This window comes from Hemiscyllium ocellatum, chromosome 15 (assembly GCF_020745735.1).
Source record: "Hemiscyllium ocellatum isolate sHemOce1 chromosome 15, sHemOce1.pat.X.cur, whole genome shotgun sequence".
NCBI classification, from domain to species: Eukaryota; Metazoa; Chordata; class Chondrichthyes; order Orectolobiformes; family Hemiscylliidae; genus Hemiscyllium; species Hemiscyllium ocellatum.
The window spans coordinates 55256339-55362598 of NC_083415.1; the positions used below are offsets into that span (position 1 = coordinate 55256339).

The 106260-nt window shown below is 43.0% G+C and overlaps 1 protein-coding gene across 1 annotated transcript; it reads left to right on the forward strand.

Annotated features, from left to right (window-relative positions):
- The first annotated feature begins 21979 nt into the window (after positions 1-21979).
- LOC132822842 (Na(+)/dicarboxylate cotransporter 3-like) lies at positions 21980-72886 on the forward strand. The gene is made up of 13 exons (XM_060836216.1): positions 21980-22090; positions 27604-27869; positions 33555-33694; positions 37808-37865; positions 40676-40864; positions 43896-44021; positions 49522-49614; positions 51269-51373; positions 53835-53932; positions 55806-55918; positions 62559-62720; positions 64926-65063; positions 72719-72886. Exons 1-13 carry the CDS (start codon positions 21980-21982, stop codon positions 72884-72886), a joined length of 1767 nt encoding a protein of 588 aa, XP_060692199.1.
- The last annotated feature ends 33374 nt before the right edge of the window (positions 72887-106260 follow it).

Genomic DNA, 106260 nt, shown 5'->3' on the forward strand with positions numbered 1-106260 from the left:
CGTTCTCCCTGTGTCTGCGTGGGTTTCCTCCAGGTGCTCTGGTTTCCTCCCACAGTCCAAAGATGTGCGGGTCAGGTGAATTGGCCATGCTAAATTGCCCGTAGTGTTAGGTAAGGGGTAATGTAGGGGTATGGGTGGGTTTCGCTTCGGCGGGTCGGTGTGGACTTGTTGGGCCGAAGGGCCTGTTTCCACACTGTAAGTCTAATCTAATCCTTCCTATAATGTGGTGACCAGAGCAGCATGCAATACTCCAGGTGCGGCCTTACCAGTGTCTTGTATAGCTGAAGCATGACCTCATGGCTCCGAAACTCAATCCCTGTACCAATAAATGCCAACACACCATATGCCTTCTTCACAACCCTATCAACCTGGGTGGGAATTTTCAGGGATTTCAGGAATGATTTGAAAGTTTCAAGCATAAGCTCTTCATAAGGAATGACTCCTGATGAAGAACTTCTAAGAGAATGATCAGGGAGAAGGTAGGGCCAATCAGAGGTAGCGGAGGGAACTTTTGCCTGGAGTCTGAGCAGATAGGAGAAGCCCTAAATGAGTTTTTAACTTTGGTTTTCACCAAGGAAAGGGAACTCGTTGTAAATGAAAACTTAGAGGAGCTGGGATACAATCTTGACCAAATCAAGATTAATGAAGTTTATGTGCTAGAAATTTTGGAAAACATTAAGATTGATAAGTCCCCAGGGCCAGACTAGATTTATCCTAGGCTGCTCCGGGAAGTGAGAAAAGAGGCTGCAAAGCCGCTGGCGAGGATATTTGCCTCCTCACTCTCCACAGGAGTCATACCAGAGGATTGGAAGGAGGCAAATGTTGTTCCTCTTTTCAAGAAGGGTAATAGGGAAATCCCTGACAATTACAGACCGGTCAGTCTTACGTCTGTGTCCAGCAAAGCTTTGGAAAGAATTCTGAGGGATAGGATTTTTGACTATTTGGCAAAGCATAGTGTGATTAAAGGCAGTCAGCATGGCTTTGTGAGGGGCAGATCATGCCTCACAAATCTTATTGAGTTCTTTGAGGTGGTGTCAAGACAGGGTGATGACGGTTGAGCAATGGATGTGGTGTATATGGACTTCAGCAAGGCTTTTGATAGGGTTCCCCATGGTTGGCTCATTCATAAAGTCAGGAGGTATATGATACAGGGAGATTTGGCTGTTTGGATTCAGAATTGGCTGACTGACAGAAGGCAGAGAGTGGTTGTAGATGGAAAGTATTCTGCCTGGAGGACAGTGTTGATTGGGGTCCAACAGGGCTCTATTCTTGGGCCTCTAAACTCTTTGTAGTTTTTATAAACAACTTGGATGAGGAGGTTGAGGGGTGAGTTAGTAAATTTGCAGATGACGCAAAGGTTGGAGGTGTCGTCGATAGTATGGAGGGCTTCTGCAGGCTGCAGTGCGACATAGACAGAATGCAGAGTTGGGCTGAGAAATGGCAGATGGAGTTCAACCTGGATAAATGCAGTGATGCATTTTGGAAGGTCAAACTCAAATACTGAATATAGCAGTGTGGAGGAACAGAGGGATCTGGGTGTACAAGTACAGAGATCCCTCAAAGTTGTGACCCAAGTGGATACAGTTGTTAAGAAAGCATATGGTGTTTTGGCTTTCATTAACAGGGGGATCGAGTTTGAGAGCCACGAGGTTTTGCTACAGCTCTACACGTACCTGGTGAGACTACATTTGGAATATTGTGTCCAGTTCTGGTCGCCCTACTATAGGAAAGATACAGAGGCTTTGGAGAGGGTGCAAAGAAGGTTTACCAGGATGCTGCCTGGACTGGAGGGTTTGCCTTATGAAGGATGGTTGAATAAGCTCGGACTTTTCTCTTTGGAGAGAAGGAGGAAGAGAGGAGACCTGATCGAGGTGTACAAAATAATGAGAGGAATAGATAGAGTCAATAGGTAGAGACTTTTCCCCAGGGCAGGATTGACTGGTATGAGACATCATAGTTTGAAGATATTAGGAGGAAGGTATGAAGGAGACGTCAGAGGTAGGTTCTTTACGCAGAGAGTTGTGAATGCATGGAATGCGTTGCCAGCTGCGGTGGTGGAAGCAGAGTCATTGGGGACATTTAAGTGACTGCTGGACATGCACATGGATAGCAGTGAGTTTAGGGGTGCGTAGGTTAAGTTACTATATTTTACATTAGAAGTAAATCACGGCACAACATTGTGGGCCAAAGGGCCTGTTCTGTGCTGTACCTTTCCAAGTTCTATGTTCTAACTTATGCTGGGAATGTGGACTCTCCTGCTCCTGGGATGCTGTCTGACCAACTGTGCTTTTCCAGCACCACACTTGTTGACTCTGACTCCAGCATCTGCAGTCTTCACTTTGCAACCTGGCTGATATTCGACCACCCTGCACGCGATTAGGAATGAGCAAGAAATATTGACCTAGCCAGAGACACTGTGAATGAATAACAAAATATAAGTCGGTCAGAAGCTTCTGCTGCGCGCAGATGATTTAGAATACATCCGAAATGAGCAGCAATTTAAAACCAAATTACAGAAAATGCTGAAGTACTCAGCAGGGTGGTTGACAAAGATGTGAAGATAATTTTTCAGATTTTGCCTGCTACGAATTTCAACTGCTGGATAACTGTCCAAAAAACCTGCGCATGAAATAATTTCGAGACTTTTGCACACTATTCGAAAATGTTGCAATTTAAATTAGTCACATTTTGGAAGCGGGAGATTCTATTAGTGAAATAACAGGGAAAGTTTAAATGAAATGACATTGCAAAATCAGTAAAAATTGCCATGTAGATTTGGAGTGGCTCGTCACTCTCGGACACACCATTAGAATTACTCAAAGGGCAGTATTAGCTAGAAGTTTAATATTAGGGTAATTGCTAACGTTCTGGGTTAATAGACTTTAAATGCTCTTAGTTCGAGTCCCACACGCGGTGTTGTTTGTATACAGGCAGGTATGGAAAGTGAGAATGCTGGAGCAAGTCCGTGCTTCAGTATGTTTGAACATCCTGCTAAAAGTGATAAGTACAGCTGCTGAGTGCCCTGCTTTCTTTACGGTGAAAAAGTAGGTTTCCAAATGCCACTGACATTTTTCTTTTCTCAAAGCGCCCATTCCAGATGCTGCAGCGACTCCTCCTGGACAGACAACTTATTGAGAACACCAACTATAGCATTAATGCGGTATAAGATATACATGACTTAAATAAAAGTATATCACAGTTCATATATGTGTTATTATAGTTATGAATTACCGTTTTTAGTTTGTATTTTTGTTTTTATTTTGTATTTTGATACGAAAATATACCTAAAAAGTGTCTTATTTTCCTTTACGTTGTCTATATGTGTAATGCAATTTTTATAGGAAAATAAGATTTACTTGTTATCAGTATATATTCGTTATGTCAAAATACAAAAACAAAAACACAAACTAAAACACAATAATTCTTAACCATAGTCACATATATATAAGCTGTTGTATTTTGATTCAACGAATATATACCTAAAACAAGTGAGTTTCTTAACCATAGTCACACATATATAAGCTGTTGTATTTTGATTCAACGAATATATACCTAAAACAAGTGAGTTTCTTAACCATAGTCACACATATATAAGCTGTTGTATTTTAATTCAACGAATATATACCTAAAACAAGTGAGTCACGTTTTTCTATAAAAATTGCATTACACAATGTATAGGAAAACAAGAATCACTAATTTTTAGATATATTTCCATATCAAAATAAAAACAGAGTGTGCAGGAAACATTCAGAAGATCACGTACCAACAATGAAGGATGTTGTGACAATTCCAACTTTCACAAGTTTATAATTTCCCCAGACAGCAACTATCCACAACTGGTATACTCCAGCACTCTGTGAAGTCCTCACCCTTAAAAAAAACAGTATTCCCTAGGTTACAATTTCTGTATTGAATAACATCATATTTAAGGTTATGCAAGTATGTGCGATCCAGAGAGGAAATTAAATATTGTTGAACTTTGCTCTTGCAGTACTGAAATAAAATTTCAAGAAACCTTTTAGTATGTACAATATACTACAGGAATAAAAGATAGAGGTGGGCAGAGAGATAAAGAAGACAGGTTTTTAATGAAAAGAAAGTTGCCAGTACAAAACAAAGTAAACTACCCAAAACACTCCTGAGCATTTCTTACAATTTAATCTTTTGTGGAGATTGGGCATTGCTGGCTAATTCAGCATTTTTTGCCTACCCCTAATTGCCCTTAAGAAAATGGTGGTGAGATGTCTTCTTCACCCTTTTCCAGAACTATCTAACCGTTCATCCTCATCCTTTACTGTTCATGGTCCTTAGTCTGTGCAAAAGTAGAACATGAGTTGGCCCCTCCAGCCTGTTCCACCATTCAATCAGATCATGGCAGGGTTTATTGGAAAGACTAGAAAATGTGTGCTGTGTGGTCCAGTTTGTGTTCAGTGACACTGAGGGAGCACAGATATCATTCCATGTCAGGATTATGTGTGGCCTGGAGAGGAGCGTGTAAGTTGAGGTTTGTCCATGTCTCTATTGCTCTTGACCTTTGAGGTGGTTAGGGGTCATGAGTTTAGATGATGCTATTGAAGAGGCTTTGGTAAGTTGCTGCAAAGAATCTTATGTATGATACTCCCTGCTGTATTTTGTGATCAAAGGGATTGAACATTCAAGGTGGTGGATGGAGTGCCTAAGAGTTAAAAACATAGTAAAAGAAAGACGATGAGCAGAAGACAAGAGAATAAGAGGGGAAGGATGCACATGTTGAAGATGTCAGGGAGAATTTTTTAAAAACCTTCTTTCTGTCAACACCTTTCAAAACTACAATATAATGTGCTTCATATTAAGCCAAAGTGCTTGTGGATTGTGGCCCTACTGCCAACATGGCAGCAGTTGAAACAGTTAGGATTCTTAAGGTCAGTGACAGGGTAAATGCTGAGAGGATGTTTCCTCTCTTGGGAGTCTAGGACCAGAGGACATAGACTCAGAATTAAGGGGCCCCTATTTAAGACTGAGCTGAGGGGGAATTTTTTCTCTCAGAGGGTTGTGAGTCTTTGGAACTCCTTGCCACATAGAGCTATAAAAACAGAATCCTTGTGCATATTTAAAGTTAGTATGGATATATCCTTGATCAGGTGTGGAATCAAGGATTATGGAGAAAGAGCAGGAAAGTAGACATGAGGAATGTGGATTGGCCATGATCCTATTGAATGATTGGAGGGGTTTACTCATGTTCCTGAGTCTTATGGCCTAATTGTTTTATGGACTAATTTTGCACAGACTATGGATCATGAACAATAAATGATGAGGATGAACAGTTTGACAGTTCTGACAAAGAGTCACCAGACTTGAAACGGTAACTCTGATTTCTCGCCACAGATGCTGCCAGACCTGCTGAGATTTTCCAGCAATTTCTGTTTTTGTAACAGCTAGATGATGTTGGCTGAATTTGGCAAGACACCTGATGATGTCCGTGCCCTTCAAGTAAGATCATAGAATGTTTTACATTCACTTGAACAAGCAGTTTAACACCCACCCAGAAAGATAGCATACTTGATAATGTATCATTTCCTCACCATTGGAATATCAGAACATTAAATGCGAGAATAGGACTTCAAACCACAACCTTCCAATTCAAAGAGATGAGAATTAATTATTTTTTCATACCAAATGAATCAAAATGACAGAAGCAAGTGAGGCGATGTAGGTTTTGAAAAAGAAGTGTAAGGCTTGTTATTATGACTTATTTTCACTGTGTTTGAATGATGTGACAAATCAATTTAAACAACAAATGTTTTTCTTTTTTAAAATCAATATTGCTGTTTGAATGAAAGCAAGTGCCTGATTGAGAGAAAGTGAGGACTGCAGATGCTGGAGATCAGAGTTGAAGAGTGTGGTGCTGGAAAAGCACAGCTGGTTAGGCCACATCCAAGGAGCAGGAGAGTCAATGTTTTGAACATAAGCTCTTCATCAGCAATGAGGGAGTGGCCCTCCTTAAATGGGATGGGGGTGGGGCTGGGGGTAAGGTAGCTGGGAACGCGATAGGTAGATGAAGGTGAGGGTGAAGGCGATAGGCCAGAGAGGAGGGTGGAAGGGATAGATGGAAAGGAAGATGGCCAGGTAGGACAGTTCAAGAGGGCAGTGCTGAGTTGGATCTAGGATAAGGTGGGTGGGGGGGAAATGAGGAGACTGGTGAAATCCACATTGATCCCGTATGGTTGGAGGGTCCCTGACTGGGTTGGATTAGTAGAAAGGACTGACTATCCAAGGTTAGGGTTATCACTAATTGGCAGTCAAATGAGGGTTAAGCCAACACAAGGGGGCAGATAACCTGATTATGTTTAGGTTTAGATGTATAAGACCAATGTCCTTTGCAGTCAACAAGTTGTGTAGAATTTTCCATTCAGCGGGTATCTAGTCTTCAGTGTGTCTCCATGAAACTAAAAGTATGGATCCGGCAGCAATCAGGAATTGTAAGGGGTGGCTCTGTAGCCCCTCCTGTACCTGCTGCAATGTAATCTATTGGCATGGGCAACTGGATCAAGCCAGTTAAACTCTGATTAAACTCTGCTGACACTGGGGTACAGCTGGAGAAACATACGCAAAAAGTAGAGAGGAGGTTTAACTTTGAAAGAAAATTAACAGGAAGGTCAACTTGCTTGAAGGGCAGCCCTCCTGTTGGAATGATCAAAAGTTATTATTTTCTGCTATAGAAATTTCAAGGAAAAGTAGAGATTATTTTTGGTTTTTCAATGCATTGGGTGCATCCGTAGAATTGGTAATGTAACTAGTTTTCTTATTCTTTATTTTTCTACAGTCTGGGAATTTAGAATAGTGGGAATGGCGGTTAGGGCAGTTGAATGTTCCTCCTGCAGAATGTGGGAGGCAAGGGCCACCGCTAGTGTCCCTACTGACTTCATCTGTGGAAAGTGACCTAACTCCAGCTCCTTGAAAACCATGTGAGGGAACTGGAGCTGGAGCTGGATGAACTTCGGATCATTCGGGAGGCGGAGGGGGTTATTGAGAGGAGTTACAGGGAGGTAATCCCAGCACAGGTACAAGAAAAAGGCAGATGGGCTACAGTCAGGGGACGGAAAGGGAACCAGCAGGCAGTGCAGGGAACCCCTGTGGCCGTTCCCCTCAATAACAAGTATGCCATTTTGGATACTGTTGAGGGGGATGGAATTACCAGGGGTAAGACATGGGATACAGGTCTCTGGCACAGGGTCTGTCCCTGTTGCTCAGAAGGGCAGGGGAGAGAAGAGCAGAGCATTAGTCAGAGAGACTCACGGTTGGTGTGTTGCCTCCTAGATGCCAGCATCCATGATATCTCAGATCATGTTATCGGGATCATGGGGAGGGGTGCAGGGAGCAGTCCCAAGTTGTGGTCCACATAGGTACTAATAGGTAGATATAGGTAGAAAAAAGGATGGGGATTTAAGGCAGAAATTCAGGGAGCTCAGGTGGAAGCTTAGTACAAGAACAAACAGAGTTGTTATCTCTGATTTGTTGCCCATGCCACATGCTAACGAGGCAAGGAGTAGGGAGAGAGAAGAGTTGAACACGTGGTGAGAGGGATGGTGCAGGTAGGAGGGATTCAGATTCCTGGATAATTGGGGCTTATTCTGGAGTAGTTGGGACCTCTACAAACAGGATGGTCTACATTTCAGCCAGAGGGGGCTCAATATCCTGGGGTGGAAATTTGCTAATGCACCAACAAGCAGGAAGGTGGTGTCAAGTGTGTCTACTTCAATACCAGGAGCACCTGGAATAAGGTGGTGAACTTGCAGCATGGGCTGGTACTTAGGACTTTGATATTGTGGCCATTTCGGAGACATGGATAGAGCAGGAACAGGAATGGTTGTTGCCGGTTCCGGGATTTAGATGTTTCAGTAACAACAGAGAAGATGGTAAAAGAGGGGGAGATGTGGCATTGTTAGGAGAAAGTGAGGACTGCAGATGCTGGAAATTAGAGTTGAGTGTGTGTTGCTGGAAAAGCACAGCAGGTCAGGCAGCATCTGAGGAGCAGAAGAATTGACATTTCCTGATGAAGGGCTTATGCCCGAAATATCGATTTTTTTGTTCCTTGCGTGCTGCCTGACCTGCCATGCTTTTCCAGCAACACATCTCGACATGTGGCATTGTTAGTCAAAGACAGTATTACGGTGGCAGAAAGGACGTTTTTTTGGACACGTTTTAAGGACTGAGGTTAGAAACAGGAAAGGAGAGGTCAACCTGTTGGGAGTTTTTCTGTAGGCCTCCAAATAGTTCCAGAGATGTCGAGGAAAGGATAGCAAAGATAATTCTGGACAGGAGCAAGAGTAACAGGGTAGTTGTTAAGAGGGACTTTAACTTTCCAAATATTGACTGGAAATACTATAGTTTGAGTACTTTAAATGGGCCAGTTTTTGTCCAATGTGTGCAGGAGGGTTTCCTGACACAATATGTCGATAGGCCAACAAAGGGCAAGGTCACATTGGATTTGGTGCTCGGTAATAAACCTGGCCAAACTATTAGATTTGGAGGTAGGTGAGCACTTTGGTGATAGTGACCACAATTCGGTTATGTTTACTTTAGCGATGGAAAGGGATAGGTATATAATGCAGGGCAAGGGTTATTGCTGGGGGAAAGGCAATTATGATGTGATTAGGCAAGATTTAGGATGCATAGGATGGGGAAGGAAGGAGATGGGCACAATTGAAATTGGAGCTTATTCAAGGAATAGCTACTGTGTGTCCTTGATAAGTATGTACCTGTCAGGCAGGGAGGAAAGGTTTGAGTGAGGGAGCCGTGTTTTACTAAAGAAGTTGAATCTCTTGTCAAGAGGAAGAAGAAGCCTTATGTTAGGATGAGACGTAAAGGCTCAGTTAGGACACTTGAGCATTCTAAGTTAGCTAGGAAAGAGAACACTAAGAAGAGCCAGGAGAGGATATGAGAAGTCTTTGGCAGGTAGAATCAAAGAAAACCTGAAAGCTTTCTATAGATATATCAAGAATAAAAGAATGACTAGAGAAGGATTATGGCCAAACAAGGACAGTAGTGAGAAGTTGTGTGCAGAGTCCAAGGAGATAGGGGAAACACTAAATAAGTATTTTTTGTCAGTATTCACGCTAGAAAAAGACAATGTTGTCAAGAAGAATACAGGGATATAGGCTACTAGACTAGATGGGATTGATGTTTGCAGGGAGGAGATGTTAGCAATTCTGGATAGTGTGAAAATAGATAAGTCCCCTGGGCCAGATGCGATTTATTCTAGGATTCTCTGGGAAACCAGGGAGGAGATTGCAGAGCCTTTGGCTTTGATCTTTATGTAATCATTGATACAAGAATAGTGCCAGAAGACTGGTGGATAGCAAAGAAGGAGAGTAGAGGCAACCCTGGTAATTATAGACCAGTGAACCTTACTTCAATGGTCAGTAAAGTATTAGAAAAGGTTATAAGAGATAGGAATTATAATCACCTGGAGAGGAAAACATTGATTAAGATAGTCAACACAGTCATGTGAAGGGTAAGTCATATTTTACAAACCTTATTAAGTTCTTTGAGTTGGTGACCAAACAGATGGATGAAGGTAAAGTGATTGATGTGGTGTAAATGGATTTCAATAAGGTGTTTGATAAGGTTCCCCACAATAGGCTACTGCACAAAATATAGTGGCATGGGATTGAAGGTGAATTTACCGGTTTGAATCAGACATTGGCTAGCTGAAAGAAGATAGAGGCTGGTAGTTGATAGGAAATGTTCATCCTGGAGTTCAGTTACTAGTTCTGGATATAAGTTTGCTCACTGAGGCTGGAAAGTTCATTTCCAGACGTTTTGTCACCCTACTAGGTGACATCTTCAGTGGGCCTCCAGGCGAAACACTGCTGCTGATTCCTGCTTTCTATTTATATGTTTGGGTTTCTTTGGTTTGGTGATGTCATTTCCTGAGGTGATGTCATTTCCTGTTCTTTTTTTCAGGGGGTGGTTGATGGGAATTATCTCAATGTGTTTGTTGATAGAGTTCTGGTTGGAATGCCATGCTTCTTGGAATTCTCGTGCGTGTCTCTATTTGGCTGTCCTAGGATGGTTGTGTTGTCACAGTTGAAGTGGTGTCCTTCCTTATCTGTATGTAAGGATACTAGTGAGAGACGATTATGTCGTTTTGTGTCTAGATGATGTTCATGCATCCTGGTGGCTAGTTTTCTGCCTGTTTGTCTAATGTATTGTTTGTTACAGTTCTTGCTCAGTATTTTGTAAATGACATTAGTTTTGCTTGTTGTCTGTAGGGGTCTTCCAAGTTCATTAGCTGCTGTTTTAGTGTATTGGTGGATTTGTGGGCTACCATGATGCCAAGGGGTCTGAGTAGTCTGACAGTCAATTACTAGTGGTGTACTTCAAGGATCTGTTTTGGGGCCACTGCTGTTTGTCATTTTTATAAATGAACTAGATGAGGGTGTAGAAGGATGGGTTAGTAAATTTGCGGATAATACTAATGTCGTGGAATTGTAGATAGTGCTGAAGGATGTTGCAGGTTACTGAGGCACATAGATAAACTGCAGAGCTGGGCTGAGTGCTGGCAAATGGAGTTTTCTGCAGAAAAGTGTGAGTTGATTCACTTTGGAAGGAGCAACAGGAATAGAGAGTATGAACTAATGGTAAGACTCTTAGCAGTGTAGATGAGCAGAGAGATCTCGGTGTCCATGCACAATGATCCCTGAAAGTTGCCACTCAGGTTGATAGGGCTGTTAAGAAGGCATATGGTGTGTTAGCTTTTAATTGTAGAGGAATTGAGGTTTGGAGCCACGAGGTGATGCTGCAGCTGTACAAAACTCTGCTCTGATACAGCTGCACTTGGAGTATTGCATGCTGTTCTGGTCACCATATTATATGAAGGATGTGGAAGCTTTAGAAAGGGTCCAGAGGAGATTTACCAGGATGTTGCCTGGTATGGAGGGAAGATCTTATGAGGAAAGACTGAGGGACTTAAGCCTGTTTTCATTAGAGAGAAGAAAGTTGAGAGGTGACCTAATTGAGAGATATAAGATAATCAGAGGGTTAGATAGGGTGGACAGTAAGAGCCTTTTTCCTCAGATGGTGCTGGCTAGTACGAGGGGACATAGCTTTAAATTGAGGGGTGATAGATTTAAAGTTAGGTTCTTCACTCAGAGAGTAGTCAGGGCGAGGAACGTACTGCCTGCAACAATAGGAGACTCGCCAACTTTAAGAGCATTTAAATGGTCATTGGATAAACACCTGGATGAAAATGAAATAGTGTAGGATAGATAGGCTTCATGGATTGGCGCAACATTGAGGGCTGAAGTGCCTGTACTGCACTGTAACACTGTAATGTTCTATGTTCTATTAATTCTGATTTGGTTTGCACATTTTCTTTGGCAGGGTAACAGTAGGGCTGAATAGAAGCTGGGTGGTTGCGTGGTTCATCTGCTCCTGCCCATGTTCCTTCAGATGCTCAATTGTTGAGCATTTGGTGGGGTAGCAACTAATCAGAGAGGCAGAAAGAGAGGCTCAGGGTCCCAACTGTAGACAGGGATGTCATGCAGCTGCCAAAAGGAATTCATGATGTGGAGATATTGGTGTTGGACTGGGGTGGACAAAGTTAATCATCACATGACAACAAGTTATCGTCCAACAGGTCTATTTGAAACCACAAACTTTCAGAGCCCCCGCTCATTCCTTAGGCAGCTAGAGAGACAGAATACATCAGACATAGAATTTATAAGTAAAAGACTAAAAGGTCACACAACTTATGTGAATGTATTGTGGCACATGACTCTATTGAACAAACCTAGATCTCCGAAACCTTATATTTTAAATAAACCTATTGGACTCTAACCCAGCGTCGTGTGATTTTTGAAAAGTAACTCAGTCAGGGCTACAAGTTTAAAGACCATGGCATGCCCTCTAATGCTTTTTTATCTTAATAATGGGAGCCCAAAAGAGCTAAAAGAAATTACAAAGACATATGGCAGCCACGACTACCTTCATCAGCAGAAGCTGCTGATTTAATTGTGCCTCACGTTGCAGCCCCTTCCTTGTGTCTCCTCGTCATTGCTGTTGTAAAAACTGTCCCAAAATATTGATTGCCCGCAACACGCAATGGGAATTAAAACATTGCAAATAATTGGGTTTTTCACAAGTTCGATGTCTTGTTAATTAATCATTTCAAATTGGCGATTAGGTTGCTGATTTCACAGCTAACTATTTGAGTCACCTTTGTCCTATATCCTAAAGTAAGTTGGGTTAACAAAAATATATTAACCTTGGATTTAAAATTAACAGCTGACCTCACATTAACTCCTGCTTGTGGGAGAGAATTCCAAACTTTTACCACACTTTGTTGTAAAAGTCTTTCTGACTAACTTCTGAAATGTCTGCTTATACATTTTAGGCAACGCCTTAGTCCTATACATATTCCAGTGGAATTTTCTCTCTCTCTCTCTCTCTTTTGTTTCGGCTGCACAGGACATTGATTCAACCACTTTTGGAATATTGTGTGCAATTCTGATCTCCGTCCTATCGGAAGGATGTTGTGAAACTTAGAGTCATAGATGTACAGCATGGATACAGACCCTTCGGTCCAACTTGCCCATGCTGACTAGATATCCCAACCCAATCTAGTCCAGAATGTCCAGATTACAGAGGAGGAAGTGCTGGATGTCTTGAAACAGTTAAAAGTGGATAAATCCCAGGACCTGGTCAGGTGTACCCGAGAACTCTGTGGGAAGCTAGAGAAGTGATTGCTGGGCCTTTTGCTGAGATATTTGTATCATCGACAGTCACAGGTGAGGTGCCGGAAGACTGGAGGTTGGCAAACGTGGTGCCACTGTTTAAGAAGGGCGGTAAAGACAAGCCAGGGAACTATAGATCAGTGAGCCTGATGTCAGTGGTGGGCAAGTCGTTGGAGGGAACCATGAGGGACAGGATGTACATATATTTGGAAAGGCAAGGACTGATTAGGGATAGTCAACATGGCTTTGTGCATGGGAAATCATGTCTCACAAACTTGATTGAGTTTTTTGAGGAAGTAACAAAGAAGATTGATGAGGGCAGAGCAGTAGACGTGATTGATATGGACTTCAGCAAGACGTTCAACAAAGTTCCCAATGGGAGACTGATTAGCAAGCTTAGATCTCATGGAATACAGGGAGAACTAGCCATTTGGGTACAGAACTGGCTCAAAGGTAGAAGACAGAGGGTGGTGGTGGAAGGTTGTTTTTCAGACTGGAGGCCTGTGACTAGTGGAGTGCCACAAGGATCGGTGCTGGCTCCTCTACTTTTTGTCATTTATATAAATGGTTTGGATGCGAGCATAAGAGGTACAGTTAGTAAGTTTGCAATGACACCAAAATTGGAGCTGTAGTGGACAGCGAAGAGGGTTACCTCAAATTACAACAGGATCTTGATCAGATGGGCCAATGGGCTGAGAAGTGGCAGATGGAGTTTAATTCAGATAAATGTGAGGTGCTGCATTTTGGGAAAGCAAATCTTAGCAGGATTTATACACTTAATGGTAAGGTCCTTGGGAGTGTTGCTGAACAGAGACCTTGGAGTGCAGGTTCATAGCTCCTTGAAAGTGGAGTCGCAGGTAGATGGGATCGTGAAGAAGGCATTTGGTATGCTTTCCTTTATTGGTCAGAGTAATGAGTACAGGAGTTGGGAGGTCATGTTGCGGCTGTATGGGACATTGGTTCCCCACAAGGTTCTAAATTACCCCACAAGAGGAAATACCCTTCCAGCCCTACCTTGTCAATTGCCCTCAGAATCTCACATGTTTAAATATGATTCAATAAGAATGTCCAAAGCTTTGATTCAGGGATTCTGGTAAATGTAACATGAAATCCCGAAACATCCGATTCTCACTTTAGGGAATCACTATCTGACAATAGAGGAAATTGGTGACATCTCCTTTAGGGTTCATGTGTACCACCACGATGAGCGTTATCTATAATGGCTTGGTTCAAAAGCTCTAACACTGAAAATAACAGCCCACAGGACACCAGGTAGCTTCACTGTGACACTGATGGTAGCATCTGCCTCTTTAGCCATCTGCAAAAGTATGTCATGTGAAGACTCCCCATCATAAATTGATTAGTTTACTGCGTCACTCTCATATTTTGTTTACGGAAGGAAGCTGTTAATATATCTTTCTAAATTCCATGGAATACACCACAGGTTTGAGTAGAAAATCCAAGTTGGTGGAATACTCTCTATCTATCTGGATGTGTGCAGCTCTAGCACTTAAGAGGGTTTACATCATCCAGGATAAAGCAGCCCACTTGATTTGCATCCCATCCATCACCTACAATATTGACTCCCTTCACCATCTGTGTTCTACGTCAGCAGTAACATCTATGAGATGCACTACGACAACTGAAGAAGTCTCTTCAGATATCACCTTATGAACCCATAACCTCAATCACCGAGAAGGACAACGGCAGCAAATTCATGGATTACCTGCAAGTCCTGACTTGGGATTATATCACCATTCTTTTACTTTGACCTAGTTGAAATAATGGAGCTCCCTCCTTCTCACTGCCTCGAGTGCATGTAAATATAGTCTTGTACAGGTCATTCTGCTTTAATGCACATTTCATCAATGTGAATTTGCGGTAAAGCGATTGATGAATTGGGGAAGTTATTTCTAAAGCGCAAACGTTTAAAACATGTATTGGCTGTAACACGATTACATCACCAGCACATTAAACACTGTTTCCAAACCGTGATTTTTCTATAACACGGGGTTGCACAAGAACTCTACCATCATGGTTTTGAAGAACTGACTGTAAATGTAAGAGATGTCTTTGGTTTGTTTGGAACAAGTCAAACACCAGTGTTTGTCTGTTTCCTTGATATGTAATTGTTCAGAATTGAATTGCATTTGAAACTATGTATATGTACAAAGTTTTTTTTGTTGAATAAAAAAATACTGGAGCTCTCGATCTTACAACATTTCAGGCGTACCTACACCACAAGGATTGCAACGGTTCAAGAGGGCAGCTCACTGCCCCTTCTCAAGGGCAATTAGGGATGGGCAATAAATGCTGGCTGAGCCAGTAAAGCCCATATCCCCTGAGTAAATAAAAAGGACTCTTTTTTTAACTTAACCCTTGGGATCTAGTCATCATTCTGGTAAATCTATGTTGCATCTCTACAATCACCAGAAAGTTTTCAAAGTGTTTAGTAATGCTATCCTTGATTATAAGCTCTAACAATTTCCTGATGTAAGAATAACTGGTTTTTAATTTTACAGTGTCCCTCTCCCAGCTTTGTTAAAGAATGGAGTTATGCGCAACTTTTCCAAGATAAAAAATAGCTCTGGAGTTAAGAGAATTTTGGAAGGTTATAGTGTGGTAATTGAATGTTCTCACTTACCTCTCTTAAAGTCAATCAGTCAGTCGTAACTTTTCAACTTTTAGTTTAGCCTGTTAAATAACACGATTTAGTTTTTCCTAGCGATAAAATTAAAATCACGATTGAATGCCAGCAATATTCAATCCTAGAGCAATGTGAGAACCAGCAGTTTAAATGCACTGATCTGCCTCTCTTGTGACAGATACCTTGTCTATTAAGATTGGCTCACTGTCGATTCAGTCAGCTTCATTCCATTCTTTATGTTTCTTTTTTTTTTCAATCTGTGTTAAGTAAGTCTGGGAGTGATCAAAATGAACATATCAATGTAATAGATATATTTAAGGGGAAATCAGACAAGTATATGACAGATTATAGATTTAGTTGTGTAAAGTTTGAAGGAGGCTCAAGTGAGCATAGGCACTTACATGGTCTGGTTGGGCCAAGTGGGCTGTTGCTGTGCTATATATCCAATGGAAATGAGCTTCTTTGTGAGTTTTGGTTCAAGAGTGACAACAGTGTAATCAACCTTGCGTCATATCACAAGATGGATGATAGATTACGATGAGGACAACCCTTGACCTATTTCAGTCCTCTGATACAAAAAAAGCTTACGTTATTCAAATATTTCTCATAAATTACTCAATGACTTTTGCCTTTATTATTGTTTCAGGATGTTCCAACTATAAGTTGATCATTGATCCAATTATCTGTTGTTTCTCCAAGTTCCACTCCGGTAAACATCCACAATTGTTCTTAATACCCCGTCTGAAATGCTAGGGGAGAAAAAAAATGTAGATCACAGTAAAAGTTCTGTCTACAAGGCATCATCCCTCTTATTACCTTTTCCACCACACACCTATCTCAACTTTGTTCCATTTCTGTATCTGAATGGAAATTACCCGTGTAAATTCATCATCCCGCAATTACTCAATAAGGCTACTTGTTTTCTGCTGTCCACAATAGGCTCAAAGTGCATCTTCAAGAAACGTTTGGGAACTGGCATTTCTTTTCAGACAAACACATTTGACAATGTCCAAAACAAAATGACTTCAAACAAAGTTTTAAAGATATAGGTACTGTCATTAGGATTTACATTTATCTTTCTGAATTTATTGTGCCTGTTCTTTTCCATACGTGGAGATGAGCCTCTCCCAGAAGCTGAGATTTGCAGTCAATGTTTGCCCGAAGTTGCAACACTTGAACAGTAATTACGTCATATGGTTGGATGTATGCAACGCATCAATTGTACTGACCACGTATCTTATTTTAACTTACATAAATTTCTGATAACTTATTTGCCAAAATATTTAAAGAAAACTTTGAGAGCAAATTTTAAAAGTCTTATTCATGTAACATTTCAAGCAGATTGTTTCCTGAATGAAATAGGTTACCTGTGTTTGTATGTGATGGAGAGTGAAAATTATACTTCACTCGTCTGAAATGTTAACTCTCTCTCTCTCTCTTTACAGGTGCTACTTGATCTGCTGAGTATTTCTGGTTTCGTTTCTTTTATCAGATCCTGAATCTACAGTGTTCTGCTGTTCATGAAAAATACAGTGTTCTGTGTACACTTTTTTTCATTTTTAAACCCCCATAATATATTGGAACCAAAGTAGGTCATTCAGCCCATCAAATCTACTGTCTTTTTTTAACCACCAAGTTCACAATCTGTCAGGGTAGAGTTCAGTTTGTACCGCATTGCTGGCTTTAAGTCTTCATTGACATCTGAAGGGTGGCATCTCAGAATATTTGTCCAGACAGTATTATACTGGCTGAATCATTCCTCTTTTGAAAAAACACAAGCTGGTATTAAAGGTGTGATATGTCGATAGGTGATTTCATAAAGTTATAGAGATGTACAGCACAGAAACAGACACTTCGGTCCAATTCATCCATGCTGACTAGATATCCTAAATTAATCTAGTTCCATTTGCCACCAGTTGGCCCATATCCCTCATAACCCTGATTATTCGCGTGTCCATATTTAGATTAGATTAGTTACAGTGTGGAAACAGGCCATTCGGCCCAACAAGTCCACACCGACCCGCCGAAGCACAACCCACCCATACCCCTAACCTAACACTACGGGCAATTTAGCATGGCCAATTCACCTGACCCGCACATCTTTGGACTGTGGGAGGAAACCGGAGCACCCGGAGGAAACCCACGCAGACACGGGGAGAACGTGCAAACTCCACACAGTCAGTCGCCTGAGTCGGGAATTGATGCCTTTTAAAAGTTATAATTGCACCTGCCTCCACCACTTTCTCCAGCAGCTCATTCCATACACTCATCACCCTCTGTGCGGAAACATTACTCCTTACGTCCTTTTTGAATCCTTTCTTTTTCACCTTAAACATGTGTCCTCCAGTTTTGGTCTCCCCTACCCTGGGGGGAAAAAGCCTTGCTATTCATCTTATCCATGATTTTGTAAAACCTCGATAGGTCATTCTGCTCTAATGCAAAAGTTAGGTTCCTCTGCGACCTCACACTATGGAAAACTGCTATGGACCAACTGCTTTGGTCCAACTTCTCCATGCCGACCCAATCTAGTCCCACCTTCCAATACCCGACCCATATCCCTCTAAACCCTTCCTATTCATAAACCCATCCAGATGCCTTTTAAATGTTACAATCGTATCAGCCTCCATCACTTCCTCTGGCAGCTCATTCCGTACACGTTCCACCCTCTGCATGAAACAGTTGTCCCTTAGATCTCTTTTATAGCTTTCCCCTCTCACCCTAAACCCGTGCCCTCCAGTTCTGGACTTCCCCACCTCAGGGAAGAGACTTTGTCTATTTATCCAACCATCCCCCTTACAATTTTATAAACCTCTATAAGGTCACCCCTCAGTCTCCGACGGTCCAGGGAACAACCGCTCCCTACAGCTCAAGTCCTCCAACTCTGGCAACATCCTTGTAAATCTTTTCTGAACCCTTTCAAACTTCACAACATCCTTCCAACAGGAAGGAGACCAGAATTACATACAATATTCCAAAAGTGGCCTAACCAATGTCCTGTACAGCTGCAACATAACTTCTCAACTCCTGTACTCAATACTCTGACCAATAAAGGAAAGCATACCAAAAGCCTTCTTCACTAACATACCTACCCACGACTCTACTTTCAAGGAGCTATGAACCTGCAGGTCTTTTTGTTCAGCAACACTCCCTAGGACCTTACCATTAAGTGTATAAGACCTGCTAAGATTTGCTTTCCCAAAATGCAGCACCTCACATTTATCTGAATTAAACTCCATCTGCCACTTCTCAACCCATTGGCCCATCTGATCAAGATCGCATTGTAATCTGAGGTGACCTTCTTCGCTGTCCACTACACCCCCAATGTTTGGTGTCATCTGCAAACCTACTAACTTATACCTCTAATGCTCGCATCCAAATCACTTATATAAATGATAAAAAGTAGAGGGCCCAGCACCGATCCTTGTGGCACTCCACTGGTCACAGGCCTCCAGTCTGAAAAACAACCCTCCACCACTACCCTCTGTCTTCTACCTTTGAGCCAGTTCTGTATCCAAATGGCTAGTTCTCCCTGTATTCCATGAGATCTAACCTTGTTAACCAGTTTTCCATGTTGAACACCTTACTGAAGTCCATATAGATCACATCTACTGCTCTGCCCTCATCAATCCTCTTTATTACTTCTTCAAAAACTCAATTTAATTTGTGAGACATGATTTCCCATGCACCAAGTCTTTCCCTAATCAGTCGTTGCCTTTGCAAACACATTTTGGATTAGTGGTGCTGGAAGAGCACAGCAGTTCAGGCAGCATCCGAGGAGCAGCAAAATCGACGTTTCGGGCAAAAGCCCTTCATTTCCAAACACATGTACATTCTGTCCCTCAGGGTTCCCTCCAACAACTTGCCCATCACCAACGACAGGCTCACTGGTCTATCATTCCCTGGCTTGTCCTTACCACCTTTCTTAAACAGTGGCACCACATTAGCCAACCTCCAGTCTTCCAGCACCTCACCTGTGACTATCGATGATACAAATATCTCAACGAGGGGCCCAGCAATCATTTCCCTAGCTTCCCACAGACTTCTAAGGTTCACCTGATCATGTCCTGGGATTTATTCACTTTTATGTGTTTCAAGACATCTAGCACTCACCCTGTAAAAGATTACTATAAAAAAAACACTATCTCCGTTCAGCATAAAATTTGCGTTATCCAAACAGCGTCCAAATTCGTCAATCGAATTATAGCCCATTTGTGTTGACAAAATGCGCATTATACCTGTATAAGGTCACCCCTCAGACTCCGATACTTCAGGGAAAATAGCCCTAATCTATTCAACTTCTCCCTATACTCAAACCTCCAACTCTGGCAACATCTCTGCAAATCTTTTCTGAGCTCTTCCAAGTTTTATCACATCTTTCCTGAAGGAGGGAGAAGTGAATTGAAAGCACAATACCAAAGTGGCCATATCAATGTCCTATACAGCTGCAGCACCACCTCCCAACTCCTATACTCAATGCACTGACCAATAAAGGAGGAGTAAATAAGGATTGCAGATGCTGGAGATCAGAGTTGAGAGTTTGGTGCTGAAAAAGCACAGCAAGTCAGGCAGCATCTGAGGACCAGGAGAATCAACGTTTCAGACATAAGCCCTTCATCAGGAGTCAATTCAGCATTGATGAAAGGCTTATACCTAAAACGTCGATTCTCCTGCTCCTCGGATGCTGTCTGACCTGCTGTACTTTTCCAGGACCACACACTTGGCACTGATCAATAAAGTCAAGTGCTTTCTTCACTATCCTGTCTATCTGTGACTCCACTTCCGAAGAACCAGGCACATACACTCTGAGATCTTTTTGTTTGGCAACACTTCTCAGGACTTTTCTAATAAGTTTACGAGTCCTACTCTGGTTTGCCTTACCAAAATGTAGCATGTCACATTATCTAAATTGAACTTCATCTGCCACTCCTCAGCCCATTGGCCCATCTCATCAAGGTCCAGTTGTATTTTGAGGTAACCTTTTTCACTGTCCACTACACCTCCAATTTTGGTGTAATCTGCAAACTTACTAATCACACCTCCTGTGTTCACATCTAAATGATCCATGAATATAACACAGCACACCAGTGACTGCTGATAGCAACAAGTTATTCCACATATCTTCTTCGTGACAATAAGAAATGTTATTTCCTCAGTCTAAGTTCTTTGTCTTTAAAAGAACAAATCTAGAAATAATAAGCCCTTTAAATGAGAAATGGATAGGGTGGATAGGAGAGATCATGTGCAAGAATAACTAACAGACATAGATGGAATTGTTGTCCCATTTGTTTAATTAAACTGAAGCATGTTTGTCAATAGTTCCACGTTGCATTCTATTGGAAATAACCAATCAGAGACAACCTGCCAATAATCAGTACCCTTTTGTCACATAATATAAATTGCTGCTTCCTCTGAAATTTGGCACTCTTGCATCTATCCTGATGAATGCAAGACAAAAATTTTGACATCATGTCTTTATTTCAGGAATTAAGATGAGGGAAATAAAATGCGTGAGAGAAATGAGTGTGAGAAAGATAGGAACAAGACAAAGAAATAAAAAACAGAGATTGATAAGAGAGGGCTGATGTTCTTTAACATTCCCATCTTCCATCTGCAATGCCATTGTCAAAAAACCTACCCATTTAACGTTATGAGGCAAATTACATCAGATCACTATCTTTCAAGGTGAAAGGAAAACTCTTTCCTTATAATGCATTCTTTTGTTACCAGGGATTAATCTTGTAGCTCTCATAAGATCTTCCTCCACAGCCGGCTCTAGCAAGGACACGCTAACCCTTGGAGAGAAGAAATTCCTCCTTATCTCAACCTTAAATTGTGCTATCCCACCCTCCCTCCTCAATATTCTGAGACTATGCCCTTTGGTCCTAGACTCTCCCATGAAAAGAAACATCCCCTCAGCATTTATCCTGTCAGAATCGTATTTTTTTTCAATGGGATCGATCATCTCTCCTCATCTGCTGAACATCCAGGGCTATCATTTCTCCATAACATCCCCCACCAAAACTGGATAGACCACTGGACATGATGGGCGGATTGGCCCCACCCTATTGTCATAAGGCTTGCAGGATTCTGGAACAGATGGCTTTTGAAGTCTAAATTCCTGCACTTTCCATTCGCTTGCTCTGCATCAATTGAAAGAGGTTAAGTATTAAGGTTTTCAGCCGATAAGCCACGACAGTATTCCTGGGATAGAAATTCCCGACCTTTTTTTTATCTTACACCGGTGGCATTTTCCTTCTTTGTGGTTCACCTAGAGGGATGACCCAGTTTATTGTGCAGCCCGACTGAGTGCAACAGTTCAGTAATTCCACTCTGCAGCAAGTGTCCCGCCAGGAAAATCTACAATGGACAAAGTCCCACAAAGCGTTCATTCTTCACCGCACAGCCCTTATCTCACTTCGCACGGTCTCCTCTGGTCAAGCAGTGGTTAAAACCCGGAGGAGCCAATGCCATTCACTCACAGATCAGGAGTTAAACCCTTTGGACTGAGAGGTCAGGCGCTTTCGTTAAAGTCTCTGAAAGCTTCAGGTATTGACTGGCTGCGGTTCCAGTGGCAGAGAGGAGCAGGGAAGTGTGTCCGAAACCCAGCCACAGGAGCATGGAGAAGGTCGCCGTGATCGCCAAGAAGGTTTGGTGTCTTCGCAAAAGCATCGTGGTCTGCTTGGCCCCTCTAGTCTTCTCACCAATCCTCTTCACCACGCCTCCCAAGGTAAGGTAAAAACCTGCAGACCCTGACTGCTGTGGGTAAATTGGACGGGGTTTGTTACAATTGGAAGCATTAGTCACTTTTTGTGTCCGTGGAAAGGAAACATAATTGGAAGGAGAGAGAGTCTTCACACACAACTTGAATTTCAGCTTCTGTGCAGATCGAGGCCATTCAGCCCATCCAGTCTGGACCAACCCTCTGAAGGGCATCCCAGTATTTACCATGGCTCATCCACAATGGGCAATTCAGCATGGCTAATCCACTTGATCTGCACATCTTTGAACTGTGGGAGGAAACCAGAGCACCCGCAGGAGACCCATGCAGACACAGGGAGAATGTGAAAACTCCACACAGACAGTCACCCGAGGGTGGAATTGAACCCAGCTCCCTGGCCATACTGTGAGGTGGCAGTGCTAACTCCCCTGCATTTGACCCATATTGCTGTAAACGTTTCCCCTCACTAACTTTGCTACCATAAAATAATCCCATTAAATTGCCCTTCATTCAGGACTATTTCTACAAAACATCCCTACCCATCTCTTTTCCGGAACATGCATGTTCTTTAGGTGTCTGCCAGTGAAAATTAATGACTGCATATGCACATAGCATTTTTAAATGTATTCATTGCTGTTAGAAACAGGTAGCAAATCTACTGCATCAGTAATCTACTTTCCAGTTAACTGCGGTTCCTATAAGAAAGGGTGGCACGGTGGCTCAGTGGTTAGCACAGCGTCAGGGACATGGGTTTGATTCCAGCCTCGGGCAACTGTCTGTGTGGGTTTGCATATTCTCCCCGTGTCTGTGTGGGTTTGCTCTGGTTTCCTCCCACAGTCCAAAGATAGGTAGGTTACGTGGATTGGCCATGCTAAATTGCCCAAAGTGTCCAGGGATGTGTAGGTTAGGTGCATTAGTCAGGGGGTAAATATAGGATAATAGGGTAGAGGAATGGGTCTTGATGGGTTGCTTTTTGGAGGGTTGGTGTGGATTTGTTAGGCCAAAGGGCTTGTTTCCACACTGTAGAGGTTCCATGAAAGTTAGATCTTTGTCGGCAATTATAACTCATTCCTTTGTTTTGGAAGAGGTATACATAGAAACATAGGAGCAGGAGTAAGCCATTCAACCCTTTGAGCCTGCTACACTATTCATCACAATCATGGCTGATCATCCAACTCAGTACTCTGTTCCCACTTTCTCCACATACCCTCTGATCCCTTTAGCTCTGAGAATCCTGTCTAACTCATTCTTGAAAACATTCAATGTTTTAGCCTCAACTATTCTATGTGGCAGAGAATTCCACAGGCTCACCGTTCTCTAAGTGCCATTTCTCCTCATCTCCGTCCTAAGTGTCATACCCCGTATCCTTAGACTGTGAGCCCTGATTCTGAACTCCCTGGTCATTGGAATTATCCCCTGTGCGCTTACCCTGTTAGACCTGGTAGAATTTTATAGGTTTTTACAAGATCCCTCCTCATTCTTCCAAACTCCTGTGAATTTAGTCCTAACCAATCCAGTCCCCCTTTATACATCAGAATGACATTTGAGGGACTGGTCTGATAAATCTGTGTTACCCTCCCTCCATAGACAGAACATCCTTCCCGAGATAAGATTAGATTCCCTACAGTGTAAGAACAAGCCTTTCGGCCCAACCAGTCCACACCGACCCTCCTAAGAGTAACCCATCCAGACCAATTTCCCTCTGACTAATGCAGCTAACACTATGGGCAATTTAGCATGGCCAATTCACCTGACCTGCACATCTTTGGACTGTGGGAGGAAACCCACGCAGACACAGGGAGAATGTGCAAATTCCACACAGGCAGTCACCCGAGGCTGGAATCGAACTCAGGTCCCTGGCACTGTGCTAACCACTGAGCCACCGTGCCGCCCCAAAGATAAGGAGCGCAAAGCTATACAAAATATTTCAGGTGTGTTCTCACCAAGGCCCTGTACAGTCGCAGCAAAACATCCCTGCTCCTGTACTCAATTCCTCTTCTCCTGAAGGCCAATGCATCAGTGACCTTCACTGTATGCTACACAAAAAGGGACAATGAGATAGCCTTGGCAGGTAAGGTTCAGGATAATCCAAAGAGAATTGATTAGAACATTAAGAGCAAGAGAGCAACCAGAGAGAGTAAGGCCTCTTAAAGGTCAAAGGGGACATCCTTGTGTAGAACCTCAGGAGATGGGAGAGATAATGAATTTTTCGCATCACTTTTTACTGTGGAAAAGGAAATGGACACTAGAGAACTCAGAGAAACAAATATTGGTGTTTTGAAAGCAGTTCACATTACAGAGGAGGAAGTGCTGGCAGCCCTAGAAAATATAAAGATGGATAATATATCGCAGAACATTGTGGGAAGTGAGAGGGGAAATTGCAGGGTCCCTTGCAGAAATATTTGCATCATATACAATGATGACCGCGGTGCCAGACGATTCAAAAGTGGTTAATGTTTTGCCTTTGTTTAAGAAGGGTTGTAAGGAGAAACCTGGGAACTGTAGGCCTGTGAGTCTGACTTCGGTGGTGGGTGAGTTGTTGGAGGTAGTTCTGAAAGATAGCGTTTATATGCATTTGGAGAGGCAAGGAATAATTAGGGATGGTCTGCAGGGTTTGTGCGAGGAAAATCACATCTCACAAACTTGATTGGGTTTTTTTGGGAAAGCAACCAAGATGATTGATGAGGCCAGAGCAGTGGACATTGTTTACTTGGACTTTAACAAAGCTTTTGACAAGGTTCTGCATGGTAAACAAATTAGTAAAATTAGATCACCTGGGTGAGCTTGCCAATTGGATACAAAATTGTCTGAATGGCAGGAGACAGAGGGTGGTGGTGGGGGATTGTTTTTCAGACTGGAGGCCTGTAACCAGTGGTGGTTCCACAGGAATAAGTACTGGGTTCATTTTCGTTTGTCATTTAGATGCATGATTTAGATGAAAATACAGAAAACCTGGTTAATAAGCTTGCAGATGACGCCAACATTGGTGGTGTAGTGGACAGTGATGAAGGTTATCTGAGATTACAAAGAGGTCTTGGTCAATTGGGTCAATGGGCTGAGGAGTGGCAGATGGAGTTTAGTTTGGATAAATGCAAGAAGATATTGCATCTTGGTAAAACAAACAGGGGCAGGATTTATACTATTAAAATGAGGGCCTTGGGTAGTGTGGTAGCTCAGAGGGACCTAGGGTTTCAGGTACATAATTCTTTGACGTTTGCGACACATTTAGACAGGATACATAGAACATAGGACAGTACAGCGCAGCACAGGCCCTTCAGCCCACAATGTTGTGCCAAGCACTTAGCTTAATCTAAGATCGATGTAACCTACAAACTCCTCAATTTACTGCCATCCATGCGCTTGTCCAGCAGTTGCTTAAATGTCTGACTCTACTACCACCACTGGCAGTGTATTCCATGCACTCACTGCTCTCTGCATAAAAAACTTACCTCTGACATCTCCCCTATACCTTCCTTCAATCACCTTAAAATTATAACCCCTCGTGACAGCCATTTCTGGCCCTGGGGAAACGTCTCTGGGTATCCACTCTATCTATGCCTCTCATTACACCTCTATCAAATCACCTCTCTTCCTTCTTCTCTCTAGTGTGAAAAGCTCTAGCTCCCTCAACCTCTCTTCATAAGTCTAACCACCAATTCAGACAGCATCCTGGTAAATCTCCTCTGCACCATCTCTAAACCATCTACATCCTTCCTATAATGAGGTGACCAGAACTGAACACAGTATTCCAAGTGTGGTCTAACCAGGATTTTATAGAGCTGTAGCAAAACCTTCTAGTCTTTAACTCAATCCCCAAATAATGAAAGTGAAAACACTATATGCCTTCTTAACAACTCTATCAACTTGGGTGGCAACTTTGAGGGATTTATGTTCATGAACCCCAAGGTCCCACTGTTCCACCATACTGCCAAGAATCCTGCCTTTAACCCTGTATTCAGCATTTAAATTCAACCTTCCAAAATGAATCACTTCACATTTATCCAGGTTGAACTCCATCTGCCACTTCTCAGCCCAGCTCTGCATCCTGTTAATGTCTTGTTGTAGCCTGCAACAGCCCCCAACACCATCTACAACACTATCGACCTTTGTGTCATCGGCAAACTTACTAACCCACCCTTCCACTTCTTCATTCAAGTCATTTACAAAAATTACAAAGAGCAGAGGCCCAAGATTAGATCCCTGCATGACACCATTGGTCACGGTCCTCCAGTCGGAATAGTTTCCATCCACTACCACTCGTTGTCTTCTTTCAGCCTGCCAATTCTGTATCCAGACAGCCAAAGGATGATTGAGAAGGGGTTTAGCACTCTTGCCTTCATTGCTCAGATCTTTGAGTATAGGAGTTGGGACATTATGTTAAAGTTGTACAGGACATTAGTGAGGTCTCTTCTGGAGTACTGTGTCCAGTTCTGGTTGCCTTGTTATAGGAAGGACATTATTAAGCTGGAGGCAGTTCAGAAAACATTTACCAGGATGTTGCCGGGAATGGAGAGTTTGAGTTGTATGGGAAGTCACACAGCTTGGAAACAGGCTCTTCCGTCTAACCAGTCCATGCCGACCATAATCCCAAACTAAACTAGTCCCACCTGTCTGCGCTGGGCCCACATCCCTCCAAACATTTCGCATTCATGAACTAATGCAAATACTTTTTTAAATATTGTAACTATACCTGCATCCACCACTTCCTCTGGAGGTTCATTCCACACATGAACCAGTCTCTGTATAAAATAGTTGCCCCTCGTGTCTTTTTTAAATCTTTCTCCTCTCACCTGAAAAATACTCCCCCAGGCTTGAAATCCCACACCTCGGAAAAATACGCCTGTCATTCACCCTATCTGTGTCCCTCATGATTTTACAAACCTCTGTAAAGTCACCCCTTAACCTCTTATGCTCCAGTGAAAAAAGTCCCAGCCTTTCCAGTCTCTCCTTATAACTCGAACTTTCCATTCCAGATGACATCCTGATAGATCTTTTGCCGAACACTCCCCAGTTTAATAATATCTTTCCTATAACGGAGAGACCTGAGGAAAAAAGCATGTCTTTTAATGATCATACTAATGTAGACTTGACAGCAGACCAAATGGGCAGCGTTTAGCATTGTTTTCAGGGAAGAGATAGGGGTCCCTTCACAGGGTTTCTGCAGGGGAATGATGCCTTTTGACTTCAGTACAAAAAGTCACATTTAAGAAGAAGATGATGATATTTGCTACAAAATATTATCCCCCCCTATTAATATTCCAAGGGTATTCTATTAGGGTAATGGCACTAGATTGAAGTGTAATACTTGAAACAGAATTGGACAAATACTTTCAGGGAAATATTATAAGGTAGTGGGGAAACAGAAGTGGAGTGGGTTTATTTCAAGAGATCTACTCAACAGCCAAGCACAGAAATAATGGACTGAATGGCCTCTTTCTATGGTATATTATTCTACAATTCTAAGAAACTCAATTTTTTTCCATATTATAAAATGGTTGCATTGACAAGTCTATCTTTCCTAGGAGGGAAGATGCCTGTATGTGATTCTACTCATGGCGATGTACTGGTGCACAGAAGCTTTGCCGATCGCTGTGACATCCCTGCTTCCCATGAGCCTCTTTCCCCTACTTGGTATTTTACCATCTTCCAAAGTCTGTCCTCAGTACTTTCTCGACACCAATGCTCTCTTCTTGAGTGGCCTGATCATGGCATTGGCGATTGAGGAGTGGAACTTGCACCGTCGAATAGCATTGGCTGTCCTTTTATTTGTGGGATTGTCTCCATCCATGTAAGTAATGACAATACAAATGAATTTTCATTTACTAATGCACTTAAGGGAAAGGATGTGCTCTTCCTAACTCCAGTTGAGAATAAAATTTTTCCAGTCAGTACCATGTTACAACGATAGGTTTTTTATTATAGAAACACCATTTTCCCTTAGTGGTCCAATGATAATTCTTATCCATTACAACCCCAAAGTTATGCATTTCTGATAAGTCGTTGCAAAAATGCATATACTAAAAGTTAACAATTATCTAGTTGAAACAATCCACTTAATTAATGCAACAGTCTCCCAATATGCTGAAATTTCCTAATAGGTTCTACTTATCAGCATCAGAAAGAATCAAGTGAAAGGTTGTCATAACCTTGGACAAACTATGTGAACCACAAATATTAGCTCAGACAAAGAAGTTAATTATATCTTTAGTTATAAACAAATCTTAAATGTATGAATCTGAAAATATGTTGAACAAAGAACTAAACAGTAAACCAATCTGCCTTCATCATTTCGCAAATTCAACTAGTCATTATTTTAACACTTAGGAAGTAAGTTTCAGTATCGCCACTAGGCAGTACATAGGAACATAGACAATAGGATAGAACTAGGCCATTCAGCCCATTAAGCCTGCCTCACCACTCAACTAGACGTTCTACCCCAGTGCCATTTTGTTGCTCCAACTTCATATCCCTTGAGATCTTTAATATCTAGAAAACTGCTGATCTCTATCTTGAACATAACTGAGCCACTGCAGCCCTCATGAGTAAAGAATTCCAAAGATTCAACACGCTGCTAGGGAAAAAAAGGTCCTCCTTGTCTAGTTCTGAATGTCTTAACCCTTATTCTGAGACTGTGCTGCGTGGTAGTAGACTCCCTTAACCTGAGGAAACGTTCTTCTTATGTCAATCCTGTTGAGCTTCAAAAGAACTTTGTATGCCTCAGTTATTGTTATAAACTCTTGATAATACAGGCCCAGCCTTCTCATTCTCTCCTCACATTTCCTCACTCTTTGGAATCGTCTGGTGAACCTTCATTACGCTTCCATGATGACAACTAGATATTTCCTTATGTAAGGAGACTGAAACTGCGCATAATACCCAGGAGCAATCCCACTAATGTTTACGTTCTTAAACCTGCTCTTTATCTCATCCCAATACACATATTTATTGGCATGTACACTGTTGTACATTAAAACAATGATATATTCACAAAGTCAAGAACAGCAAACATACTTCATATAATTTTTTAAAAATCAAGTACATTCTTGTTAAATATTCATTACTGAATAGATAGTGAAGAAGGTGTATGTATGCTTTCCTTTATAGGTCAGAGTATTGAGTATAGGAGTGAAGAGGTCAAGTTGCAGCTGTAGAGGACATTGGTTAGGCCGCTTTTGGAATACTGCGTGCATTTCTGGTCTCCTTCCAATCGGAAGGGTGTTGTGAAACTTGAAAGGATTCAGAAAAGATTTACAAGGATGTTGCCAGGGTTGGAGGATTTGAGCTACAGGGAGAGGCTGAATAGGCTGGGGCTGTTTTCCCTGGAGCGTCGGAGTCTGAGGGGTGACCTTATAGAGGTTTACAAAATCATGAGGGCATAGAGTAAATAGACAAAGTCTTTTCTCTGGGTGGGGGAGTCCAGAACTAGAGGCCATAGCTTTAGGGTGAGAGGGGAAAGATATAAAAGGGACCTAAGGGGCAACTTTTTCACGCAGAGAGTGGTACGTGTATGGAATGAGCTGCCAGAGGAGGTGATGGAGGCTGGTACAATTACAACATTTAAAAGGCATCTGGATGGGTATATGAATAGGAAGGGTTTGGAGGGATATGGGCCTGGTGCTGGCAGGTGGGATGAGATTGGGTTGGAATACCTGGTCGGCATGGACGGGTTGGATTGAAGGGTCTGTTTCTGTGCTGTACGTCTCTGTGACTCTATGACTCTATAACATTTTGCTTAAGTCTTAAAATATGTAAAATATTTCTTGAGTCATCTGCCTGTTCCTGAGGATGGCCAATTTTCATTTCCATTGTAGAATAGAATAGAATAGAATCCTTAAAGTGTGGAAACAGGCCCTTCGACCCAGCAAATCTACACCAACCCTCCAAAGAGTATCCCATCTAAACTCGTTTCCCATTACTTTATCTTTACCCCTGACTAATGCACCTTACCTACACAGCCCTGAATACTACGGGCAATTTAGAATGGTCAATTGACCTATCCTGCACATCTATGGATTGTGGGAAGAAACCAGAGCACCCAGAGGAAATCCACACAGATACAGGGAGAATGTGCAAACTCCACACAGTCACCCAATTGATCCCGGGCCCCTGGCACTATGATGCAGTAAGTGCACCTGGTCACTGAAAATTAAAATTGGAGTTGTTCTGTAATCAGCGGAAAACAGCTAACATGAAAATTTCAGCCTTCATTTTACAGATTTTCAGTCAACCTTAATACGATTTTGCACGCTCTAATTTACAATACAGTTTAGAACTTTTTGTGGCCAATATTTTATGACTGAATTTAATCTGTCCATTTTAAATGAGCTAATGTTTACATTTACAATCTGATTCACGTATCTCAGCTCAGTTGATGTAACTTCTTAGAAGATGTGGGTATTATATACGTCAGTGTCAATTATGCAAAAATACAAATAAAATAGATTCCTAGAGTCTAAAGAATAATATTGACAATTAAATCAAGGAAAAATATTCCTTTTCAAATTTTTGATCATAAGACCTAAATTCTGACTCTTTAAGTAAAGTATATAAATGACTTAAATCTGTCTGGAAATAATATGTGATGATGTGCTCACTAGATATTAAAATTTGCTAAAGGTGGGTGAAATGGAAGGTGATGAGTCTTAATATTTTCATGAATAATTTATAAAGTGTTCAATGGAGCCTTTCTGTGGAATCAAATGCCATCTCTCAGCACAGTTAACAAGAGCTGGAATGTAATGGTTGTTTCCTTTTTTAGTCACCTTATAGAAATTTGTTTTTTGCATTGAAACGTTGAAATTGCTGGTTGCCATTTTGTATTGCATAACCACTTGCATTTACCATTTGAAACCTAAATAGTTTAATAACTTGTTCTGAGGAAGGGTGACTCGACCCCAAATGTTAACTCTGATTTATCTCCACAGCTGCTGCCAGACCTGCTGAACTTTTCCAGCAATTTTTGTTTTTGGTTCTGATTTACAGCATCCGCAGTTCTTTCAGTTTTTATTTAGGATAACAACTTTCCCACATGGTAGAAAGGTTGACTCTACAGAGCTAATTCTCTGATTTAGCCCACTGGGTGAGGTGAAGTATTTGCAGAGAATGCAGGTTGAAAATCAATGGTTTCATTGACTTTCAATCCATCAAAATGAATGTTTGGAGAAATGAAAATGCAGGCCTGTGAATTCTTCATCAGTAATCCTTGTGAGTAGTGTTCCAGAAATTCCGATGATTCTGCTATAAAACGCTTTAATGTGAATTGGCTGTAACACAATCGATGAATTGGGGACACTGTTGCTCAAGTGCGAACCTTAAAAATGTGTTGGTTGTAACGCGATTAATTGTTTCTAAAGTGAAATTTTTCTATATTGCACAAGAATGCAGCTATCGTGTTATAAAGAACTGTAAGTAATCTAAGTAATTCAAACATACATATATCCATGAACATATATGATGTTATATAATTGAATGCAAATATTGCCAGTGCCACCACTAGGTGGTGCAGTGACCACAAGCATACAGAAACACATCAGTGCAGTCAAACAGACTCTAGATAAGAGTGGTGCTGGAAATGCACAGCAGGTCAGGCAGCAGCCGAGGAGCAGGAAAATCAACGTTTCGGGCAAACGTCCTTCATCAGGAATGAGGAAGGGAGCCTCCAGGGTGGAGAGATAAATGGGAAGAGAGGGCTGGGGAGAAAGTAGCCAAGAGTACAATAGGTGGATGGAGGTGGGGATGAAGGTGAGAGGTTGGAGAGGAGGGTGGAGCAGATAGGTGGGAAGGGAGATTGGCAGGTAGGACAGGCCAAGAGTATGGTGCTGAGCTGACAGGTTGGAACTGTGTTAAGGTGGGGGAGGGGAAATGAGGAAACTGGTGAAGTCCACATTGATGCCCTGGGGTTGAAGTGTTCCGATGCGGAAGATGAGGCGTTCTTCCTCCAGGCGTTGGATGGTGAGGACGTGGTGGTGGAGGAGGCCCGGGACCTGCATGTCCTCGGCAGAGTGGGAGGGGGAGTTGAAATGTTCGGCCACGGGGCAGTGTGGTTGATTGGTGCGGGTGTCCCGGAGATGTTCCCTAAAGTGCTCTGCGAGAAGGTATCCAGTCTCCCCAATGTAGAGGAGACAGCATTGGGAGCAACGATATAAATGACATTGGTGGATGTGCAGGTGAAACTTTGATGGATGTAGAAGGGTTCCTTGACAGCTTGGATGGAGGTGAGGGGCTCAAGTCTCTGAAATGAATGGACATTGGCAGAACTACCTTGTCAGAGTGCAATTTATTAAATTTACAGCACTGCAGTGTGAAAACATCTGTGCAGGCGATGTCTCTGAAGTGAATTGGAGAAGCGTTGATCCAGAACCACACTCAGAAAGAGCATTCGACGCCTAACCTAACGCCTCACTGCTGATGAAGGGCTTTTGCCCGAAATGTTGACTGTCCTGCTCCTCGGATGCTGCCTGACCTGCTGTGCTTTTCCAGCACCACACTCTTGACTCCAGCATCTGCAGTCCTCACTTTCACCTACCGCCTCACCCGTTGACCCATCCTCTGAGTGAAGTAAGGGGGTTGGGTTGAGGATGTGGGGATTGGGGAGGCAGCGAGGTGTAGCAGGCAAGTCAATCCTGAAGAAGAGTCATGTAAAACCCAAAAACAAGAACTCAATTTCTCTCTCCACAGATGCTGCCAGACCTGCTGTGTCTCTCCAGCACTTTGTGTTTGTATTTAGGCAGAAGGCTCCCTTATGCCACTGTGATGTCATTGCTGCCATCTGAGCATGTGCAGGCAGCTGGCAGCCATCTTTGCTGGCCACCTTGGTGTTGGCTACAAACTTTGTGTATGGCTAGAGTTATGGCTAATAGACAACCAATGAACAATGTGTCTCCCAAGTTTGTTTTGGATTTGCCATGACATTTGAAATGTCTGATGCCAGACCATTTCTATGTCTGTGTTCAACCATAACTTGAGTGGTACCACTGGTAACATTTTGGTTCTTCTCTGGTTTTCTTCAAGCCTCCATCAGTCTGCAGCTCAATTTTGTCTGGCCATCTAACTTTTCTTTAAATTTCTTTGTTTTTAACCCTCAATGTCTCCATCAGTTGATGCTATGGGATAAGACTGTCTGTCTTAGTTCCCAATGTCCACACTTGGCTATTCTTCTTCCTCTAACTGGACTCAGCAATCCCTTCAATTCCTGAAGTTCTACTCTTGATCTAATCCACTCATTTGTCCTTCTGTCTGTCCTGTTTCTATGATAGATGAATTATTTGCCATGTCAGTTTGATGTCTAGGTGACAAATTGAAAATCTGCCCTCAACATATTTTGTCCCTCAGCTGAGGTATTATGTAAATATTTTCAGAATGTATCCATTTTCAGTACAGTCCTTTGTCTATCTTTACCCTAATTCAAAATTATTTCAGAAACTCAGAGACTTGTATCAGCAATTTAATCCTATTGTTCTGTTGTGTTTTCTAGGCTTATCCTGGGGATGATGATCACCACATGCTTTCTGTCAATGTGGCTTAGTAACACCGCCACTACTGCCATGATGATGCCAATAGCCAATGCAGTGCTCCAAAGCTTATTTGGCAGTATGGAAGTTACTCCGAGGTCTGGTAAGATTAAAGATGGCTTAGACACTAAAGGTAACCCAATATACTGGATACTTACATTGTGGTACATTGGATTGTCCAACTAGAAAGTTTGAGTTGAATTCCATATCCAGGCTGGGCGTAGAAATCAGGTTTCCCTTACTCCCATCAAACATAACAACTAGTAGTGGGAGTAGGCCATTCAGCCCCTCAAGCCTACTCCTTCGTTTGATGCAATCATGGCTGATCTCATCTGGGCCTCAGTTCAACTTTCCTGCATGCTCCCCATAACTCCTTAACACATTCCTAATTTTAAAAATTGTTTATTTCCTCCTTAAGTTCACTCAGAGTCCTGGCATCCACCATACTCTGGGGTACTGAATTCTACAGATTCACCACTCTTACAGAGAGGTAATTGCTCCTCACCTCTGTTGTAAATTTGCCTCTTCTGCCTTAGACTACAAACTCTCATTCTAGATTACCCCACAAGGGGAAACGTCTGCTCAACATGTAGTTTGTCAATCCCTTTTAGCACCAGACAGATGCTAAATTCAAGTACATCTCCTTTCATCCTTCTAAACTCTAGAGAATATTGGCCTAAACTCTCCTCATAAGACATTAATTTATTTTAATATGAAACAAGACAAAAGGGAGGTTGAACTGATTATAGAGATTTCCATTTTGGTGTAAATTTGTGTTTCATTTGAAGAAATTGTTAGCTTAATGTAGTAACCATAAAAGAAGATAATTTCACTGACTAATGATCATAGAATCCCAGCAGTGTGGAAACAGGCCATTTGTTCCATTGACTCCACACCAACCTTCCAAAGAACATTCCTCCCAGACCCACCTCACCTTGTAATTCTGCATTTCCCATGGCGAACCCACCTAGGCTGCACATCTCTGGACAGTATGGACAATTTAGCGTGGCCAATCCACCTAACCTGCACAGCTTCAGACTGTGGGAAACCCATGCAGACACGTGGAGAATGTGCAAACTCCACACAGGCAGTCGCCCGAGGTTGAATCGAATCCGGGTCCCTGGCATTGTGAGGCAGCAGTGCTAACCACTGAGCCACTAAGAAAATCCTCAGGGAAAAAAAAATTCTCCTTATTTCCATTGTAAATTCTCCTTATTTCCATTACAAGGTGAGGTGGGTCTGGGAGGAATGTTCTTTGGAAGGTTGGTGTGGAGTCAATGGAACAAATGGCCTGCTTCCACACTGCTGGGATTCTATGATCATTAGTCAGTGAAATTATCTTTTTTTATGGTTACTACATTAAGCTAACAATTTCTTCAAATGAAACACAAATTTACACCAAAATGGAAATCTCTGTAATCAGTTCAACCTCCCTTTTGTCTTGTTTCATATTAAAATAAATTAGTGTGCCCCAGTTTTAGTCTCTCTCACAAGAGGAAACATCCTTTCAGTGTCCACCCTGTCAAGTCTTCTATGTTTTCATAAGATTACCTCTCATTCTTCTAAATTCTAAAGGACAAAGGCCTAACACCTCCAACCTTCCATCATGAATCCAATGGTCTTATTCTGACATTCACTGGTTCACTATTCTCACATTACTTTAGCAGAAATCTATTTGTGTGCATAAACAGTTTCCATTAAATCTCTATTAAAACAACAGAAGCTTCAAAATAAATTCCTGTCAGTGGGCTTTAGTCAGTTTTCTGTCTAAATCAGCAAATGGTTCAAAGGTAATGGAGCTTTAATATCAGCAGAAGATCTACAAAAACAGCGCTTCCACTTAGGTCAATCCAGAGGGGGGAGGTGGCTCTTGTGGGAGATGGTTGCAATAAGGCACCAACATGTCACAAATGTTACCCCTGCAATTTGTCAGATGTTAGATGGATTGTCTAGGGTTAGATGTTGTCCAGGTTTTACTGTGGCATAGCATGGGCTGTTTCATTATTGGAGGAGTTGTAAATAGAACTGAACGCTAGGGGCAGCAAATTCCCTACTCGCATGAATGTACAGTTTGGGAACAAGGGTCAGTCTCTTGAGCCTGCTTCAGCATTGGATAAGAGAATGAACTAGTTATGACCCCATCTCCACTTCCCTTTTTAGTCCCTCTACCCTTTGAATCCTTTGTCAATCAATAATCTATCTAACTCAACCCTAGAAATATTCAATGACCCAACCTTGCCTGCTGTCTAGGGAAGAGAATTCCATTCTCTAACAACCTCTTGAGAAACAAATGTTTTCCTGATCTCCATTTTAAACAGTAAACCCCTTTGTTTTAAGCAGTGACCCCTAGTTGTAGCCTCTCCCATGGGAAAACAATCCCCCCCAGAAACTGTCAAGCCTTAGATGTTTCTTCAAAATCACCTGTCATTCTTATAAACTCCAGTAGACATAGGCTAACCCAGCCCAGCCTTTCCTGGTAAGGTAACTGCTTCTAATGCTATTACGTCCTTTCTCAAGTAAGGAGACGGTACTCCAGATGTAGCCTCACCAACTCCCTATTTAATTGTAGAACTTCTCCGCTTTAATGTTCCATTTCCCTTGCAATAAATTACAATATTTAACTTTTTTCTTCCTGACGGAAGGAAGAATGGCTGCATGGGAAGCAGCCTGAGCAGGAAGGGATTTCCACATTTTCTGTTACATCCTGCGAGTATTTCCTCAGTGGGAATGGGGAAGTCTTGTCTCCTGCGGAGCAAAAAGGCAACCTATAACAATCCGTGAAAAATAATTGGGCTATGCAGCACAGTATCCATCTGGTGGTTAATACTATACTCATGAAACTGGAATGGTGCTTCCTATGGGTGAGCCAGAGTCAGTAATGGTGCAGTGAAGGGGTGCAGAATTTGTCATAGGGTCTTCAGCATGTCCCTGTCCTTCCATTTGCATTCAATTCATGGTGGACACTTGTAGTGATTGAAAGCAGGGCCAGGTGGATCTCATTGAGTATGAGATCCTTGATTGGGGCTGTTAACGTAGGCCAACCAGGGAGCCCTGCCTGACAGACATAAACAGGAGATTAATTTTATCAGTTAATAGGGATAAAATAGTCTTACTGTATGATGTAGACATGATTAAAGGCTTTAATTATTCAATTATTTGGTCCTGGGACATGTCTTGTCATTATGTCTGCTAGCTTCACGAGTAATGTATTGTGAGTGATTGAGTGTATTTTTAAAGTTGCATACTCACTATTTAAATCTTTGCAGTGTGGAGTATTTTTGGTCAGGTTTGCTACTCCCTCACACTTGGATGATTAATTTGATTTGGACCTAATTTTCTTCCCATCTTTAGAATAAAAGTTTTCCTCATCAAATCTGTCTTTGTGGTCGTGATTGTTACATACTATTATTGGTCAGTCAGCTAAAAATGGTCAAATAATTTTAAAAAATGAAGAAAAAATAACAAACAGGAGATTCAGTCAAGGAACTAGCTTTGAGCTAACTGGTCAGAGCCCATGTAAATAAAAGTTGACTTGGTGACAGGACACTGGCATCTGTGCAGTTATTTCAACACTTAAGGGAACAGGTGGGTCTTTAAGAGGTTACATTTGGTGACCATTTCTGGGGCTAGATTTGGCAATAAACGAAAAAATCCCTTTTGACTGTTTGTTCTGCTTCTGAAATCATTTAGGTTCTTGCCAGGTTTAGCCTAAACGTGACTTGAGACCCATTGTAAAGTAATTGACTCTTTACTGCTCTTTGAAATGGCCTAGCAAGCCATTCAGTTCAAGAGCAGTTAGGGATGAATGATAAATGCTGAGTTTGCCAGCAATTCCCAGATCTTAGGAAAGAATAAATTTAAAAATTTTACAAAATGGACACTTTTCTAAAGTAGAAATGGCTGTATCAGTAGTTAACCAGTCACACAAGTCTTCAACAGTAAATCCCCAGATTAAATCTTTTGAACAGTTAGTTAGTTGGGATGATTAAATTGCCTTAGCATCTATTAAGAGCTGTACTTTTAAGATCAGCTACTTAATGAGTAACAATTAAGATCTCTGTACATCTTTTGTTCCTAGAACATTTAAAAACTACCTGCTACACAATCTAACGTTTTTAGTTTGAAATTTAATATTGTCAAATGGTATTATGTTTATATATGCTTTATAGCATTAAATAAAATAGGATTTTATATCATCTCTTTGTTTCTTCTCCAGATAATACTTCAAAAGAGTCATTACCTAATGAGACATCATGTTTTATCAGTGATGACAGGTACAATATTAAAGTTGTCTTACATAGAACTGTAATAGAGCTTGTGTAGTAGAGTCTTGTGATGAGTGTTCAGCCAAACTTATTTGATTTGTCCTCAAAGCACAAAGGTCTTTTAATGGACCTTAAATCCCTTCAGTGTAGACTAACAGTTTGCTTCAGTCTGCTTTAGCCATTTGTATGGTTGCATCAAAGTAAAGTTAAGGAGCCATTAGACTGCTTCACTAATACTTCTGGTGAGAAATTGCACTTTGTGACATTAATGGATGAACACTTCAAATGTTGTAATGAAATAATTTTGTACACTCTTTAATGTGAACTGACAGAGTTGTTTTAAGAAAAAGTAAGCATTTCTAATGTTCTAGTGAGTAAATGTCTAATTATAGCCGAAGAATTCTGCCTTCTCAACAAGCAGATGTATTTTATTGTACATGGCCCAGTCCTACATAAAGACACAGCTTGATTATTCCACTCTGAGCTTCGAATTCATGAACTCTACCACCACTTGCTCGGATGCTTTGATTGCTTTCCTGACGGTAAGCCCCCTACCTCCCAGGACATTTCCTGCACCATTCTTCCAGCCACAAAGACACATTGCTGCTTAACTACACATTAATAAGGCTTCTTAACCAATTCTGGTATCTTCACCTTCGCAACTCTGCCCAGACATCTAGTCCAAATGTTGCTCACTCTTTATCTAAACAAGACTATCCCACTATCAGCAAAGCCTGTTTACATTAGCTCATAGACTAAGTGCAAATAAAAGGCAGCAACCATTGGCCAGCTTGCCCATTGAGCCCACTCTGCTATTCAACATGATCCTGGCTGATCCTCTATTAAAAAATAAATAGATTTATAGAAGCTTAAACATGTCAAGGGGCATGGCGGGAATATGGCATTGAGACAGAGGATCAGCCAGGAACATGTTGAATGACAGAATACTCTTGCTTCATTCACCTAATGAAGGAGCAGCGCTCTGAAAGCTTGGGATTTCAAATAAACCTGTTGGACCATAACTTGGTGTCATGTGATTTCTGACCCCATGCCTGTAACCCCACATTTATCATGGCTAACCCACCGAGCCTGCACATCCCTGGACACAACAGACAATTTAGCATAGCCACTCCACCTAACCCTCACATCTTAGGACTCAGGCTAAGATGGCCTATCGTGTATCCTGAGACTGTGCCCCCTTGTTCTGTGTCCCACTGCCAGGGATCACCATCCCTGCATCCAGTCTGTCAGAATTTTTATACATTTCAATGAGAATCCTACTCATCCTTTTAAACTCTAGTGAACACAGGCTCACTCAACCCAACCTCTTCTTACATAACAAACCTGCTATCTCAGGAATCAGTCTGATGAACCTTCACTGCACTCCCTCTATGGAAAGCACATCTTTTCTGAGGTAGCTGTACACAATATTCCAGGAGTGATCTCACCAAATCCCTGCACAGCTACCTGCAACAAGACTTCCTTGTTCCTGTACTCAAGCCCTCTTGTAATGAAGGTCAACGCACCATTCACCTCAAGATTAGAGTGGTGCTGGAAAAGCACAGTAGGTCATGCAGCATCCAAGGAGCAGGAAAATCAATGTTTCGGGCAAAAACCCTTCATCAGGAATGATTTTCCTGCTCCTTGGATGCTGCCTGACCTGCTGTGCTTTTCCAGCATCACTCTAATCTTGCCTCTGATCCCCAGCATCTGCAGTCCTCACTTATGCCCACCTCATTCACCGTCCTAACTGCTTGCTGGACCTGTATGCTTGCTTTCAATATAAGGGCACCCAGATCCCTTTGTTCATCAACCTTTCTCAGTCTATCTCCATTTAAATAATACAGTGCCATTCTGTTTTTCCTACGGAAAATGGTTAATGTCACATTTATTCATGTTCTGCTGTATTTGCCATGTACTTACCAACTCACTCAAATTGTTTAACTTGTCTAAATTGCCTTGAATCCTCCTCATGTCCTCCTCACCACTCACTCCAACCTAATTTTGTGTTGTCAGTAAACTTAAAAATATTATACTTGTGAAATTAATCATTTATCTTTATTCCTGTACTGTTGCTTATTGAACTCTCATGCACAAAATAAGACCTAATGCCTCATTTTCCAGACCAGAATGGTCACGTAAGTCTAATCTTTCTTCATAACCTAAGAATAGGGACCTACACTATGACACTTTGCAACGAGTGAGTAACTTTCTTATTTCTTGGTAACCGGAATTAGACACAAAAGTTAAGTTTCACTCTGAGCAGAGACCTATATAGTGTCATCATAACAATATATGACCTGCAGTCTATACTCTACTACCAGTAATAATTCCATTTGTTGTCATTCTCTGGATAATGTTTTGATAAACTTAGCCCATTGAGGTTCCTTATTACCTCCAGTTCTGCCATTGACTTCCTAATGCAACTTTAATCCTTACTGTTAACTCGCAACAGAAAATATCCTACCTTCCGATGCAATACCGATATCCTGAACCTTTCCTATTAACTAGAGCAGGATTGAACTTCTAGCTTGAAAATACTGTTTATTTTAAAATTCCTTTTAACTTGTATAAGGTCACAATGAGAACTCTTTTTAATTTCTGCTGTTGTCTGTCGCATTGTCCAGTTGGTATTTGCGTGGTTGTAACTTTGATGGACCAAGCCGAGATTATTGATGCATTGATAGATAGGAATGATATTGCCCTGGCTAACAATTTATCTGAATCAACCGCTTGCAGTTCCAGGAATTATTATTTGACCACTTAATATGTGAACTAAAGTCTCAGTCTGATGCTGACCATTTGCATTCCTGCCCCAGCAGCAGCCATCCACAGAAGTTGGAGACTGATGTCAGCTTCACACCAGTCCAACAGAGGAAGGAGAAGGAAAGCCAGAAGAGACTGTGGAAGGGCTTCCTTGTCTGTATACCTTATGCTGCGAGTATTGGAGGCACAGCCACATTGACTGGGACAGCACCAAACCTGCTTCTACTTGGGCAGCTGAAAACGTAAAATAATCATAAGGAGCCTCTGATTTGTAAATGTCTCTTTCTCAGAGAGAAGCTACAGGGATGGTTGACAAGAGAATTGTGAGCATTGACTTGCTGAAGTAGGGCCTGCTCATCCTAGACTGGGGGACAGAAAACCCTATGCAACATCTAATTTGTATGATACTTAACTTGGGAATTCTGTTGGTGAGGAGGTCTTGGCGTGCAGTAGGAGCCCATCTGCCTGTGGGAAGAAACCACAGATTTGAGTCGCATGCCAAGCTGTGTATGATGTATTTGTGAGGTGATTTGATTATCACAGAATTCTTATGATGCAAAAGAAGGCCATTCAGCCCATCATATTAAACATTAAGGTATATTTTTAGGTGAAAGGAAACAATATATACTCACATACAGTCACCTTACCAAGAGAACTACCAGGAAGTACATTGGAAACAGGGCCCATCACATTCCCCCAGGTTGGGCAACTTTTGTTGTAATCTTCTACCTGCAAATCCTTCCAATACAACTAATAGCGGTGGTACAAATGAGAGAGTTTCCTGTTCAGCTATTCTGCAAAAGACAATAGCCAAACCTCTGCAGTACTTTTCACATAAACGTGAACCAATCCAATGGAATCTGTGGCCCAACCCTCAGAAACAAGGACCACAGAACAGAACAGACATTTATCGCTGGGTGTAGGAAATGGAGGAATAAAATGACCCACTCCCTGACACTGGAATGCGTCTTTAGCACTTCACAAACTAATGGAAATGTCATAAATCAGTTAAATAACAAACACTTCAATGGCACTGCTCAGGACAATGACCAGCTGAGCCGTACAGATCATAAAGATGCCGAATCTTAGTTTTCAACTAGGACTTTGTGAGAAATGATAGCAGGACTATAGTTGGTCAGTCTATTAGATAGGGGAAATTAGTCAGGGAACATAACTCTTTATTGGGATTGTGACTTAGAATGTTAAATATTAAAGGACTTTTTTGAAAAAGAAAGCAAATACTTAAGTGCAGTGCCTTTAATAAGAGAACCACTCCAAGACACCTTGGAATTGGGACCCAGTACCTTCCCCAATATTGGCAATGTCTGCTGCAGTACATGAACTGTGGTTCAAAGCCGATACGCTAGATGCCTCCCATGCACAGACTAGCATTAGCACAAATCGTTCATTTTGCCTAGTCTCTCCAATTACTTAAGCTTTTCCCACCCTTTCACCTACTGAGCACCCTCCCCCTTTACAATACTGTCACTAACATCTCCTTCACTATCAAATAGATAGCTCCATCAAAAACTACACTGTGGGGAAAATGACTTCCTTCTTTGCTGTGCTATTGTAAGATTCTGTGAGCCCTTCTGGATTATTCACATAAGCCCTGTATGTTCCTTTGCTCTTTACTCTGCTATCAGTCACATCACCATAGACCATTCGATCACTCTTATCTCCCTTCACCCTGTTTCCCTCAAGGATGGAGAGACCCATCTCACCCTTTAGACTGTTTCCAACCTAATCTCCCTTCATTTTCTTTCAAATACATTGAGATACTTTCAACTTTCAATTAATGATTTTTTTAACAAAATTAAGTCAAATAAGGATGAGGAAATACACTTTGTCTACTATTTCTATCAGTCTATACTTCCCGCTGCCTCAGGGAGGCAACCAACATCATCAAAGACCCCTCCTACCCTGGTTATAATTTCTTCCAACCTCTTCTGTTGGGCAGAAGATACAAAACCTTAAACACACGTACCGACAGATTCAAGAACAGCTTCATCTCCACTGTTATTAGACTTCTGAATTCACTTCTCAAATTTTACATTTAATTTGATTTCGCTCTTTGTGCACCTTCTCTGCAGCCATAACATTACATTCCTTGCTCTGTTCTATTCTCTTGTGCATTTTGTATGGAATGATCTGCCTGTACTGCACGCAAAACAAACCTTTCGCTGTACCTAAGTACATGTGACACTAATAAATCGAATCAAATCTGCGTTTTTCTAACTCTATTTTTCTCCCCCTCTCTGTCAAACACAGGCATCAGAAAATAAAATCCTGACGGGTTTGAAAGCTACGGGCCAGATCCTGGTGGTAGTACTGGATGGCATCTTGTAACCGCAACAGCATTTGTAGGGTCAGTGAGTGGGAAATGTCAGAACAGATACATCTCCAGTGTTATGAAGTCCTGTTGTGCAAGGGCAGCGTTCCTGCCACTAGGCCAGAAACCCTGAGTTTGAGTCCCACATGAGGATGTGTTGGCCATTCAAGATGTTGTAATGTAGGTTGGTTGTCAGTCTGATTGGCAGTCACCTGGTCAGCCATCTTCCAGATGGAAGGACTTGGGAGTTGAATAACTGGTTTTATCACAATTTTATTCTTTATTCCTTTAATTTATTTTAATGTTGTAGCCTCCACAATGGTGGCACTGAAGCACTGAAGGTTGAACCACAGTCAATACTTGACTCATAAGGTGTGGACCAATGCAATGGCCATCCATTAGAGTTCAATTCAATGGACTCCATATAATGAGAAGCTTGATGTTCAGGGTTAGATGGTGGTTATGCTGGGGGCAGTATGAAGACTGCAGATGTAATCACAAACTAAACAAAGAAAAGTTAAAAACAAAATAGCCAGCAAATGACTGAAGCAACAGTTAAATCATAGAGTATGGGGAATAATCAAAATTAGAAGATAGTAGTTGAAAGACTCATTTGTAATATTTCAACTTATGTTTCAATTGTGTGGGCTGTTGCTGCATAATGCACAATATAAGAGTATCCACATCAATGCATGATAGCAAAAACAATCAAAAGATTTTAACATATATATAATATATATAATATGACCCATGGAGCATTAACACCAAGATAGACCAAGATAGAACTCTCTGTTCCTGTCCAGTAGATTCTTTGTTCTCCTTACTATCTAAGTGTCACGAACATGTTTGAATTTGCAGGATGATCCTGAGAATTCACACTTGGCACCACATGATTTCCAATAGAATTAAGAATAAGATTTTCTTATCTTGCTTCGTTTTAGGTATTTCCCTGGTTGCAACATGGTGAACTTTGCATCCTGGTTTATGTTCTGCTGTCCTGTAGCGATCCTGTTCCTGTTTGCCGGCTGGCTGTGGATTGCTTTCCTATATGGAGGACTCAATCCAAGGTAGGAAAAATGGATAAGAAACTGCATACAATTCCGAGCGGAAATCTTCATTAAGCATTTTGACCTGCCAACTCTGCCCTTCTTCCTACCGTGGTAGGATTTTCCACTTTGAAGTTATGTCACGTTGGACAGTGCCCAGGACAAGATATCTCATGGGTTTCTCAGCTGATTATCTATGCAAGTGGAATGTTGGTAAATCATGATGGTGAATGAGCTGAAAGTTCTCACCATCAGTTGGGTTTTTTTTGGGATCAAACGTTTCGATGCCAGATTGAAAGGCCAGCTATAACTATAACTTCAGAGTGCAACTTTTACTCAGGCCTGACTTGCATTCCTTGGTGAACTACAGTCCTGTAAGAAGAGTTGTAGTTGAATGTTCAATGCTTCAGTGCCACCATTGTGGAGGCTTCAAAGTTAAAATAAATTAATTGAATAAAGAATAAAGTTGTGATAAAATCAGTCATTCAACTCCAAATCCTTACATGCAGGAGTGAATGCTTTAGCATTGATAAGAGAAGTCCTGGACACCACTGCAGGACAGAAACCTCTCCAAAGCCAGCGGTGACCATGCTAAGGAGTCTATCAGTGCCTGCCAGGAGGTCTTGGAATAATTCAGGGGCCATTAAGGCTAGTTAGATGGGGTGACCGAAAGAAGGGACCTCTTCATCCCAGGGCGAGAGTGAGGATTGCAGATGCTGGAGATCAGAGTCTAGATTAGAGTGGTGCTGGAAAAGCACAGCAGGTTAGGCAGCATTCAAGGAGCAGGAAAATCAACGTTTCGGGCAAAAGCCCTTCATCAGGAATGAGGCCTCATTCCTGATGAAGGGCTTTTGCCCGAAACGTCAATCCGACCTCTTCATCCCAGGTGATTGCAGCAGAAGGCCATCACATCAGTCCAGTCCAGCCAAGGCAGAGATTGTAGCACAGGTCAGTAGGGCCCCTGGCTCCCACCATAGGGTCAGCTAACAGTGCACCAAGAAACTGAGGGTAGGCGACGACATCTCTTTGCTCCCTCAGCACTCACAGGAACATTACATACTCCAGTTATACAGGGCCTTGGGGAGGCCACACCTTGAGTATTGTGTGCAGTTTGGTCTCCTAGTCTGAGGAAGGACACTCTTGCTATTGAGGGAGTCCAGAGAAGATTCACCAGACTGATTCCCGGGATGACAGGACTGACATATGAGGAAAGACTGGATCAGCTGGGCTTGTACTCTCTGGATTTAGAAGAATGAGGGGGGATCTCATGGAAACACATAAAATCTTGATGGGACTTGACAGGCTCGATGCAGAAGAATGTTTCCGATGTTGGGGAAGTCCAGAACTAGGGGTCACAGCCTAAGAATAAGGGGTAAGCCATTCAGGACTGAGATGAGGAAGAATTTCTTCACACGGAGAGTTGTGAACCTGTGGAATTCTCTCCCACAGGAAACTGTTGGGGTCAGTTCATTAGATATATTCAGGAGGGAGCTGGACATGGCCCTTGTGGCTAAAGGAGTCAAAGGGTATAGAGAGAAAGCAAAGTGGGATACTGCGATTGCATGATCAGCCATGATCATATTGAATGGTGTGCAGGTTCAAAGGGCCGAATGGCCTACTCCTGTCCTATTTCGACATTTCTATGTTTAATCCGCCATCAACATCTCACAACTGGTCATAGCCAGCAAGCATCAGTGTCACAGGAATCCTGGCTACTTGAAGGTTCACAGCTATTTTATCCATTAACCCATTAATCGATTACTTCATCAGCAAACCCATTAACCTTCCTGCCCACTGTGCTTCCAACTCACTCACTTACTCTCTATCTCGCATGGTCATGCATGCTCAGTTCCTGCGCCCATTCTCCATCCAACTTCTTTATCGCATTAGGAGGAAACGGCATGATGGCTTAAAGGATAGCACTGCTGCCTCGCAGCGCCAGGGATCTGGGTTCGATTCCAACAATTCTCTGTGTGGAATTTGCACATTCGCCCTGTGTCTGCATGGGTTTCCTCCCGCAGTCCAAGGATGTGCAGGTTAGGTGAATTGGCCATGCTGAATTGCCCATAGTGTTCAGGGATATGTAGGTTGGGTGCATTGGTCAGGGGTAAATGTCGAGTAATAGGGTAGAGGAATGGGTCTGGGTGGGTTGCTCTTTGGAGGGACAGTGTGGGCACACTGTAGGGATTCTGGGATCTCTGTGATTGAAAAACAGGCCCAGGGCCAGGTCAATTATAAAGATCATCACCTCCTCCTTTGATGAGAGTGTTGTTGAACTAGTTTCGGAAGATTGCACCGTCATTCTGATGATGGGGAGACACCAATGAACCAGCAGCTGAAAGTGTGTTGCTGGAAAAGTGCAGCAGGTCAGGCAGCATCCAAGGAGCAGCAGAATTGACGTTTCGGGCATGAACTTGAAGAAGGGCTTATGCCCGAAACGTCGATTCTCCTGCTCCTTGGATGCTGCCTGACCTGCTGCGCTTTTCCAGCAAAACATTTTCAGCTCTGATCTCCAGCATCTGCAGTCCTCACTTTCTCCCACCAATGAACCAGCAACCCAGTCAACAATGTTTTGCATTGTTCTTCTGGGACAAACCCATTGCTCTGCACAAGTTCTCTTCACTGACTAGCTCTTTCCCCTCTCTAGGTAAAGGCTCCACCCAGTGCTGCAGCCTGTGCCCCTCCACACCAACAGAACCTCTCAGGGTGAAGCCTGTGAACTGTCAGGGGATGTACTGGCAAAGTGTTCACCTGTACCCTCCACCAGCTCAGACACAGTCACCAAGCAGTTACTTGACTGGATTAGACTTGGGAGCACATCACATGTCCACAGCCGGTGGAGGAAGAAGTGTCCAAAGTCTCTGACACTCAGAGAGCTGACAGAGACCAGGTACCCACCCAGGACTCAAGTGAACTTGGCCATAAGTCACAAGGTCAACCTGCAGTGAAAGGAAAGGGCACATCAGGCAGGGGTGGTTGGCTGTCGCAAATAATGGAGGAATCTGTCGATGCTCTTATGATTGTATAGGCTCCAGAAGGTGAGGGCCTGGGCTGCCTCCATGAAGGGGAGATCCATGTCCTGCAGGATGCACAATAGCTGCAGATATGTTTCAGACCTGCTATCCATCACTCTGGCCATGGGTGCTCACCACCATAGGAAAGGCAATGGGGGAATGTGGCACCTCATTTACTGATCATTGACTACTTATGGTAGGAGGGAAGGAAAGATGTCCAAATCTGTTTTTACATAGTATTAAATAGGTGAGATCTCACCTGTTGCCTGAGAGATAGCCTGCACAATGCTCAATCCCATTGATGCCATTCGAACCAAATGTTGAATGGGATTCCAAAGAATAGATTCCCATTTGTAAAAGGAACAAGAACGAGAGGGCTTAGAGTTAAAGTGACATGCAAAGGAGGCAAGGATGACATGATGGAAAAAAAGTTGTTCATCACAAATAAGCCGGGTATGGAATGTGCTGCATGTAGTGGAGGCTGGTATAGTTGAGGTATTCAAGAGGGCGTTCATTGATTATTTGGATAGAAATAGTGTACAAGGATATGGGGAAAAGGCAGGACACCGGCACTGGGTAATGATGCTAATTTGAAGAGCTGGTACAGGCACAATGGGCCCAATGGCTCTTTCTGTACTGTAATGATTTTGTGATTCTGTGATTACAAAAAGCAACTGATGTAGTAATACCCACCTTGAACTTTGCTCAGGATTAACTTCTGCTCAAGGAGTGGAGGACACGTTACAGCCTCTAAAGCTTACCTTTGTAAATAATGCGTTTGTTCATTAATACATAGAGGGTGCAGAGTTTGTGTATGTGCTTGTTTGTGTAAATAACATAAAAATCAGATAGTACATATCTCAATGAAGTTATCAGTGTCATCAATGATATCAGTGATTCATATTATTGCTGTTCCTTATGAAGGTGGGATTTGCTAGTTTAAAATAGACGTTCTATTTAATTTTTTAAAGTTGTAAATGCTTCTGGCAAGCTTATTGTCTATCCCTCATTCTCGGGAGAAAATAGCAGTGAAGTGTCATCTTGAATCCACTGATGGCTTGCTAGGTCAGTTCCAAGGGCAGGTAGGAGTTAACTCCATTGCTGTGGATAACATATTGGCCAGACTGGATATGGATAGTAGATTTCTCTTCCTAAAGGACATTAGTGAGTCAGATAGGGTAAGCATTTGGTGTTCATAAAATATACATATATTATATCTTTCAACGGAGCTTTATTTAATCGTGAGTTTTTGAATAACAGGACAAAGGCAATATATTGTGGAGGAGGTAAACTGAAATAAAAGCAACATTTTTGGAGTTATAGAGAGTACAGCACGGAAACAGATCTTCTGGTCCAACTCATTCATGCCAACCAGATATCCTAAATTAATCTAGTCCCATTTGCCAGCACTTAGCCCATGTCCATCTAAACCCTTTACAATCAAAAACACATCCAGATGACTTTTAAATGTTGTAATTGCACCAGCCTCCACCACTTCCTGTGGCAGCTCATTCCATACACACACCACCCTCCGAAAAGTTGCCACGTAGGTCCCTTTTGAATCTTTCCCCACTCACCTTAAACCTAAGACCTCTAGTTCTGGACCCCACACCACAGAAAAGACTTTGTCCATTTACCCTATCTATGGCACTCATGATTTTATCAACCTCTATGAGGTCACCCCTCAGCCTCTGGCACTCCAGGGAAAATAGTCTCAATCCTATTGCTCATCGTATAACTCAAGACCTCCCCTCCCCACCCCCCCCACCCCCAACCCTGGCAACATCCTTGTAAATCTTTTCTGAACCTTTTCAAGTTTCACAACATCCTTCTTGTCGCAGGGAGACCAGAATTGTATGTAGTATTCCAATAGTGGCCTAAACAATGTCCAGTATAGTTGCAACATGACCTCCCAACTCCCATACTCAATGCTCTGTCCAATAAAGGAAAGCATACCAAATGCCTTCTTCATTATCCTATCTACCTGCAACTCCACTTTCAAGGGACTATGAAACTGCACTCCAAGGTCTTTTTTTTAGCAACACTCCCCAGGACCATACCATTAAGTGTATAAGTCCTGCCCTAATTTGCCTTTCCAAAATGCAGCACCTCACATTTATCTAAATTAAACTCCATCTGCCACTCCTTGGCCCATTGGCCCATCTGATCAAGATCCTGCTGTACTCAGAAGTAACCTTCTTCACTGTCCATCACACCTCCAAAAAAGGTCAGTTAACACTGCTGTCTCCAAGGATGCAGCCTGACCTGCTGAGTTTTTTTCAGCATTTTAAAAAATGTTGATAACTTATGTATTGTCTGTCTGCAGCTGTGCCTTATCCTATTCTTTTGCATAGAGTTACAAGTCTGTTGAACTCCCATTCTATGTAAACACAGAGTACGCACCCAATCAATGAGAACAATGATAAGATACTGTAAGGCAAAGTTTCTTTGAAACTTCCTTGGACATGTCATTATAATAATTTGAGAGTGTCTTTTTCAATCTTAAGGTCATGGAGTCAGAAGAAAGCCAATAACACTGAGTCTCAAGCCAGGGTGAGAGCTAGAATACGGAGCGATTATGAAAAGCTGGGGCCATTAACGTAAGTATGGATGATTGTATTTGTTCCCCACTCACCCCAATCCCCTGACAACTAGACAGAAAATTAAGCACATGTGAATCAGCATGTTGATACTGCCCATGTTTAGTGAGTTTGCTGATTTATAATCAGCAGCTTAAGTTCCAAATGTATGAGCATACAAAACAGGCGAGGGTTTCTGACATTGTGCAGTGCTCTCTATCTGTGAGTCAGTAGTTGTGGGTTTGAGTCTTGACCTACGACTGAGTAGGCCGCTCCACCCTGTGATCATAATACAGTCAAATAGATTGACTACCAGCCTGAAATGCTGGAAAAACTCGTCAGGACAGGTTCTGTCCTTACCATCTACCTCTAGCAGACGGTAAGAACAGAAATTTCCTGGTCAGCCACAACTGTGGTAGCTGTAGTGTAACAGTCTCCCCATGTTAAAAGATTCCATGTGCAAGCTCTTGCTGTGGACTGTGGCCAGAACCCTTTTTGTTTTGAGGGACACTTTAGCAATAGACATAACACAAATGCATTAATATTTTAGCAGATGACCCAATTGCACTGCGCGAAATAGAATCCCTCCAGTTCAATGATCAGTTACTGTTAACTCGACTGGTTACATTCCCAATGGTCACATTTTCACTCCTTGTTTATTTTTCCACCAATTACAAGGAGGTAGACTGATCATGTTGGAATAAAAGGTGAGACATTAAGCCACAGATTCCTTCTACTCACTCAGGTGAATGCAAAAGATCCAAAGGCTTTGCTTTTCAGCACAACCTGGAGAATTCTTCAGATACAGTACTTATTCCTGAACCTCATATCCCTCAACAACACTGAAAACAGATGATACAATCTGGGGCTTCCCAAACTGTATGTCACGGCCCCCAAGTGGGTCAAACCTCTAGAGTTAAGATGTCTGACATATTAATGAAGGAATGCCAACATGTGCTTGTAACTATGAGACTCCTTTAAGTCTCACAGCTTTTCTTAATAGCGAGTGCTGCCTAACTGCCCTGAAAGACATAACATGAAGATATGTTTCACTTAAAAATCCTCTACATTAAACAGCTTGCACCCCCTGCCACTCTCCAGGTCAATTGCCCCTTCCCCTGTCCTCAGCCCTTAAAGACATTCCTTTTCCCCGTGTTCTGTTAAACACCAAGCCCGTCCCATCAACCCCCATCACCACCACCTCAAACAAACATTTCCCATCCTCTTCTCACAGGCTCCCCCACCAGTTGATGCTATTCCCCCCTCCACCAATTCCTGCAGACATTGACGCCCCCAAATGTGCTCTCCGCTTCTTTCCTCATAGATATTTGCCCCCCACAACAGGTATTCCCACTCCCACTGTTGTTCTCACAGGCAATATGCCCCCCCCCCATGTTCTCTGCTTGCACAGGTTGCCCTCCCCTCAATCTCACACAGGTGGTGTCAGCAGTGTTTGAGCACCAAAATTGGATCACTATGGGGAGGGATGGATCTAGACATTTCTCTCATTATTGTCGGTAGGGGTTTGCTATGCACTAACGAGCTGCTGCGCCTCCTGCATTACGACCATGACTAGCCATGAAACATGTTTAATTGTCGGTAATTTGCTTTGGAAGATCGCGAGCCTATGAAAAGCACTAAATGCATGTTTTTCTTTCTTTTAACAATCTTGCAGGTTTGCAGAATGCGCTGTTTTGGTTTTCTTTGCCTTCTTTGTGGTTCTGCTTCTCACGAGAGATCCAAAATTCATCCCTGGATGGGCCAGTATTTTCCCAAAAGGGTGAGAAGTCTTTTGTGAGTTTGTGCTGGTGAATATTTGGAACGTTACATGTGAGGAAGCAACAAGTGGAAAGGAATAGAGACCAAATAAAATTAATGAGAGTAATTAAGTGATTGAAACTAGGAATCTGTATTTTCGGGAGATACAATGCAATAAAGTCAATCATTCATCTCCTGGGACTGAAATGATCCCTCATCTGCTCACAAGAAAGCTTCAAGTGAGTCGGGGCAGATTCTGTTCAGTTCTTCAATGATCCACCACAAAACTCAACCCAAACTAAAAAACTGACTGACTGAACTCAGTAGATGTCTGGTATGGAAAATAGAAAAATGTCCCCATGAGATTGGTTTGGGGATGTTGTTGAACAAAAGTAGAGGAAGCTTCACATTTCATCTAACCATCTGGGAGTGCTGGCAGTGAGTATATATGTTTTAGTTTCCACTATAAAATAAAACCTCATCTAATGAATACAGACAGAGGCAAAAGAATCAGGCTGTAAATAGGGCTAAGGAATTCCAAAATATTCCTATGTTGGTAGCAATAGATATCTGTTGGTCCTTTTGTGAATATGTTCAGACGAAATATTAATGATAAATGATCAGGCAATGGCAAATATGTTACGTAAATTAGATATTGCTAAAAGGAAACAAAGTTAAAGCACTGTGTCCTGTACTCATCAGGAAAGAAAGTAATAAAACCAGACTTTGGAAAAGGAGCCAAGATTAGAGTGGTGCTGGAAATGCACAGCAGGTCAGGCAGCATCCGAGGAGCAGGAAAATCGATGTTTCGGGCAGGAGCCCTTCATCAGGAATGAGGAAAAGGTGGCCTGGGAATATAGCAGGAGGAGTTAACTATCAAGTTTAGATCTCATACCAGGAAACCAGACTCTGTCAGGGAGTTGCCACAGGAAAGGAGCAGAGATGTGCAGTGTCCATGGCCCCTTTCCCAATTACAAAGGTGCACATTTACAAAATCCTTTTACCTACATAAAGCAGGTTCCTGTGTGTTAACAAATATAGCTTCCAGCACACGCAAATACATCTCACTGCAGGTCTGACTGGTAAGTTAGATTAGTACAATTTTTAGCACACTCCAGATTATTTAGTAAATGTTGCCCAAACCTTGGAATCACATAAAAAGTTGAACACATGGTGTTTTGAGGTTTGCAAGCACAGGTTGGAATGGAAAATCAGGAAATGTAAATTGAATCTAGATTAAGAAACTTCTGGCTGACATAATGGAAAAAATAAGTCAGAAAGTGTGGCACTGGAAAAGCACAGCTGGTCAGGCAGCATCCAAGGAGCAGGAGATTCGCTGCTTCGAGCATAAGCTGATGAAGAGCTTATGCTCGAAACATCTATTCTCCTGGTCCTCAGATGCTGCCTGACCAGCTGTGCTTTTCCAGTGTCGCATGTTTTGACTCGAATCTCCAGCATCTGCAGTCCCCACTTTCTCCATAATGGAAAAAAAAATTAGGTTAGTAATCTGAAAGGATCAGATGAATTTAGTTGGAAGGCATTTCTTTACCCAAGTCTGTTATATGCTGATTTGATTTGATTTGTTGTGGTCACACATATCTAAGTATCGTGAAAAGGTCTGTTTTGCAAGCAGCACAGATCACAGCAAAGGAGGACATAGGGTGCTTAGGCAGTGAGGCAAACAGGTTACAACTGCACAGGAGGAGCACAGAGCAAAGGCAAGATCAACATTAGCAAGATCAACGTTAGAAGAACATTATTAGTCATTTTAGCATTTTGGGGTGGACGGTGGCTCGGTGGTTAGCACTGCTGCCTTACAGCACCAGGGTCCTGGGTTTGATTCCTGCCTGTCTGTGTGGAGTTTGCACATTCTTCCTGTGTCTGCATGGGTTTCCTTCGAGTGCCCGGTTTCCTCCCACAGTCCAAAGATGTGCAGGTCAGGTGAAGTGGCCATGCTAAATTGCCCACTGATATTTTCCAGCATTTTCTCTTTTGGTTTCAGATTCTAGCATCCACAGTAATTTGCTTTTATGCTAAATTGCCCACTGTATTAGGTGTGTTAGTCAGGGGTAAATATCGAGTAGGGGAATGGGTTTTGGGTGGGTTTCTCTTCGGAGGGGTGGTATGGACTTATTGGGCCGAAGGGCCCGTTTCCACACTGTAGAGAATCTAATCTAATCTTAAGTTTAAAAGTGTGGAAAGTTATAAGAAATGTGAGAATAAGATCTGCTGTAGAGAGCTTGCAAAGAGTGTTGGAGCCATCTTGAAATCTTTCAGATAGACATACTTCAAATGGAGGAGTTTTGATGTCTCTGCTTTCATATCCTATGGAATTAGATCAGAATTATATTGACATACTCACCTCATTAAAAAGAAAACCTGAACACGACAGTTTGGAGTAACTCTACATTTCCTCCACAGAGGGTGAACATCATTAATTCAGCCCACTTTCTGCTTATTTATCCCAAAACACTCTTTTTCAGATATGTGTCAGATGCAGTGACTGGAATAACATTTGTTCTTGCGTTATGCTTCTTTCCATCTCAAAAGCCTTCATTGAAGTGGTGGTTTGATCCGAAAGGTATGTCAATCAGTTTATCTAAACAGAGGGAACGAGAGTGGTGGTGGGGGGGGGGGTGGGGGGGGGGGGGGGGGTGCTCAGTGAGAGTAATGCTCTTTGGAGCTGTGTATATGGAAAAGGAATTGTTAAAGAAACATAATCACTAATGAATCTAAGAAGGGCATAAGGGGGCATTTCATTTCTCAGACATGGCTGGAGTGTGAGATAAAGGAATTGAGGTAAATGGTTCACAATCTTTCAAAGGGAAACTGAACAGATACATGAGAAAAAAAGGAGATAAAAAGATATGCTAAAAGGCCAAGCTGAGGTAGATGTAACAAGAGAAGACCCCTGTAGATTATAGCAAAGATTGATTGAGCTGAATGGCCTGATTCTGTACTGTATGTTCTTTGTAATATATAAGAGAAGTTCACTGTTCAACAACACAGTGTGGAATAGCAGGGATGGAGAGTAACTCTGAAAGTCCATGGATCGTAATCCCTGTGAGTTTTACCTGGATCAGGGCCATAAATGCCCTTCAGTGTTTCTCCGAGCCTGTGAGGTCAGTGGGAGGGCTAACAGACACATGCACATCTCCTATGCCTGCTGGCTGTCAGAGACCAGAACGTCCAGAGATTACCTACAAGCCTGGGTAGGGGGGTAGAATTTCAGGCACCCTCTCCCCTCCTGTTCCACCTGTCTGCTCCTGGCCCATATCCCTCCAAACCTCTCCTATTCATGTACTTATCCAAATGTCTTTTAAACATTGTCATTATACCCACTCTACCACCCCCTCAGGAAGTTCATTCCACACACGAACCACCCTCTATGTAAAACATATGCCCGTCCATGTCTTTTTAAAATCTTTCTTCTCTCACGTTAAAAATGTGCCCCCTAGTCTTAAAATCCCCCATCCTAGGGAAAAGACAACAGCCATTAACTATTTGTACCCCTCATTATTTTATAAACTTCTATAAGATTGCCTTTCAACCTCCTATGCTTCAGTGAAACAAAGTCCCAACCTTTCTTTATAACTCAGACCTGAAACAACATTTTCTAGCCTTTTGGGCACCCACCCATTTCTACTCCCACTCCTTACAGGTACATCTAGCATCCAACTTGTTCGGTGGAAGAACATGGAGCTGGAATGAAAACTATTGGGTCAGCAGAGACTCTTTGGGGTTTTTTTTTGTTGACCTTTCATGGAATGTGAAATCTTTGGCTGGACTGGGATTTGTTGCCCTTTCCTGAATTACCCTTGAGAAATTGATGTTGAACTGTTTTCTTTAACCATTGCAATACATCGATTGTACTGTAAAAGAAGGTGTACCAGCATATTTCACACAGCTGGAGAGGTAAATGAGAATAAAGAAAATCAGAATGGTGTGGATCTTGAAGGGCAACTTGCAGTTATGCAGTATACTTGAGGAGACACTGCAGTACAATCAGGTTTAAAGTTTGTTCAGATCAAATTCAATTTAATCAGCAACGCTTTCAGAGAAGACTATAATGGCAAATTCACTAATTTGTTAACAAAGCTGGTGTAACTGTTTACATGTATTATCAAGAGCAAAGTTATTTATTAAAATGGCTGATCTGTCACATTGTCTAAAGGAGTAAAATATTCACATGTCTCTAAATGCTGAATCATTTTCCAACTTGAAACTTTACCAACTTTACTGTTAAGATTACGAATGTAGCAGCAGGACAGACCATTCGGTCCTTTAAAGCTATTCTCTCATTTTGTAAGGTCATGGTTGAGTGACAATCAATCATCCAGACCGGTTCTCAATGACATTGTAATCACAGGTTTGCTTTTCCAAACTAGATAATCAATTGGCTTTGGAAATAACTCATTTAAACCTTTGTTTATGTCTCTTTTCTTCTTTTCCAGCCTCAGGAAAAATGAATCCACCACTGCTAAACTGGAAGAAAATTCAGAAAGATTTACCTTGGAATGTGGTCCTACTACTCGGAGGGGGATTTGCAATAGCAAAAGGGTGTGAGGTATTTCTTGTCAAATCCACTTGATATTTTAATTAAAATATCTGTTTTTAAAAAAAACCTACTTTCAATTTTACAAATTGATGTACCAAACACTAATTTCCTTAGTGGTTGATTCACTAGTTGTAAATTTCAAATGTTGCCTCACATTCCAGAAAACTAAACATTTCACTTTGACTCTCCATGTTAGTTTCAGAGGTCCCTGATCAAATAGAGTGATACCTTTTCCAATCTTCACATGCTGTCTTTGGCAGAAGCGTGTCAGAAACCCAACTAAATGGTATAACCAGCTTTGAACTATTTTTGGAAAACTTTCATCAAAAATACCACACTATGGAGGGAATGATGATTCTTAGATCCCTGCAGCATGGAAACAGGCCATTTGGCCCAATCAAGTCCACACCAACCCTCTGAAGAGCATCCCACCCAGACCCACCATCCCTAGATATTACGGTGAATTACCAATTCACCTAAACTATGGACTGTGGGAGGAAACCCATGTGGAGAACATGCAAACTCCACACAGGCAGTCACCTAAGGCTGGAATTGAACCCAGGTCCTTGGTGCTGTGAGGTAATCACCAAGCCACCTTGCCAACGATGTACTTTGACATCACATGCTATTGAGACTCTTAGAATAGTGGAATGGAAGAATTGTGCAGGAATGCTTTAATCAGATATCTGCATGTTACTGTGTAAATAAAGAGTTTATTTAGTGGCCTACTGAGAGTCAGATTATAGTTACTTTTGGATAAGGTGAAGCCAGAGATTCAGCAGACTCTCTGTTGGGACAGTCTAGCTCAGTAGAGTTCACTCAAAAAAGATACCGGACACTCAGATGCCATGGTAAGCAGAATCCATGAGGATAGAACAATGCAGGATGGTGTCATAGTTGAGCTGTTTAAAGGAAATATAGGTAAGCACGTGAAGGAAAACGGGAAAGAAAATTCTGTTGTGGGGAAAAGAAGAAGGATGAGAGGAGATTTATAAGAACCATGAACACTAGCATAGAAGTATGGATTATATGTCCAGCTTCCATACTGGAAATATAATGTTGACCAATTGTATATCAACATAGCCATTTTGGAGGAGATGGAGTTCTTGGTATTTCATCAGCCCCAAAAATGACAAATCCATTTATTTTGCATTGCTGTTTCACAGTGAGACATTCCCCATTTTTGTAATTGGAGTACATAGGGAGACCTGAGGCACAGACTTCAGTGTGACCACCTTTCAAGTTGCATAACCATAAATCCATTCATTTGAATAGATGTCGTATCATTGCAAACTTGACTAGAGCTTATTGTTTTCTGCCTCAGTTTCAGAATGTACTCTCATCATATGAATTCCTGTGCTGAAGGCACAATTAACTATATATACATTAGGGTCAGTAACTCTCACTCATTCAAAGGCAAGGTGTTTTGTTCCATAAGATATTTTCTTGCTCCATACAAGTAGGGAGAAAGATAGCAGGATCCAGCTCTTAAGATTACATCTGATATAGAAGTGAGTGTAAGTTGGAGAACAGAACAAGAAAGTTAGAATGGCCAATTAGCAATGGTTTTGTTATCTGTTTTTTTACCTGACCACTGTACATTAGGAATAGCAGTAGCTCCCTCAGTCCCTCCAATTGTTCTGCCATCCAATAATATCATGGCTAACCTGATGGTAGCCCCAACTCTACATTTCTCTGATAACCTTTGACTCCCTCATTAGTCAAGAATCTATCTTTCTATCTCTGCCTTAAAAATTACTCACTGAACCTGCACTGTCTGGGGCCGATAGTTCCAAAACGATATAATTTTCAGAGAAATTCTTCTTTTCACCATCTTAAATAGGAGACTCCTGAATTTTTAAGCAGGAAACTTAGAAAATACCAACTCTACTACACAAAATCAGCATGGTTTGTGAAAGGGGAATCATTTCTGACAAACCTACTTGAGGAATTTGCAGATGTAACTCGTAGAATCAATGAGGAAGAACCAGTGGATGTGGTGTATTTGGATTTTTCAGAAAGCTTTAATAAATTCTCCCACAGGACTTTAATGTACAAAATCAAAGCACATGGGTTATGGTAAATGCTAGATGGATTGGGAATTGGTTAGCAGCCAGGAAACAGGAATAAATGGATCTTTTCTGGAGTGCAAATTGGTGACAAGTGAGGTATCACAGGAATCCAGGCTTGGACCCAAGCTGTTAACAATATATATCAACAATATGTATAAAGGTATATGTATAATATATATATGTCTAAGATCGCTGATGTCACAAAACTAAGTTGGAGTGTGATTAGTGAGGAGGAGATAAAGTTGAGTGAATGCATGAAAATATGGCAGAAGCCTGAACGCAAACACTAGCAGGTTCAGGAACAACTTCTTCAACTGATAAATGGACTCTCTAGCCTCAGTAATGTAGCCTGTATCTTGGTCTTTTTGATCTGTACATCCTTGCTTATTATGATCTGCCTGTACTGCTCGTAAACAAAGGTTTCTCCTGTATATGTGACAATCAATTAATCACTATTAGATTACTTACAGTGTGGAAACAGGCCCTTCGGCCCCACAAGTCCACACCGACCCGCCGAAGCGCAACCCACCCGGACCCATTCCCCTACATTTACCCAACACTATGGGCAATTTAGCATGGCCAATTCACCTCCCCTGCACATTTTTGGACTGTGGGAGGAAACCGAAGCACCTGGAGGAAACCCACGCAGACATGGGGAGAATGTGCAAACTCCACACAGTCAGTCGCCTGAGGCAGGAATTGAACCCAGATCTCTGGCACTGCGAGGCAGCAGTGCTAACCACTGTGCCACTGTGCCACCCACTGCCGCTTAATCAGATGCAGTATATCTTGGATAAATGTGAAGTCAAAGAAACAGAATGGTAAAGTATTATTTAAATGTTGATAAATTGGGAAAGGTTGATGTAAAAAGGGACTTGGGTGTCCTTGTACACCAGTCACTGAAAGGAAGAGTAAAGGTGCACCACCAGTTATTAAAGCAAAATGGTGTGTTGGCCTTCGTTGCAAGAGGGTTTTAATATAGGAGCAAGAAGGTCCTACTGCAGCTGTACCAGGAGAAAGTGAGGACTGCAGATACTGGAGATCAGACAGGAGAGTGTGGTGCTGGGAAAGCACAGCAGGTTAGGCAGCATCCGAGGAGCAGGAGGAACAGTGTTTCGGGCATAAGCCCTTCATCAGGAATCCTGATGAAACGATTATGTCTGAAACGTTGTCTCTCCTGCTCCTCGGATGCTGCCTAACCTGCTGTGCTTTTCCAGCACCATACTCTCGACTCTGCGGCTGTACCGGGTCTTATTGAGACCACACCAGCAGTATTCTGTGCGGTTTTGGTCTCCTAAACTCAGGAAAGACATACTTACCATAGAGGGAGTGCAGAGGAAGTTCATCAGACTGATTCCTGGAATGGTAAGCTTGTTGTATAGGGAGAAATTGGGTCAAACAGGGTCTGAATTCATTGGAGTTTAAAGGAATGAGAGAGGGTCTCATCAACATGCGTAAAAGTCTGACAGGGATGATATTTCCATTGACTGAAGGGTCCAAAACAAGGAATCATAGTCTCAGAAGATGGGGTGCGAATTTCAGACTGAAATGAGGAGAAATTTTCTCACTCAGAGGGGAGTCAACCTGTATAATTCTCTTCCGCAAAAGGATGTCAAGGCCAAGAATATTTTTAAGAAAAACATCAGTTAAAGGCTATAGGTGTCAAGGGGCATGGTGCAAGGGCAGAAGTATGATGTTGAGGTAGAGGTTGAGTAATGATCAAATTGAATAGGAGATTACGTCTAATGGCCTACTCCTGTTACCATTTTCTATGTTTCCTTAAATGTTAACTGTCAATAGCATTCATGCATACATCCTCTATGGCAATACCGCTACCAATCAGATTCTACCATCAGGATACTTGAATACAGTTTAAATGTTGATTTTACACTTGAATTTGTGTCCTTGAAAAATGTCCTGATGGGTGAACATTGAAAAGCTTTGATAAAATGTGACTTTTCTCTTGAATGTTCCCTCTGAATGTTCTCTTGAAGGTTGAGTTAACCTCTGAAATGTTCATTGAGTCATAGAGATGTACAGCATGTAAACAGACCCTTTGGTCCAACATGTCCATGCTGACCAGATATCTCAACCCAACCTAGTGCCACCTGCCAGCACCCAGCCCATATCCCTCCAAAACCTTCCTATTCATATACCCATCCAAATGCCTCTTAAATGTTGCAATTGTACCAGCCTCCACCACATTCTCTGGCAGTTCATTCCATACATGTACCATCCTCTGCGTGAAAAAGCTGCCCCATAGGTCTCTTTTATATCTTTCCCCTCTCACCCTAATCCTATGCCCTCTAGTTCTGGACTCCCCAACCCCAGGAAAAGACTTTGTCTATTTATCCTATCCATGCCCCTCATAATTTTGTAAACCTCTATAAGGTCACCCCTCAGCCTCCGACGCTCCAGGAAAAACAGCCCCAGCCTGTTCAGCATCTCCCAGTAGCTCAGATCCTCCAACCCTGGCAACATCCTTGGAAATCTTTTCTGAACTCTTCCAAGTTTCACAACATCTTTCCAATAGGAAGGAGACCAGAATTGCATGCAATATTCCAACAGTGGCCTAACCAATGCCCTGTACAGCCGCAGCATGACCGCCCAACTCCTGTACTCAATACTCTGACCAATAAAGGAAAGCATACCAAAGGCCTTATTCACTATCCTATCTACCTGCGACTCCACTTTCAAGGAGCTATGAACCTGCACTCCAAGGTCTCGTTGTTCAGCAACATTCTCTAGGACCTTACCATTAAGTGTATAAGTCCTGCTAAGATTTGCTTTCCCAAAATGCAGCACCTCGCAAATGTTTCTAAGGCATTTACATCCTTTCGTAAATAAGGAGGCCCAAACTGGACAAAGTACTCCTGATGTAGCCTCGCCAATTCTCTGCACAACTGTAACAACTCAGCACTGCCCTCTTGAACTGTCCTACCTGTCCATCTGCCTTCCCACCTATCTGTTCCACCCTCCACTTCAACCTATCACCATCACCCTCTACTTTCATCTACCTATCGCCTTCCTAGCTACTTTTCCCCCAGCCTCATTCCCCTTTCATTTATCCCTCTGTTCCCTTGGACCCACTCCACATTCCAGATGAAGGGCTTATGCCCGAAACATCGACTCTCCTGCTCCTCGGATGCTGCCTGACCTGCTGTGCTTTTCCAGCGCCACACTTTTTGACTCTGATCTCCAGCATCTGCAGTCCTCACTTTCTCCTAAAGCAAAGCCTCTCTGATTTTATATTGCAATCCTCTTGCAATCGAGGAACAACATTCCATCTGTCTTACTATTCCCTTGGGGTACCTGATTCTGTCAACAACCAGATTCCTCTATTCCTCAGAATACTTCAATCTCATTTCATTTACAGTTTTGCTGAACTGGAGCTCACAGTTCTTCATAATTATGAAGAAGATTCCTATTGGACTTGAAAATTAACTCTGTTCCTCTCTCTGCAGAAGATGCCAGACTTGCTGAGTTTCTCTGACATTTTCTTTTTCCATTTCTGCTCCTCACCACCCACAGTACAGATAAGGTACCATTTAACCACACACCCTCAAACTGAAAAGATTTAAAAATCAGAGGTCTTTGCGAAAATGGACCTGAACAGATCTGAGCCTTTTGGAAAAAGAATTACGCTTAACCTGAACAAATCTGAATAGATCTAAAAGTGACGTTTTTCCCAAAGGGAGACCAAATGAATTATAATGGACTTAATTGTATCCTGGTAAATGGGCGGCACGGTGGCACACAGCAGTTAGCACTGCTGCCTCACAGTGCCGGAGACCTAGGTTCAATTCCCGCCTCAGATGACTGACTGTGTGGAGTTTGCACGTTCTCCCCATGTCTGTGTGGGTTTCCTCCGGCTGCTCCGGTTTCCTCCCGCAGTTCAAAGATGTGCAAGTTAGGTGAATTGGCCATGCTAAATTGCCCGTAGTGTTAGGTAAGGGGTATGGGTGGGTTGCGCTTTGGAGGGTTGGTGTGGACTTGTTGGGCTGAAGGGCCTGTTTCCACACTGTAAGTAATCTAATCTAATCTAATCTAAATGGAAGTCTTTTGGTGATGGTTTTGTGCCTGATTCTTCTCCTCTGTGATTAGTTATTTATGCACACGTTATTTATAGTTACATAAATAATATTTATAGTTGTTATAGTTATACAATAGTTATTTATATCACATACAATGTGATCGGTGATAGTTGGGTGCAGACTATACTATAGATGATAACCATTCCGAATTAGTTAACTGATTCATTAAGCAAGGTGGCAAAGATTTCCTAACACAGTCAGCAGAATTTGACAGGTCCCAGAAATTCGAACAGACACTGTGACCTTGATTTTAACCTTAATTGCCACGTTAGAAGAAGTGACAAAACTGTGTAAATCTATTTAATGGCTTGTATGCGGAAACTGAAAATATCCTTCATCTGATGAACAGTTGGTCTTGAGGATACTGTAATTTCACAAGTTTTGGTTTGGTGCATTTTTTTTCCAGAATGTCCAAACCTTTTGAATTTAGAATAGAACTTAAACCTGGCTCATCTAAATTAACTTACAGTGTTTATTTTCCAGACTTCTGGACTGTCCATCTGGATTGGCAATCAACTTCAGCCGATGGTGTACATCAAGCCAACCGTAGCTATTATCCTGATCTGCTTGTTGATAACATGTTTTACTGAGTTTGCCAGCAACACTGCTACAATTGTAATCATGTTACCAATCGTGGCTGAATTGGTGAGTTTCCTGAAATAGTGGGAAAAGGAAAGCTTGCTTTTTGACAGTTCGTTTCATGATCTTAGCATGTCTCAAAACACATCACACACAGTTAAGTATTTTGAAGAGCAGGAAACTCAGCAGCATTTGCATACACTAACATCCCACAAACAATGGTATTATCCTGATGCAGTAGCATGTTTAGTGATGTTGATTATTGGAGAGATATTGGCCAGGACACTGGGAGAATTTCCTATCTTCCATGTGATTAAGGGCAATTCAAAGACAGGAAATTCTGCAGTGAATAACCCGTCTCCAGACTCCCAAAGCCTGTCCATCATCTCTAAGTCACAAGTCAGGGGTGTGATGGAGTAGTCCCCTTTGCTTGGATGAGTGCAGCTCCAACAATACTCAAGAAGCTCAACACCATTCAGGACAAACCACAGAGACATCGAAGGTAAGAGTGGGCTATTCAACCCCTCGAATCTGCTCTGCCATTCAATATGATCATGACTGATCATTGAGCTCAATACCCTAATCAGGCCCTCCCCCGACACCCCTTGATCTCTTCAGCCATAAGAGCTCTATCTATATCCTTCTTGAAAACACAGAATGCTTTGGCTTCAGCCACTTTCTGTGGTAGTGAATTCCACAGGCTTAGCACTCTTTGGGCGAAGAAATTTCTCATCTCAGTTCTAAATGATCAATGGGTGGTACGGTGGCTCAGTGGTTAGCACTGCTACCTCACAGCACCAGGGCCCCAGGTTCGATTCCAGCCTTGGGCGACTGTCCGTGTGGAATTTGCACATTCTCTCCATGTCTGTGTGGGTTTCCTACCACAGTCCAAAGAAGTGCAGGTCAGGTGAATTGGCCATGCCAACATTGCCCATAGTGTTAGGTGCATTAGTCAGAAATAGGTCTGGGCGGGTTGCTCTTTGGAGGGTCGGTGTGGACTGGTTGGGCCAAAGGGCTTGTTTCCTCACTGTAGGGAATCTAATCTGATCTTACCCTTACACGATGATCTCTTGGTTCCCTACCTTCGGGGCCATCCTCCATGCATCTACCTACATTAGCTCCCGGATTTCAATTATAATTTATTATAATTGTCCTGGTTTTCAAACCTCTCTATGGTTTCATGCATTTTACAAGTGGCAGTGAATTCAATGGGTGCCGCTATCAGGGCACGACCAACAACAGCGGCCATTCACTGGGACTACATCCGGAGAAAGAGGATACAGGAGTGTACATGCGCCCACACAGTCAGACTGGTGAGGGCCGGAGGTATTTACATCCATCAGGCAGGCTCCAACAAAAGGGTAACAATCGATAAGGGGCATGTGCCACTGTTGGCACAGGATTGTTGCCCGGACCCCTTCATAGACCAAAGTCGATCCAAAGAAATTAAGGCCCTCCTGTCATCAGATCTGCTCAGAAGCTGCAAGGTTTTCCTTCCTCCCTCCCAAAGTCCAAGAAGAGCCTTATCTGCCACTGGCAAAATGCCAACGAAAAGGGGAATTGGTCCTTGATTAGGAAAGTGTGCAGATCCTCTACCACATTTCCTGATACTGGCAAAATAGCATGGTGAATATGGTGTTCGGGATATCACTCGACACCTGCCCTCACCTGTAACCCCGACAGTCTGAAAAATCACAGCTCTGCATTCAACAAGTAGAAGTGAATTTTTTTCTACACGCTAGAGAGGGTTCAGAAGAGAGTTAGCAGGAATGGAAGGTTTGAGTTATGAAGAAAGGCTGGGATTTCTTTTACTGGAGTGTAGGAGGTTGAGAAGTGACCACATAGAGGTTTATAAAATCATGAGGGGTAGAGATAGAGTTAAGGGTAGGTGTCTTTTCTCTCGGATGGGGAATTTCAAGACTAGGGTCTTGAGGAAAGAGATTTTAAAAAGACATGAGGGACAATTTTTTTACATGGAGTGGTTCACGTGTAGGATGAACTTCCTGAGGAAGTGGTGGATGTGGGCACAATTACAATGTTTAAAAAGGCACTTAGATAAGTACATGAATAGGAAAGGTTTGGAGGGATATGGACCAGTAAAAGACAAGTGGGACTGATTTAGTTTGGGATTATGTTTGGCATGGATTGGTTGGACCGAAGGGTCTGTTGTATGACTCCATGACTATGACTCTATTTCTTTCTGTTGCCAATAGGATTGATATCCAATTGCAAGGACAGAATCTCATCCCATTTATTTATCATTTATTACAGGCTTTGCACATGAGGGTGAATCCCCTCTATCTGATGGTCCCTGCAACTGTTGCAGGTTCCTATGCTTTCATGCTTCCAATATCAACACCTCCAAACTCAATTGCTTTTGCTACGGGCAACCTAAAGGTTATTGATATGGTACGTATAATTCATCAGTTGAAGCAGTTTGAAATACCTAGCTTTGAATTTCAATGCATAAATTGAAATCAGTGATTTGCCATTGAGTAACTATTGTTGAGATGATAGAGAATTTTTTAACTTTGCCCTTTCCTACAATGAGTCGTGAGTGAGTGTGGAGCTGGAAAAGCACAGCAGGTCAGGCAGCATTGGAGGAGCAGGAGAATTAATGTTTTGAGCAGAAGCCCTTCATCAAGAATGCCTGAAACATCGATTCTCCTGCTCCTCAGATGCTGCCTAACCTGCTGCGCTTTTCCAGCACCACACTCTTGATTCTGATCTCCAGCATCTGCAGTTCTCACTTTCTCCTTTCCTACAGATCCTTGTTGTGACCTATCAGCATGAAGGTTAATGTTGGTTCATGAAAGAATGACTTTCATTTAAATGGAGGTCACCCCCATCTATCTTGAATATGTACAAGGTAGACCTGTGTATATATTAAAGTGCCAGATTGGCCCACGCCAGGGCGAATGTGAGTAGGGTTCAATTTTTTTTCTTATGTTCCTTGCAAAAGTGAGTTCTACTTACATTGGGGAGTGGTGGAGGGGAGGTAGAAGATGTGACAGAATTGGTGTAAATCAGCTGGAATATTTGGGTCTGTATCACCCTGGAAATAAATGTATATTTGTTATCAACATGAAGTTAAAAATCAAACACCAGGTTATAGTCCAACAGCTTTATTTGGAAGCACTAGTTTTCAGAGTGCTGCTCCTTCATCAGGTGGTGGAGAATAAGATCATGATCACAGAATTTCTGGCCAAAGGAGTCCATGTCATGGTGATGTGATACACTAAACAATTTTAGATTAAATCTTTCATCTTTTAGAATAGGATTTGCTGGTTTCTGTTCTTTGATATGTAAATCCCAGAACTTCTTTTCAATTGCATTCTCAAGATAGCTTAGTTTTTTTAAACAATAGAACATAGATAGAACATAGAACATAGAAAAGTACTGCACAGGCTCACAATGTTGTGCCGAGATTTAATCCTAATATAAAATATAGTCACTTAACCTACACACCCCTCAACTCACTGCTATCCATGTGCATGTCCAGCAGTCACTTTAATGTCCCCAGTGTCTCTGCTTCCACCATCACAGCTGGCAACGCATTCCATACATTCACAACTCTCTGCGTAAAGAACCTACCTCTGACGTCTCCTTTATACCTTCCTCCTAATATCTTCAAACTATGACTTCTTGTACCAGTCAATCCTGCCCTGGGGAAAAGTCTCTGCCTATTGACTCTATCTATTCCTCTCATTATTTTGTACACCTCGATCAGGTCTCCTCTCTTCCTCCTTCTCTCCAGAGAGAAAAGTCCGAGCTTTTTCGACCTTTCTTCATACAATAAGCCCTCCAGTCCAGGCAGCATCTTGGTAAACCTTCTTTGCACCCTCTCCAATGCCTCTATATCTTTCCTATAGTAGGGCAACCAGAACTGGACACAATATTCCAAGTGTGGTCTCACCAGGGACTTGTAGAGCTGTAGCAAAACCTCGCGGCTCTTAAACTCGATTCCTTGTTAATGAAAGCCAAAACACCATATGCTTTCTTAACAACTCTATCCACTTGGGTGGCAACTTTGAGGGATCTTTGTACTTGCACACCCAGATCCCTCTGTTCCTCCACACTGCCAAGAATCCTGTCTTTAATTCTATATTCAGCATTCAAGTTTGACCTTCCAAAATGCATTTATCCAGGTTGAACCCCATCTGCCATTTCTCAGCCCAGCTCTGCATCCTGTCCATGTCGCGCTGCAGCCTGCAGTAGCCCTCTGTACTATCGACGGCATCTCCAACCTTTGTGTCATCTCCAAAAGTGCTCTCCCACCGCGAGATCTGACACCTGTCCTGGCTCATTGCCAAACACCAAATCCAAAATGGCCTCTCCCCTCGTTGGTCTGTCTACATACTGAGTAAGGAAACCCTCCTGAACACACCTGACAAAAATGGCTTCATCCAAACCATCTGCACTTAGGGGGTTCCAGTTGATATTGGGAAAGTTGAAATCACCCATAACAACAACCCTGCTACTTTTGCATTTTTCCAGAATCCGCCTGCCTATGATATCTTCAATCTCTCTACTGCTATTAGGTGGTCTGTAGAAAACCCCCAATACTGTGGCTGTTCCCTTGATGTTCCTAACTTCCACCCATACTTACTCAGTAGACAAACCTTCCCTCAACAACCTTTGTTTGTGTAGCTGTGATGCACTCTCTGATTAACAATGCTACACCCCCTCCTCTTTTTTCACCCTCCCTGTCCTTTTTTAAATGTTCTAAACCCTGAAACATCAAGCAACCATTCCCACCTCTGTGAAACCCACATCTCCGTTCTGGCCACAACATTGTAGCCCCAAGTAGTGATCCATGTTCTAAGTTCGTCATTCCGGACACTCCTTGCATTAAAGCAGACACACTTTAACCGATCCCAATGTTTCATCGTGTGAGAAACCTTCCTGATAGATTCAATATATCCTGTCACTGTCCTGTCTGCAACTGACCCCCTTTCAGACATGTGGCTCTGATTCCCACCCCCCTGCCAAACTAGTTTAAATCCTCCCGAATTGTATGAGCAAATCTCCCACCCAGGACATTTGTACCCCTCCAGTTCAGGTGCAACCCATCCTTCATGTACAGGTCCCACCTTCTCCAGAAGGTATTCCAATGGTCTAGGTATCTGAAGCTCTCCCTCCTGCACCAGCCTCGCAGCCTCGTGTTAAGCTGCATTTGCTGACTGTTCCTCATCTCACTATCTTGTGGCAATGGTAGCAAACCGGAGATCACTACTCTACTCGTCCTGCTCTTCAACCTAACACTCTGTGGTCACTTTTCAGATCCTCAATCCCTTTCCTGGCTATATCATTGGTGCCAATATGTACCATGATTTCTGGCTGCTCCCCCTCCCCCTTCAGAATCTTGCAAACCCACCGGCGACATCCCGGGCCCTGGCACCAGGGAGGCAACAACCTTCCGGGAATCCCGTTCCTGACCACAAAACCTCCTGTCAATCCGTCTAACTATTGAGTCCCCTCCCACTAGTGCTTTTCTATTCCCCCCCCCTCCTTCCCTTCTGAACCACAGTGCCAGGCTCGGTGCAAGAGACCTAACAACAATGGCTTTCCCCTGGTAGGCTGTCTCCATCAGCAGTATCCAAAACAGTATACTTATTGCTGAGGGGAACGGCCACAGGGATCCCTGCTCTGACTGTCGGTTCCCTTCCCCCCCACCCCCGACAGTAACCCAGCTGTCCTTATCCTGTGTCTGGGGAGTGACCACCTCCCTGTACATCCTCTCAATTTCCCCCTCAGCCTCCCAAATGATTCGTAGTTCATCCAGCTCCAGCTCCAGTTCCCTAACTCGGTTTGCAAGGAGCTGGAGTTGGGTGCACTTCCCGTAGATGTAGTCAACAGAGACATGTGTAGTGTCTCTTACCTGCTACATTCTGCAGGAGGAACATGCAACTGCCCTAACATCCATATCCTGCTACTCTGAAAGCCCACACAGAACTAAACAAAGGAAAAGAAGAAAAAAAATAGAAACCTGAAAACTTACCTAGTTTACAGACTCTTAGTAAGGTTAGAGAAGGTGGCAGGAGGGAGGTCCTATGATATAGGGTCTCGGGTTTAGAGCATAGAACATAGAACATAGAAAAATACAGTGCAGTACAGGCCCTTTGGCCCTCGATGTTGCGCCGATCCAAGCCCACCTAACCTACACTAGCCCACTATCGTCCATATGCCTATCTAATGCCCGTTTAAATGCCCATAAAGAGGGAGAGTCCACCACTGCTACTGGCAGGGCATTCCATGAACTCACAACTTGCTGAGTAAAGAATCTACCCCTAACATCTGTCCTTTACCTACCACCCCTTAATTTAAAGCTATGCCCCCTCATAATAGCTGACTCACCCACTTAGAAACTTCCCAGAATTCCATGCTCCTCCCTCGCACCTCTCGGCAAATAGAGGCCCCACCGCCTGAAGTAAGTCTTTTAAACAATTAGACTGACTTTCTTAGAATAGGTGCAAATTCTGTCTATGTCCCAATGTTGAGTCAGACTGACAAGCCCTCTGAATAGTTTTACAGAGTTTTACATGGATTCATGCAGTTTTTGAGCAAATTAAAATGTAATTCTGCAAAAACAAATTCACCCCATAAATTTATATCATTGGCGTGTTGGAGCAACAGAGTGACTGTGTGTGTGAATGTATGCATGTGAGTGTGAGTGCATGTGATAGAGTATGTGTGTATATGTTTATAAGCTTGGTTATGTGTGTGTTTTAGTGTGGTGGGATATGTGACTGAGAGAGGATACGTGTGTGGGTGTGAGTGCAGGTGGTGTATATGTGTGCATATGTGCGAGACCTTATGTATGATAGAGGGTCTGCGGGATTGTGTGTGTGTGTGTGTGTGTGTGTGTGTGTGTGTGTGTGTGTGTGTGTGTGTGTGTTAGAGTCTATCAATCCAAGGTCCCAGTTGACACCTGCTGGATTATAACCTGGTGTTGTGTGATTTTTAACTTCATCTAACCCAGACCAACAGCGGAACCTTCAAGTCATGTTATCAACATAGTCAATTCATTGGAGAGAAATTGAAGGTTGGGAGGATTGATAATGATCTCAATCCCTGTCTTTGTTTTAACTGGGAAATTCCTTATTGTAATACCTTTTTTAAGGCTTTGATTTCAACAATGTTAAATTCCTTTTCATTTCCCTTTAACATTAGTTCCTCACTTCTATAGCAGATGCATCCTCGATCGCTGAACAAAATCCTACTCTATATTTCTGAGGCTTTGTGCCAGAAATTATTGTTTTCTTGAGCTGCCATCTTAAGATTTTCTTCAGGGCTACATTTTTACTTTGTGACTACTTTTTGGTTTTCAGAGACTCCTTTCCAATTGTTACCAATGCATTTATTAAGTGATATAGCTGTGTACTAGCAATGTCTTCTGTATTTGTATTTACTAATTGGTATTTGGACTGATTTAAAGCAGAAATAGAAGAATTTATCAATATCTTAAATAATTACCAAAGAAAATACTAATTTCTGAGATACCACAGCATTTATATTAGGACAAGACAACAGATATATTTTGGCAACAATAGTTATTTTCAAAATTACCGACTCTTCTGCACGCAAAAAAAAACACTACATACCTCTGCAAACCAGTAAGGTACTAGCGAATGTATTTACATCACATACACACAAAGCTGAAAACTTTTAACCAAGCAGCTACCTTTTTTTAAGCATCTTTGAGCTCAATTTCAAATTTAATAATTGGCACATAGTGTTTATTACAATGACATCCACTAATTTTTCCTCCATTTAGAGGCTTCCAAGCCTATGCAGCCTTACGCTAGAGATTCCACCTTCATCTGAATTTCAATGATTTCCAAGATTTCTTGGCTCTCAATTGGCTGACAGTTTAATGCTTTGTTGACAGTTTAAAACTCTTTCCTCATGTTACTGACATGCCTTCCTGCATGAACCAACATGCTGGAATGGTAGACTGAGGAATAAGTTGGACCATAAGGTTACAGATTGTGTTGGAATACAATTCTGCTGCTACCGATGGTGCCCAGTTTTGAGTTGTTCGATCTGATTGAAATTTGACCCATTTAGCACAGTGGTAATGCCATACAACACAATGGAGGAAGTGATAAAGAATACTGGTCCCAAATACATTAATAGTTAACGTGGTTTATGGACAGAAAAATTATAGTACCAATGACCATATCAAATTTAATTTGATAACATTCTTGTGAGGTGTCTTGGGATGTTTAACTACATTTAAATATGATACAGTTACATAATGATGTTGCAGTGACTCGATGGTAACAGTGAATACAATGGACTCCACAATTACAGTGTGGATGAAATATTTTCGGTATGTCAGATACAAGTAATTTGTTGGAGATACTGCAGTTTAAAAAAGCTTGACAAACTGTTATCTTGGTCCCAAATTATCCTGTTATCAATGTGTTTGGCCATCTCAGTGGCTGGTGTCAACACTGACTAAAGTTTACTAGGCAGATGAACAATTAACAGACTTGTGTTCACGAGACTGTGAATGACCTTTAAAAGTGTGACATGATGCACGCAGAACACTAAAAAACATGTGATTTAATGTCCAGGTTGTGGTTGAGCAATTTTTGGCAAACAAGAGTGTTTTTAGTTCTAATTCAGTTTTCAGTGGGTGAGATCAGTTCCTGGGTTGAAAATCTGTCAGAATGTTTAGCCAAAATTTGCAGCTTTGGATAACAACTTTTTAAAAATGTGATATGCAAATGAGAATACAGATGACTCACTGTCTCGATATGAACTGTCCCATTTAGTTGTCAAACACAGATCAATCAGAATTTTGTATACATGTAAAAATCTTCTCCGTTTATACCCAAAACTGAGTCTGCTATCCCATTGCTACTGGTAGAAGATAGCAATGTTGTTTCCCTTGACTGAAATTAGATGGAAAGTTGTTGAGCCAAATGTACCTTGATCAACCAACTGCACATTTAATGAATTATGTTAAATTTGAAAGGGCGAAAGATAAGTGAGCGATCCAAGCAATGAGAGCAAACTCAACGTAGAACCAAATTCAGCCTTTGCAACAAAACTAATAAAATGCCGGTGTATTGTTTTAGATAGAAAGAATTCGTTTATAAAGTGAATTTTCATAATGACAGGTTGTTTCAAAGTGTTTTACAACCAGTGCTTGTTTTTGAAGTGTAACTGGTGTTATAATGTATGAAGGATAGCAGCTTGTTTGCAAATGATAGGGCCCCACCAAGACCAAGGAGATACATAACCAAAATGTTATCTAGGGTGTTAAAGAGTACACAAATGCTTTTCAAATGTGGGTTCCTCTATACTGGGAGAAGCGATGGCATACTGGTATTATTGTTATACTATTAATCCAAAGACCCAAGTAATATCTGGGACCTACGTTTGAATCCTGCCAAGGCAGATGGTAGAATTTGAATTCAATAAAAATCTGGAATCCAGAGTCTAATGATGACCACAAAACTATTGTTCGGAAAACCCCCAATTGGTTCACTAGTGTCCTTTAGGGAAGGAAACTGCTGACCTTACCTGGTCTTGACTACATGTGACCCTAGACCTACAGCAATGTGGTTGACTCTTAGCTGCCCTCTGCGTAGTTGGTGATGGGCAATAAATTCTGATAACCATTGATAGCCAGAGGAGATCTAACATACAATTCTAACAGGGTGATATAGCCTGGATATGGGGAGCAAGTTTTCTCAGGCTGGGTTCCCCTAGAATCAGGGGTCACAGTTTCAGGATACAGGGTAGACTATTTAGGATTGAGACGAAACAAATTTTCTTCACCCAAAGAATAGTGAACCTGTGGAATTCACTACCACAGAAGGGTACAGAGTACAAGTCACTGAGTGTTTTCAAGGAAGAAACATTTTATTTTCAGATTTTAAGGTTACCAAAGAATAATGGGAGAAAGCATTGAGGTAGAGAAGCAGTTATGATCCTATTGAATGTCAGAGCAGGCTCAAAGGGCCGAATGACCTACTCTTGCTTCAAGTTTCTATGTTTGTCTCGTTTCTCCTTAGTCTTCTATTAATTTATTGGATTTGTCTATGCAGGTGAAGTCTGGGATCATCATGAATTTTTTGGGGATCTTTCTGCTGTTGCTGGCCATAAATACCTGGGGTCTGTATGTGTTCGAACTGTCCACTTATCCTGACTGGGCCAGAATCCACACACACAGCACCCAGAATGCCACCATGATCTCTCTGAATGGAACCATGTAATACACGACAACGCTATGAAACATAGAGTCACAAACTTTCCAAGGTCAACGCTATAATGTTGCTAAAGCAAACCAACTGTCGAGAAATTAGATTGGGTCCAACTGTGAGGATGTGAAAAAGACCTGAACAATTCACACATGATTTTTTTTTTAAATTGCTGTATGCTAAATTAAACATTAACTTCTATGTTGGATATAAAGCCATAATAGTTTTCTTTTAAAGAAATCTTTGACAATTGTTTTCTTTTGCCTCTAATTGTACTTTACTGGGTGAATCAAAGTTAAAACATTCATGAGGAAAGAGGCATCTTCATATATTCAGTCACTGAATGGCCAGTTTCACATCAATACTGTGCAAAGCAATGAGTTAATTTGCTTCTTTCTTAGTTCTCAATATTGTAATGCGTCAGCGAGTAGATCAAGGCTTATGGGGAGAAGGCTGGAGAGTGGGGTTGAGAAATATGTCAGCCATTATTGATTGATGGAGCAAACACATGGCCTAATCTGCTCTGACAGCTTATGGTCTAAGTGTCACTAAATTAAGTCTCCGCTTTTAGCAAAGTAACAAAGGAACAGTAATGAAATGCAATGCCACAGAAAGGGACAGATTTTCAGCTTTGAAGTGAAAATTAAGAGTCAGGAGCTTCCTTAACATTGCCATCCTGTCTCCTGTCTGGCAGTGTCCGCCAATGCCATCTTCATCCTATAACAGGCTCATGAGAGGGGGTAAAAATCTTCGAGGAGAAAGTGAGGTCTGCAGATGCTGGAGATCATCTGAAGAAAGGCTTATGCCCAAAACATCGAATCTCCTGTTCCTTGGATGCTGCCTGACCTGCTGCGCTTTTCCAGCAACACATTTTCAGTTCATGAGAGGGGGTGACTAGTTTAAAAGACCTGTCTTTCTGTTTGCTGGTATGTCAGCTCAGTTCTGAAGATGAGCATAAGCTCCCTATAGTCTTCAACTCCTCCTTCCTCAACCCATCACCAGCCACTTCTCCCTTCATCTCCCATGTTCACTCTTGTTTTTCCCATGTCGCCCTCACAATCCCATTGCCCTACTCACACCCCTCATCCATCATTCCATTTCATTCCCTTAGCCCCTGATTAACCCATAATCTCTGATCCTTTCAACCTACCCCCTATATACACCCGACTCACTCATCAAGTATCCATGATAAACGAAACTCACAAACTCTCCAATAACATTTGAAAGTCTTTGAAAAGATCACAGCTTTCAAAATGCAAAAGCCTTAGTGGAAAACTACTCAAAAGACCATTATCTGCTGTAAAAGCTCATAAAACTACCAAAGTGGACTCAGCTTTTCCTTGACAATTATGTCAACAAACTCTGCACACAAGAGCCCATTAGTGAGTTGGAAGGCAGTCAGGTGTTCATTTTGATTTTCCATTGAACAATGTATAAACCATGTCTGCCAAATAGAATCACTTAGAGATTTTGAACACAACCAGAAGGATTATTGAAGTTTTAAAATAGTTTTTTCTTTTTTCCTTTTTATCTTTTTTCCCCTCCCCCCTCACTGCCCCCTTCTCATCCCCTCCCCCTCCACCTCCTCACTGCCCCTCCTCACCCTCTCCACCCCTCCTCCATTGACCCCCCTCCCCATCCCTCTTCACACCCTCACTGCCCCTCCCCACCCCCTTCACCCCCTCCCCCTTACTGCCCCTCCCCACCCCTCCCTGCCCCCTCCCCTCCTCCTCACTGCCCCCCTCCCCACCATCCTTCATCCCCTCCTCCTCCCCCCCAACCCTCCACAAACCACCCCCCCACACCCCGAAAATGGGTTTAATTATAGCGTGTGAAGGTAGTTCACCACCATCTGTGGATGGGCATTAAAGACTGGCCAGAATTGATAAAGTACCATGATTGAATAAAAAGATGGTTTAGCTGAACTTCAAGCACAAATTTAAAGCAATAGAATAATTTAATACAATCAAATCTTTTTTTCATCAGTTTACAATGCAGCATAGTACTTTACCCAGTAGTTAATGTATTCTAATGCATGGGAAGACATTCCCAATTTCAACACGCTACCCTCTTTTTGACAGCTTGCTAGTTTTCAAACATGACATACTGACAATTAAATGATTTAATGGTCATTTAATATTTCAAAGCAAAATACTCTGGCCAATCATTGCAGCAAAACCAGATATAACTTACGCTTCAGCATTTCATTATGAGATGTGAAGTATGCAATACCTGATCTTTAGAAGCTCCCACCTCCAGGGTCCATGGCTCCTTCATGGTTTGCAACATCTGGTCATTTACATTGCCTGGCAAAGCCCTCCCTGCTCCATCAAAATTGGGGACATTTAGAAATGTCTATGTCCATGGCACAAGTATGTCACATGTCACTTTCAATTGAATGGTAAATGAATCGGGCTCTTTTAGTCAATTTGCATAGGTATGTGAATCATCTGCAAAGCAATTAGAGTGGGAACAAAGCTTCTAGTTTAATCAGGTTTTCTTTCAAATTTTATTACTAGGGTCTCCTCCTTTGCAGTGATACAAAAGTCACGTCCTTACTATGCAAATGAAATTTTACAATGCATTCATGAAAACTAGAGAGCAAATTAACCAGCAGTGGACTTTGAAGAGAACAGTATAAACAAGTTCAAGATGCAATTAATCATATTTTCAAACAGTGGGTTGAGGGATTATTGGTGGTCAGGATGTACTTACATGAGGTTCATCTTTGAAAAAGGAATAGGTTTGTTATACCTTGCGGCTTACCCTTCTCTGCAAAATGATTAAATTCTTGTTTTGAGATCTTTGAAAATTCTAGAGTGACTAGAATTCTAATGAAGATCCAGTACAACTAGCACCAGTCAAGGAGTTTAGTGGCATCACATTGATAAGAGTATAAATATACTTTGCAATAAAGATCAGTCATGGGTGGAGATATACAACAACAATGAAAAGAGTAAGCTACTACAACAACCTGGATTTACATAGCATTGTTAACAGAGAAAGATATCCCAATTGATTTCACAAAGGTATCATTTAATGGCATATGAAAGGAGACATTAGGAAGGATTATGCAAAGAGATGGATTTCAGAGGTTAGGAATATGGTGGTGAGTAACCCAGCTCCTGACTCCCCAGAGCCCATTTGTTTGTACCACATCCACAACCATCCACTCCCTCCACCACTGACACTCAGTAGCACCAGTGTGTAGTATCTACAGGATGCACTACAGAAATTCACCAAAGATCCTAAGAGAACACCATCCAAAACCCACGACCACTTCCATCTAGAAGGATAAGGGTGACAGATGCATGGAAAAACCAGGGAGGGTACGGTCCAAGGATCTGAAGGCACAGTCTCCAATGGTAGGGGAATGCGAAAGGGTGAATTCAGAAGAAGCCAGACTCAGAAAACAGAGAGGTTGAGCATGAGGAGTGCTACTGTTGTTGGCAGTTAGGAAGGGAAATGTAATATTAGCATTCATTTCAAGAGGGCTAGAATGCACCACACACACACACACACACACACACACCCTTCCTCAGAACTGATGGTAGCTAGGAATGTGTTAGTTTTTACGTAGAAGACAGGGTGGGGGGAGTGGATAATGAATAAATGATAGGTAGGGAAATAGCCCAAAGAGAGAGAAGAACAGTTGGACAGATAAAGGAGTGGCTAATGATCTAGCTGGGAGGATGAATAGTGACTGTTAATGGAGACTAATAGTGGCCAACCATGAGCTAACAAGAGATATACTGCTGAGGCTATATAAGGCTCTGGTCAGCCCACATTTGAAATATTGTGAGCTGGTTGGAGTCAAACCTGACACAGAGGAAGATAGTTGTGGCTGTTGGAGGTCAGTCATCTCAGCTCCAGGACATCTCTGCAGGAGTTCCTCAGGGTAGTGTTCTAGGCCCAATTATCTTCAGCTGCTTGATCAACGATCTTTCCTCCATCATAAAGTTAGAAGTGGGGATGTTCACTGATGATTGCACAATGTTTAGCACCATTCACGATTCATCTGACACTGAACAGTCCATGTTCAAATGCAGCATGTTCTAGACAATATCCAGGTGTACGGTGACAAGTGGCAAGTAACGCTCACATCACACAAGGGCAGGCAATGGCCATCTCCAATAAGAGACAATCTAATCACCATTCCTTCACATTCAATGATATTACCATCAATAAATCCCCTACTGTCAACATCCTGGGGGTTACCATTGACCAGAAACTCAATTGGACTCACCACATAAAAACGGTGGCTGCAAGAACAGGTCAGAGGTTAGGAATATGATGGTGAGTAACCCAGCTCCTGACTCCCCAGAGGCCATTTGTTTGTCACCACATCCACAACCATCCACTCCCTCTACTACTGACACTCAGTAGCACCAGTGTGTAGTATCTACAGGATGCACTACAAAAATTCACCAAAGATCCTAAGAGAACACCATCCAAAACCCACGACCACTTCCATCTAGAAGGATCAGGGTGACAGATGCATGGAAACACCATCACCCTCAAGTTTCCCTCCAAGCCACACGTTATCCTGACTTTGAAATATATCACCATTGCTTCACTGTTGCTGGGTTAAAATCCTGGAATTCCCTCCCCAAGGGTGTTATGGGTCAACCTACAGCAGGTGGGCTGCAGTGGTTCAAGAAGGCAGCTCACCACCTCCTTCCCAAGGGCAACTAGGGATGTGTGATAATGCTAGCACAGCCAACAACACCACATCCCACAAGTGAATAAAATAAAGCATTCAGACCAGAACGTTTTGGTTAGATATCTGCAGGCTTTTAGAAGCTGAGAAAGTCTAAGCTATCCATTTTGTGGCTATTGATGTGAGAAGCTCCCACAGTTCTCAGGACGAAAACTGTGGCCAATCAGTAAAGTGGAGCTTAAAGATTTCATGAAGAGAGAAATTATTCTGCGCTTGAATTTCAGTAAAGTAATGGAAATAAGGTGAATGCTTTCTTTCGCTGTGAATTTTAAGATTTTTCTGAACTGTCTTCTGTAAGTAGATACCTTTTTTTACTGTTTTCATTTTTGTGTAACAAATTTCCACACTATTGTTAGAGAAAATCTACATCCTCTGTAAGTATGGTTTAGTGACTGACCACCACATTAACTAATTAAACAAAAAGATCTATTAAGCCAAGTTTCATTCTAAGATCTGACTTGTCCAGTAGTTCCATCCATTGGATTCATAACAAGACAGTCATAAGATTTAAATTAGTTTAATAAGAGGCCACTGCTTTTTTAAATCTATCTCTTTCTTTCATAATTTCCTGCAGTGTGCTCTTGTGGGGTAGAAGAATTCCCTTAGATTTGTGACCACTGACCTTTGGCAGCAGTATCTAATCTACATGGAGATATTTGAGCGCTGAATAAAACTGTCACATCTTGCAATTGTTGGGCATTGAACTCCCTGCCCTCAGCTATTATTGCAGCTCTGTACTCATAAACGAGATTAAAGCTGCTTTGTGTAGTACCCAGTGTTATTGAGATGTGTGGCATTGTGGAACCATTACGTACTGCTCTTGTAATCATGGAAAAGTTCCTGTTTTAGCTGTGAAAAGTTAATGTAACACTGGTATAGGCACAAATGAGACTTTTTAAACTCCTTTCTTACTGTAGTTACAGAGCAACAATCCTAGTTATTGATTCCAACAAGTGGGTAAGGTCAGCAAAAGTGCAGAAATGTTGGAGCATGATATTGCACTCTCCACATTGTCCCATAAAGTAAATTCAAGTCACATATGATATTCAGAGCAAAGAAGTAAATAGCTTTTAGCTTCCATGACCTCAAAACGCTTCACATAATTTTTGTTTGAAGTTTAGTTGAAATGTTGGAAATATAACTGCCGATTCGTTCCCACAATCAACAGAGAGACAAATGACCGGGTAGCTAATCTGTCCCAATATTGCTAGTTGAGGAGTAAATACTTGCCAGGATGCAAAAGGTCATCCATGAAATGCCACAGATTTCTTGGAATTATTTTAGACAGTCAGAGAGTATTAGATTGGTACAGCATGGAAACAAACTCTTCAGTAAAACCTGGCATTCCTGATGAAGGGCTTGTACCCGAAACATCGACCGTCCTGCTCCTCGGATGCTGACTGATCTGTTGTGCTTTCCCAGCGTCACACTTATTGACTCCACTTCAGTCTAACTTGCCCACACTGACAAAATATCCTAAATTAATCGAGAGCCATTTACCAGCATTTGGCCCATATCCCTCTAAACCCTTACCATTCATGTACACATCTAGATGCCTTTTAGATGTTGTAATTGGTACAGCCTCCACCACTTCCTCTGATAGTTCATTCCACACACACGCCACCCTCTGTGTGAAAAAAATGTCCCTTAGGTCCTTTTTAAATCTTTCACCTCTCATTTAGTGCCCTTTAGTTTTGGACTCCCACACCACAGGAAAAAAAGCCTTGGCTATTCACACTATCCATGCCCCTCATGATTTTATAAACCTCTATAATATACACCCCTCAGCCTCTGACGTTCCAGGGAAAATTGCCCCAGCATATTTAGCTTCTCGCTATAGCTCAAACCCTCCAACCCTGACAACATCCTTGTAAATCTTTTTTGAACCCTTTCAATTTTCACAACACCTTTCCTATAGGAGGGAGACCAGATTGAATACAGTATTTCAAATTTGGCTGCACCAATACCCTGTACAGCCGCAACATGACCTCCCAACTCCCAGACACAATGAAAACTGAAAAAAATTGCAGATGCTGTAAATCAGAAACAATAACAGAAATTAATGGAAAATCTTAACAGGTCTCGTAGCATCTGTAGAGAGAAATCAGAGTTGATGTTTCAGGTTCAGTGACACTCCCTCAGAACTAGGATAGGGTCCTTCTGAGTCAGGGTCACTCAACCCGAAATGTTAACTATGATTTCTCTCCACAGTTGCTGCCAGACCTGCTGAGCTTTTCCAGCCATTTCTGTTTTTTATTCCTGTACTCAATGCACTGACCAATAAAGGCAAGTGCACCAAATGCTTTCTTCACTATCCTGTCTATTTGCAACTCCAACTCCAAGGGACTATGAACCTGCAGCCCAAGATCGCTTTGTTTGGCAACACTCCCCAGGATTCTATCATTAACTGTATAAGTCCTGCTCTGGCTTGCCTTACCAAAATGCAGCACCTCACATTTATCTAAATTAAACTCCATCTGTCACTCCTTGATCCATTGGCCCATCTGATCAAGGTCCCATTGTATTTTGAGATAATCTTCTTTGCAGTCCACTACACCACCAATTTTGGTATCATCTGCAAACTTACTAACCATGCCTCCCATGTTCACATCCAAACCATTTATATCGATGATGAAAAGCACGGATCCTTGTGGCACACTGCTGGTCATAGGCCTTCAATCTGATAAACAATGCTCCACCATCACACTCTCTCTCCTACTTTCAAGCCTATTTTGTATTGAAATGGCTCTCCCTGTATTCCATATGATGGAACCTTGCTAATCAGTCTACTGTGCGGAATCTTGTCAAAGGCATTGCTGAAGTCCTTATCCACCATTCTGTCTTCATCAATCTTCTTTGTCACTTCTTCAAAAACCTCAATCAAGTTTGTGAGACATGATTTCCCACACACAAAGTCTTGTTTACTATCCCTAATCAGTTCTTGTCTTTCCAAATACATGTAAATCCTGTCCCTCAGAATCCCCTCCAATAACCTGTCTACCACCGTCAGGCTCACCAGTCTATAGTTCTCTGGCTTTTCATTGCCATCTTTCTTAAATAATGGCACCACTTTGGCCTCCTCCCAGGCTTCTGGCACCTCACGCATGGCTGCCAATAATATAAATATCTCAGCAAGGAGCCCAGCAATCATTTCCCTAGATTCCCACAAAGTTCTGGGATACACCTGATCAGATCGCAGGGAATTATCCATTGCTGGAGGAGTCTTAGTTTCATAGCTCAGTCAGCTTCTCAGACAGTGCAGCACTCCCTCAGTTCTCCTCTGAAATAGAAGCTTGGATAATGGAATATTTTTTCATTCTTTAATGGGAATGTGAAAGTCACTGGCAAGGTTAGCAATTGTTTCCCATTCATGATTTGCCCTTGAACCAAATGGCTTCCCTGGTCATTTCCTGAGTGAACTATATTTCGGTGGATCTTGATGACAAATCTCATACCTACAAGGCCCCATATAACAAATTTGATATTACCTAACCAGCCTGTTCAGAGATGTTATCATACACCTCTGGTTCAGGTGGGACTTGAACAGAGGTCTCCTGGCTCAGAGCTAGGGAACACTGCATCACAAAAGCCTCTTGTCCATTTGATGATGAAATTTTTTTTTAATCCATTTATTTATTTTAACACCTCAGAAGCAGATGGGACTTTAAATCTGGGCTACACCCCTGTATTTTTAAACCCCTGCATTTTTAAACCCCTCTCTATGGTGAATTGGCCATACTAAATTGACCATAGTGTTAGGTGCATTAGTCAGGGGTAAATGTAGGCTAGTGGGTTGAGGAATAAGTCTGGGTAGAAACTTCCCAGTTCCACTTCCCGCTCCTCCGCCCTTGAGCCCTGCCCCTCCAACTGCCACCAAGACAGAACCCCACTGGTTCTCACCTACCACCCCACCAACCTCCGTATACAGCGTATCATCCGCTGTCATTTCCGCCAACTCCAAACGGACCCCACCACCAGGGATATATTTCCCTCCCCTCCCCTATCAGCGTTCCGCAAAGACCACTCCCTTCGTGACTCCCTCGTCAGGTCCACACCCCCCACCAACCCAACCTCCACTCCCGGCACCTTCCCCTGCAACGGCAGGAAATGCAAAACTTGTGCCCACACCTCCTCCCTTACTTCTCTCCAAGGCCCCAAGGGATCCTTCCATATCCACCACAAATTCACCACCCCGTGGCTCAACACTTTAACTCTCCCTCCCACTCCACCGAAGACGTGCAGGTCCTTGGACTCCTCCAGCGCCAGAACATAACAACACGACGGCTGGAGGAGGAGCGCCTCATCTTCCGCCTGGGAACCCTCCAACCACAAGGGATGAACTCAGATTTCTCCAGTTTCCTCATTTCCCCTCCCGCCGACCTTGTCTCAGTCGATTCCCTTGAACTCAGCACCGCCCTCCTAACCTGCAATCCTCTTCCTGACCTCTCCGCCCCCACCCCACTCCGGCCTATCACCCTCACCTTGACCTCCTTCCACCTATCACATCTCCATCGCCCCTCCCCCAAGTCCCTCCTCCCTACCTTTTATCTTAGCCTGCCTGGCACCCTCTCCTCATTCCTGATGAAGGGCTCCAGCCCGAAACGTCAAATTTCCTGTTCCTTGGATGCTGCCTGACCTGCTGTGCTTTAACCAGCAACACATTTTCAGCTGTGATCTCCAGCATCTGCAGACCTCACTTTTTACAATAAGTCTGGGTAGGTTACTCTTCAGAGGGTCGGTGTGGACTTGTTGGGCCAAATAGCCTGTTTCCACTTTGTAGGAAATCTAATCTAATCTGATCTAATCTAATCTTGCTGAAAACTTGATATCCAAGAACACTGAGCTGTCATTTCGCCCCTCTTTAAGCTAACTTTCTGTTACAGTAATGATATACTGCTATCAAGTGCCTGTCTGTTCCCTCAGATCATCAGTTTTATTTGCTATACTCCTTGCATTTCCATCTATACCACTGAACTGTGTGCTGCACACATTTTAACCGTGGCTTCCATTCTCTTTCAAAATCGCTTACTAAATTCCCATCTCCTATTCTCTGCTCTGAATTTGTCCTTTTGTCCTACATGAGTCTTTGTCCTTACAAGGTTTCCATCCCCTGTCAATCCAGGAAACCTCCCTGTTAGCTTATTCGCCCCAATCCAGTTTCATTGTAGATGACCTGGCTTTTACAACAGGTACCTTCCCCAGAACTGGTTCCAATATCCCAGAAATCTGACACCCATCCCCATCCACTCATTGTACAGCCTCACATTCAATCACTCAATCCTCCTGTTTTTATGCTCATCAGCACGTGGGACTGTTGTTATGATGTTAAAAACCACACAACACCAGGTTATAGTCCAACAGGTTTATTTGGAAGCACTAGCTTTCAGAGCGCTGCTCCTTCATCAGCTGGTTGTGTTCCAAAAGCTAGTGCTTCCAAATAAACCTGTTGGACTATAACCTGGTGTTGTGTGATTTTTAACTTTGTACACCCCAGTCCAACACCAGCATCTCCAAATCTTGGAATTATGATCTGACGTCACAGTGACATACCTCCTTTTGCAATCCTACCTGTAATAAAGATACAATTACCTTGACTCTGCAGCATTTTAATGCGTGATTACTTTGAACTTCTGCCTGGGAACAAGAAATAACCAGAGGTCAAGCTATTTATCCAAGTTTCCTTTGAGAAGCTTCTAAGAAACCCAGCAATTTATTGCAATCATTTCCTGTAACAATGAAGAGAGTCAAACATTAATGACATTTTAATGTTCCTGGTTCTCACAAGGCTAAAAGCCTACCTGTGAACACAGCACACTTTGACTGTGGAGCAGTTATTCAACATGACTCCCACAACAAAACTGTTGGGAAAATCTTTCATGAATGATTCATCTCAACCTGGGGGCCGTGTAAGTCTTTCAATTGAACCTGGAACTATAGTAATAATTGATACATCTGATGAATTTTGACCTGAAATCTCATTTCTGCTGAAAGTGGCATTTTTCATTTAAAGAGACAATGCCCCTAAATTGAGAACAACCATTTAGATTTTGCATTAAGAATAAAACAGAGCAGCAATTAGCAGCAAATAAATCAAACAACAGCTTCCAGCATCCAGACATTTCTGCTCTTCTTCCTATCGGAAAGATTTTGTGAAACTTGAAAGGGTTCAGAAAAGATTTACAAGGATGTTGCCAGGGTTGGAGGATTTGAGCTATAGTGAGAGACTGAACAGGCTAGGGCTGTTTTCCCTGGAACGTTGGAGGCTGAGGGGTGACCATATAGAGGTTTACAAAGTTATGAGGGGCATGGATAGGACAAATAGACAAAATCTTTTCCCTTGGGTTGGGGAGTCCAGAACTAGAGGACATAGATTTTGGGTGAGAGGGGAAAGATATGAAGAGACCTAAGGGGCAATTTTTTTTCACACATAGTGTATGGAATAAGCTGTAAGAGGAAGTGGTGGAGGCTGGTACAATTGCAACATTTAAAAGGCATTTGGATGGTATATGAATAGGAAGGGCTTGGAGAGATATGGGTCAGGTGCTGGCAGGTGGGACTAGATTGGGTTGGGATATCTGGTTGGCATGGACGGGTTGGACCAAAGGGTCTGTTTCCATGCTGTACATCTCTATGACTTTATGACTCTTTCTGCACATGTCATTAAAAGCAAGTTGAACCTGGAAGTTCATAACAAAATCCAGCAAAGCCGCACCATCATTTCAGCAAGAATCCATTAGAACAGCCAGGAATTAGACTGAGCCTCCTATGTAGCAGGAAGGTGATGGTCCAGTGATATTATCACTAAACTATTAATCCAGAGACCCAGTTCTGGGGGCCTGAGGTCAAATCTCTGCCATAGCATGTGATGGAATTTGAATTTGATGAAAAATAGGATGGCACGGTGGCCAAGTGATTAGCACTGTTGCCTCACAGTGCCAGGGAGCCAGGTTTGATTCCAGCCTCGGGTGACTATGTGGAGTTTGCACATTCTCCCCGTGTCTGTGTGGATTTCCTCCCACAGTCCAAAGGGTTGCAGGTTAGGTGAATTGGCCATGCTAAAATGCCCATAGTGTTCATGGATGTGTAGGTTAGGTGCATTAGGCAAATATAGGGTAGGGTAATGGGTCTGGGTGGGTTACTCTTCAGAGGATCAGTGTCGACTTGTTGGGCCAAAGGGCCTGTTTCCACACTGTTGGGATCCTAATTCTAAAAATCTGGACTTAGGAGTCTTATGATGACAATGAAACAATAGGGGAAAACCCCATTTGGTTCACTAATGCCCTTTGGGGAAGAAATGTCTGGCCCATGTGTGACTCCTGATTCACAGTCCTCTGAGCAAAAATTAGTGGCATAGCCAGTGATGCGCACATCCTGTGGATGAATTATTTTAAAAATAATCTTGTACTGAGCAATTGGAATGTCGCTCCTGATTAGATTTGCTTCTGAATAAAACAAAACCCTTGTTAAACTGTCTGTGTGGAGTTTGCACCTTCTCCCTGTGTCTATGTGGGTTTCCGCTGGGTGCATCGGTTTCCTCCCACAGTCCAAAGATGTGCAGGTTAGGTGAATTGGCCATGCTAAATTCCCATTGTGTTCAGTGCATTAGTCAGTGGTAAATGTAGGGGAATGGGTCTGGGTGGGTTACTCTTCGGAGAGTCAGTGTGGACTTGTTGGGCCAAATGGCTTGTTTCCACACTGTAGAGAATCTAATCTAATCTAAACTAAACATGTGGGCTGCTTCAATTTACTGTGCCTTAACAGGCAAAATGACAAATTTCTAAAATCGATGCCACAACCTTAATTTAATGCTGACATTGGACTGATTGCTGTTTGCTTAAAAAGTATCAGAGATACTGCATCAACAAAAGTTGTAAGAAACAGGATCTCGTGGAACACATCATGTTGGGTGAAGTGCAATGAAAAGTTGTAATTCCTCAGCACACAGTTTCCATGGCACTCCTAACGAAAAAGTGAGGACTGCAGATGCTGGAGAGTTAGAATTGAAAAGTGTGGCACTGGAAAAGCACTGCAGGTCAGGCAGCATCCGACAAGCAGGAGAGTCGACGTTTGGGCACAGGCAATTCACTAGGAAAGTGTCATGAAGGGCTTATTCCTGAAACGTCGATTCTTCTATTCCTCGGATGTTGCCTGGCCTGCTGTGCTTTTCCAGCGCCACTCTTTTCGACCCATGATGAAAAGTCGTTGACTTGAACCGAGAAGCTGATTTTCCCCATTTGTTTGCAGTTTGTTTGAGTGAGGTTCATGGCGCCTGATCCTCACATTCCATGCTGGCTTTTCTAATACAACGTTTCGCTCTTCAACACGTTAATTCCACAATTGGCCTCTCTAGCACCTACTCATTTCATGGAATTGTGTGGCTGGAGAGGAGGAACTGCTCCAGGTCTCTGTGCTATTGGCACCATTGGTAATGCCCAAGCGCAGACCACTTCATCTGCTACAAGTCAGGAGCTGCCTCTCACAATGTGGGTAGCCGCCATTATTAACAAAGGTATGGCCCAGGAAGGAAACCAAGGATCTAGAGGCAAAGTTGGGCAGTGTTGTTAAGTGGAGGGCCACATGCTTCCCAATGACTGGTGAACAAGGCCCCACGCTAAGAAATTCAGCAAATCTGGACTGAGATAACTGTCCAGGTCATTGCAAACTCCCTGTTTAAAAGAAATGCCCAGCCAAGCAGGGAGAAGGTTAACCATCCTCTGTGCTCCACAGGGCAAGTGTCATCATCTTCTCTCTGCTACTACCTCACGTTCACAAGGCTCCATGACGGGCTCACACACTCTAACTGTACCACCGCACTCACATCTTACTAAAGCTCATGGATTACAACTTTCATGATTGTATGCATCATCCACTCAACAACACTCACCCACCTCATCCTCCCAAATTACTACAGCTGCCTGCTCTCTGAGCTTCCTACTCACTTAATCAGGACACCTCACTATTTCTCCTCAACTTACAGCACCATTAATAGTTCTTCTATCCACTGTATCATCCCAGTCCCTCTCTTTGCCTCAGTTCAGGAAGAATTTGCCCACACCTGGACTGAAGTCTCCACAGCACCTCACTTGATGAACACAGCTGCATTTCTTAGTCTGGTTGTACCCAACCTGCAAGACTGATCATGGCCTCTGGACTAGAAATGACGGAGGCCCTGACTGACTGTCGTCCACCTTGATCCCACTAAGGACCATCCCCTTTTGATTTTCGGGTATGGCCATTTTGTTAAAGCACATGGAGTGTATTTGCCTTGTAAGCAGTTGGCACATGCTGTAGATGTGACATTGACATAACACTACACTACACTTCCGCTGCCTCAACTATTCAGTGCTCTGAACCATGGCAAATTGCGTGCCTCTCCCTCTACGCTAAAAAGCAATGCAAATCACAGGTGCCATTTCCCATTTCTGTATACAGACATGAAATAATGGAGTTCAGGTTCACGGTTCTCTGAAAGTGGACTCACAGGTAGACAGGGCAGTGAGGAAGGCTTTTGGCACACTGACTTTCATCAGTCAGGGCACTGAGTGTAGAAGTCGGGAAGTTCTGTTGCAGCTGTGCAGGACGTTGGTGAGGCTGCACTTGGAGTATTGTGTTCAGTTTTGGTCACCTTGCTATAAGAAGGATGTCATTAAACCAGAAAAAGTGCAGAAGAAATTTACAAGGATGTTGACAGGACTCAACCGTCTGAGTTACAGGGAGAGGTTGGACAAGCTAGGACTTTTTTTTCTTTAGAGCTTTTCTTTAGAGTGAGGGTTGAATCTTATAGAAGTGTCTAAGATCGTGAGAGCCAAGGATAGGGTGAATGCATTCAGTCTTTTTCCCAGAGTTGGAGAATCAAGGATTCGAGGGCGTCAGTTTAAGTTTAGAGGGGAACGAATAAAAAGGAACCTGAGGGGCAACATTTTTACACAGAGGGGGGTACCCAACTGGAATGAGCTGCCAGTGGAAGTGGTTGAGGCAGGTACATTAACAACATTTGAAAGACATTTGGACAAATACATGGTTAGGAAAGGTTTAGAAGGATATGAGCTAAGTGCAGGGAAATGGGGTTAGTGTGGATGGACGCTTTGGCCAGCATGGACCAGTTTGGGCCAAAGGGCCTGTCTCCATGCTGTAGGACTCTATGGCCCTATGATCCTGTAAGTGACCAAAACCACAGAATCATTGCAGAACAGAGGAGGCTATTTGGTCCATTGTGTCTGTGCCAGCTTTCTGCAAGAGCCACTCAATTAGTCCCACTCTCCTTCCCTTTCCCTTTCTGTTTGGCCCTTCAAATATTGCCTCTTCTGTTCTTCTCTACAGTGAATACAAATGCAAGGTACTCCTTTGAAAACTCGCCTACATTGTCCTTCTCCATTCACAGATTGCCACTTTGCCTATAACAAACTTAAAAAACGCCTTTGTATTTTCCTTTATTTCACCCACCACTGACTTTTCATGCTCCCTTTTTCACTCTCCCAATTTCATTTAAATAACCCCCTGCTCTTATATTCTGTACAACTATAGAGCATTCACTGTTTTGTTATCTGTTATCCAATCCAGGAAATCTCTTGATGTCCAAGGCTCTCAGGATTTGTTGGTCCAACCCTTCACCTTTACAGGAACATATTGCCTTGTGCTCTCACAATAGGTCGTTTTCAATGACTCCCATTGTTTTAATGTAAATTTTCCTACAAGTAGATTTGCTCCCAATCCATTTTAGCTGGATCTAGTCTTACCTTTTAGAATAGGCCTTCCACAACTTAGATACTTTACTTCCAGTCCATCTTTGTTTTATTTCATGACTTACTGAGTTATGATTACTCTCCGAAAATGCTCCCCTATTTACACTTCTACTGCTTGCCTGACTTTGTTCCTTAAACATAAGTCCAGCATCACCCCAGCTTTCTACATGCTGGCTTAAAAAGCTCTCCTCGATTCATTTCAACCCCTTTCACATATTTTCTCTCCCAGTTAATATTCAGGAAATCCACTCCTGGAATACTGTGTCCAGTTCTGCTCACTCCATTATGGCAAGGATATTATTAAGCTAACAAGGGTTCAGAGGAATTTTACCAGGATGTTGCCTGGAATAGAGGGTTTGAGTTATAAGGAGAAGCTGGGAGTTTTTTTCAATGGAGTTTAGGAGGTTGAGGGGTGACCTTATAGAGATTTATAAAATCATACAGGGCACAGTTAAGGTGTTTGACGGGTGTCTTTTTGCTAGGTTGGGGGATTTCAAGACTCAGGAGCATATTTTTAAGGTGAAAGGAAAAAGTTTTTAAAAAGATACGAGGGGAAGTTTTTTACATAGAGAGTGGTTCATGTGTTGAATGAACTGCCAGAGGAAGTGGTGGATGGAGATACCTTCATAATGTTTAAAAGGCATTTGATTAAGAACATGATTAAGAAATGATTGGAGGGAAATGGACCAAGCACAGACAGGTGGGACTTGTTTAATTTCGGATTATAGTCTATTTCCGTGCTGTATGACTCCATAACTTAAAATCTCCTACTGTTATTTTTATAATTCTCTGAAATTTGCCAACATATTTGTCTCACAATCTCTCACTGGCTGTTTGGAGTCTATAGGACACTCACTGCAAAGTGATTGTCCCCTTTTAAATTCGATCTATATGACCTCATTCAGGGAATTTTCCAATTATCATCCTTCCTTATTACAAGTATTGATTCTTTGATCAATATCGCAATACCACCCCCTCTTAGAACATAGAACATAGAACAATACAGCACAGAACAAGCCCTATGGCCCTCAATGTTGCACCGAGCTGTGAACTATTCTCAGCTCGTCCCCCTACACTATTCCATCATCATCCATGTGCTTATCCAAGAATTGTTTAAGTCTCCCTAAATCTCTTGTAGGAAGAATGTTCCTGATGAGGGGGTGAGCCCAGAACCATGGGTCACACTCTAAGGATAGGAGATGTATCACTTAGACAGATGTGGAATCACACAACACCAGGTTATAGTCCAGCAGGTTTATTTGGAAGTAAAACCTTTCAGAGTGCTGCTCCTTCATCAGTAGTTAGTGGGGTAGGATTATAGGACACAGAATTTATATTAAAAGGTCAAAGTATCATACAACTGATGCAATGTATTAAACAAACCTAGAGCGCTGTTAAGTCTTTAATCACTTAGAATGGTTTGCAGGTTTGGATTCATTAATGTATAAATCCCAGAACATCTTTCAAGTTACATTCCCAAGATAACTGAAGGTTTTATGAAATAAAGGTGACATCAGGCAAAGCATTAAAGGTGTGAAGTTAGATTTTGGCTGTATTCCAACCTTGAGTCAGACTGATTCTATTTACAAAGTAGGAATTTATAAAATGTTACATGAACTGACTGCCTACAGATTATGTGTTTTTTGAACAAAATAGAACTTATCTGCAAATACTAATCTGCAAATGCAAATTCACCCCATAGACGTATAGGTGTACTTGCATGTGTGTGCACGTGTGAGGGAGAGTGAGAGTGTGTGTGTGAGTGGGAGAGAGGGAGAGAGTTTGTGAGCGTGCATGTGAGAGTGTGTGTGTGCGTGCAAGTTTGATGAAGTATGTCCTATGATTCTGTATCACTTGCTACCTAATGAAGAAGCAGTGCTCCAAAAGCTTAGATTTCCTTTTGGACAATAACCTGGTGTTGTGTGGTTTTTGAACATTTCGACTGAGATGAAGACAATTTTTTTTCACAAAGAGAGTGGTGAGCCCGTGCAATTCATTGCCTTAGAAAGCAGTCAAGGCTGAAACATTGCATGATTTCAAGAAGACATTGGAGCTAGCACTAGGGGATTAGGGGAGACGCGGAACAGGATATTGAATTGAATGATCATAATAAATGGCAAAAATCGTTCTGAGGAAGAGTCACCAGACCCGAGACATTAACTCTGGTTCCTCTTCACACTTGCCACCAGACCTGCCAAGCTTTTCCAGCAATTTCTGTTTTTGTTGTTGATAATGAATGACAAAGCAGGTTCGAAGGGCCAAATGGCCTACTCCTGCCCCTACTCTCAATGCTTCTATTTTACACACACTTTGCCCCAGATAGTATAACCTGGAACTTCCAGTCTGGCTCTTCCCTCACCCATGTCACTGTGCTGGCAATAATACCATACTTCCAAATGTCTCAATGACTGGCAAGATTCCCTGTATTAAAATAAATAACTTCTAGCATCAACATGCTCTCTTGTGCCTTAATTTGACTATGTGTTCTCTGCCTTCCAGACTGACTTGGCTTTTCTTTTATACTTGTCAGTGTATTGTCCCTTACAGTAACCCCACTCTGTGTTCCATCCCCCTCTCAAGAGAGTTTAAATCCCTAAAAACCATACCAACAAAGCATGCCCAACACATCTCCCCTCAGCCGACTTGGAAAAGGTCCTATCTTTTCCAGAAATTGAACCAAAGATCCAGGAATCTAAAGCCACCCCCAACAACACTGCAGCCATAGATTAATCTGCTCCATCCACCTATTCCTGTACTCACTAGCATGTGACACCAGGAGTAATCCAGAGATTACAACCTTTAAGGTCCTGCTTTTTAATCTGCCACACAGATTAAATTCTAAATTCCTAAATTCTTGTTGCGAAACCTCATCCCTCTGGTTCCAATATGAACCACAATCTTTGACCATTCATCTTTCGCCTTCAGTTAGTTCAGTGATGTGTTCACCCCAGCCCCAGGCTGCAGACAGGCCTAATCGTACAATGATGTTTAGATTATTTACAGTGTGGAAACAGGCCCTTCAGCCCTCCACACTGACCCGCCGAAGCGTAACCCACCCAGACCCAATTGTGGGAGGAAACCGGAGCACCTGGAAGAAACCCGCACAGACACGGGGTGAATGTGCAAACTCCACACAGAGAGTTGCCTGAGGCGGGAATTGAACCCATGTCTCTGGCGCTGTGAGGCAGCAGTGCTCACCACTGTGCCACCGTGCTGCCAGTCTCCAGAGAAACCATCATTCTCACCTTTATTAACACAGAAAATCTGTTATTGAGTGAGATGCAGCCTGGTGCTTTCCTATCTGCCTGTTGCCTGTCTTCTGACCAGTGGCCACACATTACTTCACTGACTGCATGTGACCATGTTTAAAAACTATTTTATCCATCTAACTCTCAGCCTTGTGAGTATACTCTTGTACCTCCAGCCAACACTATTGTTTGAAATGATAGTTTCACAATCACTGTTATTGAAACTATTATTTTTCTTTTGTTGCAAAAGTCTTTCTTTCCTCCTAGGGAAATTACATCTGTCATTCTTACCATGTCTGGCCAAAATGTGACTCAGAACCCATGGCAATGACATTGTCTATTCAGTAAGCTCAGTTCAAGGGCAATTAGGGATGGGTAATAAACACTGACTTTCCAACCATCCCATAAAAAAAGAGAAAGGAAGATATGACATCCATGTCACAAAGTTTCATAACTTACTGAGTAAAGGAGAGCAGATGCATAAAAGTTCACTGAATAACATGTTCTGTTCAGTTCAGCTGATCCACCCCCTAATTGTAAATCAGAAGATAAAAGTAATAAGTTGGCAATATCTAATAGAACATGGAGTGCATTGTATCAATATTTTTGTCTGTGATCAAATATACAGAAATCTCACTATCATAACAACAACAGCTTGCATTTGGATGAGATTCCCTACAGTATGGAAGCAGGCCCCTTAGCCCACCAAGTCCACACTGACCCTCCGAAGAGTAACCCACCCAGACCCATTCCCCAACATTTACCCTCAACTAATGCAGCTAACACTATGGGCAATTTAGCATGGCTAATTTACCTGACCTGCACATCTTTGGATTGTGAGAGGAAACCCACACAGACACAGGGAGAGTATGCAAACTCTACACAGACAGTCACCCAAGGTTCCCACCTGAGTCCTGGATCTGAGGCAGCAATGCTAACCACTGAGTCACTGTGCTGCCCATGTACTTAGGTAGCACTTTTTTTTAGAATTGGGACAAGGATGTTAATTTATTTTTATGTAAAGTTATTACATAAGGAGGTTCCTCAAACAGCATAGTAATATGAAGAACGGAGTTTTCTCACACAAATTCCCTCTCATATATGCAAACAGAAACCACGTCATTTAGAGTAAGAGTCAATATGAGCTGCTCATTCTTGATTTTGCTGGTGAGTGTTGTTTGTTTTCCATCCCATTTCTGAACCTGAACCAATTTATTACCTTCCAATGATACAACTGTCTTACAATCTCTATTGTCAACAGTATGTTCATTGAATGGTTTGTCAAGGTGGAAGATAGGTTCTGTGTTTATGTAGGTGCTCTTGGTTTGCAGAATAATATTATTGCCAACTACTTTGATGACTATGATGGTTTGAGGATGTTGCCCACCTACCAGATTGCGAAGTCCAATCCCAGTTCCCTCGTGTAATTATTGAAATTACAGTTGCCCAAAAAAGGTTCCATGATTCCAGATCAAAGAACATCAGGTAATACTTTTAACATGGGAAAATATCTTAAATAGTTCACAGGATGGAATCAGATAAGATTTGATAAGGTGAAGAAGGATACATTAGGTTGGGTATCTAAGACCTTTATTCAGATGTCGGTGAGGATGGTCTTGAAAGATGAGAGTCAGGTGGGAACAGGAAAGGTTTAAACATTATGAGGAATTCCAGACTATTCCAGAGGAAGGCACACCAGCAACTAAATGCCAGAAGAACATTTTGTGTGAATGGATAGGGAGACAACTCATGGACTGGAATAGGCTCCATCTCAGGAAAAGAAACAGAAATTGCTGGAAAAGCTCAGCAGGTCTGGCAGTATCTGTGGAGAGAAGACATAGTGTGTGTGTGTGTAAACATCAGTTGGACAGACAAAGGAGTGGATAATGATCAGCCTGGGAGAAAGAATAGCTACTAATGGGGACAATTAGCAACAACCGATAGCAGACCATGAGTCAACAGGGATTGGAGGTGGGGTAAGAAGATGGGAGGAAGTGCCTCAAGTTAGACTCGATATTGAATCTAGAATGTTGTAGAGTTCCCAAACAGAAAAGGAGATGCTATTCTTCCAGCTTACATCTCAGCGCTGCTCATTTGCTCTCTTGGTGTTCGCTTACTTAGTGCCAAGTATCCATGCCTTGCCTTGTATTGCTATTGCTAATTAATACAGTCATACCATCAGGCAGCCTGCTTTGCTGGTCATCAGTGCTCAATCTGGAAGGGGGAGCACATCTTACTGTATGACATTGTACTACGTCAATCTCACATCTTCACTGGGTACCAGCAGCATGGGCAGCAAGCAGGAAGCCGTGTCTCAAAGTCTTAGGGGAGTATTCCTCACTGAGTCCACAGAGGTATCCATCAGTCAGGGGTCCTGGCACAGTAAGTGAAGGGCAGCCATGGTCAGGCAGGGTATTCTTGGTCAGGGAACAAGAAGACTGGGCCCACACTCAGAGAAGCTCTCTGAGGGATAAATCCACCAATATAAGGCAGTTTAAAGGGAAGCCACATTACATACAGACCTATGCACTGAACAGGACACAGACCTGTGCGCCTTTATCCCTGGCCATCCTAATGTATCAACTCCCTGTTAGATGTACACCACCATGCTCCAAAATTGCTGACCACCTCATTCACATAAGAAACAGAAGCAGGAGTAGGCCATCTGACCCCTTCAAGCCTGCTCCGCCATTCAATAAGATCATGGCTGATCTGTTTGTAGCCTCAGCTCCACTTACCCACATGCTCACCATACCCCTTAATTCCTTTACTGTTCAAAAATCTATCAATCTTTGCCTCAAAAACATTCAATGAAGTAGCCTCAACTGCTTCACTGGGCAGTGAATTCCATAGAAGCACAACCCTTTGGTTGAAGAAGTTCCTCCTCAACTCAATCTGTTAAAAAACAGGGGTTGACCCCCCCACCCCAAGAAATAAAACTGAAACACCCAAAGATGAGCACCTTGCCATATAATCTGTAAAAAGACTGTGAAACGTGGTGTAACCTGTCTTGCAACAACTTCCAGTGGTCAACTAAAATAAATCCCCTGACACTCACTTTAAAATCAACAACTCACAATTTACTTATTTAACTCCAATAGTGAAAAAAAACTAAACTATTAACAAACTGAACTACTAACTACTAACTATTCCCAAATATAACACGATTTTAATGATATGCTGTTCCAATAAATACAAGTCCCACTCACATACAAAAAAAAAGAAGTTAGTCTCTCAAAATTTTAGTCAAGATTAGAATGGTACTGGAAAAGCACAGCAGGTCAGTCAGCATCCAAGGAGCAGGAAAATCGATGTTTCGGGCTGAAGCTCTTCATCAAGAACATCTCATCTCTCAAATTTATAGCCAGTTTACATGTCTTCCAGAATGTTCTGTGCTTTCTCTGTCGATTCATCTGTCAGGAACTTAGTAATGGTGCTTTTTATAATACATAAGTGACTGTGAGACCCAGCAATTATCTCCTGATCTGAGGGTTGTTAGCTCTAGGGCTCTGTACAACTGCCCCCTTCTTTTATACCCATGATCACATGACAATTTCTTATAATAGGATTGGTCCAATGTTGTCAAGACCATCAGATTTAAATTGAATTGGTTTTTGTTATTTAAGTGCCTAGTTTAAATTAATTAGCTAAATTTAAAAACCTGTTGTCTTGGTAAAAACTGCTGCTTGCCCTGCTAACTGTATAACCTTTCGATATAAATGTTTCGGTTCAGGTGCTCCCTGTGCCCCTGCAAACCACCAGGCTGCTGCTCACAGAAATACATTTTTACATCACCAAGCACTAAAAAAACAACAGAGAGTTATAGAGTCATAGAGATGTACAGCATGGCGTCAGACCCTTCGGTCCAACTCATCCATGCTGACCAGATATCGCAATCCAATCCAATCCAGTCCCACCGGCCAGCACCCAGCCCATATCCCTCCAAATCCTTCCTATTCATATACCCATCCAAATGCCTCTTAAATGCTGCAATTGTACCAGCCTCCACCACTTCCTCCGGCAGCTCATTCCATGCACGTACCACCCTCTGTATGATAAAGTTGCCCTGTAGGTCTACCCCTTCCATGGCCCTCATAATTTTGTAAACCTCTATAATGTCACCTCTCAGCCTCCGACGCTCCAGGGAAAACAGCCCCAGCCTGTTCAACCTCTCCCTATAGCTCAAATCCTCCAACCCTAGCAACATTCTTGGAAATCTTTTCTGAATCCTTTCAAGTTTCACAACATCTTTCCGATAGGAAAGAGACCAGAATTGCATGCAATATTCCAACAGTGGCCCAACCAATATCCTAAACAGCCGCAACATGACCTCCCAACTCCTGCACTCAGTACTCTGACCAATAAAGGAAACATACCAAACGCCTTCTCCACTATCCTATCTACCTGCGACTCCACTTTCAAGGAGCTATGAACCTGCACTCCAAGGTCTCTTTGTTCAGCAACACTCCCTAGGACCTTACCATTAAGTGCATAAGTCCTAAGAACATAGAACATAGAGCAATACAGTGCAGAACAGGCCCTTCGGCCCTCAATGTTGCGCCGACATGTGAAGTATTCTCAGCACATCCCCCTACACTATCCCAAAATCATCCATATGCTTATCTAAGGATTGTTTAAATCTCCTTAATGTGGCTGAGTTAACTACATTGGCAGGTAGGGCATTCCACGCCCTTACCACTCTCTGTGTAAAGAACCTGCCTCTGACATTTGTCTTAAATCTATCACCCCTCAATTTGTAGTTATGCCCTCTCGAACACGCTGAAGTAATCATTCTAGGAAAAAGACTTTCACTGTCTACCCTATCTAATCCTCTGATCATCTTGTATGTTTCTATCAAATCTCCTCTTAGCCTTCTTCTTCCCAATGAGAACAGGTTCAAGTCTCTCAGCCTTTCCCCAAAAGAGCTTCCCTCCAGACCAGGCAATATCCTTGTAAATCTCCTCTGCACTTTTTCAACTCTTCCACATCCTTCCCAAAATATGGGGACCAGAACTGTACACAATATTCCAACTGTGGCTGCATCAGCGTTTTATATAGTTGCAGCATGATATTGCAGATCCAGAACTCAATCCTTCTACGAATGAAACCTAACACACCGGATGCCTTCTTAACAGCACTATCCACCTGGGTGGCAACTTTTAGGGATCTATGTACATGGACTCCAATATCCCTCTGCATATCCACACTACCAAGAATCTTTCCAATTACACAGTACTCTGCCTTCCTTCCCAAAGTGCACCACCTCATATTTAGCTGCATTGAACTCCACTTGCCATCTCTCAGCCCAATTCTGTAGTTTATCCAAGTCCCCCTGCAACCTGTAACACTCTTCCACATTGTCTACTACTCCATCGACTTTATTGTCATCTGCAAATTTACTAATCCATCCACCTATGCCTGCGTCTAAGTCATTTATAAAAATGACAAACAGCAGTGGTCCCAAAACAGATCCTTGTGGCACACCACTAGTAACCAGATTCCAGGTTGAATATTTTCCATCAACCACCACTCGATGCCTTCTTTCAGAAAGCCAATTTCTAATCCAAACTGCTAAATCACCCTCAATCCCACGCCTCTGCATTTTTTCCAACAACCTACCATGTGGAACCTTATCAAAGGCTTTACTGAAGTCCATGTATACCACGTCAACTGCCCTACCCTCATCTACATGCTTGGTCACCTTCTCAAAAAACTCAATGAGGTTTGTGAGACATGACTTGCCCTTGACGAAACCATGTTGACTATCTGAAATCAAATTGTTGCTTGCTAGATGATTATAAACCTTATTGTTTATAATCCTTTCCAAAACCTTTCCTACAACAGAAGTAAGGCTCACTGATCTATAATTACCTGGGTCATCTCTATTGCCCTTCTTGATCGAGGCCACACCATTTGCAGTCCTCCAGTCCTCTGGTACTAAACCTGTAGACAATGATGACTCAAATATCAAAGCCAAAGGCTCTACTATCGCCTCTCTAGCTTCCCAGAGAATCCTCGGAGAATCCCAGAGAATCCCATCCGGCCAGGGGACTTGTCTACTTTCACTCCTTCTAGAATTGATAATACTTGCTTGTTACTAATCTCGATCCTTTCTAGTCTAATATCTCGTACCTCATTCTTGTCGTCTACAATATTCTTCTTTTCCTGAGCGAAAACTGATGAGAAATGTTCATTTAGCACCTCTCTGATCTCCACAGGATCCACACTCAACTTCCCACTTCTGTCTTTGATTGGCCCAATTCCTACCCTAATCATCCTTCTATTCCTCACATACCTATCGAAAGCTTTAGGGTTCTCCTTTATTCTATTTGCTAAAGACTGCTTGTGTCCTCTCTTTGCTCTTCTTAACTTTCTCTTTAAATCCTTCCTAGCTGATCTGTAACTCTCCATCGTCTCATCTGAACCATCTTGTCTCATCAACACATAAGCCTCCTTCTTCTTCGTAACAAGAGATGCAATTTCTGTTGTAAACCACGGTTCCCTTACCTTATCACTTCCTCTCTGCCTGACAGGGACATACCTTCCAAGGACATACAATATCTGTTCCATAAACCAGCTCTACATTTCCATTGTCTGCATCCTCTGCATTTTGCTACCCCATCCTACGCATCCTAATTCCTGCCTAATCGCATTATAATTGCCCTTGTCCCATCGATAACTCTTGACCTGTGGCATGTACCCATCCCTTTCCATCACTAAACTAAATGTAACTGAATTATGGTCCCAAAGTGCTCACCTACAACTAAATCAAACACCTGGCCTGGTTCATTACCAAGCACCAGATCCAGTGTGGCCTCCCCTCTTGTCGGCCCTTCGACATACTGTGTCAGGAAACCCTCCTGTACACATTGGACAAAAACTGATCCATCCGACGTACTAGAGTTATAGCATTTCGGTGGGCGGTGGGTGGCACGGTGGCACAGTGGTTAGCACTGCTGCCTCACAGCGCCTGAGACCCAGGTTCAATTCCCGACTCACGCGACTGACTGTGTGGAGCTTGCACGTTCTCCCCGTGTCTGCGTGGGTTTCCTTCGGGTGCTCCAGTTTCCTCCCACAGTCCAAAGATGTGCGGATCAGGTGAATTGGCCACGCTAAATTGCCCGTAGTGTTAGGTAAGGGGTAAATGTAGGGGTATGGGTGGGTTGCGCTTCGGCGGGGTCGGTGTGGACTTGTTGGGCCGAAGGGCCTGTTTCCACACGGTAAGTAATCTAATCTAATCTAATCATTTCCAGTCAATGTTGGAGAAGTTAAAGTCCTCCATAATGACCACGCTGTTCCTTTCACTCCTACCCAGAATAATTTTGCTAATCCTCTCTTCCACCTCCCTGGAACTCTGTGGAGGCCTATAAAAAACTCCAAGCAGTGTGACCTCTCCTCTCCTGTTTCTAACCTCAGCCCTTGACTAACCTTGACTAACAAGGTCCTCTTTTACTGCTTTGCCTGTTCTTAATGAAAGACCTAAACCCTGGAACCTGCAACATCCATTCCTCACCCTGCTCTATCCATGTCTCCGAAATGGCCACAACATCAAAGTCCCAGGTACCTATCCATGCTGCAATCTCACCGAATTTATTTCGGATACTTCTGGCGTTGAAGTGGACACACTTCAAACCACTTCGCTGTCTGCCAGCACATTCCTGTGACCCTGAAATCCTGTCCCTGTCCTCCCTACTGTCATCCTCCTGTGCACTGCAACTACACCTCTGGTTCCCATGCCCTTACTGAGCTAATTTAAACCCACCCAAATAGCACCAGCAAATTTCCCACCCAGGATATTAGTACCCCTCTGGTTCAAGTGAAGACCGTCCTGTTTGTACAAGTCCCACCTTCCCCAGAATGAGCCCCAGTTATCCAAAAACCTGAAAACCTCCCTCCTGCACCATCCTTGCAGTCTCATGTTCAGCTGATATCTCTCCCTATTCCTTGCCTCGCTATCACGTGGCATGGGCAACAAACCAGAGATAACAACTCTGTTTGTTTTAGCTCTCAGCTTCCATCCTAGCTCCCTGAAATCCTGCCTTACATCCCTATCCCTCTTTCTACCTATGTCATTGGTACCTACATGGACAACAACTTGAGGTTGGTCACATTCTCCCTTCAGGACCCCAAAGATACGATCTGAGACATCATGGACCCTGGCATCTGGGAGGCAACACACCAACCGTGAGTCTCGTTCGTTCCCTACAAACCTTCTATCTGAGCCTCTAATTATTGAGTCCCCAATGACTAACACTCTCCTCCTTTCCCTCCTTCCCTTCTATGCAACAGGCACAGACTCTGTGCCAGAGACCTGGGCCCCACTGCTTGCCCCTGGTAAGTCATCCCCCCGCAACAGTATCCAAAACGGTATACATGTTTTCAGGGGAACAACCACAGGAGATCCCTCCACTTACTGTTTTTTCCTCCTTCGAACAGTCACCCAGCTTTCTTCATGCCTAGGAGTAACTGCTTCCCTGTAACTCTTTTCTATTACAGCCTCTGCCTCCCGAATGATCCAAAATTCATCCAGATCCCACTCCAGTTCCCTAAAGCGGTCTTGGAGGAGTGAGAGTTGGGTGCACTTCCTACAGATGGACTTGTATGGGACACTAATGGCATCCTCACCTCAAACATCATGCAGGAGGAACATTGCTCTCCCTGCACTGCCACCCCTGTTAGTCCCCTTATCACAAAGTAAACATGAGAAGACGCTTACTTGATATGTTTCTGGTCTGTAAGGTTAGAGGAGGTGGTTGGGTGGGAGGCCTTGCAAAGGTAGGGTCTCGGGTTGAGAAAACACTGCCTTATATAGCTGGATGGAAATAAAAATAAGAAGTCCCTCCTTTCCCAGAAACCTCTGCTCTCTGACTTCAAATTTAAAAGCTCAAATCAGTAACTCACCGCTCCCAGCAGGCCCTTGGTGCAAGCTCTCACCCTTCGAGTTGCTGCTGCCGCTGAAAAACAGAAAAAGAAGACTTGCTAAGATTTGCTTTCACAAAATGCAGCACCTCACATTTATCTGAATTAAACTCCATTTGCCACTTCTCAGCCCATAGGCCCATCTGGTCCAGATCCTGTTGCAATCTGAGGTAACCCTCTGCGCTGTCCACTACATCACCAATTTTGAAGTCATCTGCAAACTTAGCAACTGTACCGCTTAAGTTTGCATCCAAACATTTATGTAAATGATAAAAAGTAGTGGACCCAGCACCGATCCTTGTGGCACTCTGCTGGTCACAGGCCTCAGTCTGAAAAACAACCCTCCACCACTACCTTCTGCCTTCTACCTTTGAGCTAGTTCTGTATCCATATGGTGACTTCTCCCTGTATTCTGTGAGATCTAACCTTGCTAACCAGTCTCCCATGGGGAACCTTGTCGAATGCCTTATGAAGTCAATATAGATCATATCCACTGCTCTATCCTCATCAATCCTCTTTGTTACTTCTTCGGAAAACACAATCAAGTTTGTGAGACATGATTTCTCTCACTCCAAGCTATGTTGACTATCCCTAATCAGTCCTTACCTTTCCAAATACATGTACATCCTGTCCCTCAGGATTACTTCCAACAGCTTGCCCAACACCAACATCATGCTCACTGGTCTATAGTTCCCTGGCTTGCCCTTACCACCTTTCTTAAACAGTGGCACCACGTTATCCAATCTCCAGTCTTCTGGCACCTCACCTGTGACTATCGATGATACAACTATCTCAGCAAGAGGCCCAGCAATCACTTCTCTAGCTTCCCACAGAGTTCTAGGGTACACCTGATCAGGTCCTGGGGATTTATCCACCTTCAAGACATCCAGCACTTCCTCCTCTGTAATATGGACATTTTGCAAGATTTTGCATCTATTTCCCTACAGTCTATATCTTCCATATCCTTTTCCACAGTAAATACTGATGCAAAATACTCATTTAGTATCTCCCCCATTTTCTGCCGCTCCACACAAAGGCCGCCTTGCTGATCTTTGAGGGGCCCTATTCTCTCCCTATTTACCCTTTTGCCCTTTATGTATTTGTAAAAACTCTTTGGATTCTCCTTAATTCTATTTGCCAAAGCTATCTCATGTCCTCGTTTTGCCCTCCTGATTTCCCTCTTAAGTATATTCTTACTTCCTTCTTTTAAAGGGACCACACAATGCTTCCCCCCACCCCTGGCACTTTACAAACACCAATTATGCAACAAGTCCTAAATCTACTCTCCCTTATTTTGAGGCTATGCCCTCTCGTTATAGTATCACCTGCCAGTGGAAACAACCTCCCTGCTTCTATCTTATCTATTCCCTTCATAATTTTATGTTTCGACACGATCCCCCCAAATTCTTCCAAATTCCAATGAGCATAGTTCCAGTCTATTTAATCCCTCCTCATAAGTCAACCCTCTCAACCGAGTGAACCTCCTCTGCACCACATCCCTGCCCCCATACCCCGACACTCCCCTGCCGTTGCCAGTAAAGAGGCCAAAACTGTACACAGTACTCCAGGTGTGGCCTCACCAGCACCCTATACAGCTGCAGCATTACCTCCCTGCTTGTAAAATCATTCTGTTTAGCAATAAAGGAATATATTTCATTTGCCTTTGTGATTCATGCACAAGAACACCCAAGGCCCTCTGCACATTTCACCATTTTGCTGTTATTCCTACCAAAGTTGATGGCCTCACGTTTATGGTTAAAGCACAGCAGGTTAGGCAGCATCCAAGGAATAGGAAATTCGACGTTTCAGGCATAAGCCCTTCATCAGGAATGAGGAGAGTGTGCCAAGCAGGCTAAGATAAAAGGTAGGGAGGAGGGACTTGGGGGAGGGGCGATGGAGATGTGATAGGTGGAAGGAGGTCAAGGTGAGGGTACTAGGCCGGAGTGGGGTGGGGGCGGAGAGGTCAGGAAGAAGATTGCAGGTTAGGAGGGCGGTGCTGAGTTGAGGGAACCGACTGAGACAAGGTGGGGGGAGGGGAAATGAGGAAACTGGAGAAATCTGAGTTCATTCCTTGTGGTTGGAGGGTTCCCAGGCGGAAGATGAGGCGCTCCTCCTCCAGCCGTCGTGTTGTTATGTTCTGCCGGTGGAGGAGTCCAAGGACCTGCACGTCCTCGGTGGAGTGGGAGGGAGAGTTAAAGTGTTGAGCCACGGGGTGGTTGGGTTGGTTGGTCCGGGCGTCCCTGAGGTGTTCTCTGAAGCGTTCCGCAAGTAAGCGGCCCGTCTCCCCAATATAGAGGAGGCCACATCGGGTGCAGCGGATGCAATAGATGATGTGTGTGGAGGTACAGGTGAACTTGTGGCGGATATGGAAGGATCCCTTGGGGCCTTGGAGGGAAGTAAGGGAGGAGGTGTGGGCGCAAGTTTTACATTTCCTGCGGTTGCAGGGGAAGGTGCCAGGAGTGGAGGTTGGGTTGGTGGGGGGTGTGGACCTGACGAGGGAGTCACGAAGGGAGTGGTCTTTGCTGAACGCTGATAGGGGAGGGGAGGGAAATATATCCCTGGTGGTGGGGTCCGTTTGGAGTTGGCAGAAATGACGGCGGATGATACGTTGTATACGGAGGTTGGTGGGGTGGTAGGTGAGAACCAGTGGGGTTCTGTCTTGGTGGCGGTTGGAGGAGCGGGGCTCAAGGGCGGAGGAGCGGGAAGTTGAGGAGATGCGGTGGAGGGCATCGTCGATCACGTCTGGGGGGAGTCTGCGGTCCTTGAAGAAGGAGGCCATCTGGGCTGTGCGGTGTTGGAACTGGTCCTCCTGGGAGCAGATGCGGCGGAGACGAAGGAATTGGGAATATGGGATGGAGTTTTTACAGGGGGCAGAGTGGGAGGAGGTGTAGTCCAGGTAGCTGTGGGAGTCAGTCGGTTTATAGTAGATGTCTGTGTTGAGTCGGTAGCCCGAAATAGAAATGGAAAGGTCTCGGAAGGGGAGGGAGGAGTCTGAGACAGTCCAGGTGAATTTGAGGTCGGGATGGAAGGTGTTAGTAAAGTGATGAACTGTTCAACCTCCTCGTGGGAGCACGAGGCAGCGCCGATACAGTCATCGATGTAGCGGAGGAAAAGGTGGGGGGTGGTGCCAGTGTAGTTGCGGAAGATGGACTGTTCCACATATCCTACGAAGAGACAGGCATAGCTGGGGCCCATGCGGGTGCCCATGGCAACTCCTTTAGTTTGGAGGAAGTGGGAGGATTGAAAAGAGAAGTTATTCAGGGTGAGGACCAGTTCAGTCAGTCGAAGGAGGGTGTCAGTGGAAGGGTACTGGTTGGTGCGGCGGGAAAGGAAGAAGCGGAGGGCTTTGAGTCCTTCGTGATGGGGGATGGAGGTGTACAGGGACTGGATGTCCATCGTGAAAATAAGGCGTTGGGGACCGGGGAAGGAAATCCCCAATGCCTTATTTTCACGATGGATCCCCAACGCCTGATTTTCACGAAGGATCCAGGATTTTCGCTTCCCCGGTCCCCAACGCCTTATTTTCACGGTGGACATCCAGTCCCTGTACACCTCCATCCCCCATCACGAAGGACTCAAAGCCCTCCGCTTCTTCCTTTCCCGCCGCACCAACCAGTACCCTTCCACTGACACCCTCCTTCGACTGACTGAACTGGTCCTCACCCTGAATAACTTCTCTTTTCAATCCTCCCACTTCCTCCAAACTAAAGGAGTTGCCATGGGCACCGGCATGGGCCCCAGCTGTGCCTGTCTCTTCGTAGGATATGTGGAACAGTCCATCTTCCGCAACTACACTGGCACCACCCCCCACCTTTTCCTCCGCTACATCGATGACTGAATCGGCGCTGCCTCGTGCTCCCACGAGGAGGTTGAACAGTTCATCAACTTTACTAACACCTTCCATCCCGACCTCAAATTCACCTGGACTGTCTCAGACTCCTCCCTCCCCTTCCGAGACCTTTCCATTTCTATTTCGGGCTACCGACTCAACACAGACATCTACTATAAACCGACTGACTCCCACAGCTACCTGGACTACACCTCCTCCCACCCTGCCCCCTGTAAAAACTCCATCCCATATTCCCAATTCCTTCGTCTCCGCCGCATCTGCTCCCAGGAGGACCAGTTCCAACACCGCACAGCCCAGATGGCCTCCTTCTTCAAGGACCGCAGAATCCCCCCAGACGTGATCGACGATGCCCTCCACCGCATCTCCTCAACTTCCCGCTCCTCCGCCCTTGAGCCCCGCTCCTCCAACCGCCACCAAGACAGAACCCCACTGGTTCTCACCTACCACCCCACCAACCTCCGTATACAACGTATCATCCGCCGTCATTTCTGCCAACTCCAAACGGACCCCACCACCAGGGATATATTTCCCTCCCCTCCCCTATCAGCGTTCTGCAAAGACCACTCCCTTCGTGACTCCCTCGTCAGGTCCACACCCCCCACCAACCCAACCTCCACTCCCGGCACCTTCCCCTGCAACCGCAGGAAATGTAAAACTTGCGCCCATACCTCCTCCCTCACTTCCCTCCAAGGCCCCAAGGGATCCTTCCATATCCGCCACAAGTTCACCTGTACCTCCACACACATCATCTATTGCATCCGCTGCACCCGATGTGGCCTCCTCTATATTGGGGAGACGGGCCGCTTACTTGCGGAACGCTTCAGAGAACACCTCAGGGACGCCCGGACCAACCAACCCAACCACCCCGTGGCTCAACACTTTAACTCTCCCTCCCACTCCACCGAGGACATGCAGGTCCTTGGACTCCTCCACCGGCAGAACATAACAACACGACGGTTGGAGGAAGAACGCCTCATCTTCCGCCTGGGAACCCTCCAACCACAAGGAATGAACTCAGATTTCTCCAGTTTCCTCATTTTCCCTCCCCCCACCTTGTCTCAGTCGGTTCCCTCAACTCAGCACCGCCCTCCTAACTTGCAATCTTCTTCCTGACCTCTCCGCCCCCACCCCACTCCGGCCTATCACCCTCACCTTGACCTCCTTCCACCTATCACATCTCCATCGCCCCTCCCCCAAGTCCCTCCTCCCTACCTTTTATCTTAGCCTGCTTGGCACACTCTCCTCATTCCTGATGAAGGGCTTATGCCCAAAACGTCGAATTTCCTATTCCTTGGATGCTGCCTAACCTGCTGTGCTTTAACCAGCAACACATTTTCAGCTGTGATCTCCAGCATCTGCAGACCTCATTTTTTACCCGGCCTCACATTTATGACATTGTACGCCATCTGCCAGACTCTTGCCCATCTACATCACTCGACAGACTTTCAATGTCCTCTGCACACTTTGCTCTACCACTCACCTGTGAACTTTGTCACACCATGCTTAGTCCCCAACTCCACATCATCTGTTCACACCAACACTTTTGGACACAGAGATTGGGGAAAGAAGAGGGATGTTGTAAGACGAGGGGCAGTTGAATCAGCAGGAGCTATTGTCTTGTTTGAATCTTGTTCCTCTTGCTTCCAAATAAGGCAGCAGGCCTCAGCAGAGAGACTGACGCTATGTTACATGCTGTGTGGACATGAAGTTAGGAATCATGCTGGAACAGTTATGTCCAGGACAATGCAGAGAGACATCAGGTCAAAGCAGTGCCATTTAGAATAAGTGCCTACTAATATAACGCATTGTCACCCATGCCACCAAAGTGCCATCAATATGTTTTATTCTTTCTCTCCCTCTGACTAGGTCTCAGTGCACTCCCTGTTTCTATAACTGAGGTGGAGGGAGCC

Coding starts and splice junctions, on each gene's coding strand:
- LOC132822842 (XM_060836216.1), top strand. CDS start 21,980: ATGGAGAAGGTCGCCGTGATCGCCAAGAAGGTTTGGTGTCTTCGCAAA. Junction 22,091..27,603: donor TCTTCACCACGCCTCCCAAG/GTAAGGTAAAAA, acceptor TATCTTTCCTAG/GAGGGAAGATGCCTGTATGT. Junction 33,695..37,807: donor GGAAGTTACTCCGAGGTCTG/GTAAGATTAAAG, acceptor TTTCTTCTCCAG/ATAATACTTCAAAAGAGTCA.